The 124,932-nt window shown below is 39.7% G+C and overlaps 8 protein-coding genes and 4 pseudogenes across 11 annotated transcripts; 3 read left to right on the top strand and 9 right to left on the bottom strand.

Moving 5' to 3' along the window:
* Nucleotides 1-22,592: 22,592 nt before the first annotated feature.
* LOC145482848 (uncharacterized) lies at nucleotides 22,593-31,010 on the bottom strand. Its single transcript, XM_081461488.1, has 5 exons — nucleotides 30,741-31,010; nucleotides 27,165-27,421; nucleotides 25,733-25,847; nucleotides 24,767-25,083; nucleotides 22,593-23,669 (listed from the first exon to the last, which is right to left on the bottom strand). The coding sequence occupies exons 1-5, from the start codon at nucleotides 30,823-30,825 to the stop codon at nucleotides 23,493-23,495; spliced, it is 951 nt and encodes a 316-aa protein (XP_081317614.1). The 5' UTR covers nucleotides 30,826-31,010; the 3' UTR covers nucleotides 22,593-23,492.
* Nucleotides 31,011-32,633: 1,623 nt separating this feature from the next.
* LOC145482874 (uncharacterized) lies at nucleotides 32,634-36,203 on the top strand (annotated as a pseudogene).
* Nucleotides 36,204-36,746: 543 nt separating this feature from the next.
* On the bottom strand, nucleotides 36,747-44,434 carry LOC145482445 (uncharacterized; annotated as a pseudogene). Its single transcript, XR_014048774.1, has 5 exons — nucleotides 44,320-44,434; nucleotides 41,995-42,245; nucleotides 41,058-41,172; nucleotides 38,615-38,925; nucleotides 36,747-38,271 (listed from the first exon to the last, which is right to left on the bottom strand). The product of XR_014048774.1 is annotated as an uncharacterized LOC145482445 (transcript).
* A 5,821-nt stretch (nucleotides 44,435-50,255) lies between these two features.
* LOC145481733 (COP9 signalosome complex subunit 7a-like) lies at nucleotides 50,256-59,263 on the bottom strand. Of its 2 annotated transcripts, none has more exons than XM_081460260.1 (11): nucleotides 59,018-59,263; nucleotides 58,650-58,767; nucleotides 58,159-58,356; nucleotides 56,553-56,628; nucleotides 56,159-56,247; nucleotides 55,295-55,354; nucleotides 54,570-54,635; nucleotides 54,357-54,433; nucleotides 54,147-54,252; nucleotides 51,941-52,074; nucleotides 50,256-51,190 (listed from the first exon to the last, which is right to left on the bottom strand). In XM_081460260.1, exons 3-11 carry the CDS (start codon nucleotides 58,327-58,329, stop codon nucleotides 51,145-51,147), a joined length of 825 nt encoding a protein of 274 aa, XP_081316386.1. In that variant the 5' UTR covers nucleotides 58,330-58,356; nucleotides 58,650-58,767; nucleotides 59,018-59,263; the 3' UTR covers nucleotides 50,256-51,144. The 2 variants fall into 2 exon arrangements, with proteins under 2 accessions (XP_081316386.1, XP_081316387.1); XM_081460261.1 differs by having other exon boundaries at nucleotides 59,059-59,263.
* A 5-nt stretch (nucleotides 59,264-59,268) lies between these two features.
* LOC145481734 (ubiquitin-conjugating enzyme E2 J2-like) lies at nucleotides 59,269-68,476 on the top strand. Of its 2 annotated transcripts, XM_081460262.1 has the most exons (8): nucleotides 59,345-59,547; nucleotides 59,680-59,720; nucleotides 63,165-63,267; nucleotides 64,273-64,363; nucleotides 64,912-64,959; nucleotides 65,478-65,558; nucleotides 65,905-66,165; nucleotides 67,090-68,476. In XM_081460262.1, the coding sequence occupies exons 1-7, from the start codon at nucleotides 59,423-59,425 to the stop codon at nucleotides 66,121-66,123; spliced, it is 708 nt and encodes a 235-aa protein (XP_081316388.1). In that variant the 5' UTR covers nucleotides 59,345-59,422; the 3' UTR covers nucleotides 66,124-66,165; nucleotides 67,090-68,476. The 2 variants fall into 2 exon arrangements, with proteins under 2 accessions (XP_081316389.1, XP_081316388.1); XM_081460263.1 differs by having other exon boundaries at nucleotides 59,269-59,547; nucleotides 65,905-68,476.
* Nucleotides 68,477-69,236: 760 nt separating this feature from the next.
* On the top strand, nucleotides 69,237-75,385 carry LOC145481736 (steroid 17-alpha-hydroxylase/17,20 lyase-like). Its single transcript, XM_081460264.1, has 3 exons — nucleotides 69,237-69,486; nucleotides 71,959-72,116; nucleotides 72,786-75,385. The coding sequence occupies exons 1-3, from the start codon at nucleotides 69,278-69,280 to the stop codon at nucleotides 73,955-73,957; spliced, it is 1,539 nt and encodes a 512-aa protein (XP_081316390.1). The 5' UTR covers nucleotides 69,237-69,277; the 3' UTR covers nucleotides 73,958-75,385.
* A 1,093-nt stretch (nucleotides 75,386-76,478) lies between these two features.
* LOC145483136 (steroid 17-alpha-hydroxylase/17,20 lyase-like) lies at nucleotides 76,479-80,693 on the bottom strand. The gene is made up of 3 exons (XM_081461731.1): nucleotides 80,304-80,693; nucleotides 79,258-79,415; nucleotides 76,479-77,654 (listed from the first exon to the last, which is right to left on the bottom strand). Exons 1-3 carry the CDS (start codon nucleotides 80,513-80,515, stop codon nucleotides 76,492-76,494), a joined length of 1,533 nt encoding a protein of 510 aa, XP_081317857.1. The 5' UTR covers nucleotides 80,516-80,693; the 3' UTR covers nucleotides 76,479-76,491.
* Nucleotides 80,694-84,456: 3,763 nt separating this feature from the next.
* Nucleotides 84,457-89,095, bottom strand: LOC145483134 (steroid 17-alpha-hydroxylase/17,20 lyase-like). Its single transcript, XM_081461730.1, has 3 exons — nucleotides 88,657-89,095; nucleotides 87,615-87,776; nucleotides 84,457-86,082 (listed from the first exon to the last, which is right to left on the bottom strand). The coding sequence occupies exons 1-3, from the start codon at nucleotides 88,866-88,868 to the stop codon at nucleotides 84,933-84,935; spliced, it is 1,524 nt and encodes a 507-aa protein (XP_081317856.1). The 5' UTR covers nucleotides 88,869-89,095; the 3' UTR covers nucleotides 84,457-84,932.
* A 4,316-nt stretch (nucleotides 89,096-93,411) lies between these two features.
* Nucleotides 93,412-97,201, bottom strand: LOC145483133 (steroid 17-alpha-hydroxylase/17,20 lyase-like; annotated as a pseudogene).
* A 4,565-nt stretch (nucleotides 97,202-101,766) lies between these two features.
* On the bottom strand, nucleotides 101,767-103,174 carry LOC145481732 (lactadherin-like). The gene is made up of 2 exons (XM_081460259.1): nucleotides 102,255-103,174; nucleotides 101,767-102,064 (listed from the first exon to the last, which is right to left on the bottom strand). The coding sequence occupies exons 1-2, from the start codon at nucleotides 102,630-102,632 to the stop codon at nucleotides 101,918-101,920; spliced, it is 525 nt and encodes a 174-aa protein (XP_081316385.1). The 5' UTR covers nucleotides 102,633-103,174; the 3' UTR covers nucleotides 101,767-101,917.
* Nucleotides 103,175-104,233: 1,059 nt separating this feature from the next.
* Nucleotides 104,234-104,790, bottom strand: LOC145482444 (uncharacterized). The gene is made up of 2 exons (XM_081461062.1): nucleotides 104,628-104,790; nucleotides 104,234-104,523 (listed from the first exon to the last, which is right to left on the bottom strand). Exons 1-2 carry the CDS (start codon nucleotides 104,740-104,742, stop codon nucleotides 104,234-104,236), a joined length of 405 nt encoding a protein of 134 aa, XP_081317188.1. The 5' UTR covers nucleotides 104,743-104,790.
* A 1,112-nt stretch (nucleotides 104,791-105,902) lies between these two features.
* On the bottom strand, nucleotides 105,903-108,768 carry LOC145482443 (peroxidasin homolog; annotated as a pseudogene).
* Nucleotides 108,769-124,932: the final 16,164 nt, after the last annotated feature.

The following is a 124,932-nucleotide window of genomic DNA, read 5'->3' as shown; positions in this document are numbered from 1 at the left end:
TGTGCAATTATTTTTGGTTTACATATAATACAGTGGGATAGCCTCGGGGAAATGGGAGGTGGCCGCTTAATAGGGGTTGGCCGCTTAATAGAGGTTGGTGCACCTTGAACATTTTTTCACTATCGGGTTATAAATTTAGCTAAATTTCTTAGTAAACATGGAGTCAATTCAAGACAATCATGATAGATGTCATTCTCGAAGACCCATGGGCAATTAGTGGGGGTAGGGAAACAGTCTAAACGTGTCTCCGCCCGAACGTTTTTCTCACGCGTTTCACGGTTTCCATCTTGGCTCATTTGTGATTTATATGTACAATGCATGTCTTCAATGCATTGTGATTTTTTTGTCAATAAAGCTCATTGTGCTGTTGGGATTGGACCCTTGCTTCAGAAAATCCTCGGCTATGTCGACCTAATGCCAATTTTCGCTGTATCTCTGTCCTTGCGTTTTCATGATGCCTTTACATATTCTTCACGAAATTTATTTAAGCTTTCGCTGCAAGCAGGCTAATTTGTAACCACAGATTTCCCTTCTTATGCAAAACTCAGGGGTAGTTGGATGGCAACCTTCCTCGTCATTGCTGTCTGAATAAGAACTTAATTCATATGAAAAACCAATATTGAGCTTTACTTCTAATTATGTCCGCCCAGGAAGTGACCCAGTGAAGGTAAAGCCCCGATAAAATACGCGCGCTTACGGTTTAAAACCGTGCTTGTATTAGATTATGAGCTCGAGATTTCTACCGCGGGATAGTTGACGACTGCGCAGTCCGGGTCGACTATCGCGCATAGAAATCGAGAGCGAAAATCTAATTGTTTTAGTATAAATCTACTAGTCGTTCAAACCTTTATCCTAAATCCTTTTCACAGACACTTCGAAAACGTAAAGAAGCGGCCGCCAGTTCGTTAACAAGCGCACACTGCTACGCTACTCATTACGGCTACAACAGAATAGATAGTGAGTAGCGCAGCCAATTAGCGAACGGTATTCGTGATAGAACGCTAGTAGATTTATACTAAAACAGAATAGATAGTGACCAGCGTAGCCAATCGGAGATTTATACTAAAACTCGATAGAAACACGGAACATGTTTTCTATCTCTTAATTATTATAACGCCCGAGTACGGCTAAAATGGAATGTTTTAATTGTGTTCTGATTAGCGTTTTAAAGGCGGGACGCAAAATCTCTTGGAAGGTCAAATTCTAAAAATAAAAAGAGACAGGAAAGGTCCACTCCAAGGGCTAGTATGGGAGTGGAGGATCCAGGTCATGGCCGCCTGGTGCATGGGAACGAAAATTTAAGGTGGCTCTGAGCCCCCTCGACAGAATTGTTTTAAACTTTACAAAAAGTTGCATCTTATCATGCTTATAATGCTATGGAGAGCAATTGTAAATACTAAGTTTCTGGTATATTTTCTAGAATGTTTAATCATGCAATGTTTGTACCAGAACCTTCTACAATCGCGCTACTGGACAGTTTAGAACATTCTACTAAATGTTGTATTTACGATGTAATGCTACATAAATAGTTGTGTTAGAAGCTTCAAGAACGTTCTAGAATATTAATTAATTATATGTAAGGACTCAGTTAGCTAGCGTGGGTTGTTGTTGTCGGGAGACCGACTGGAGAAACTATACCAAGAGAATTGTAGAGAGTTATGTAGTATTAAGGAACTTTATTTAAGTCAAGTGGATCGAGAGAAGACTTTCTTCGGAGGTAGCGACGTTTACAATCACAATAAGATGATTAAAAATGGGGGTTATCGAGCTCGTTTTTGAGTTATAAGAACTAAAAACTAAAATTAAAGGTGTTTCTGACAGGCTGTATTGTTGCCATGGTAACTTGTTATATAAAAAGGCTGACCAGAACTTGTTTGCTTGAGCATTTGTGCGATACCATAGAGCTGGAAACTATTGTCAGCCATCTTAAACCGTATTTTAACCGACTTTTGATTTTTAGTTCACTCCTACTTAAATAATTGCAAGTTCAATCACGGTTGCTATAGAAATGTTACGTCACGTGACCAAAACAAAGGGCAGCAAAATATTCCCTAATAATTTCTTTTAGGACAAGTCACACTGTTTTACGACTAAAGCTTGTGAAATCACCACGGGCATTTGAAACTCCTCCCCTTAAGGCAAAATAGGTTTAGACGTGATACAACAATTTTAAAGATTGTGGGAAATGACATGCAGTCTTCAAGTAAGGCAAGAAAGAAAAACTAAGAGTAACGAAAGGAACAAAACGAATGTGAGCCCAGCTTGTTATCTGCTGCAAGAGGAGACACTAGAGGAGATTTTCCCGGATTCGTAAATGTTTCCGGATTCATTAATTTTAGAGTAGTCGGATTCGTAGGCGTTTACACTGAAAGGATATTCCATTACACCTGACGACAATCCCGGGACATTTATGATGGAATGGTTAATAAGCTGTTTGTTGCCTCGACAACGAGAAACAAAATGCCGCCGAAAAGAAGGGGTTAGGGGTAGGTTAAGACAGTCTGAAGATTTCTTTCCACTCGCTGACCACGCTATTGTTGCCCATCATGTTGTCCCACCAGGCGTTTGCTCTAACCGGTCTCATCCAGAAGTATCGAGGTTTTCGATTGTGCCATTGTCGTCGTCTCCGATAAGGTGTAGATGACGTCAACATTGTTTGCGTCGATAATTGTGATTTCTGAGGAACATGGCATTACCCATTATCAAAGTGATTGCCTGGACATGTGACTGAATGAGGCAGCAAACGACCGCCAGCAATGGCCATCAATGTGAGTATGACTTTGACTACATTACTACGCCGCCATTTTGGTTCTACCACAAACTCAAAAGATCGTAGGCGGAAAAATATCCGGATTTAAGAGAAAATAGTTTACGCGACAAAACTCTTCGGATTCAAGAGCTTTCAGATTCAAACTTCCCACCATAAATTCCGGATTCAAAATCTTTGGAGACATGACCCAACAGGAGAGTTTTTATTTCGGATTCGTCCACTTGTGTGTAAACGGCAAAATCAATCCGGCACTAAAACGTCCCGGATTCGTCACGAATCCGGAACAATTTCCTCTAGTGTAAACCTAGTCTAAATTCCAGATTCAAAATCTCCAGAGACACGACCATCACCGGGGAGTTTTTATTTCCATAAGTCAAAGGAAATTTGTTCGTTTGCTCTTAAATTTGGACAGTAGCTAGTTTGACATGTAAACAGCAAAAAAAGTCGCGAAATGTTTTCGCAACGTTTATTTTTCTACGAGAGCGAATTTTCTACGATCACTCAGTATTTTTTCCTCCGTTTTAGAAAATGTTCTGTAACTTTTCACTGAAGTTGAATATGGGAATTCTCTGTCGCGTTTTTTTAGCAAGTTAGCGAAAAAAAAATTCGCTTTGACTTGTAGCTTTCAAAACGGGATTCGGTCATCACATTAAGAGATCGTGAAAAATTCGACCATTCATTTTGTTTGAAAATTCTTAGTATAGCTTAATAGCCAGCTCTATAAGTAACCACTAACAGCTCAGTTAGTGACAGATGAAGAGCAATTTTTTGTATGGATGCCTTGTTGATAAACCATTATTATTGTTATTATTATTATTATTATAAGCTTCAATTTGTTGTAGAGGTTTACGAATCTACAGTTTAAACCGGACGTGCCACATCGCTTGGACGCAAGACACCTCTAAAGGTATACGGTAAACACTCAAGACACTCAACACACTCAAGCCACTCTCAGAAATATGCAATAATACTACAAACTAAATGTCTAATTAGATGAATATTTTAATACTTTGTGTATTTTTCGTTTGGCTTGGAAGGGAGGCTATCATCTCTGTCAGGTCCGTCAACAAAATTACCCCTGATTAATTTGAAGCCGTGTAAAGTAAAACGATTTTCATCAATTCATGAAATGCTCTAGTACAACCTTGAAACTGAGATTTGCTTCAGTCTTGTGGACATACAATATCGCCTTTGAGGTCATCAAAGTTAATGTGAGCCCACCCTCCAGAACTGTCATCAATGAGCCTGACACAAGCATGTTGCCCAATCAAGTCCTGCACATCCCAGCTCTTACGATACATCGTCTCCTGACAATCACCAACCTCGGTCCTGACAACCTGTAAACAATATAAACTAAGTTGTAATTATTCGTTTTCTTCTGTTTGCTGATTGTCTGTTTGTTTCGACAGACGTACTCTTTGTTTCTTTGTTTGTTTGACGACCTGGATTAAGGGAGTTGCACAGACTCTCATACTAAAGCGAGGAAAGTAATCGTAGTAACCTTTATGAACGAAAAAGCCGTGGTTTGCTCTGTAAGCCAGAAAGGAATATGACAAGAAAACCGGTTAAAGAGAGAGCTGGCAACTCTTAAGGGTTCATGTTGGCTTTGTCTTCAGCTTTGATTCGCGTCTTTAACAAACAGTATTTGACGTGTGAGAGTAATTGCTGATGAGTGATTGTTTTGTCAGTGGTCCGACAAATTTGCCAGCACTTTTTACTTTCATAAACGTCAAAGGCCTGTTAAAGGTTGCGTGTCGTGATAATGCGCGTGTGCGACTTTAATTGACACTGGTAGCTTAAAGCCTATTGAGAAATAACCAGTGTCGTACCATACACCCACTGCCTGGGATCATCTGTAGTTTTTCTCATGGTCCTTCGACACATGGCTTATAACTCCCCTCGAAGACATCTGCGATTTTCGTGGAAAAACAAAATTTGCTGTGATAACCCCCCACAAATGATAAATACCTTGAATTCTGTTGCTATAAGTTATACAGTTAGCACCTGATCAGTAGAAAGTTTCCTCTCTGAAGCCAAAATTGACAATTCAAAACTTCAAAAGTCAAATCGTCGCACAAGCGGAAAAAGAGTGCAACATGCTCTTAAATAGTGACCAAAAATCAAGACAGCTTTGTTACCTTTGAGTAATGCATCAAACACGAAAGACCGAGTTTGACCACTTTTCCAAACACCGAGAAGAGAGGCTAGTTGAAAATACCACGCACAGCGGAGTAGTTTTGACGACCTTCGAGGTGTTTGGAAAGGCGTCAAACTCGGTCTTTCGTGTCTGATATTTCTTCTCAATTGAAACCAAAACTAAGGAGAAAACGAAGAAATAAAAACGCAAAAAACTGTGCTAATTAACATCAGATATTGAAACACCGTCCCGGTCATGAACTCCTTGGTTAAAGTGTAATGAATAATTAATGAGTTTGAGAATACACATTCAAGAGCCATGGACACCTTTAACTTAAGCCAATAGTCTGTGAAATGTAACAAGTAAAATAACAACAAATCAGCCTGGTCAATTAGTTTGTGTCCTGTACCTGATTATTCACAATAAGCTCTGCGCGAACAGAATCCGTATTGCAGCCTCCACCAATGAGAAACGAGATGTTCTTGTCTATTATAGCGAAGCATGGGGATGTAAGGGTTCCCTGGGCAATGTCTCCTTGAACTTGACCTGCCGGGTCATCCGGGGAGGGACGGACCTCGGCACCTCCTATCCACCAGTCCCCCTGTTGTTTGGCGGGCTCTCTGTCACGCGCTGTAGGATTATCACCAAAGGTGGGCTGGCTATTAAAAGCTGTACCAGTTTTTTCCCAGCCCCCGATACCGTCTTCAAAATCAAAGCTGCAGGCTGTGTAAGAAATGAGGGAGGCATTTAATTTAAGATTATTCTCAAATTTCACTAAGGTTGAAATTACCAATAACTGACATACGATCACGACTGTTGTCTCAGCCTTACATGTTTTCAAATTTGTAGATAAAATATAATTGTCTCATTAACGGCTGTAAATCAAGGTTCATGAAATGGGCTTTCTCTCAAGCGATAATTCAAGGACCTTTTCTTTTCTGTTATGTTTTAAGAACTTGTCAAACTGCTTGTTCTTTTTCGCAACCTAGGATGTACGCTGACGATTTCTTCTTAACGTTCGTCAGTATAAGTTTAAACGAATAGAGAAATTGCTAATCCACAATAAGGAATGCACGAAAACTTGGAGCAAAAGGTTCTGGAAGGGGACAGTTCAACCTCCCCCCATAAGCCACCCATCTATCCCGAGGCAGTAATAACCAAAGGAAATACCTATCGTGAGAGCAAAATTGAAGGATAATGATTGGCGGTTTTTATCTGGCACCATACTGCCTGAAGTAGTTATTTAGAGTATGCCTGTGGAGCTCATGCATGTATTCGCCATTAATCACATGACTTTCATGTGACTTTCCTTAATGCAAGAGAGTGGGAAGCTAGGGGAAGGATGCAATAAAGATTAACCCTCTGCTGCTACCATAGGGGGTTCGAGATAGGATCCGCCGATGGCACCCCCACATAGGGGGTACAGGGGCATTCTCCCCCGAAAGATATTTAAAATATAAATCCTCGGGAAAAAACGTTGTGGTTTCATTCCATTAACAAGGATTGAAGGCATTTATTAATATTATTTTTTAACACGTTCTATGTCTTAAGTCGAACCGCCCATCCCCCCTTCGTTCAACCGCCACAGAGGTTGGGGGAATTTACAAACTTCGACCCTTCCATTTTCCAACTTTAGATCTGCTTACATTTACCTTTACTGCAGAGTTCCCCAGTGAATCCTGGGGAACATTTACAACGAAATCCTTTCGCAGTGTATCCTACTTGACAAGTGCCATCGTTAAAACATGGTTTGCTGCTACAGGGATTCTGTTTAAATGAGAATGAAGCAGATATAAAGAGATAAATATGAATAATAAGAAGTTCTAGGACTTAGTTGTGCTGGTGGTACGCAGTGAGGAAGAAAAGGAGGTTTTGGAAGGAATTAACAAGGGAGAGGTGAAGGAGAAGCTTGGGAAAGAGAAGAAGAAGCAGCGGCAAAGGGCGGGAGGAAGAGGGGTAGGAAATGAAGGTCCTGCTGCGAGGGGAGCAAAGGGCAAAGAGGTAGCGGAAGAAGAGGGGTTGGAGAATAAATCTTCGCATCTTTGATGCAAACGCTGTTTGCTAAGGGACGGACCATTAGAAAAGTGATGAGGGCGGGGGGGGGGGGGGTTAACGAAAAAACATTCATGTAAGGGAAAATGCCAAGAAAAAAAATTCGTGCAAAGAAGAAGGTAAAGAAAAAAATTCATGCAGGAGGAAGGTCCAATTGTGACTTTTATTTAATATATAAAATTTGCAAGTGTCTTTAAAAAATAATTCTTATTCAAAATATTCTTGGGGCCTTACCCCAGGCCCTGCTATATTATTACTATTAATAGATAAAGGCGTCTAACAGTGTACTGAAGTGTTTCCTCACACTGCATGAAATGACAAATATAAGGTGAGATAAATTAATTCATACTACAATGGCCAGAAATGTCATTCAGATATCAATCATATTACCAGGCACAATATGAATAAACAAAAATCACTTTCTTCCTATTGAAAGGAGACAATTAGAACCTTGTTTTTGTTTTAAATTGCAGCTAGTGTACGTACAACATACACTGGCATCTTTTTGATAATGTACCTTATGCATATGTCCTTTTTTATTTATCAAAGGCAAACCATTCAATCCTACTGTGCTGGGATGCGCACAAACACCAGAAGGACATTTCAGGGAGGTGTAAAATGTATCCCACTATTCCTTTTAATCACGGTCTGTGGACATCTTCGCCCGTCGGGGCATTTTGACAGAATGCAGCCAGCTACCAGACTATGTCCAATTCTCACACGAAAGGTGAGTCTTTTTTTAGTAAAATTAAGCCTAAGTTCATTTAAGTTATTACAGAGCACCATAAAAATTAAAAAAACTTTTGAAAATTATTTGAATATTTCACTTTTACTAAACAGGTACCCTCTTTTTGGATTGACATTTTGGAGTGGAGGGCACTACAGAGGGGCTGTTTTGGTGAATGGAGTATGGCATCATTATGATGGGCTGTGGGAGAGGAATTCCAGAGGGCAGGGACTGAAAAAATGCACAGGGAAGCCGTCCACTCCAAGTGGCTTCCTCCTCTCTCTTTGTGTATACATTTTCGAAAAGATTTTGCATTGAAAAGTGGCCTGTATCCTTTGATCTGTTGTAAGTGTAGAATAATTTATAAAATTAAGCACAAAATCGTAGATAATGAACCAATATTTCACTGTTCCAAAAAAAGCACTATTTGTCTAAAAAACAAATCGTGCAGGGTTTCATCTGAGGAAAAAAATTCCTGCACAAGCAGCGAGCGAAAAAAAAAAAAATCGTCCAAGCTGAAAATTCCCCCCCCCCCCACCCCATCACTTTTCCAATGGTCCGTCCCTAATATAATCCTAATCCACCCTTCTCTCCTCCAAAAAGGACAAATTAAGGAAACAGTAAAAAACAAAGCAAATGTCTACAGACTTTATAACAATTTAAGACGAAATCCGATAGAAAATCAAGCAATTTCAGTTCTTAGTTGACAAAACTCTGGTACCAGAATAATTTTAAATATTTATAGTCCTTTTTACATTTTCTTAAAGCTAAAGATATAAATAGTTGCCTGAAATAACACCGAAAACAATTTTCCTTGGGAACGAGAGAAAACAAATTTCAAAGTTCAGAGAAATTGCGCAAACACAGATAAAATTTCATCGTCAGTTTCATTTCACCAGTGCTTTCAAGTGTTTCATGCGAAGTTCAACATTTGTTTTCGACGTTTGGTGTTGCTAGAAATAATTTTTTTTGAGAAGATATTTAAAACAGTCGTAGTGAGGTTTGCAATACGATGTAAATAATCTACAAAGGTACAAAGTTTTTGTCCACTTGTTACTCGAACTTCTGGTGAATTCCGTCTTAAGTTTCTTTCTCCTTCCTCATAATTTTATATACCTATATTTTATTTCGCTTAATATAATTGTTACCATTTATATCTTTTTTTTCCTTTTTCACATTTCTTGCTATCAAATTCCCGGGGAGGGAGGGGTGTGTGGAAGGTGTTATTTTCTTATTCACTCCTTAGTGAATAGACGCGAATGGTTATGTAACTCGCTCAAGTTCTTTCTTGTATGTTTTTGTTCTCTTTTTTGGCCTTGACCCTGCACAAAACACAATAGTTGTTTACTCCGTACTGGGGAACTAACCAATAGAAACGTGTTGGTTACTCATGCATAGTGTATGAGCGCAAAACAAAAGATTACGCACGGTCGTGGACCCTCCAACATAAATCTTGGCATCTTTGTTTACTCCTCTGATGTTTGCCGTGCTTCATAATCAGTCCCTCTATGAACTACGTTCACTCTTTTAATCAAACACCTTACCTCAATACCGTAAAAGGTGTAGTCCATCTTGTTCTGTAAGAAAGAGGAAGCTTGATTTTCAGCCGTATCGTTATTCAACTCGCATTTGTGTCTGCCTCCATCCAAAGGTCCAACATTTATGGACACACAGTTAGGCTCATTATAACACTTTACTTGGCAGCTTCCCGGATTGGGAGACTCTACGGTCCTAATCAGGTGGCCGGTAAACGTTTTGTGTTGTATTGGCTCGTTGAACAAGATTTTGCGACATTTATCAGCAACTGTGAGAAGAGATAAAAAATTTTGGATCGTTTCCCCTGTTTAACCCGTGAGGGGGAGTTGGGGGCGGGGGGAACGATATACGTCAAGCTTTCTGACTTGTCCTAAAATTTACCAGGATATTTTATTGCGTTTGGCTACTTGACTTTCCTTTATACGGCAACATTGTTTTCAAAGGGTGTTTCAACGAAATTTAATGTTCTGGCATGCGTGATTCACCGAAGTGAAAAAACAGTTGGCGAAGCTTTACTAGTGAGTGAGTACTTTTGGATATACAGAGTGGGCCACAAAGACATCACCACCTCTCCCTTCTATTTCTGGCTAAATCCTTAAGAAAACCGATAATTACTCACTCATACATGTTGGAAGAACAAAAAGTTGTTAACTTTTGTCCCCCCTTAAGCCTTGAGGCTAATTTCGGTAATGGACGGCGTTTGTGAAGATAAAGCTTTAAGCGTAATTAGCGAAAAGAAAAATACAAACAGCAAAGTATAAGTGAAATACAAGAAAGCAGCCGTAACTAATTAAATACTGACGAAAAACAACCCCTCCACAGTGCTTCAGTTTCTTTTCTTTTCCTTTTCTTTTAATTTTGTTTAGCACCATCTTGTTCGACAAGTTGAAATAAATGGCCCAATACGCCTTCTATTTCTATCTAGCGTACAATTAATTCGGAGCAGTGTGTTTCTGTATAGCTCATATCTGCACACTTTCTCATCGATCTTGGAATAATTAAGCATTTTCAATCCTGCCTGCAGTGTAACTAACGATCCAATGATTTTAGCAGCTTCTGAAAACTCAGCCCGGATAAAGCAATATAGAAAGTTTATTTCAGCACGCGTTGTTCAAACGGATTAGTGATAAAGAAAGTGTTAGAATGAAATACAACTTGACTCTAAAATAGAGAAGCAAAAAATTAATTGACAAAGTCATACTCTTACCACAACACCCGGCCTGACAAAATGGAAGGATGATTCCAAATGAGATAGCGATGACTGGTAAAAAGTTGCGCTTCAAACTATCTGAAGAAGAATCCATCATTCTCGTCAACGAGATAAATTTTGATTCAAAATTGTTTTACGGCCTCTACGATATTATCAATTTTAGTTTCACACGAAACTACATAGCAGGTGTTTGCCAAAACGTCGATGGAATCTTGCATTGTGTTAAATACCTTGTTTCAGTTCATTAATAGAACTCGCTGTTTTCAATTTTCAGTTTTGGTTCACCGTCATTCCATCATGTAACCTAGACATAACTATAACAGCATGTAATAATTATGAATAATGAATAGGTATATCTTACTATGAATTTTTAATACATCCCATGAAAATATCTACAGAGATTTAACAGACCAGTTTTTGACGGTAAAAATAACAATTATGATAAATTTGTGAAAGGGTTTTGTTCCCAGTGCTTGCCAGATCTTAATGACGTGAGATTACGAATCTTTTTAGTCACAAACGTCTAGGCTACAATCAGGTTGTTTTTTAGAGAGTCATTGTTTTAGCTTACCATACGAATAAAAACAAATCCAGAAATTTTGGTTGGAACGTAAGTGCAATGATTAGGTAAGAGTAAAGTCGGATAGAACACAGTTAAATGTTCTAAAATAGCCGAGAAACATCACATAGACAACATATAATGTGAAATACAAACTTCAATGCATATTTATTATCATTTTATTTCAATATCAATTTTCGCTGTAAGGCTTCATGCAAATCTGCTTTTTTTACCGGGTGGTCAAAATTGAGCCTGGGTCCATTCAGTCAACCATAACTGTGGCAACCTAGTTCCCAGGGTCTCTCATCTTCCCGCCCTTCCGGAGTGATGGGGAGGTGGGGGGGGGGGGGGGAGAGATGAGAGAACCTGGGAACGAGGTTACAACTCCGAGATCTGTGCGCAAATGTTGCGTTAATACAAATCACTCGTGATTTGCTTTTAACAGCAAGAAAGATTAATTATGGCAAAAAAAAAGAAAAAAAGAAAAAAAGAAAAAATAGCCCGTCCGAGTAATGCAACAGAACTTTGCATTGGAAACTGATCCCTAACTCTGGTGGACAATTTTGTTTCAATGCTGTTCAAGTAGAAAAGCCTCCCAAGGCTAAATAGATTTAAAAGTGATCAAACAATTACGAAGTTATTGCGTGCAACGACATCTTGTATGCAAATAAGGGAAGAAAGAAAAGGTAAGAAGTCCGAGAAAAAAACTATGGATATAAGGCCAGCTTTTTGTTTGTTATCACATTTATTCCTGCAAGGTATTTAACGCTTAATTATCTTTATTTCGATTGTGATTATTATTATTATTATTATTATTTAATAGAGTAAAGTGGTTTACCTACGTGTTCACTTTGACTGAAATGACTTGAAGCTCGCAAATTAGGACATAATGAGTCAGGAAACAACTCTTATTTCTATCAAATATTCTAAACATTACTTGATTAGTACAATATAACGTTAAATCTTTAATCCTTGCCACAAAAGATATCGCCTTTGAGGTCATCAAAGTTAATGTGACCCCACCCACCAGAGCTGACATCAATGAACCTGACTTGAGCGCGTTTTCCAATCAAGTCCTCCACATCCCAGCTCTTACGATACATTGTCTCCAAGCAGTTACCAATCTTGGTCCTGAAAACCTTAAAAACAAAACAGAAATATTTTGTTAGCTAGAAAGAGGAATCAGTGTTCACAACGAGAATCTCAATTCGATCTTTTCATCAACTGCACTAAACCAGGAGGGTGGAGAGGCAACTGTGGAAATATTTCTTTTTCTAGGTCATTTCGTAAGAGAACGTGAATCTGTTCTACTGACACTGCAATTAATTTGTGTAATGAGTCACTCCCATACTTCCTTGACTTGGTATAGCTTTTCTCACAAATTTTCAGTTTTTAGATAGATATATTTTTTTGAGAAAATTAAACAAACGCACGGTGAATTTACTTCACAATTTTGTTGCCAGCGATAAGGAGTTTTGCTAATATATAGCTAATATCAGTAATTATTATATGGCTGTGTCTCACAACAGGGGCGTAGCCAGGGGAGGGTTCCAGGGGTTCTGGAACCCCCCTTTTGGGTTATGAAAATGAATATTATTTCAAGAGGAAAAAAGTATCAAAACCCCTGTTCGAAATTCCGCGAAACGAGATTTTCGTTTTTGAAGAAGAACAAAAGAAAATCAATTTAAAAAGGCATAACATGCTCCATCGCAGGTTACAATATTATACTGGTGCATAAATTGGCTATCACTTGTCCTACGTTTTGTTGACAGTGATGGATATATTCACGAGGAATTTGTCGGATTCAACAAGTCTGAAGTCTGAAGTCTCAAAGTCTGCAGAGGATAACCGGGGAGGCGAACGCTAACTCGATACTGGATACCCTACCACAGTGGAACTTAGACATAAAAAACTGTCGGGGACAAGGGCACGCTGGAGCGTGTGATATGTCATCCTCTAGGCACGGTACACAGGCACTGATACGGGAAAAAATTCCAAAGGCTGTGTACACACACTGCAGGGCTCACTGTCTAAACCTCACAATCATTCAGTCCTGTGATCAACCCCTTATCAGAAACAGGCTTGGAACGTTCAATGAAGTTTGCAATTTTTTTAGGTATTCACCGAAGCGTAGCAAGTTTTCGCTTGCCGTAATTGAGAAAGAAGCCCTCGAAGCCAGCAAAACAACGTTGCTCAGCTTGTGTCGAACACGGTGGGTTGAAGGGCATGAGACACATGAAGTTTTCTTTGCGTTTTTGCCATCTACACTAAGAGCACTAGAAGTTATGTCAAATAAGCGGCTGTTTACAAATCAATTCGGGGAAACTGCCATCTATGCCACGCGTTGTTGGTCGGCAACAGCACCGAAGCAATGTCGAAGCAGGGACACCGAAGGATTACTACAAAAGAGCGCTCACATTTCCTTTGTTGCATCATCTTATTTCTGAGATAGACACATAATTGACCCCAATAATGTGCTGTGATGTCTTCCCTCCTGTGCCTACTTCCAGCATTGCTAGCTTCTCGAGAAGGAAGCCCTGTACAAGCCGCTTTGCAGTACTATGCAGATGACCTACCATCACCCCAGGTTTTTGATGTGAAACTTTTCCGTTGGCGGCGCAAGTGGCTAAACGTGGATCAAGACCTACCCAGCAGTGCAGTTCAGGCATTAGAAAAATGCAGCCATGAATTCTTTCCAAACGTACATAAGTTGTTTCGCATCTTATGTACGTTGCCAATTACCTCTGCAGAATGTGAGCGATCGTTTAGCACATTGCTCCGACTGAAAACTTACCTGAGGGCGACCATGACCAGTGAGCGAGAGTCTGGCCTTGCGCTACCATCCATTATGGTAGGCAAATTGACATTGGTGCAACAATCGACATTTTTGCACGGAAGCATCCACGGCGCCTCCTTCTTTCTGATATCCTAGCTGAGTGAACGGTAAATCACAAGTCTACAGCATTTGATGAAGTATGTAATATGTTAAACAACTATTTTATTATCCATTTTTAATTCTATAAAAGTCCATCTCTTCACCAAGTGAGATTTGCAATCCTGTCTTAGAAATAATAGCTACGTTTGGCGCTAAAACACCCAAGGGGAGGGACGGACTTCGGCACCTCCTATCCACCAGTCCCTCTATTGCTTGGCAGGTTGTCTTCCACGTGCTGTAGGATTATCACCAAAGGTGGGCTGGTTATCAAAAGCTGTACCAGTCTTTTTCCATCCTCCGATAACGTCTTCGAAATCGAAGCTGCAGGCTGCGTGAAAACAGAGAAACTCTTTGACTCAAAAATGTTACCTCGTTAGCATATGGTAACTTCAAAGAGTTAGCCCATGTTTTAAAGGTTTTATTTGTGTGAAAAGTTTATTTGGGGAAATCTATCTGTTTGGCAAAAAACCTTTTTCAGCAAAACTAAGGCCTATTTAGCGTCATGGCAGCCAAAAACCTAATTTAAGGGTTAAAAACGCTATTTCTTTTGGCGATTATTTGGTCGTGAAAGGGTTAAGCCATGGTTTTGTTCGACGTCTTCTTTTCGTAATCTTCTTTTCGTAATCATATTTTTAGCTGGATGACTATAGTACAGCTCATTTAGGCATGTTTTGTTTTGGCGTCATCCTAACGTTACTTACTGTAAAAATCTACACGTTGCACTTTTTAAGAACTTTTAAGAAGGGTTTTAGTTTCTATTTGAAAGCTTTTAGTACTTTTGAAGTTATAAGCTCAGTAAGCACTACTACGAAATACAAGGGAAACAAAAGCCCAAATCAAGCCCACATTAAAGGCCCAATTCAGTTTGATTCGGGTCCAAAGAATCTTGGTGAAATTTTCCATACGATTTATTCTGGCTGTCTCCAACTCGAAGTATACATATTGCTCTAGCTTTACAAGAAGGATTACTAAATGTTTCCTTTGTTAAGATTTCACTTTTACCTAATTCGCCGAGCTCCCCAGTGAATCCTGGTAAACATTTACAACGGAAGTCTTTTGCTGTATATCCTACTTGACAAGTTCCATTGTTAAAACATGGGCTACGGCTGCAGGGATTCTGGTTAAAAAAAAATGTAGTATAAAAAAAATTAAGAAATCATTAGTCCACTTATGCTCTTTCCGATTTACACTTAACAAACTGACGTCAGCTTTTTATGCGTCTGTCCTGTCACATCGTGAAGTGTTATATCAAACAAGAAAAGACCGTGTTTGACCACATTTCCAAACACCGAGAAGATATATGTAGTTGAAATTACGACACGCAGGAGAGTTTTTTTTGACGAACTTTGAGGTGTTTGGAAGTGTGATCAAACACTGTCTTGAGTGTTTCACCAAACAAAGAATTTTGGTTGGCACACCAAACAAACATAAACGAAAAATTTACTTGCCAGCAAAAGAGCACTGTCAATGTCTCACAAACAGATACAGCTATCAGACAGCTGAACTGAACACTGACTGAAACTCAACGGTCAAACGTTTTACCTCAATATCGAGATAGATGTAATCCATCTTCTTATGCAGCACGGGGTCAGGTTTGCTCTCTTCAGTTGCGTTATTCAACTCACATTTGTCTTTTCCGTTCCGCCAGGGCCGAAAATTTATGGACACGCAGTTGGGCTCAATAAAACAGAACACCCGGCAGCTCCCCTGATTAAGTACCTCTTCCATTTTGATCACGTGGCCCCTCATTTCTCTGTCTGCTATTGGTTCCTTAAATATGATCATGCGACATTCATCATCTGTAGAAAGCAAACATGTAGCTGTCAACTTAGAGACAAGAATTGTAAAAGTCATTTGCATTCATCTTGCCTGTACATGTTTAGACTCCTCTTATTTATACTCTTTTAGTATTCATGATGTCTGAGCATTTGCATGTTTTTGGGTGTTTTCACCTCGAATGAAAATAGAAATTAATTTAGACGTAACAGCCAGCTAAGGAAAAAAAAAATCCCGGAGTAGTTTAGAGAAATTAAAAAATGCTATGGAGCAAGGCGTTCATTGCTCCAAAATGTTAGTTTGTATTGAAGAACATAGTCTTTCAATGAGCGCAGCAGGATCTAATGGATTTATAATTTGAATTTATACAAATATTGATTCTAGAATGATCTACCTAGTTAGAGGCAAGAAATTATGTCAGAGGGCATTGTTATCATTTACGATGTTAGAGTTTATTTGCAAATGCATATGTAGCTGGTATCTTTCTGTTAACTCCAATATTTCGATGGATCGTTTAAGTAAATTCCGTCCAGGTTCTCTTCTTTTCAAGTATCTGGTTTACAAAGCTAGCGAAACTCCCTTTTATGGTTTTAGGCGTTATTCCAAATTTCTAAACAGGAAGAGTTGAAATTCTTAGACCGGGCCGGAAAGCCAAGAAGAACTCAAGTTTGCACAACGAAAGAAAACTCTGTATACGGCCACACAGCGACCGAATAGCAGCTAATTTCGTACTCTTCTGATATTAAAGATCCAGCTAATGAAAAGAACAATAGCCTGCGTAGCAAGCGTTTCCGTGGGGTTTGGAAGCAAAGAAAGACCGAGGGAGGGGATTTTCGGTGTTTTGTCTGCGCGGAAAATGGGGCGAGAGGCCAAAAAAAAAAGAAAAACAAACAAAGAAGGGGGTGGGGAAGGGGAAGGAAGGAAACGCTTGCAGACAAACCCCTGGATTTGAAAACCTCCGTTCGCCAGCGAACGGGGCTCGTGATTGGCTGGGCTAGTCCAATATTATTGACATCTGTCGATCAAAGGTATTTCAATACCGTTGAGTGCCAGACAAAAGGGGAAGACGCGTTCGAAGCTTGTTTACAAAACGCAAAACTTTTCTCGCTGAACGAGGATTTAGTCGTTCGACAGTACGGTAGAAATCCTGTAGTGCAATGGCGATGCTTTGGTTTATTCGAAGCCTGCAGAAGCAAGCGCGACACAATTTTCAGCTGTTCCTTTAATTTTAACATTACTTTCTTGAATGCCACATGCGCCAAGGACAAGATAGTAAACCACGGGACAGAAAATTCGCACAACTGCGTAGGAAAACCTAAAAAAATTTCGTCTGGCTTGTTTCAAAGCAATATGTTGTCGTAGGTACTCTGACATTTCATTAGAAGCATTTTTAATGACAGCATTTAGAACCTCTGGTACGATTCTGAATGATTTGTTATCGTGTTAGCTGCGGCATGCCAGTTTTTGTTACATATTTGCCTTACCAAAAATTTAGTCGTCTCGTCGCGGGGAATTCTTACGAGGACATTTTATAAACAACTTCGACTTGGAGGCCGCCTAGGGGAAGATTATCTTTATTCAGATACTGGTTAAGATTATCGTTATTTTTCCTCTCAGATGTTTGAAGCCTCTCCTGCCCAAATTCCAAAGTTTTCCGAGAAGACGTTCCGTTATTTGTTTTTGCCACAGACGATAACACTCGAACCGATTTGCGGATCTGGCGTTTCCAGCAAATGCTTCTTTACTGGAGTTGCCTTTGTGAGAGTTGACTTACTAATTTTACCTTGTATCGATTCCTGGACGAATGAATACAGTTGGAATGGCCAAAGAACAAGAGTATTTATAATGAATACAGTGATCCAAGATTTCGAATCTTGCGAGCACAAGGAGTATAAACGCGACTTGAATACTTCTCACATTTTAACTTTCTGACAGATTTGTGCTAAAACTTAACCCTTGCAGTCCTTCCTTTTAGACGGATTGAGTAGAAATACAGCTTGATTATAAATTACCAAATTTAATTCATTCCCACCGTGCGCTCGTTGTTTCAGACATATTTTGACAAGTTAAAGTTTATTTTGGTTCAAAGTTCACTTCCGCTACGGAAGGCCGAAGATTTTATTGGTTAATTTATGACAGCCGATGACAGCACGAAATCTCAGTGTGCGCACTCAGGCATGAATGGTCAAGTGGGCGGTTTTCAAAATCCAGGGGTTTGTCTCCAAGCGTTTCCTTCCTTCCTTCCCCTCCCCCTCCCCCCTCTTTTACTCGCTCCATTTTTCGCGCTGTAATTCTTTGCTCCCGCACCCCACAGAAACGCTTGCTACGCAGGCTAAAAGAACAATAAAAAACCTTATACCTTGCTTTCGAAGAGGAAGAAAATCATGATTATTTATAAAGCGGTCCGCGATCAAAGATGCAGGAGGTTTTAATGTTGTAGTAGTAGTGTCAGGTTTTATGAATGTAAAAGAGAAAGCTGATAGAGTTATGAAGAAAAATTGGATCAATATCAGCTTGGGGGCAAATGACCTTATATAAAAATAACTATAAAAAATTATCAAAATCACCTCATGAAACTCATGACTCCAGAATAGCGCTATGTAAGTTTATTCTTAAATTGGGTCGAATAGACATCCCTAATTTAATAACCTTAAATCGGCCGAATTATCGGCCAAAACAAAAAAGCGCAAAACGATAAAACGAAATTAGGAAACAAAACGAAAATGAGGGCATCGTTTCTTACCGGAGCATCCATAACATCGCGAAGAGATGATTCCAAAGAAAGCAGAAAGAATGTAGATAACGGGAGTGCGTGGTCGTTTAAACTTCCTGGATGAGGCCATTCACACTTCGGATAAAATTTATTTACTTATTCTGTATCCTTCAAGAGCCTTCGAGATCAAAACGGGCTTGGAAAACTGAAGCACCGTTTAACTAAACGACGCAATCGAAAGAGGCGTTATTTAAAGAAATGTCTATGAAATTTGATATTGCAAAACGGCTTCCGCTATGAAAGATCTAAGATCTTAATGGCTAACTTAAAATTAAATTTGCTACTGGACTGATGGAAGGGTGATATTTTTTTGTTGTTTGTACCAATGCAGACTGAACGCTGGCAGCTTGTCACGAATTCAGCTCTTTCGAAGAATTGTGAGTTTTTATGGCGCCGGGCTATGTTGTTTTGGCGGATTTCCAACACTAACAGGTCGTAATTAGCATTAAAACACACGTGAAAAACAAAAACGAAGACGGTGCGCGGGAAAAAAAGGCATAATTCTCAGGTAAAAAATACAAGAAACTTTAGGTTTCTTGTATTTTTCGTCTATATGATGAGCACATTTCAATTTCTCGGACTAACTTTCATCTTCTATCCTTTATGTACTAAAATATTTAAGTAGAAAGAAAAAAAAATAATGGCATGCAACGACAATAGCAAGTTTGACAGGGTAAGACAATCGGCTTTGGACCTGCCTTTTGCAACAAATAAGGTTAGAAAATTTCGAAATTATCAGCTCTGTGTCTATTTCAACTTATTATAGGTCAAGTCATGTGGCGCATGCTAAAATAATCCGTCGTCAAATTGAAATTTGACAACGGATGGTCAAATATTTGCATTTTTGACGTACTTTGAAAAGCTCTCGCGTCGCTCACAATCATTTGCCCAAAGAAATTTTTACAGGAATCTGTAGATCAGCCTTCTGCGATTCAACCACCAGAGCTTAATCCATTTGAAGGTTTCGCACATGGTGAAAATCAATTATATTCACGAAGTACTTTTAAGTGAATGAAATACATGTCTTCGAAATTTAATTATTTTGCACCCAAAAAGACAACGCAACATTCCCTAAAACCAACCCAGTACACATTTAAACATTGGAAAAAACTATTTGAGTGTTTTAAAGACGGAAGAATGATGCGGTTTTGCATGCGAGGCTCTCAAACTTGCTTAATAAAATGGTGCGTCAAATGACGATTTTAACGGAAGTTGGTAATTTGCATATTTCTTTGAAATAAACGGATATTTTGCCAAAAAAACTATCCAGTAGTTTTTGTCATGCCCTAGCCTATCTACCACAAGAATATGAGCGAAATCGAATTTTCGACCCTTGCCGCGAAATTAAGAATTTGTCTGATTTTTACAGGCAGGCACTCTTAAGTATCACTGAGTTTCACGCATCGTTTCTGGGGGCCAGAAAAACACGCGCATGCGAACAACTGCAAAAACCACTAGCTAGGAACAACCATCATAGAAAGCTTGAATGCGAATGCTGTTTGCAAACGAGGAATGTCTAAGAGTGAAGTAGTACAAAAGACGTCTGAGAAACTACACGGTGATAAAACGGTGGAAATAGAAGAGATAGAGTGCACATACATGTACTAAAATCTTGAAATATTTAGCGGAGCATCGATGCGAAAATGGCAAGACGGTTCCAAGAATTAAGATGAAAGTCTCAATTCGTCACTTGAATGTGGCTGAAGGAGACATTTTCGCGGGTACTGTATGATAATTTTATTTTAAAAGGAAGATTAAAAAAAAAAACGTAGGTGTTCTGCATATTTATTTGGTCGTCGATAAAACCAGGAACATGGAACATTCCGGAACATCCCGGAGCATCCCGGAACATCCCGGAACATCGAATAATTATAATAATTATGGCAAAAATATATAAAATTGAATTTTCAAAACTAAAATAAACAAAAATAAACTGGTATCGGCTCGAAATATGAAAAGATATTATTGGGGATAGGGGAGTCGGTAGGGAAGGGGTAGGAAGCGTTCGCTTGGGTATTCATTCAACTGACTACAATGAGTGCAGACTCCTCTTCTTTCCCGCCAATTGCGTCACGTGGCTTTATACCACTGGGAATGGGGAATGGGAAAGGAAAATGGAAAGTGGAAAATGAGAATGGGGAACGGTGAACGGGGAATGGGGAATAGAGAATGGGAATGGGGAATGGGGAAAGGGGAATGGGAAATGGGGAATGGGAAATGGGGAATGGGAAATGGGGAATGGGAAATGGAGAATGGGGAATGGGGAATGGGGAATGGGGAATGGGAAATTGAAAATGGGAAATTGAATTTTTTTTTTTACATTAATTTTTTATAAGGTGGAAAAGATTTTTTCAGCGGCTATTATCAATATCCACGTTTTATTTTTTGCAACGTTCTGCGCCAGAATAAAAGGATATGATAATGGGAGAAGTCACCCTGCCTTGTTTATTTATGTCACTACGTGAAGCCATACTTGTTATTGGCCGGCTGAACTAAATGCAACTAACATAAAGTAGTTCGAAATAAATCCGTTCTGTAGACGGCGAGTAAGCCGATTAAATAACAAAGTTGCGTAAACAAACCCACTCTTAAGCCAATTCGCTGCAGGAAGAAAACGCTCAGGGTCGGTCTGTATAGTTAAACACTGTGACCTCAGGCTTGAAAATGCTGCCTGAGGCCGCAGGGCGAGGGCAGTATTTTTAAGACGTCGGTCACAGTTTTTCACTAAACGGACCGACCAGCCGGCTACTAACAAACATAGCTTCAGGTAGCGAAGTAAATAAACAAGGCAAGGTGACTTCTCCCATTATCATATCCTTTTATTCTGGCGCAGAACGTTGCAAAAAATAAAACGTGGATATCCATAATAGCCGCTGAAAAAATGTACTCCACATTACAAAAAGTTAATGTAAAAAAAAATTCAACTATATTTCCCATTTTCAATTTCCCATTCCCCATTCCCCCTTTTAGTAACATCCGTTTTCTTAAGCTTTATAGGTCTTCACTATTCTCATCAGTGTCCGCTCACAGGATCCGAGAGCGCGTGAGTTTTGACATCATCCGCTTTCCAAAGGATCGAAAACTTGTTATCAGTTCTCATGAATTTTTGAGAAGGCAGGAGATTGATGAGAGCGAAATGTCGTTTTTTTCTTCTGGTACCCTCCACAATCGTCTAAAGACCAAGTTTTGACCACGATGCATTGCCCGTTGTGAGCATTGGAAAACAATAGAAACGTCTGACGTAAACCAACACAATAAGAAACGTGCAAAAATCATAATCATTATATCATAATTATAATCATAATATCAACAATCATAATACTTTTTCATCCAATTAGGACTCAAACCAAAACCAATCGCTACTCGCTCGCACACGTTTTCCGTCGCTTCGCGTCAGCTACGTGTATTTAAGGACGGTGGCTACTTTTGTTAGTGCGCACACATTCTCTGCATTACGCAAGGCATGGTTTAAGTGCCACGCGCGCCCTAGGTTGACATTATGACGCCATCAACTACGCTACCAAGTACGCGAGTAAAATAAAAGACAGATCTTCCTGCTATGACCAAATCAAGTTTAATGAGCCTGTACTTAAGCCTACAACACCAGACTAGAAGCATATCGCTAACCACTAACTGCTAGCGTCTTCCAGCTGAAAAACTGGCTGAAATCCAGCTGTAAACCTGAACCTGCAGATGGCGTCGTGCGCGCGCAAAACAAGTGCGTGATACGCAAATGTTTTACTTACTGGGGAGGTGACAGGGAAAAATGTAACGGGAACCTTAAAAAGATTAATAACTTTAAAAAACGCGTGGTTACCCCTGCATTTTATGTTATGAAATGAAAGTGGCAAGCCTATTCAACACGTGATTAGTTTCTGGTTGTGAGCAAAAGATATTTAGACTGTAATTTAGCTGAACCAGAGGAAGGCTGTCAGAGACATTAAAAGCGCGGTTGCAACGATTTTGTTATTAAAAACATACCAAAAATGTTTTTTTGTTACCATTTAGCATGTATTTTTAAGATATTTATAAATGTGTCTGCTTTTTTGTATGAAAAGGCGAATTCTAAGAAAATCTGTGAAGAAATATCATTTCCTTCTTTTTTTCATTTTTGTTGAGATTCAAGGCTAATTATCTCGAAAAAATGCGTGGCTACCCCCATTTTTCCTCGTGGATTCCAATAGCCCTTGCAAAAATCTACTTTTTCCGCGAAGTCCTGACCCGGCGCAAAAACCTTTGTATTTAGTAGGCACCGTCTTTAAGAGTTTTGATTGGTTCATTGGATTGCCTGATGGCGCCCATTGTGGCTGGCCAGAGTAATAACGTTTGCTTCGGACTTACGTCGCTCGATTGAAAACCACGCTGATACTGTTGATGGCAACCATGACAAAGAGCCACCTGGTTCATCATTATACCAAATTGATTGCCTCCCTGTTCAAGAACAAACTGGACATCAGAATCTCGAGCTCTAACCTATCTCAGACCAAAATGGTTCAATTACAAAGTGAAACCATACCTACATGACATATGTAAGGGTGTTTCAGTTTCAGTTTCATTTTTTTTATTATTGGACACTATTTACAGAAAAAAACAACTTAACGTAAAATGGTTTACAATGATGTAGCCCGGGTTATTATAATGCTCTTTAATGTCCTTGAACATAAACTATACTATAAGAAGATTCAAACTACTTATGTTCTTGTAGGGGATACCATGCCCTCGTCCTCATACAGGGAAAAACTCTGAAAAGTTAAGGAGATTCATACCCTGTCCAATTAATATTTAACGATTACAACGTTTCTATCATTTATTCTCATTCTAATAACTTGAGACTGACTTGGAAACTTTCGGGCTTTTCAGTCTCCAGACTCAAATGTACATTACTTTTCTATCCTTCATGTACATATGTATATATATTTGTAAGACCATATGAGTCAATAAAGTTGTTTTTTTGTTGTTGCTGTTCTACGATTGACCTTTAGCTTTGTCAGTTAAAAGGACCTAGTAATGGAGGCTTTTATTCATTCTTTTCACAAATGATGTCGCCCTTAAGGTCATCAAAGTTGATGTGACCCCAGTTGTCAGAGCTGTAATCAATAAGTTTAACGCGAGCGGTTTGGTTAATGAGGTCTTGGACGGCCCAGCTCTTACGATACATCGTCTCGGTGCAGTTACCAGTCTCCTGTCGAACAACCTGAAAACAGAAATTTATGCTTTGGTTAGAAAGGGAGATTGCTGAGCCCTAGTGGAGCCATACAGGAAAATCTTATGTCGATAACCTTCATTCAATGAGTTGAGTGACGAAGCAAAAACACGTAGAAGAACTTTCTACGGTACACAATTGTTCTCTACCCAACGAAATGTCAGCGTGAAGTGTACAAGTCGAACTTTCTCAAGCCGATAACCTGATTTAAAAGAATGTCGGTTATCGTGCCCTGGCTATTACTTTAAGAAAAATACGCTACTGTGTGGCATTAAATTTTCGTGAGATCTAATTTTCAGGAATTTCGCGGATTTTTCATCGATCCGAGAAAATTTAATCCTGTGAAAACAAATTCCCGCCAAAAAACAACTTCCGCGAGAATTTTCTCCTCTTATTTACCTCACTGAAATTCAATGAAATTGGTTACAAACAGTGTCACGAAAACGACCTACCGTATTTTCTTTACAATAATTACAATAATGCAATTAGAGTCTGCTGCCGGGATCTTTACAAATTTGCATTTTAAATCAACTCTGTAAAGATAAGGAGAGCTATCTCCTGAAATCCGTACATGAAATTCGCACAAAATTATTCCCAGGAGCAAAATCTGAAATCAAAATTCGCGAAAATTTGTTCCCGCAAAACTCGAAAAATCTAAAATTTGCGAAATTAAACTCCCGCGAACATTTCATGCCACACGGTATACGAAACGTTTATTTAGGCTAACACACAAAGAAACATTTTTCCCCGGAAAGGCTGAATCATACCTACTTTTCCTGAGGTGCAGTTGTAGGCAAATAAGTATAGGTTTTGCTTCTCACAGTTAAGAAAACACTGTTACATTTGATTCTCTGGTTACCTACATGGTTATACAGTTCAAGACTTTTTATTGACGAACCAGTTTGGAAACGAGATTATTAACCTATTTCGGAAAGGAGATTTGCAAACTAGTTCAAGTTTTGAAACGATATCCCACATTTTTAATTGAGAATCGAGAGTCCCAAACTAATTTGGAGACGAAAATCCCAATCTATAGTAAGAGGTAACGCGATTCTCAAACTTGCTCAGCAGTGAGTTTTAATACTCACCTTGTTATCGACAATTAGCTCTGCGCGAACCACGGTCGCATTGCAGCCTCCACCAATGAGAAACGAGATATCTTGACCTTTGATAAGGAAGGAAGCAGACGTGAGAGTTCCCTGGGGCATATCACCTTGAAGTTTTCCCGCTTCCATGTGTCTGCACGGCCGATCCTCGGCTCCCCCTATCCACCAGTCGCCCTGGTGATTGGAAGGCTCTCCTCTGTCGCGGGCAGATGGGTTGTCACCAAAAGTCGGCTGGTTATCGAACACTGTACCAGTTTTTTCCCAGCCAACAATGCCACTTTCGAAATCAAAATTGCACGCTGTATAGAAAAAAATCCATGGAGTAAGTCATAAATTCTCGAATCTTCCTCAAAACCTCTCCTAGTTTTTTGTTTTTTCTTTGTAAAAGGATAGTCTTTTTTAAGTTCATAATGATTATAAACTGAACAAGTATTTTCTACAATAAACAGGGCCACCGCGCCATTTTAAATTCTTAAAATGCAGTATTAAAGCTTTAATCATGGCCAAACTTTCTTAAATTATAGCAGAAACATTTTGGTGTATTCTTCAACCATTTGATGACATGCTGTAACTTGCGGTTTCTATGATAACCACGCTTTTAAAGGACGATTGACCAAATTTATGTGATTTGCAAGCATAATTTTGTAGGTTAACAAAATTTAGGTTCATGCCAGTGCAAAGCTGTCACAGTCTTTGCGTGCATTTTAGAATTTTTCACATCAATTTCAGATAATTTTTGGCTAGTTCGAAGTGAAATGACGTCATGATTGCCGCTAATATAAGCAGTTGTGTGTTTCATGCACATCATATGTACATTTGATCACTGTAGGAAATATTTATGGGGGAGGACAGCTGTAAGGCTTATGAACGTAATCAAAGCTCAGCCTAAATAGACTTGTCACGGACTGAAAGTTCTGGGTAAGAGAACAAATCATAGTCTCCATGCACCTTCTTCGCAATATTCCCCAATGAATGGTGGAGGACATTTACAACGAAATCCTTTCGCAGTGTATCCCACTTGACAAATGCCATTGTTTAAACATGGGCTGCTGCTGCAGGGATTCTGTTGAAAGAGGGATTAGAATATTGAACCAAAGCGATACCCAGATGTACATTTAATTTCAAAGCTTAAGACATATGCTCTGGAGATCCAGGGATAGAGACTGAATGTGGAGGCTATTATCAATACTGATCGAATGACTAAATGCACCACTGTTTCAAAGAAAGGGCGAGATGCGATTTACAGTTCTTTAGAGCCTGTGTCTCTCATTTCTTGTCATTATCCGCTTGTGAAGGTTAGACCTTTCCGTGCGCTTGAATTGGGGCCATCAAAAATTAACAATCAACAGCAGCAAAAAGTAAAAACGACATGTAGCACTAAGCTTAAAGGAGCTCAGTCACGGTTTGCGCATACTGAAACGTTTAGCCCCAATTTTTCAAATTCGTCGTTTGTAATCCGTGTTAATCTTCTCCATCCTTAGCTATCCTTGTTCCTTTATGGTTTACCATCATCTCTTTGGTGTTTTTCTATCTTATTAAACCGTTATTTTCAGGTTTCCTACCATTTAAAGGTAACTTTGTATGTGGCCAAGATAACTCCAAATACCGTGAGTGAGCTCCTTTAATGCGATTCTGTAGGGTATGCTCTAATTTTCCAACAATAGAGACCTTTAGATCCACGTTTACCGCAAACGTCAAACTGCGGTTTGAGGTTAGACGTTTGCCGTTCGCCATTCGGACATAAACCGATTTAGATTGAAGTCAACTGGAGCAAATAGAAATCATCCTGTCAATACAGTAGAAATTTGTCAAAATAACGTCGAATTTGAAAAAAAAAAATTTTTCTAGCATGTGTAGTTTTCTAAAGAACTACAGCATCATAAAACACACATTCGACTTAAGCCGCCGCCATATTGGATTTCCACTTAGGATAAGTGCCTTTCTACAAATAACAACAGAGGGCTAGGTAATTGCTTATTTGCCTGAAACATTCAACCGATTTGTAGAAAAAGGGTCACTTTATTCGATTTCAGCATTTGTGCGTGGCATAAAATACAATTCAAGGCAATAAAGCTTGTGGTAAATGACTTACGTGAAAACCTACTTCTTGACGTTCAAAACGCGAGTCGAAAACCTCAAACGTGAGGTCTGGCTCGGGTCACGTGATCCCTAGCGGTTAGCCGTTCGCGGGAAACGTGAATTTAAAAGTCTCTAATACTGTGGTCTCACGCATTGCCGAAACTAACGCGCCCTTTTACAATCACACTCTGATATGTGACTTGAAAACATTGACCTGCCTATTAACGAAGAGCGCACATACCCACAAGAGATACAATTCCAAAAGGAATCGCTCTGCAGCTCAAAACGAAAAAAAAATTACCTCAACTGCAAGGTAGATATAATTTTTCTTTTCACGCAATGTAACGGCAACTAGGTTTTCTTCTGTAGCATTATTTAACTCGCATTTGTACACTCCTCCATTCAAAGGTCCAAAATTTAGGGACATGCAGTTGGGTTCCATATAACACATGATTCGGCAGCTCCCTTGATTGGCTACTACTTCCATCCTGAACACATGACCTTTCATGACTTTGTTTGGTATTGGTTCCTTGAATATGATGATGCGGCATTCATCATCTGTGAAAAGGAAAAGGAGGGAGTTGTAATATTCATTCTCTCCTAACTGAGCCCGAGCTTTTTCCGACCCCTTAAGGGGAGATTCTGCGTCTAAAATACATCATTTGACGTTAGCAACATGGGATGGTGACATTCATCACGTGAAAATTGCGTCATGTTATCTTAACAGCTGCCAACTTGGATTCGCCATCTTGGATTCCTTGTTTTCTTTCTTTCTTTTTTTTTTTTTCTTTTTTCACAAAGCACTAGCGTAAGAAAAGCACCAAAAGTTACCGAAATAAATTAACAGTGTTTAAAGTCCTACAATAAATTATAACAACCTCGTGAAAGGTATAATGTTTTAAATGTTAAAACATAAAATGCCGAAATATGAAAGTAGAAACGTGACTGTCAAAATACGGTTAATATGGAAACATCTGGCTCTGAGAGCAATAACGTGTCATACCATGTCATAACGTTTATTGATTTTAAATTGTTATTCAGATCTGTCATAATTTAACATGAAACTATTTACACCTCGCCTGTACATATTTAAACGACACTTGCCGTTATTTTTTATTTCGAACTTCATCATGCGGTCAAGATGACTTCGAAACGTCGTTTTTTACCGATGATATCCATTGTAAAATGCCCGAAAAAATTATTCTGAGGCAAATGTTATATTAAGGCGCCAAGTTTTACTGGCTTTTTTGGTCAATATCGGAAAAGGTTTATGCATTTAAAGTCAGTGGGAACACTTTCCTCCTGTTATCGTATCCTGCGCTTTAATTACAAAATTCTTCTTCTTCTTCTTTTGCCAAATTTGGATACTCGATGAAATACACGGTACTACGTAGAAGATCTCCCTACAATTACACCCAACGCCGACTATATTCCAGAAAGTGTTTAATAAAACGGTTAATCCAGCGAGGGGATTGTGGTTTACGTAACCGTGTTAATTTTATCCGTGCTAGTAGTAGGTTTAAGTCCTCCATCCTGCAACTGGTTGGCTCAGTATTTTTGGATACTCGTGTCATGTCGGTAACTCCATGTAAATATCAAACTGCTTCCTGTTGCCTGACAGTTTTGAGTCTTAATAATGCATTGATACTTGGGTTTACTGATACCCGAAGGCCGTACTTTTCTTATCGTTTCCTTATCGTTATCGTATCGTTCGCGAAAAATTCGCTTGAAATTTAATCCACAGGGAAAAAAAAATAAATAGCGATGAAAATAGTACTGACAGCAGCGAAAACTTGCGTTTTTGTTCTATGCGTGCTGTTGACAATAGAAACTCTTGGTTGTGGACGGGAAATTAAAACGTTTAAATGCAATTTTTTTCTTTTTTTTTTTTTTTTTTTGCATTAGTTCTTGTGTGTTGCTCATTATAGATATAAAAAAAAATAAATAACCCACGACAATTTACTATTTACTCCAATTCTGAGTCCCGCGAAAATAACAAGTATACCATATGCAAAACCATGCCCAAATTAAGCTGTTTAAAGTGCACCTAACCCCAAAATTTTTTTTGCTAAAACGAATCTAGGTTTTATTTGAAGCATTTGGGCGAAGAAATTTTTGAATTTGGTTGAATCCTCGATTTTCTATGCTCGATTTTCTATGCCCAAAGTCGCGCTTGAAGTGTTCCTGATGACGTCTACCCAGGAACCAAACACAATGGCACCTCAGTCAGCTCTCTGTATTTGCTGGAGAAAATGGAAAACAAAACTAATCGTTCCGATGTATTTTGGGTCTAAAACGTCCAAGCTTTGTCTTGGAATCATTTTGTTTCGTCACTGGAGTCAGAGTTAAGTTTCGATTTGGAAGACACCAAAATAAACTTCGATCGAGCACGTTCGACAACTGTGAACTCACTGCTTAGAGCTGTGAGAGCAATTTACAATATTTCAAGCGACGAAGGGGAAGACCTCTTTGCCGACGAGCTGCTTGTATATTAGGAATGGAAAGCTAGATACGAAGTGGAGGAGCAGGCAAACGAAAAGCAGGAAAGAAAACTCAAGGACTGCTTTGTATGGTAATTTCGTCAACTAAACATAAGATTCCCACTCGTGTTTATAGTCCGTTTACATTTGTCCTTAGCGAGAATGTATTTTGTCAAGGTATGATTGTTCTGTTAAATCCAGTTTGTGTTTTACTTTCTGTTGAATGCTTCATGTTTATAAGAGCGACGCACGTGTTGCAGTTTTCGAGACTTGATAACCTCCAAAACATTGGCTTCGATCGATTGAAAATCGTACTGTTCGGACCTGTATTTTTGAAGCTGCGAGAACAAGGTGGAAGGAAACATTTCATACAATTACCGATTTCACATCGTCACACGTTTTAAGTCGTAACTCCAAATAACCAATGTAAATTGTTCTCAAAGTTTGCAGTGAAATTCGTCGGATAAGCGAAAAGGATGTGTTCCCTAAGCGGTCCGCAGATAATGTTCCGCGGTCATATTTTCGACGCTATTGCACAGAATCTCTGTCGCACTGCTGATTTCCAAACCTTCGAAAAACTCTGTGAGTCTAACAATTTTGTTATGATGTAATTCTAAAGGATTAATTTTCTACTTTTATCTAAATCGAAAGAGAAATAAGTGCTGGTTAGCGGCGTACAGTTGCGACCTATTTACATATCAGTTAATACGCTTCTTGATCATGATCGGATCACACAACTTTGCCGGTTATGTTATAAATACTGCGGGATTGTAAGATATAGGTTGTCAGTAGTATTTCTAAAAATTTCTGGTTAGCTTTAAGCAGAAAATTTATGAAAATAGCGTTCGAAAGTCTGCGGAACAAATTCCAGTGAGAATTCTTTAATGGTTCTCACAGATTCAGTTCGCTTGTTTCGGTTCGACAAAATCAACCGTCGTTTACGTCTTTAATGTACCATTAGCCGATCATCGTCAGTAAATTGTACAGTATATCTTTCTTTAAATCTGGAATATTACTGCAACAGCCGATGGCACCTCTGGAAGGCGTTTCTGCGCACTTTTCGAATGTGTATTGCAAAATCCTGAAGGAAATGAGAGGACGTGAGATATCGAACCTTCCTGGGTAGACGTCACAAGAGCCGCTGGACCCATTCTCCTCAAACGGTGTTTTGGAGCTATTTTCGAGATTTCGTCGGGGCACAGAAAATCGAGGATTTCACGGAATCCAAAAATTTTTTCGCAGGACTATTTCAAATAACAAGTACATTCGTTTTAGCGGAAAAAAAAATTTGGGGGTTAGGTACACTTTAAGTTGAACGGTAAGTGTTAGCAAGAAAACTTTTGTCACACAAAAACAAACAGGGAAAGTGTATAAATTAAAGAAGGAAAAATGCTCACCGGGACATTCACAGGATACTAAGATCATAACTCCAAATAAAATACAAAAAGTAAGGAAGCTTGCCATCATTTTGCGTCTAAACATCTCAGCGGAAGCTATGCTTTGAGATTCTCGTCTGTTCGTGCAGTTTTACCGGTCAAAATAGCTGATATCACCTGTTAAAAGATATAAAGTATATATTGACATTAATACCGTCACGTCCTCAAAACACGAAAGCGTATAGGCAGCTGTTTTCCTGGTTTCTTTTGTTTCAAAACCGTAAGCATATGGTTGAATTCCTAGTATTATCAAGTTAAATTATTCAAAGTGTATGTTCTGATAGTGTTCAGCTAAGTTCTTTCAGTAAAATGAACTCTTAGTAAATGCTCTTTTTGAAAAATGAAAAATTTCATATTAACGGTATTGTCTAATAGCCATTTATAGTAAACGACTGTTGTTTGATCCAGTTATAAAATATGCATGTATAACAAGTTAGGCACGTTTGATGTCCAGTTACTCATTAATCAATCGCTCTAAATTAAACTGCTGGAGGTTTGATGGACTTTGTTTTCCCAGTAAGTAATCTGTACCATTGATCCACCAATCTTTATTGAAAATTACCTTGAGTTTTTAAGTAATCAATTCGGATGGATCACAAAACTCGTAAAACCCTAACGGTTCACTGTCAAAACAATTAATTAGTTTCTGAAAACATGGTGACATGAGATAAACAAAAAAGCGTAACTAAGGCCCGGTCCACACGTATCCGGATATTTTTTAATCCGCAACCGGATATTTTTTGCTGCGTGTGGACAGGGAAACTTTTGAATCCGGAAAGAAAAAGTTGCGGATTCAAAATTATCCAGATACGTGTGGACGGGGCCTAAAGGACGACTTTTGCATGATTTTGTACCTTAAGCTTGCATAGCTCTTGTTTTCTAAGGTGGTTTCAATAGCTTCCGTGTTAGATAACCGGTAAGCGAGAGAACCAAAGTGCTTTGTGTAACCGTGTTGATTTTAATCCCTGCTAGTCCTGGGTTTAGGCTCTGCGTTCTACAACTCTTCAACTGCCTTGGTCAGTATTTCTGAAAACCCGTGTCATTTCAGTGACACCATGTAATTATCGAACTTCCTCCTGTTCCTTGAACAATTTCGCTTGAAATTTAATCAACGGGCAACAAAATGAATGGTGATGACAATACTACTGACATCAGAGAAAACGTGCTTTTGTGTTCTTTTGTGTGTAGTTGACAAATGGATACAAACTCTTGGTTGTGGAAGGGAAGATTTTTGAATGCAATTTTGTCTTCCTTAATTCTTGTTTGTAACTGACAATGTATCCAAAAAATTTAATCCACGAAAATTTCTACGAAGTCTTAGCTCCCGTATATGCAAAACCATGCTCAAATAAAGTTGTTTAAGTTAAACGGTAAATGCTTGCAAGAAGACTTTTCACTCCGAAAGACAAACAGGGAAAGGCAATTAAAGAAAGCTGAAAATGCTTACCGGGACATTCACAGCATACCAAGATCATAACTCCAAATAAAATATAAAAAATAAGGAAGCTATCCATCATTTTTCGTCTAAACGTCTTGCTTTGAGATTCTCGTCTGTTCGTGCAATTTTACCAGTCAAAATAGCTGATAACGCATGTTAAAACATGTAAAGTATATGTTGATATTTATACCGTCACTTCCTCAAAACACGACAGCATATAAAGCAGGTGGTTGTTTCTTATCTTTCAAAACCGATTCTGAATCGCATGTAATTGAGTTCCTAGCATTATTAAATTAACCAAAGTGCTTTGATAGTGCTCAGCTAAGTTGTTATAATAAAATGAATTCGCAGCAAGAGCTTTTCTTGAATGTTGGAAAATTATGAATTAACTGTATTGTTTAGTGGCCATTTATAATAAATAGTATTGAAAAAACTGCGTAGCGTCTTTCTAACTACAAGTGAATGTTAAAAATATTGTTAAAAAGACGCTTAATGGCGGTTTAAATCAACTGACGTTTCGGCATTGCTGCCTTCTTCAGGGTGTTTAAGCTGCCACGTAAAATAACGAGATCGTTATTTGCAGTTGTGTGCTGCTTTGGAACTGTTTGCACGTGCGAAAAAATGCGCGCGCGTGTCTCGAGATTTCATATAAATGAGAAATCGCGATTTATCCCCGAGGAGCGAGTGTTTGGAATTTGAAAATTTGTCTCATCTCCTCGCGTTGGCGGACATCCTTCTTTGCTGGCCCACGGCGACACGGACGTCTTCTAGTGAATGGCCTGGGCTATTGAAGTGTTGCGCTACGGGTAAGTCACTTTTCTTGTGTAGAACGTCGTGGCGTTGTTCCCTGAAACGGTCAGCCAATCTGCGTCCTGTCTCCCCGATGTAGACTGTCCTAGGATATTTACGGCAAGAAATACAATAAATGACGTTATCCGAAGTGCACGTGAAATGCGTCAGGTCGCTTTCGGAAAGTGGAAGCGATCGAGACCAGAAAAGAAAAAAAATAAACATGTTACACGAAGGGTTCAAAAAGTGGAATGCCAAAAGGAAACTCCAGTATGATATCATATCCAAGGAAAACGAGCTCCCAGCAAAACGAATGACAAGAGTATTTGAGGTCAGTACATTTTTCTTTTCCCGGGAGTCTTGAATTTTTGGTAAGATTTTCTTGCCCAGCTTGTCCTATTCATCGGCCTACCTGTTCTATTGGGTCCAACCTTGAATACAGCTAAGAGGGAAGCGAACCGGCCACAAGGATCCAGACTGGTGGACACAGAGACCCTTACAGACGGTCTGAAGGAATGCTCGTTTTGTCATCGCGGTAAATACTCGATCACTATTTCTCGCTGCACTATAGCATATTTTGAGGATCTCAAAAATGTTTTTAATTCTGGCGGGTTTGTTTCGTATTGTCATTTTTCTAAATATTGACTTGTTTGCTGCTACAAGTATAATCCTACAATATATTCATCAATGCGTTCAAATGATTTGTTTATTTCCAAAAACGTACAGTAAATGTATCATTTCTTCCACCTTGAAGAGATACCTATCTCAAGAATTTACAGAAAATAACAAATCCTGCACTGGCTTATAATATTGGTTTCTAAAGTTGCAAGCTTTACGGTCAGGACCACTTCATTCACCAGCCTAAAACTTGGTTGTATCGGCCCACTATATCATGAATAATTTTTCGGTTCATGAGAAATTGAAAGTGAGATTATGCTCAATGTCACCTACCATTCATGGTCAGAAGGAAACAATATTCACTCTCTCCTCAAACCAAGGTTACATGAAATTTGAACTGGACTTAGAATAACATGGCCATCCCACCAACAGGCCTTATTCACAATAGCTGCCACATTGGTCCCATATTACAACCAAAATTAGTCATGTGGTCTTCCAGGGAGCAAACAATGCAAATTATTATATTGGGAAATCAGCTTATCCTCATACTCCCGTATTTTTCTCAAAAGTACACTGGAGTGTCAGATAATAGACAACTATAATGGAATTGTTACAAGTTAGGAAAGATTACTCTGTATGCCATTGACGTGTTAGTGGCACAAGAAGTTATCTTTTAAAACAGCTAAACATCTCCTTTTTTTTTTCAAGTGCACCATGTAGTGCAACGGCATAGGCAAAGAGCAAATGTAAAGAAAATTCATCACAATACAAAAAAACCTGGCTAAAATTTCTGGATTTGAAGTTGTTGGCTCCTTCAGAAATCACATGGTCAGTTAATTTTGCGCAAGTCCAAATTTTGGCTTATGCGCATGCCCGGAATTGAAATTTTGCTCAATTTTGCACCTAATCCTCGAAAAATATCCCCTTTTAGTAAAAAAAAAGCTTTCTTAGCAAAACTTAGGCTTATTTAGCGTCATGGCAGCTAAAAAAACCTGACTAGACGGTTAAAGACGGTATTTTTTGGCGAAAGTTTGGTATTCAAAGGGTTAAAACATCAAAAGAGCACAGATCCGGTGCACGTGGTCCATTGGCCTTTCATGTGAACACGAGAGCTGCCCTTACTTGTTTACATACAGATGTGGGCAACACCCATTTAAACAATTTACTTTCAACCTTCAATGTACCCGCAATGAACTCATCAACTTTTAAAAATCGGGAAAGGGAAGCTAGAAAGGCAATAGAACTAGTAACCAAAAATAATTGCCAACAATTTCTAAACCGTGAACGAGAGAAGGCAATCGAAAATGGTAACAAGCTGGAGGAGAACAATTTGGTACTCATTGCCTGTTCTTACGACATGGGGTGGCAGAAACGGGAGCGAGGCTTCAACTCCAATACCGGACATGCAGCAGTCATGGGCCTTTCAACTGGAAAGGTCCTTGACTACACAACGAAAAATAAAATGTGCCGCTCCTGTGATGAAGCTAAAAAGGCTGGAAAACAACCTAAAGACCACGACTGTAGAAAAAATCATTCGCGCTCTTCAAAGTTAATGGAACCTTTAACTGCAGTTGAACTTTTCATTATAAGGTAACTGAATCAAATGTCAAATTTTCAATTTATACTGGGGATGATGATTCAACAACTGAATCTCACCTAAAGCAAAAGGTACCCTACGGTGTGGAAAAATGGAGTGATACAGTTCACATAAAAAGATCCCTTACAACACGCCTATACAACTTGAACCAACGAAGTAAGTTCCCCAACAGTTCGGTGTTGTCATAGAAAGTCATAAATTACCTTTTCAAGTCCTTTACATACTGTATTGCACAAAACAAAGGGGATGCTACAAACATGACATCTGCAGTTCAAAGCATTGTGCCTCATGAATTTGGTGACCATTCTGGTTGTAGAGAAACATAGTGTCGGTACAAGAAAGACCCTTCACATTATTGTCACAGAGATATATCTTCCCTATGGTAAAGACCTCCAAGGAGATAGCCTTTAATCATTCCTGAAGTCTCTCTTTGATGAATATAGCACAGACATTGTTATCAACAAACTTGCATCTGCGGCAAATTCACAGCGTAACGAGTCTCTGAACAGTGTGGTCGGCTCGAAGAACCCCAAAATTCGCTTTTACAGGGGAAGTGAAAGCAATGATTATCGAGTGTCCTGCAGTGTCTCTCAAGTAAATTTAGGTTACAGGTGCATTCCTCAAACTCTAGCAGCACTTAACATAGAGCCAGGTTTTTTCTGTGTAGACCATACTACGAAAATGGACAAGAAAAGTGCGATGGACAAACAAAGGAAATTAACAGTTGCATTCAAGCGAAGTCGATCACAATTAAACAAACACAAGATTTCAGAAACCTCGAAAAAAGAGGCCAAAGAAGGTACCATGTATGGAAGTGGCATTGACCTGAACCTAAACTCTTCTGCGACAGCAATGGACTTGAACAATTCAGAACTTTCAATCACTGAACTTTACGACATATACGCTGCTATCACGAAACAACAACAAGAACAGGGCGAAAATGTAGTTCCGAAATACACTTCGAGACCCACAGTTTAGAAGGAGAAATTTGATGACAGTAAATTTTATCACTTTGTTTTATTTGACATCGAGACAAATTCAACAGGAAAATCAGCAGAAGTATGCCAGCTCGCTGCCGTGGATAGGTCAGACAAACAATTCTCATGCTATATTCTACCAAACAGAGACATAGATTCTCACGCATCAGAGGTCAACAAACTTACAGTTAAAACTGTCAATGGAATCCGTCGACTTCTTAAAGATAATCGACCCGTAGAGGCCTTTGAGTTATCGCAAGTACTTAGGCAGTTCTTAATTTTTTTTGAGGGCCAGCATAAATTCAGCTTCGTCACGGTCCACAAAGCCCGTTTGCACAATCTTGGCTGGACACAACGCCGAGACATTTGAATAGAAACAGGAAATAGTCTTAACTACGAGAACCTTAATTCGGTCTTTTAAGGTCATTCCCCAGTATTGCATTGCGCATCCCTACTGCGTATAATTTAACGCGTGATTAGCGCGCGCGCATTAAAAAATGGCGGCTTTTTCTTTACGGCTGGTCATTTTCTCGCAAACGAGTACGGTGACCTATCATTTTTTTCTGTTTTGAATTGAGTAATAAATTTCTCTGTGTAAAATAAATATGGACCAATTCTCAGTGTAGAACAAAAAACAATCGTCGGAAACGTGAATTTGGCAAGCAATCGTAACTACAATCATGGTGCTATTATAAGGATTAATTGGGTATAAACCAGGTGCTGCTGCTCCTAAACGAACGTGGGGACCCCTCATTTTCATTTCAAAATTTAAGTTCCTATAATATAAACAATCAGTATAAGCAAGGTTTTACAAAAGTCTCACTGTAGACTCTATTTCAGTGGAATGACCTTAATTTCGCTGTTAACTTTAAACTGGGAGGGCATCCTTACCTAAACCCGCAAGGGGGGTAAATAAACGAAACTGGTTTACAGACACGGCAGTGAATTTGTACAATATGAGTCACTTTGTCTTGCCCTGGTAAGTTTTCTGACCAAGGATAAGTGCTTGTTTTTTTTTTTTTTTTCTTTTTCTTTTTCTTTTTTTTTTTTTTTTTTCTTTTTTTGTTTTGTTTTGTTTTGTTTTGTTTTGTTTTGGGTTTTTTTTGAGAAACTTTAACAAACGCACGGCGAATTTACTTCAAAATTTTGTTGTCAGCGACTATTGTTTTGGAAAAAAGACAGCTAATACAATAAAGGAACTGCTCCTTGATGTCGAGGAAAAGGTTGTTGTTATTCATCGTGGTAGATGCAATAATAAAGTGTATTATCGTTTGCCTCACGATGTAGTCACTTGAGATGTAGATCGCGACGTTTCGACTGCTTACTGCCAGTCTTCTTCAGGCGATAAGGTCGACTGATTGCACAGTATCATTCATATCACAAGTCTTATGTGAATAGCTTCCGCCGTTTCTGAACACACCCACGAGACCGGCCACTATCCTATCTGGAATGAGGTCAAGTTTATTGATCGAGATCCTCATTTGTACACACGTAGGGTCAAGGAAGCTATTCACATAAGACTTCACCCTAATAACATCAACAGGGATAGTGGAATTGAAATTCCTGAAGCATGGATGCCCACGATCAAGAAACACAACAACAGGAGAACGGTACAACAGCGGACCACTGAGGGAACAGCTACTCGCCGGAACAATGGAACAATAAGAGGATCGAAATGCACCAATCACAGCCGACCTTTATGATATAAATGATACTGTGCAATCAGTTGACCTTATCGCCTGAAGAAGACTAGCAGTGAGCAGTCGAAACGTCGCGATCTACATCTCAAGTGACTAAACTTTATTATTGCTCCTTGATGTGTGACATTGTGAAACTGATACACACCTTGTCTAAATTAACATAGTTTGTAATAATAGTATTCTAGTTGCTTATGTCTGAGCATATTACACTGTTACTTTTTTTTTGGTTACTTGTACCTTTTTTCCATTGTTTATTCTTGTTTAATTTTGTTGAAAATTATCTCTATTTTCTTTCTTTCTTTCCTTTTTAATACGAATTCTTGTCCCCGCCTCGATTATTTCTGGAACTAGTTACTGGGGCAAGCAACTGTAACTGTATGAAAGAAAACAATAAAATTAATGCTCAAGCTTAGCTAATATAAATAAGTATTAACACAAGCAATTTCTTATAAATATTTCCCCTTTGTTCGCTTGATGATAATTCGCTGCTTTTAGCTTAGGCACTGGCAAGAACACTTTTTGTGACTGAAGGATAAGCCTTCCTCGCAGAACTGCAGATACCCAACAAACCTATCACATTCCCAAACCTCAAATATTGTAGTGTGTGTGTTTGTTTAGTCTATCTCTGGAGGCTCACTCAGAAACAAGAAGAAAGCAAAGTGAACAACTATAAATCCAACAACTAGCCTAGGAACGAAGTTTCATTAAATCTTGACCTGGTTGTTTACAATTAGCTCTGCCCGGACGGAACTCCCTTGGCAGCCTCCGCCCATAAGAAACGAGATGTTCTTGCCCACGATACGGAAGCATGGGAACGTAAGAGTTCCCTGGGCAGGGTCCCCTTGAATTTGGCCTGCCGGGTCATACGGGGAGGGACACTTCGGTACCTCCTATCCACCAGTCCCCCTGTTGTTTGGCGACATCTCTGCCACGCGCTGTTGGATTATCACCAAAAGTAGGCTGGTTATCAACGCTATACCAGTCTTTTTCCATCCTCCGATACCGTCTTCGAAATCGAAGCTGCAGGCTGCGTGAAAAAGAAAAGAACAGTAAGAACCTCTACAACATTAAACGTTCCCCTCTAAATACTATAACAAATCGCCGCGATTTTCCAAGAACTGATGTGAACCTTTTACGAAGCTAATCAGAGAGGGCATCATCAACAGTTAAAGCAGAAAACTCTACCCTCACAGTAAAGCCAATTTGTTGTCACAGAACTAAGTCATTTCAGCTTGCCAGTAATTAAACTAAACCACTGATTCAGATTCCCTATCGCCTGCGGTCTATCTTTTTAGCAACGTTGCAGAACAAGAAGCTTTTCATATCCTAGTATAATTATCGGATAATGTTCGATCAATTCCGGTTATTATCTGACTGGAAGACTCTATGACGTCATGTAACGACAATGACGTCATGACCATCAACAGCCATCTTAGGCCTAGGGCAAACGTCGAATCCAAGTCGCGTCGAATAAATTAAAAATAGGTGCGACAAAGATTCGACTTAATTCCAGCGTGGTAGCAAAAGTCGAACCTGGGTCGATCCTATGTCACAAGTTGCACTTCATTAAAACACGGGAATAAGCGCGTGTCCCCGTGCTATTCACTCGATGCGCGACTAGTTGCTGCCAGGACTTGCTAGCGAAATGCTAATACTCAGACATACTTCAGACAACGGTAGACCTGGCGTGGCTCTCTTTAGGTCCCTGTCACAGGCCTCGCAGTAGGCAACGCTTTTACCGGCTGTCTATCCCTCAACGTCCTCGTTTTCTTCAAACACTGAGCATTTATTGCAAGTAGGCAATTCGCATCTCAAGCATTTATATTCAGTGTTAATGAAACAGGAACAACACATTTCCATCACGCTGTGCGATGTCAGCAATGACTTTCGGCATTCTCTTCCGGCATTCTCGTCATAGAGGCCGCGCTCCTTTTGGTGCTGACCAAAAGGAGCACGGCCTCTGGGGACGAGAATGCATTTCCGGTCGCGAAATTGTCTTTGTACAGCGCATGCTCGTCAGGGGAGGGAGCGGGGGGGGGGGGGGGGGGACAGCGTTTCGCAGATGGAGGAGTATGTATTTTTGTGACGTTTGCCCAGTCCATCGCATTTGAATCAATTATTGTGTAATTTGCATGATTTATGAATTGAGTTCAGCGCGTGTTTAGAGCGGCGTTTGCTGAAACGCCGAACCACTGTCGCATTATCCGACTTGGAAAGTGGAACCTATGCTAGGGTCGAACCGATTAATTTGAGTCGAATTTAATTGCAGCAAACGTCGCACCATTCATGCGCCTATTTCAAAATTAATAGGTTCGACTAAGATTCGACGTTTACCCTAGGCCTTATAGAGCAAACCGACGGATATCTATTCAACTCAAAATAATTCGCAGGGTTCAATCCAGCCTCCCTTATTCTACCACGGAGGAGGTGTGATTTTGGGTATAATTCGGATCTGAGGGTTGAGAAAGGATGATTTTTCTTGGTTATTAAGTCATATGATTCCAATTGACGTCATTAAGTGTACCATCTTGAATCTATCATTTTGGATTTCACCATTTTTTCAAGAAGTCAGAAAACAACTTACATCGATGGAAAATAACTCTAAAATGGAAATTCAAATCTGCAATGTTGCTCAAGAAATATGATTACAACGAGGAATCATGTGAAAAAATGGTTGCTACGTGTAAAAAGCAGTTGACACGTCAAAATTTCTGCGAGGGATGAATGAACAGCTGCTGAAACAGAGCAAATTATAAATCCTCTTATTATATAACTAGCTCCGTGAGCGGGCAAGATGAACAAAATCCTGCGTTGAGACTGGCTACCCGAGTGCAAGAACAAGATGGCGCTATCTTGCCCGCTTGAGATTACCCGCTATGTCTGCAGCCTGTTTATGAGCCTCAACTCCGTCTCGGTCCATAAACATGCGAAAAAAGGACTTGGCCAATATCCAGCCATCTTGATCTCAGGCTTGGTGAATAAACCACTTAATCAGAATTCTGAAAAAAAAAAAACCTTCGAAGAGGAAGAGCATCCTGTCCCCTCCCCCTCCCCCCACCCCCTTTGTACGCCCGAGGATTGCATAACTTTCTTTACTGTTTATTTATTTATTTATTTATTTATTTATTTATTTAATTATTTATTTATTTATTTATTTACCTTTCCTGCAAAAAGGTCCCATGAATCCTAGTGGACATTTACAACGAAATCCTCTCTCGATGTATCCCAGTTGACAAATGCCATTGTTGAAACATGGGTTGCTGATGCAAGGATTCTGGACAAAAATAAAATGATAAACATGACCCGTAAACTAGCGTTACTCTCTGCCTTTAGGTATTTAGGGCGCTGTCCAATCGAGTCGACTACTAGCATCGATTGAATTTTTCATGTACCGTCTGCGGCAGTCTTTAGGTTGGCATTTATAGGATACTTAGCCCTGGAATGCAGCCCCCGCCCTTCGCCAAACCGGACGGAAGGGACGAGAGGGCTCACATACAGGCAAGACCAAGATGCCAGTAAATAATTGCACAACACAACAAGATATAAGGAATTAAAGGCAACCTAGCCCAAACGAGACGCTCGCCTTTCTTTGATTGCACGCACTTGAAACCAATCAGTCGATTGTCTAGAAAGCCTCAGTGTCGGGCAAAGACAAAGTTTGTGTTTGGTTGAAAGTCGAATAGTTCCTTATGCTTCTGTGATCGTCATGTTTTGTTGAGATCAGAATGACATCTTATCGTTTCTCCAACTGCCTCATAAGAGTAGCTTTAAATCAAGCTTTAGCATTCTTAAATTCCACCAGAATATCGACTGAGTCTTGGAGTAGTGCATAGGCACATTGCTTATACAGTTCAATCCCTATTAAACAGCCACCCTTGGGGAAATGGCTAGTGGCCACTTAAAGGAGTTGGCCGCTTGATAGAGGTAAAAACAATAGAAAAGCGCTTATCGAGACTTTGATTACTGGCCGCCTGATGGGGGTCGCCGTTTAATAAGTGGCCGCTTAATAGGGGTTCGACTGTATACTTGTAATTAGGTAAAACAGCCTCCAGAGGGTACTGCACCCTCTGGAACTCTACAAAGACCCCGCATTTACCTCAATGCCAAGGTATAGGTAATTTTTCTTGTAGTGGAGAGCCGTAGTTTCCACCGTAGCATCATTTAACTCGCATACGTGATTCCCTCCCTCGCCGAGTCCAATATTGATGGACACACAGTCAGGCTCCGTATAGCACAACACTCGACAGCTCCCTTCAGTGGGTACCACCTCCCGCCTAATCAGGTGGCCCTTCATTGCTTTGTCTGATATCGGCTCCTTCAAAATAATCATGCGGTATTCATCGTCATCTGCAAAGGACAAAATAAATTTTTAATCTTGGCCTTAGTGACTATCAAACTTCATTACATCAGTACTTTCTCTGACTTGTCTATGCAGCGAAGAATTATCCCTTATATGGCACCGCTTTTAATGCGAAGTCCCTTGGACGGAGGACTATAGGGGTTAGAATATCGAGAAAGGTATCCAAGTAAGCGAAATACTAGTTCCTGGTCGAAAACGTGGCCTTCAAATGGACCGAAACAGCAGGATGAAACCGACCGTCCATCATCTAGAGTAGTGTACAGAATCAAATGCAGTAAGTGCGATTTTGTATACTATGGCCAGACCGAAAGATCACTGAAGACGCGGGTTTCCGAGCACAAAAGGCTGTCTTGATGTTCGATCGTAACTCCAAACTTGCGTGCCATGTTCACGAATGTCATCATCACATGGATTTTGAAAACGTTGAAGTCGTCGGACAAGAGGCACATTACCATCAGCGGCTTCTCTAGGAGCTTGGATGTCTGTAAAAGACCCGAACGCTGGGAATGATCACATGGTCATCCCAGAAGTCTACAAGTTCTTAGCACGCACTTAAAATTCTCTAGAGTCACGCGCATACAGCACGCGCAACTTTTCAATTTTAAACAAAGTTTTTAAATCGCCCGTGACATCAAGCGGTTTTTCAACTGATGAAGGCTTAAGAGTTAGCCGAAACGTCGTGCTAAAATATACAAGTCAGTGACAAATAACGGCACTTTTATCGACTACGCATTTGGATAGCACAAATATACTTTTGAAGAAAGCTTATATCTAGGTCACTAGTTTTCATGAACACGATCTTTACGGCGTTTACCTGTTTAAAATTAAGTGAAACTTGCTGACTTCGCACTTTCCGTTCGGAACTGCTCGTTAAATATTGTTTCGTCCTGCATTTCAGTTTGCGAGGTGGGAAATATGAAATTTGCGATTAGTTATCGTACCTGTGTCTCTAGTGCCAGTCCCAAACCACGCAGAACAACGTAACGAGTTTGAATAAAATATTTATACTGAAAACTCGAGAAAAAGATGATTTTCAAGGTGATTCTAGAAAACACGTTAATCTCGTATATTTTCAGTCCTAAATGCACAGCAATTGAAGAAAGCGCGTCAAAAGCTCGCTTTTAGTCTTAAGTTTTACTTGTCGTACTCGTTTGGACGTTGCTGATTTTATTGCAGTAGAATTTAGCTGGTTTGAGTTTCGGGGTCTTTCCGTTGACGAAAATCACGTTGTGAAAATACTGTGGAATCTCGATTCAACGAACCTCTATTTAACGAAGTCCTCGGTATAACGAACGATATATCTTGCGCCAGCAATAGTAAAATATATGGAAAAGAACCTCGATACAACGAAACCTCGTTATAACGAACATATTTTACCAGTTCCTTGGCACTTCGTTCGATCGAGGCTCCACTGTAGTTTTTGATGAAGCAAAAATGTCCAAACAGTTTACCATTGAAATTCGAGAACTTTAAATTTGATGGATCGAAGGTCTCCATCGCAACGATTTAAACTCCATGGCAATGAGGTTCACTTTCATAAGCGTCGCATAAAAGTAAACATATATATATATATAACGGTACAAGAAAACGATTCTTAACCAGGCTTTTTCTTGTTTTAAATCATAAATGAAAAGTGAAATCACAGTCGTTTTTGCTGCCGAAAGAAAAACAAACCACATGCTAAAATCTCTAAAGTTGACCGAAATGAATACACCCTTTAATTTTCAAAAACTTGCTAGGTGAGTGTGCACATTTAATTTTACTTAAAACTAAACTTTTTATCGATGTGTCTCTTGCCCAATTACATGGAATGTATGTTCGCAATCGAATAAACAGGTATTCCTGGGTGTTCAGACGTGAACATAATCAATAAAATCCAGAAAATCCCAGAATCTAAACAAAAGCCAGGAATAGTCAAAGTAGAATTTGCTTTAGCAAGAGTGGCTTAAGTTTAAATCGGCTTCGAGCAAAGGATAATTCGATAGAGTTCTCAAGGAGGCTTCCTAAGCCGCGAGGGAATAAATAACGAGTAACAGAATAAAAGGAATTAAACATGCTTACCAGATCTGGAACATCCAAGGCATAATGGTAACGTGATTCCAAAGGAAAAAAAAGTAAAACCTTGAGTGTATGTGTGACTTCTCTCCAGTAAGTCACCGCAGAAGTCATTGTTTATATCGGATCAGTTCAAATCGTGTTTGAAAACCTCGAAAGTGTTGATATTAAAATGATTAATTTTGACGGACAAGCCCACTTATGGAAAATTAAACATGAGCACATTGCTAGCTGGGACAGGTGCAACTGAAATAAAATTGCTTTGTAAACTGTTCGGGGAATCTTAATTCGGATCCCTTGTGTTCGTTTGCGTTAACATAACGAAAATGCATGTTAACATTAACTGAGCTGATTGCTTCCAGCCAGTCTTTTCAAAACATTAAATATTTTTCTTGCTAAGGTCTACAAATTATGAACTAGCATTATTAATTGGCAACTGTTTACAGCAGGTAGATATTGTGCAAGATCCAATGACGAAACACGGTATGTCGTTTAGGCAATGCACTTGTATTTTTAATTATTATATTTTTAGTCCAGTGCCCCTCTGGATATCAGCCTCGTCGCTGAATGGGCCACCCTGGCTAAATAAAGTTTACCTTTACCTCACTTAGAGCCTCTGCTCTGAATAAAACTTCAATCTTAGCTGAAAGCCTAGAAGAAGTCTTTGCTCAACTTACAGAATAGACCCAAGCGTTCAGTCTCAGTTCAAAATCACTTTTTTTTTTTTGTCTTGTTGACTGTTTTAAACGAAATTACATAGCCACTGTTTTGCTAATTGCTCAATGTATATTGGTTCCCGAAGCGAAATTCTGGCATGATGACAGAGGACTTATCATATTTGAAAGACACAATAACAGAAAAAGATAAATATATAGAGGCGTCATAATTTTATTATTGCTTGACATGGTTTATTGTATTCTTGAAACATGTTTCTTTTTAAGCCGATTTTCCACGAAAATTTATTCATATAGCCAAGAGCTTGTTTGTTTATCGATTTTAGTTAATCGTTTGCCAGTATGTGTGTGCCACGTTTCCAGTATTTCTGGGTTGAAACTGAATTATTGAATACTCTGTTACTTTTTGAAACCAGTTGTGAATATTCCGACCCTAGGCAGTATTCCATATTTACTATTCTGCTTCAATCCAACCATCCCTTCCCCTCTCCCCCGATATTTCTCTCCTCCCTCCCCCGTATAGTAGCATATTATGTATCGAACTTTTTTGCCCGTTACCTGAGAACATATATAATATGACACGTTCTTCGCTACAGTCTCAAAACTATTCTATATCCTTTATAGAAGAGGAATTGTGAGAACTAGAAAGCTTATCATTAATTTTCGCCTGTCACAAGAATTAAAGAAAAAAAATAAATAAAAACTCAGCCTTAGTAAACTGCGCTAAGGATAAAATTTAAAAACGCAGGCGAAAAGAAAATATTCAGATAGCAGATGCTGGAAGAGTAAAATTAGCAAGCAGAGGTAATAAAATAAAAAGCGGGAACCTAGTTAACCATTTGTAGTAAACATTGTGAAAGAACAAGTGTAAGTTTAATATGCCCACGATTTTGCCCTAATTAAGACTGACTGCGAAAATTTGACGAAGATGAAGCGTAGAAAAGACATGGGAATGTCATGAGTGTGCGAATTCATACGTCGATGACATGCTCGCCATATATACTGTCACAAAAAAAAATTGTCGGACGGCGAGGTTAAGCCAAATATTATGATTTTCAGGGACGATCAGATCAACTTTTGGCCGAGGTAAATGATCTATAGACGAGACAGTGATAAATCACGATATTTTATGATGACTGAGTACAACTGTTAAATACATGGAGTTGATCGGACACGACAGACTGCAGGGTACGTATCTGAGACGTGTCAGTATTTTTAAGGTAAAGATTCAACGCATTCTGAGCTCTGGGTCCGTAATATATTGTTCGTAAGGAGAATTAGTCTTTTGGTTCAATTACTTTATTGTTCGATCGCTGAGTTTGTATTTCGTCCTGAGAGGAATAAAATTTCTCAAATTCCAAGTCGCTCTCCAACAATGCCCTTAAAAAAAAAAAAAAAAAAATGTCATTTGTTTCGGCAGTTATGGGTCTCGGTTACTTCGCTTGAGGTATTCAGAGTATAGAATATTTCAGTACAATCCAATTTATTTGCAGAAATTTTAGTTAAATAAAATTCATTTAATTAGCAAAAATACAAAATCAGAAAAAAAAAAAAAAAACCATTAAATGAGAGAAAAGTGGCTAAAAGAGCAAAGGAGCAAAACCTTTGGAGTTGTGCCACTACCAAAGTAAAATTATTGAGGATCAGACAGTAGAATATATAACTTAGAAAGCGTATAAATATAGTGCAATATTCTTCAGAGGGAGCTTTGCTCTATTTCGAATCAAATGCCGATTTTACGAAAATGATCGATATGTGTTTTTGTTGTTGTTCAGACTGCTGTCGTTACCAATTTATAGACACGATCGCAGCTTTGGCGTATGCGACAAGCTTACGACAAGTGTATGACACGAATTGCCTTCTACTGTAGGAAACCTACCTTAGAACTTCTCAAGCTCATAAAACAGTCTTAACCTTACAGTAAACTAAGCATAATGCAAGGCCTGGTAATTGACTGTATCAACTGAACTCAGTAAAAAGAAACCGAAATTGGCAAACTTTTCATAAAACATAGTCCTACACCAAGGGCGATGACATCTCAAACAGTTACAGAAAATTGGCATCGACGAATGACTTCAACCAAATTTTATATCACGAACGCTTTCATAGAAGGCAGCGCTGAAGACTTGGTGTTGCGAACAAGAGTCATTTTGACACTTTAAAAGTTGGCGAAAATAGATTATATGTAAAAAAACAAAACAAAAAAAAAAACACGCCTTTATCAAAAAAAAATGCACTGGTCTCTTGGGTTACGGCTCTCTTTGGTGGCAGTCTCGCCAAGATTTACAATTGTAAAAGTCGCACAATATACTAAACTAAGCATTTTAATTCGGGTAAATTATTGCGAAATGGACCGTTGTGTGGCAAATGCGAGCTAGCAAGCCGTTTTCATACCAGCTAGGATTTCTAACCCCAATGATTACCTAGGCTAACTTGAGAGCGCCCCAGAGCGCTATTCAATCTAACAGGACGTCTCCTTGCATGTGGGCGATTCGTAACCCAGTCATACCAGCCTGAAATCCCTACTCTGATAAAAATGTAACCACACGCTATCTAAGCTTAGGCTAATCAGAGAGCTAAGGGCTATCTAATTAGGACGTTCGCGCTTATTGTTTCGGCGCATCCTTACTGCGCACGAAATTCACACGCCACGTCATGCATCGAGCGCGCGCTCTAAGTAGTAAAGTGAACAATACAAGGACAAATGGCCACTGCTACAACGTTGCGTGGATTTAACGATCTAGGACGTTCGGTGACCCCTATGTTTCTTTTGATGGGCTATTTTCTCTACCGATTTTCTACGTTTTGCGAAAAAATGAAGAAAATCTATTGAGTAGAAGTTTGAATTTTTTGCAAAACGCAGCATCGAATTCCGTTCGTTTGACCTCTTCGTTTAGCTGTGCGTCAGTTTCAAATGCCTCTTGAAGGGTTAAGGTTTGTGAAAATGATGGCAATATTTGGAATTATTAACGCCACAGATTCACTTATACAAAGTATTATCAGGATAGTTTGCTTCTGTTGACTTATCTTTCATATTTTAACCTAAAAACCCTGGAGACCATGCTGAATTACGCGCACTAATTTATCAAACGCGGCTTTATCTCTGAAACGAAGTCGGTGAACCCCAATTCTTATTTCATTTCTGAAACAAGTATATCATCGGTCTGTTCGCAGTAGAAGTTTAAAACAAATCTACCGAGGGGAAAATTTTCGCGTTGTTTTAATAGGCTAAACAGTTGGCTCGCCGGCTCGCACGCTGCACAAAATCATTCATATTTGGTCTTCCTATTGCTTCACTAAGAAGCCTCTGAGCTGGCCAACAGACCGTCCTTTGTCCGATAGAATTGATAATTCTCTACCCTGTATAATCCATTTAATTAATTGCTTTGTTCTAGCTAGTCACAATTGCTCGGCTTCTTAGCGAACTTCCAAGGCAATTTGAAGTTCATTATCGTGAATAAGTAATGTTCGCATAGAATCAAATGGATATTTTTCACTGCCAGTGTATAAATAGCATAAACCTTTAGGGATTATTCAAGATCAAGTAACTGAATCGTAATTGACAAAGAATCCTGCTGTTAGCGTTACCCATTGAAATTCGTACAAAAGTTGACGTAAACCTCCTTTGTATACAACTGCGTTGGTTTGAATAGCTTGACGTGATCGTCACTTCGATTGACACAGCACCCCTAATTACAACGGGGTTTCATGTTAATGAACCGCTGTTGTTAATCATTGTGTTCAATTGCACCGAGCAACTGATGTGAGCAACATATCGTTTGGTATTTCGGCAGCCATATGTGTTGCTCTATGAACGTGGAAGAGTAAAATGTGCGCTTGAAACGGAGCGATACCATCAAAACAACTGACAAGGTGAAAAAACTATAAATTTTGCCGCGTTATCTTTATTTGCTGAAGCTCATAAAACGTACATATTGCAATCAATAACAATGATTCACAATCAAGATTCTTTCCACGACTTGGAAGAAATATTGCGGAGTTTGCAGGAATATTCAGGGGACAAAGTTACACCCTCCGACGATAGCACTAAAGGATTAGAAAAACACTTCATGGGCACGAATTCACAGGAAGTTTCTACAGCGAAGGGAAGCGATCGGCCAAACGTCGTGGACATATTGATGGAAATATTACTGCAACAAAAACTGCACACTTCTAAAGAATATACACTGGATGGTCTGAGATTTAAAGTGTATGTGCTAGATGATACAGAACTCTGAGTATTACGGTGTTAAAACTCGACGAAATTAAAAACCAAAACAACAACTTTAGAACTAGGACGTGCAGTTTTACATGTAAGATTGCTGAAACCAAGCCCAATTCATTATGTCTCCTTGGATGCTTTAAGTCTAAGAAGAAAAACGCAATCGAAATATGTAATGCCATTATTATTCGTCTTCTGGCTCATACTCTGAGATTTCCCGTTATGTTGCCTGACATCTGAATTCCCATACAAACTCGCATGTGATTCACTATTCGCAATATACGAGTGTAGGTGGCCTGTGGCGTTTTAGATGAAGTCCATATTAAAACAGTACCTCAGTGAATATTGCAGAGTTCTTTTTAGAAGAGGAGATCTTTAACCTGCGGACAGTAAGCGAGAGTATCTGCAAGTGTAATGCATAGTTTTCGCTATCTTACTGTCATATCGAGTTTCGTATCGAGGGATAATTTTCATTGAAGTCCTCGAAAAGCAATGAAACATTCTGGCCAGAAATTTTGCTTCCGCGTGTTATCCTCTTCAAATGAGTTGTTTAGGATAGCACTACAGTGCATTAAAGCCAATGCCAGTATAAAGTGTGAATTTAAGGTCATTCCACTGAAATAGAACCTGCACTGAGATTTTTGTGAAACTTTGCCTATGGATTGTTTATATTATAGGAACTTAAATTCTGAAATAAAAATGAGGGGTCCCCATGTTCGTTTAGGAGCAACAGCACCTTGTTTATACCCATATAAATCCTTATAATAGCACCATGATTGTAGTCACGATTGCTTGCTAAATTCACGTTTCCGACGATTGCTTTTTGCTCTACACTGAGAATTGGTCCATATTTATTTTCCACGGAGAAATTTATTACTCAATTCAAAACAACAGAAAAAAATGATAGGTCACCGTACTCGTTTGCGAGAAAATGACGATTTACCTCTATGGCGAGGTCCAGCTGTAAACAAAAAGCCGCCATTTTTTAATGCACGCGCGCTAATCACGCGTGAAATTATACGCAGTAAGGATGCGCAATGCGATACTGGGGAATGACCTTAACTTTTATTTACAAGACCTCAAACAGCTATCTGAACATGTGCTTGCCTATTCTTAGAGAAAACTTGGTTTATTCCTTTCCGTTATTTTAATAAACTGTAGGCAAGCAAAAGAACGTTTGCCAGCAGTTCCTCAAATCATTTCTAGCCCTGAAACAAAATACCGCTACTGAAAATGTGTACAGTTTCCTAAAATGAAAGGATGGCGTAGCCTTCTACGTCAGACGCTGTCATGATTCGTCACGCAATCTTTCCTCGGCAACGAGAGTCCGTTAAGCAGGAAAGATTGCGTGACGGAGATGGCATGACGACCCAAAGAGAGAAGCAGATTCCCTTACAGACAAACTGACCTCAAAAGAAAATTGATCATTAGAATGAAGTTTACAATAACATGTTAAAGTTTACAATTTATAAATTTACGTAAACAATGGGCGGGCTTTTCCAAAAATAAAATCAGCGAGCCCATTAAATTAAAGAGACGAGAAACATGCTCCATATACTAGACCTCCATGTCATGGCAGAAACTCATTTGTTTTTCTTCTAGTTGATTCCATACCGAGGGAAAAGCTTCAACCTTTTGCTGTTTTATTTTAAAGACCTCACAAAACTAATCGGATGAACGAGCGAAATGCGTAAATTGTATAACAGCCCCAATTTACGAACTAACTAGCGCCATCGCCAGTCTTTGTTCGGAAACCTTCGGTGAGCTTCGTAATTGTTCGGCTATGCACGGTTTCAATTCCTTTTTTGATCGAGGCAAAACTGTCAATATTCTAGACGGCCCATTACAGGCCAATTGATCATGCAGACGACTTATGAGCAAATACAAAAATGTGAACAAGTCTATCTATCGCTGTTTAGTCTCAATTTCTTTCAGTCATCTTCGAACTTGTGTACCAAACACTTTTCCGCTTCCCCGCAAACTGCAAAGGAAAAGAAGGCCAGGGTCAACATTACTTTTGTAGTCCCGAGATCGAATTTTAAATTCTCTCAATTGATAGCCAAGCATCTCCTTTAAGTCAGCTGTGAGAATTTGGTTCCTCCATAAGCACCTCCTCCTTCTCCTACCCTCCCTTCTCCCTCCCCCCCGCCCCGACAAAAAAAAAAAAAAAAAAAAAAAAAGATAACTTATTACGAAGAAACTCTCCTTCCACAAAACAAAAGAAAAAACAACAACAAAGAAAGAGAATCATTAAATCCATTTTTCAAGTGCAATAAGGAAGCTTTGCTGTGGTTTCACGCAAAAAGTAAAGTTAAATAAAACGAAAGCTGTTTTAATCTTAGAAGCTGACAAAAGAACATGCGAAATTAATAATGTCTTGGGCGCTTACTCAAGGAAATACGATGACCTCTGATGAGTGTTTTTTCTCTTATCTGTCAACTTGAAAAGGCACCTGATATTGCAAGGAGAAATTAGAGGCTGAACTGTAACGGACATTATTTAAAGAAGAAACACACGCAAGCAGGTCGTTAGAATCAAGGACTTGACAGTGCACAGTCTGGACGTTTCATCAACTCCAAATTCTCCCAGCAGACACATGTGCTATCATAGTGAAGTTCTGGCTTACTCTCAGAAACAGAGCTCGAACTGGACTGACAATATTATTAATATATGGAGACCAAAAAAGAACATTTCGTATGTTGTGATGTGAAAGAGCTGTAAGTGAACTGACCCTTTAGTTTTGGAGGTAGCAGGTGCTTTCTGTTGATACTGTTGGCTGTGGTAAGCTGCTGATATTCCTGACACGACAGCATTGTCTAGGTCTGACTGCGATGATGCCTTGATGGCCTTTTTCAGGTTTTCGACCTTAAAAAGAAAAGCACAGAATTCTGTGTAGTATTGCCATGATGCGCTTTACATCTCGGAATTAAATAGTACTGATGAATAGTGAATAAATAATGGTAATTGAACTGAGTGGAGTGCAATTTGGTCTGAAATCACAGGCGTGATTTCAAAATCGAACGAGCGCGCAGCGCGAGTTCGATTTGAAATCACAAGTATGATTTCAGACCAAAATTGCACGACCCGAAGTTCAATTGCCACTTTATTAAATCCATTTTGAAATCGCACAATTTTATCGCCTTAAATTTAGATTTTTGGTGTTTTGTTCCAGTAGCCGGTTTGTTAAAAAAAAAAAAAAGCGGAACCGGAAACGCCTTTACGTCTCATTTGGTATGCAAAACGATGTCATGTGACGAAAACTCATTCGAGCATGACAAAGAAACAAGCAGTTCGAAGTCAGAACGAAAATAGTGTACTTCAGGGATAAAGTTCAATTCTCGTCGCCTGAATCAATTATGGAAGGCCTTCCTTTCTTCTGTGGTTGAGGCTGAGACTTTTCATTGTCTTTGGAGAAGGAATTTAAAGGTGCATATCCTGTGTAATTCTGCGATCGATTTCTTTTGGGTTGTGAAAGTCGCGCGAGTGCACGATGCCCAGTGGATAGTACGTTTTTTTTCCCTTTTAAATACCGTTCAATGGCATGATTTTAAGTGAGTCCAGCTCGTTATCATCTCCGTTTCTTTTTGTGACCTCGGCGTAGGACTCAATACTCAGGACCTTGTCAAGTTCTTGCGGCGCCATTTGTTTCGAGATATTTACAAGATGGCAGGACTGGCACGGGCTTCGTAAGACGTTCGTTCATTCACTATTTTGTGCAGTGTGATGTATTTTGACTATGTTTATTCACAGCGACAGAGTTGAGCTCTTTTGTTGCTTCGTTTGAAACTACCGGAAACCTGGAAACATCTACCTTCTTGAGATGGCTCTGAATTTGTTGTTGTGTGGTTGTCGTTTGTTTATGTTTTACTGGACTCGGTATCATACGGATCTTGAGCAGATGTTGAAGAAAAATCGCCAAAATATTCGTCAAAATAGGCACTGAAAGTTGGAAACTTCCATTAAAGTAGGTCTTCATCCTGAAGGAGCTCATAATCGTCATTTAGAAACTGTAATTAATTAAATTCGTTAATTTTTTTGGAAAAAAAACTACAATAACAACAAAGTTTTGGCAATAGACTAGTAGTTGCTAAATTCTCCACACAATGGCCTTTTGTCTTTCATTTTCCTGAAATTTTATTGATTACTTTAAATTAATCTTGAAATCTGATTGGTTGTTTTGTTTTACTGTCCCATTCTCATTGGCTGAGAAAAAGATGTGATTTAGAGCAAAAAATAGTGCAATTCGTGAATAAATCGCACCACTGAGAGCCAATCAGATTGCAAGGATAACCAGTGATTTCAAAATGGATTCAATAAATGAATTTACATACAATGGTAACCTTTTCTGATAGAATCTTTCCCATACACTTTGATCTAAAAAAGTTTGTGTGTTTGTATGCATTGTTGCTGCACATGCAATTAACACGCCTCGTCGTGGAACGAGGGTTACAAAATAATAAAAAAAAGAAACTTATGAAAACGATGGTAACATTTGGAATTAGTAATGTAACAGACCCACTGATCCAAAATGTGACAAGATAGGTTACCTCCGTTCACTGACTCGTCTCCAATAAAAACCCAGGAGACAATGTGGGGTTTCCTGCACCAATTTTTCCAAATTATCCGACCACAGTACAGGTAAAAAACAAAACAAAAAAAACTACATGCAATCAACAGAACGAGAAAGTTTCTCCAGAGTGGCCGGAGATATTAAAGAACTTCAACTAAAAAGAACATGAATTTAAATGCAAACCTGAAAACTGAAAATTAGAGTTTTAGAACAGATAGATCTACACGTATTACTTGAGATAAATCTAGGAGTTAGTATATTAACGGACTAAATACATGCACGTGTACTTAACGTTCAAATGGTAATTACTAGCTCAGTAATTCCTTGTAATTAAATTGTAAATCCCACTTTGTGTTAAGTCATTTACCTCAGCTTCCACTTGAATTTTCTGTTTTTGCTTCTTTTCTTTGTGCGAATTTGCTCGTTGTATTTGTTTCTCTATGCTCCGAAGAACTGATTCACAACCATCACACCTGCAGTAAAGAAATCAAACAAATTCAACTTGCAGATATGCATCCTGTTCTGTTTGTAAATAAACAATTATACTCTATGAGAAGTAATGAGTACATGTACTTACCAATCTTGTAACACTTCTGTGACTCTGGTTACTGTCTCTGGAGTGATGTCTCTACCAATAGCAAAATCTACCTCTAGCTGTCAATTGAATTGCAATTGAAGAAGACATCAACATCAAAATCTGGTTAAATTATAATGGTTTTAAGACACTCAATTGAAAACAGCTAACTTATGGCTATTACAAAAACACAAATCACTGAGTTTAAAGGCACACCTGTTTGTTTTTCTGATCTAACTTGCCATGAATAATATCAGCATAAATAGCATCAATGATTAAATCCTGAAAGTAATTACACATTTTATAATTAATTATCATAACTAATTATCATTATAATTAATAATGAGTTATAATGAATTATAACTAAAGTTGATTATAATTATAATCAATTATAATTATATACAAATCATCAGGCAAGGACCCTGCACTAGTTTCTACCCTGAGTGACTTGCCATGGATAATATCAGCATAAATAACATCAATGATTAAAATTAATCCTGAAATTACACATTCTATAATGAATTATGATTATAATTATATAATTAATTATATAATTATAATTGATTACAATTATAATCAATTATAATTACATACAAATTATCAGGCAAGGACTGTGCACTAATTTCTGCCCTCCACTCAGTAACTTACTAAATGGATTTAATGTCAGTTTTTGTACACTGCAAGGCAAAGTTATTCTCACTATGGATCTAATGCACTAATACCACAAAACCTTTGGTCAAGATTGTATCAGTAAAGAGTGGTATGTGAGCCCTGGAAAATCAACCTTGCTAGATTTCAAATCCTATTAAGTTTCACTGGCATGGCTGTTTGTTTCTCCTTGTAAGGTATCTAGAGATAGAGCGTTGATCAGATTCTACTGCCCATACGACATCTGACTGTTAGATATACACATGTATTAGTCGTGGTATGTGAACATTTACCTCTAGTTCCCTGAGATTCTTGATGTCCAGTTCTTGTAATAACAGGCTGTATGGTATGAACTGTCCCAATAAACACAGAATGGTGCAATCAGTTATCACACTAATCATGGGCATCAACAAGACCTGTTCTCCGGTGGAAGTCATAAGGGGCATCCACCCAATGTAACCTAACCCTTTAACCCCTCCCCTCCAAAAAACAAACAAACAAACAAACAAACAAACAAACAAACAAACAAAACAAAGCAAAAAGGTCTCTGCAAGGATTACCTGCTGACTTAGTAAAATGTGGTGGATTATTGTGCCTGTCAAGAACTATGGATACATGTTCTTTCCCCCTCCCACAGCACTGAAAGTGTGGCTACATCTGTCTACCCCAGTTGGTGGCTGAACTTTGTCATAAATTTGGGTGACATATTATTTTCTGATAGGGAGATTTTTTCAGGGACCTTGCCAGGAACAGGAGCTGAAGTTGTGATATAAACTTGTCAGTGACTAGAACATTGAACAAGTTAGAAATGCTGACTTATTGGTTACAGTAGTGGACATCACGGTTTCTAATGAGTTCTAACAAACTTGTTTATTGTGAGTCCCCTGACTACTGGAGAATGTAAAAAGCCTGCCTATGGTTAGCCTAAATACACTCCCCCCCCCCCCCCCCCCACAGGACCTACAGTACAACCTGTACTAGGGTTTGACTTGACATAGGTGGCTGAACATGGTTTTAACCCTAAGCCTTCATCCTTTCCATGCATCAACCTTTCAACAATGCCTGCATGTTGACACTACTGACAGTATTTTTATGATAGACTAAAAGAGAACAGTTTAATTCTGTGAGCTGTTTAGACATGAGGAGTTGTTAGTTACCTTTGATTTAGCTGCTAAGGACACTATTGTTAGATGTCGTAATTTCTTTAGTTGTGCTGGAGTAAGAGCTGGTAAGGAGTTGGCATTGGCTGAAAAAAACAAAAAAAATATAAACAATTTTAAAGTACGAAGTCAATGATGTCACTGATTAACATGTGATTGACTATGACTCCACCGGTAGAGTCAGTCAAAGATCTAGGAACTTCCATTGACAAACAATTCACAGGTGTAAAATATAATTCATTATTTTGTAAAGGTAGTAATTTTTTTAGCAGGAAGGTTGTGAAAGAAGCCATTGGTGCGTTTGACTCTTACACGTAGTCTTTGACTGTTGTATAAGGGAGTTGTTATGTTTTCTGCTTTTTTTTTTTATCCTACAATGAATCAATCTTACCTTTATAGTCACTATATGTTCCAAATGCAAAAATGTTCAGAAGCTTCCAGTGTGATTCATTTTCTGTTTTTTCTAACTGCAAATAAAATACAGTTCTTAAATCAAACCTGGAAAATAAAGATATTGTGAAAATAATAGCAGGACCGCAAGGGAAACATTAACTTAACAATAGCCCAGGAAATTTATGACTTTTAAAATGGGTTAAGGAATGCTACCTGTTTTGTACCATTCAAGTTCGCAACCCTGAACTCATTTAAACTTTCTATTTCAAGTTTACCTCCTTCTTTTTTTGGAGTTAGCTCTGAGGTCAATGGATTAAAGAACAAGAATTAAACATGTTTTGTGTGGTTTTGTTTCATTATGTCCACTTACATGTATATGGGGTGAACTTGATAGCTAGTCGAGTCGATATGACTATGAACTTGTTTGGTGTGAACTCACTTGAATGCGAAACCTCCGGCAACCGGGTTAAGGATTGGGTTGTAATGGCTGTTCAGTATATGCAGTGACTCTGGGTCAAATGTTTTGGGTTCAAGCCCTGGCTGGGATCTTTGCATTACATGTAAGTTGGGGCAAGACACTGTGGAACACTGGAATCCCGTCCAGTGGGAACAGAAATACTCCTAGTTACTAGAAACTGTAGATACGGGTGTCTGGAAAACCCAAATAGCAAATAGCGAATAGTCGCGAATAGTTCCGAATAGTGCAAATAGTCTCGAATAGTGCGAATAGTGTCGAATAGTTGCAGAAAGTGGCGAATAGTGACGAATAATCATCAGTAGTCACCGCTTTAGATCTAATATCCTGCGTTACTTAATTATCCAAATAAGCAACAGAATTTCAGTGAATTTATTACCTTTTCTTCTCCAGACTCAGGCTAGAGCTGTCCATCACTGACATTAAGAAAACAGAAAACACAAGGATAACCTAATAAAGACGTATTTACGCTTTTGCAGTGGTTAAAACAGAAGAAATTACGTTTAGAAACACCTTTTGTCCTGATAAGCGTCTCTGCTTCTTAGCGGGAAAATCCCATCCTGCCGGTTGCTGAGAGGTTGACTACGAGATACTGGGTACCCATTCGAGACTGTTCGCCACTATTCGCACTATTCGTACTATTCGCTATTCGCTATTCAAGACTATTCGCTGTTCGCTATTCGCGACTATTCGCTATTCGCTATTCAGGTTTTCCAGACACCCCTGTAGATACTGCAATACTGGTAATTCGACTTTCAAAAATCAAAGCAAAAGACATCAAGTGAACATAGAATAGACTGCCAGAATAGAGACTGATTAGACAAATGAATTATTAAGTCTGCTTTCTCTTCTGAGCGTAATATTGACAATTACTACTATCAGAGCCCCTCCTATTATAGTTCATGATTGGGAGTATCAGGGTTCATACCCTTTTTTTATTGCATTGTAGGGGAATGTGATATTTTCAAACAAGTCACAAAGGAATGAACTAGAGGTTAGAAATGAAAGAAAGTAGAGCAGAGACATCCCGAAAGTGAAAGACATCTCTGTGAACTACAAATGTAAATAACTAACTTCTGTGACAATTTCATGCAAGTTCTTAACACACTGCAAACATGCAGATACATACCGCCTTCACAGATGGCATCTCTATAAGTTCTCCAAAAACGTACACTCCCGGTGCCTCTAATGTCTGGTTTATGAGGGCCACTAACCCAGCTCCCCTTGCAGACTTGGCCAACAAAACATATTGTTCTAGGTTATGACTGTAACTGGAAGTCTTCACTTCTTTTTCTGCCATGATACCTTTGGACAGTTGCTGATGCTTCTGTGGGCACATTATAAATAAAAATGTTTGTCAAGGATTATTAAAATAAGGGAATTTTTTTTCTAATGGTAGTGTGGCAAGGTTCAGCTCTTCAGAAAAGACATGAAGATTATCACTTAATAATTATTACAGAGGAAGGTTGTTAATAACTGATTTAAACTAATGGTGTTGTGGCCGACAAATATAATTTATTAAATTCTAATTAAGCTTGATCAAAGCCTGGTACAATACAAGGTATAAGTTTATAGCAATATATTTAAACCTCGGTTTTTGGCTCAGAAGAAGATGCTTACCTTTTTACGAGACAGACACAGATATCTCGAAATGCAAGACCGGGGAGTTGAAAATTTCCGGCTATAAGCTAAAGGTTAACAGCACACGTTGTCAGTCAAACTCGGTTATCTTCTAGTTCTAAGACAAAATAAAATGAAAAACGATTAAATTTCAACGCTATACTGTTCATTTCACCTTATCAAAAACAGTTTCCTAAAACAAATTTAGCTAGATGATTTTCAATTTCTGATGATCACTTGCAGATCATTCTTCTAGATTCTCAGAACAAATGAAACACGATTTGTGCTACAATCGAAAACATGACAGCATGTTGCCCTTATGTCTTGAAGAAAGAGCAATATAATTCTTAAGTCAACCTATACGCTACCTTGATATGTTCATCAAAGTAAATTTGAAGTAAAATTACACCTTCACGTAATCCAACATGGCTGACTTCTTCTCGGCACCAGATTCCTCGCTGACTTTTTATGACTGCGCATAAATCTTTACTTCCTCTTTACGAATACCTTGAGGAAGCATTCTTTTTTCACGCTATTTGGCTATTTAATAAATTTAACTGACCCCAGTCAAGAAGCGTAAATTCATCTCGATCAAAAAATACCCAAAAACGCATAAATCGTTTAAAACTTATCAAAATATCGCCTTTTTGTTTCCTTGGTCAGCTGTAATCTCACATCAGCGCAGGAGCGCAGGAACTCACCCAGAACGGCCAACAAGAGCGTTTCTCGCGTACGTATTTTGTCGCTTCTGTTTGGCGTTTCATCGCGTTTGTATGGCATCCCATAAGCGCGTACATACAACAGCAGCTTCGAGATTGCGACAAGATTATTTACGAATCGTAAAAGATCCTGTTCCGTATATAACAGCGCTTCCATTACCGTCGAATATACTAGAATGGTTTGTACGATTTGTTTTCCAACCTTGGGCTATTTTCGTTATCAGTCAATTTTTGTTATCAAGCAACTCATTCACAATGTTATTTTTTGCTGTTTCCTAATCGTCTGCTGTTTTATTGCTGTCCTTTTGCAGGCATTATCTCGTTCGAGGTCCAGAAAATACACCTTACGCAGGTACAAACACTCCAAATGAAAAATGTTTTCAACAATTGATTTAAATGTCATAAGACTAGTAAAAATAGATCGTGTAATCTTCACTGTGGGAATATGGAACTTTTCCGGAATATTCAGTTCTCAAGTCCTTTGGTTTTTAATAACAAATTGATTGTGCATGTACTGTAATGAAGACATCTGCTTGTCTTCTGTGTTCCATGTTGATATGCTTAAAGCCGGCTGTCGGCTTTTTAACACTGACCGACTCCTGAGATAAACAGTTTATTTTGTTTCCTGAAAATTGAGAACATTTGGATTTGAGGGAATCAAAATGAACTAGTTTCCTGAGGGAACAGTCAGTAAGTGGTTTGTCATATACATGTAGCACAACATAGAAATTGCATGTAAAAGAATTCATGTACATTGGTGGTTGGCAGTCAACATTATTTTGCGAGTAACAGGGCACAGTTACCCTCTGACAACACAGATTTGCAATCTTGCCTTCTCAAAGACTTTTGGTAGAAAACAGTTTTAATAAATTTATTGTTAGATGTGACGTTAAAGTAGCTAATGAGAACATGCTCAGTTGGGGAAAAAAATCCAGCTATATTATACAGGGGTTTCATTAAGGTCCATGCACTGGGCAAAATTAATTGTCCGGCTGCAAGAACAATTGTACCTGCCTGGTTTGACCATCTAGCAGAACATTTTTTGGGTAAAGAAGTTTAGTTCAAATGGTTTTGCAGGGCATTTTTGACCAGAAGGAAAATGATCCATAACAAAATCAGAAACTTTTCCTTTCATATGCAAAACAGATGGGGAAAGAAAAGTAAAGAAAGGGTACATGTACATTGTACAGTGTAGCTCAGATATATCCAAACCAAAATATACACGTAATTCATGTCAGCCCAATACGCGTATACGCGTATGGATATACGCACATACACGTATACAGTATATACGCGTATGCCTGATTAGTATATATGAGCTAACCTATTGTTTTTTCTTTTCTTAACAAGTCATTGTTGTTTTCAATGGCTTGACTGCTTACCACAGAGCGAGAAAGAGTTTTCTTTATTTTGAATACGCGTATACTGTATACGCGCGTATGCCTTCAGACTAGAGTTATTAGCAAAATATTGGCTGAAACTAACACTTTTTTTGACAGAAAATTAACTGACTGAATATAATTAAAAGAGAGAGTATTTTGCCGTTAAATTAAAAATTTGCCCCTTTTTTGTCAAACAGAACCTAAACGCTTCAACAATCCCATCTTCATGGAGCAAACACATCCGAATGAACTTTTTCTCGACACAAAGTAAACACGGTCCAAGCAAGCGCGCGACTTGGAGACGTGTGCCGAAACAGAACTTTTCCTTGAAGAAAATTAAAAATAACAAAATGTGAGCGGCACACCATAGAAACTTCAGTAAACAATTCTTTCGTCATGGAAAGAGTATTTTACCATTTGCAACGGTTTGTGTCAGATATAACCGGAGATATTCTTTTCTCGACAAGGTCTTCAGAACGCTTCAAACAATAAACATTCTTGCAAGCGACTTGCCGAAACACAGAACTTTTCCTCGAAGAAAAAATAACTAAACGTGAGCGACGCGCCAGTGAAACTTTGATAAACAATTATTTGGCTGAAGAAAGAGCATTTTACCGTTTGAATGAACGATTTGTGTCAAATATAACCGGAGATATAATCTTTTCGGCAAGGTCTTCGGAACGCTTCAAACCATAACCATCTCGCAAGCGACTTGCCGACACATGCTTAAACACGGAACTTTTCCTTGAAGAAAAAAATTACTACAAGTGGGCAGCACGCCATAGAAACTTTGATAAACTAATATTTAGCTAAAGAAAGAGCATTTTACCGTTTGAATGAACGATTTGTGTCAAATAAAACCGGAGATGTCATTTTTTCAACGAAGATCTTCAGAACGGTTCAGACAATAAACACTTTCCAAACGACTTGCTGACGCATGCCGAAACACAGAACTTTTCCTTGAAGAAAAAATAACTAAATGTGAGCGGCGTACCATAGAAACTTTAATAAACAATTTTTTCGTCAAGGAAAGATTATTTTACCATTTGAATGAATAATCTGTGTCAAATATAACTGGAGATATCATTTTTGCGACGAGGATCTTCAGAACGCTTAATAGGCCCTTTGCAGCTGGAGTCATGTGACCAAATTTTTCCTAAAAAATTTTTGTATTATGGGCTATAACTAAAAGAATGCCAGAAATGGAAAGAGTGCATTGAAAATACCAAAATGGCCAAGTTTGAGGCCCCAGGAAAAAACGAGTAAGTTTATACCATAGTTTGAATTTTCGGAAAATTTAGAGGATTTGTATGGAAAATGTTTATGGAGAGTGAGGTCTTGCTCTCCAGCAACATTTTCCCATACAAATCTTCTTATTCTTTCAAAAATTCAGACCATCATAAAATCTCATTCTCTGATGATGGGGGCCTCAAACTTGGCCATTTTGATATTTTCGACATGCTTTTTCCATTTCTGGCATTCGTTAGGTTATAGCCCATAATTTTATGAAAAATAGGTCACGTGATGGCTTAGCTGCAAAGGGCCTATTCAGACAAACATTTCGCAAACGACATGCAGACACGTGCCGAAACACAGATCTTATCTTGTAAAAACATTAAGTTCACGTGTTAAAATAGGAAGTTCAAGCAACGGTTTCAATTTTCTTCCCATTTTTGGTAGCGTAAGATCAATCAAGTGATAATAAATGGTAGTTTGTCGGTGAATTTGCGAAGTGAATCGAAAACTCGAAATTTGATAGCTTTCATTGATCGGCAGGACGTTTTAACAACATGCAAATTTCGCTTTGAAACCTTTTTCATTCCCAGAAATGTAATGTCCTTTGTTTAACAAACACTGCTTCACATAAAGAAACTTGTGGGAATGCATAACAAAGAGACATATACGTGCGTATATACTCGCACATGTGCGCGTATATACGCATATATGTGCGCGTATATACGCATATATGTGCGCGTATTAACATACACGTATACACAAAATACGCTCGTATAATACGCGTATGCGTAGTTCGCATATATCTGAGCTGCACTGTAACTGTTAACTGCATGAAGGAAGTAGGAAGTGAAATGAGGTTGGCCAGCAAGTAAAGGTGCTTGAAAACATGGCAGGTTTACCAGGTCTTCTGTTGACCATTCTGGTTCTCTCTTGAACTAAAATCCACAACTCTTTTTACCGCACTGAGCAGAGAACTTTTTAGAAAAGGATAACATACAACCTGTACTTGTAACATATTTGGCGACATCTACATGTACATGTACGTGGCCTTTTTCTTACATGGTCTCCTCATCACGTGAGTGCGCCTTGAGAAACATGTTACTGCCATGTACATGTGTAACCAGGCTCTGCAGTCAAGTAATTATGAAGCATCTGCTTTGTTTGAATTATTCCTGTAGGAGGATATTATCATGGCAAGCTAGTTTTTCCCAAGGATTTTCCTTTTAAACCACCAAGAATATTTATGATCACACCTAATGGACGGTTTAAAGTCAACACTAGGTAAGTAGGACTGCATTATTATTATTATTATTATTATTTTTTTTTTTGTTGTTGTTGTTGTTGTTGTTGTTGTTGTTGTTGTTGTTATATTTGAATGCACTTAATTGAGTGGTCTGACACTCAACCATGTTTCTATACATGTACATGATGGAACTTAAAATGAGTTTCATTGTTACTTTTTCTGGATGGATTTCTTGTTGTTTCCAGATACACATGTAACCCCCAGTGCTTTCGACTTTCTCTGGACTATCATGCCAATCAGACATGATGTTCTTTGCTGGGCAGGATTCCACCAGAACTCGTTCACAGTGGAATTCCATTACTCCACCACCTTTGGGCTATTACAAAATTGTGGTCACATTAAGTGGTGTTCATATTAAAGGGATTCTTAAAATGCAATGGAAGAACAAGACTGACTAAGCATTTCCTTTGGGCCATTCAAGAGTGCCTGTAAATAATACATGTAACTACAGTGTAAAGGTGGCTGTATCAGTGGGGTAGTTGTTTGATGAAGAGTAGTCATTAAGTTTGAATGTAGACTTTCATTTAAGTGTTGCAGTGTAGTGAGGCCTTCTGTTATTACTCGATGGTGTGATTTTGCACAATTGACTTCAAATGCATTCCATTGCACAATTCATGGAAAATCGCATAATTCATGAAAAATCACACAATTTGAACAAAACGATTCATCTGGAAAAATGCCGCATCTACTGGTCATTTCAAGATGATTTGCAATCTTTTCAATTTGTCTTAGGAGTGGCCCAAAAGTGTTTTTTTTTTTTTTCCTAATGAAACCTTGTGAAATACCAGTATGCAATAGCTCAGGAAAAACTGGCTTAATTTGCATAATAGTCCACTTTTATCGCATAATCTGCCTTGAAAACCTTGCATAATTTCTGGTGTTTTTAATGGCACCCTACACGTGTATCAGAAGGCCTGTGTAGTTACATGTACTTTTGTCTTTTTGATGTAAGTGGCCTAATTTGTACCTTCATTGGTTTGTAGGTTGTGTTTGTCAATAAGTGACTTTCATCCTGACACCTGGAATCCAGCATGGTCAGTCTCGACTATTCTTACAGGCCTATTGAGTTTCATGGTATGTTGATCATTAATCCTATTTTGCAGTTATTGGAAGTTGCATTCGCTAGGGTGATGTAACAAATACTGACCGTGGCTTTTTTGGAGCTTTGTGTAACAAAGAATGTCTGTGTCTGTCTGTCTGTTTATCTGTTTGTCTGTGTACAGTTGTCTGCCTGCTTGTGCATGTACATGTATCTGTGTCCTGTCCGTCTGTCCGTCTGTCTGTCTGTCTGTCTGTCTACAGCTTTTGTACAACTGTGTTTGTCTCCCTTTGTCTCCCTTTGCTGTATCTGTCTGCCCATTCATCTCTGTTTATCTGTTTGTCTGTCTGTCTGTCTGTCTGTCTGTCTGTCTGTCTCTGTCCATCTGTTTCTCTGTCTGCCTCTCTATCTGTCTGCAGTTTTGTGTCTGTTTACCTGTCTGTACATGTACATGTCTGTCTGTTTGTTTACCTGCCTGTCTGTCTGCCTGTCTGTCTTGCCACTGCTGAAGCATTTGACTTGTGACATCACTGTTTCATGTCATTAACTCTTAAATATTGTGTATATAATTTCACTTTGTCAGGTGGAAACATCTCCAACCCTTGGCAGCATAGACACTTCAGAATTTCAGGTAATGTGACTGTCCACTGATTATTGTTAATGTTGTTGTCAAGTCCTCTGTTCACAATGTACCTTTGTTTGGTTTGACTTGGATGAAAGTGGTTTGTATACCCAAAAGAGAACCTACAGCATTCATTTAAATTACACTGTACAAAGTCATGTACCTCAGTGAGAGGTTTTGTACTGGTTTTTTGTCTCCTTGCTCATTTCACTACCAAATGTGAAATTTTCAGTCAATACAGAGATGCCAGTTACTACACGTATGTACAACATGTGTATACATGTATCTGAACATGTAGTGTTGGTCTGTAGTCTCATACTGTGTGGTTATATTCCTACATCAATTTATATAGTTTTGCATTTGCATCATGTCAACTCAGTCCGGTAAAAAGCTCTCTTTGGAGTGCATTGCAGGATACTCAATGTAAACAATACACAAATAAATGTAAACAAGCAAGCAAGCAGACCTCAACATGATATTGTTTTGTTTTGTTGTTGTTTTTTTTACATGTACCAATTACACTCCAGAAACGACAGCTGGCACTAAGAAGTGGACCATTCAACTTAAAAGATAAGATTTTCTGTGAGCTTTTCCCCGATATTGTAGAGGTGAGTTCAACCATTGAAGGACCCTAGTCTGCCATTTTTGCCTCTGCCATTTTTGATGCCATCAAACTTATTGAATTGCATGGTGAAGCGAAATCTTATTGCTTTACAGTAAGTTGTGTTCCTGAAAGTATGTTTAATATTCTTTAGTGATTTCTTTCGTTTTCACATGCTCTGAATAAAATATAATATTATTAGCCAAACTCTCACATGTAAACAAAAACAACGGTGTGGCTGAGTAGGGCCCTTTAAGTTTTCCAACTCTCTTGCCGTAAATTGTGGTTTTGGTTTATTTTTTTGTTGCTGTTGTTGTCTATTCTGTCTGACATGTGTTTGTGCAACTTGGCAGGAAATCCATGAGAAAATGAGAGAAAGAGGAGAGATCAGGGAAGGCGAAGGAACCACAACACAAAACAACATCAACAGTCAGGGTGGGGTGGCTGGTGCAACAAGAGATGGAAACAATGGCCTTATCAGTAGTACCCTGGTGAACATTTGTGTTATCATTGGCTTTGCTGCCTTTGCATACACAGTCAAGTGTGTATTAAAAGCCGTCGACAATAGCTAAGACATTAAAAATCGTGGGCTGAATGAAAGATTCATTCATAGGGTAAGAATGACAAATCCAAGCCTTGGGGCAAGTCATTTGCAAGGAAACTTATTATTTTCTGAAGGGAAAAAAAAAACTATGCTAACTGCCAAAGCAAGTGCTTGTTATATACATGTTCTAGCTAGAAAAATGTGTAAACCGAAACTAATGTTTTTGTTGTTGTTGTTAATTTTAAAGGTGCGTTGTTTGTGTGTACACGTGTTTATAACTGCTAAAAATTGTATGTGTGATTGCAGGCCTGGAGTAGTTTTGTCAATCAATTTACTGAACAAACAGAAATCTTTGTGAACTAAAAATTCTATCTTCCTCACAAAATATTTAAGCCATCTATTGCAAACTTGGAAATGCAAGATTTCCACAGCTAATTCTTTGTCACCATTTTGTTACTTTCTAATGGCTCCCGTCATACAGGTACATAAATATGTCATGCACTTATCTACACAGTTGAACCATTTTTGTTAGGTTTCCATTGATCTGGGAGGCGCGGTGGCCTCATGGTTAGTGCGCTCGTTCCCGGAGCGAGCGGTCCGGGTTCGAGCCCTGGCCGGAGATACTGTGTTGTGTTCTTGGGCAAGATATTAACTCTCACAGTGCCTCTCTCCACCCAGGAGTATAAATGGGTACCGGCAAATTGTTGGGGAAACCTAACAAATTGCGGGGGAGTGACCTGTGATGGACTAGCATCCCGTCCAGGGGGAGTAGAAATACTTCTAGCCGCTTCATGCTACAGAAACCGGGATAAGCTCTGGTAGCTATGAGCCATTCGGCTCCAAGGCTTCACTTACCTTCTTACATTGATCTAGCTGCATTTACAGGAGGGATTTCAATAACGGGTTCAGCAGGTGGACTACTAGTTTTTACACAGGCGGGCAAAGCTTTTTGAAACGAACTTCTTTATAAGAAAAACTTTCTCCTACCCTGTAGATGGTCAAACCAGGCAGGCAAAATCATCCTCTTAGCTGGTCAATTTTCGTGGTGCTTGGCCCTTGATGAAACTCCTGACTTACATGTATAGAAATCCTTGGCTATGTTTTTTTAAAAGCTCAGTTGAATTCTCTAATGTTGGTTAAACAGTAAGACTGCATAGTAGTCTAGTTTTTAATTCAGACAGCTTTGTTTTCAGGGGATAAAGTTAATTTTTACACAGGTTAATGTTAAGTGAGCTCACTTACCTGCACTCATGTTATGCTGTAACATTTTTTGAAGTGTGTTGTTTATGTTCTCTCACCACTATTGTTTGACTTTAAAAAACAAAAGTTTACCTAGAAATATAAGATCAGGCAACTTAGATATTGCCAACATTTAATAAACCCTGCACCTTTTTCAAAAAGGCAGTGGGGCAATTAGAAATACAATGAAGATGAAGGGCTTCAATTTGGAGTACAGATTTCGAAAACAGACCAATTATTATTAAAGTTAAAATTCCTTGTACAGTATAGTTGTTTACAAATTAATGACATTTGCATTGATCAGGGACGGACCATTATTTTTTTCAGGGAGTGGGGGTTGGCCACTTTTCTGGGGCATGAAATTTTTTGTTACCTTCAGATTGTGTGCAATAGCTTTTGCAAGATTTGTTTGTGTTTGTTTGTTTGTTTGTTTGTTTGTGTGTTTAATTCAAAGACTGGAGGTGGATAGTAGAAAGCCCTTGCTCAATTCCTTTTTTCCCATTGCCCCCCTTGTGCGATATTTTTTAGCAGTTTTTGCTGTGCAGGATTGTTGTTGTTATTATTCTTTTTTAGGTGAAATTGCTCTGCCATCCCCCCTCCCACCTCCCCGCGCCTCCCAACCTAGCAAAAAAATAAGGGTCCGGTCCTTTAGTTGATAGCCTTGTTGAGTGAAATGTCACGCAACACCTCTGGGCAAGAAGTGGGTAAAGCGATTGTGTGACATTGTGCGCAACGGTTTTGGTCGGGTTTGGGGGAGTTTAGTTAAAGGAGTTTACCCTAACAGGATGCGCAAAACTCATTACGTTGAAGCGCACTTAAGCGTTTCCACAATAGTAACGTTTGTCGCAACTTTCGGCTGGTTTTCCAAACCTTTCAGCCAATCAATTAGCCAAAAGCTGCACGTGCACATGCACGTGGTCCGCACGTGCACGTGGTCGGCACGTGGCTTCTCTGATTTCTACATCTCATCTCTTTGATTAGCCAAGCATAGAGTGGAAGCAATCTAAATACGTGACAAATATGCGGTACTAGTGTTTTTCAACGCAATGCTCTGAAAGATTTATCTAACTTAATATGAAGTAGTGTGTATATACTGTATTGTCGATCTGAATAAAATTGAATCACAGGAAGACATTTGATATGTATACAGTAGTGCTAATTGCTAGCGAAAGACAAATCAAAAAACATTGTATCTTATATGATGGGACTTTGGATGTCTGATGTTTGATGGATTGGTTTCTGTTTGTATTTTATCTTCCACCGCTCGACTCGGATGCGAGTGCTTTAACCGTGAGACCACCGCACCTCCACAAACTTCGGAGGACAACCGATGAAAACAATTCAAATTTGTTCAAACGAGATTCCTAGTTGGCCGAGAGATGGTTTAAATATCGTTCGCGGTTTTTCATTGCCAGTCGAGAATTTTTATCGGCCGAGAATGCATTGATGCTATAAAATGAAACTTAACTATTTTATCTTCCTTATCATTGAAAATGTTTTGTCTGTGCTCTTAGGTTTCTCGCTTGATTTTTGATTGGTCAGGAGATGACCTCGAGAAACTCCTGCTCTGTCCACTTATGTTGGGCTCGAAACTGCACGAAAAATTTGTCACATGGAAAGCGAAACGATGGCAAAAATAATAACTGTCAGTTAAATACCTTTCACCCGTCCCATAAATCCAAATGTGAAGTTAAAAGTCACGATCACGGAGCAACAGAAAATTCCGGTTGTTCCCAAAGAGCAGTGTCCTCCGGATCCGCAGCCGTTTCTCGGGATGTCACACAATGTACCCCTCATAGCGGTTCCTGACGCACTCGTCACGCTACGGAGATTGCGTGACAGACTGAATCTCGAGCAAGACTGGCGGGCTCTTATACTGGACCGTCACACTTTAGTGAATCACCTTGGCAACTCCGTTATTAACTGCCGGCGACCAACTCAACATGCCGCCGGTTTTTGCCACGATTTATAATTTTCTTAGCATGGGAAATGTTCTTCTTCTATTGCTTTTGTTGCTGATGTTACATTACTTGATGGTGATGTACGAGTTCAGGAACATGCCGCCTGGTCCACGTTTAACCACTCTCCCCGTTTTAGGGAATGTGTTTTCCCTCGACGCCAAGGCGGAGAAACTCACAGACGCTTTTCAAAGGTAAGTACAGTGCGGAGCGCAATTTGAATTGAATGTTGCCGATCATTGAATCAATCTTCGTTATATCGGGAGGAATTCTTTGAAGGCAACAATATACTTTCTATTTTAAAATATAAAAACAAATAAATACATAAATACATAAATACCATAAATATCTGTCCTGTACCGCTTATTATGAGAGCATTATGTAATCAGAATCAGTCAGCCGAATCTAACATAGATGGATTGCGCACTTCACTTGTAGAACTTGTATAACCGGTGATATTTGTTGTTAGGTAGTTAATGATACTGCCATTAGAGGTAAATCACCTGTATTGGTCATTTAGCCTCGCGATCAGAGTTAAAGGAACAGCTTATTAAGGTGATAGTGTAAGGAAGAGACACATGTTTAGCGGCAGGTGGTTGAGTTGCCTTTACTCTGGGGAGTAACAACTCAAACAACGGCTAGAAATTTTATAGAGTTATGGGAGAAAGCGACAAACATTTTGGGTGAGCTTTGCAGACCAAAGACCGACAATAAGAAATGCCTTTTGGGTGTTTCTACCGTTGGTGTGATTCAAAGGTTGACGCGAAGCGACTTCCACTCGGTCGAGTTCTGGAGACTGATTAAACTGAAGAACACTGTGCAATAGAAAAGCAAATTGAGTGCCGTCAAAAAAAAAGAAAAACAAGAAAAACAAGATCGTATTTTTTCTTTGCCTATTTTTTAGCTTAGGTTTAAATATGGCTACATCTGAATGTACAGTTGTGCTCGCTTCGGAAATAACTCAATTTCACAGCGAGATATTCGGAGCATTTTTGTTATTTCTGTGGTTTTGCGAGTGCCGATTAATTTGTGTTAATTCGGTGCCGGCATTTGAATTGATGTTGTATAATCTGAATTGAGATCTAATTAGTTTATATTTAGATTAGATGTCTTTTTCTGATAGAAATCAAATGGCTGTTTAACCTGAAGATCGGGTTTGTGTCAGTTGAGCTGGAACCAGCCTAACTGTGTGCTGGCAAATATGGACGGAAATACATTTTATTTTGGTATATGGAATCCTGGAAGCATAACCACTAAAAAGTTAGGGATTACATTAATTTGTTAACCCATTGTGAACATTAACCTTGTTGCCAAAACAGTCGCTTATTAAGGACAATGCTCTTAGTCTCTGAATAGCTCGCACAGGAAGCATTGGCGTCTTTTTATCGACAATCGCAAAATATGGCATTGACAATCCCGGCTTTATAACAATTCCCGGAAAGGGATTAAATATACTCCGCTCTGGGTTCACAAACTAAGCTGTGAAATCCCGTCAATTTCTTCTCCCACGCAGAATCTATAAACTGCAAACTTTGTTCCGTCTATTTTTATCATTCATAAATATAAAGTCTGACTTTGCATTTTTAAGAGCGTTCTGATTGGCTGTTGTCCCAACCTTTGTTCTCTTTTTCTGTGGTGCGCAACGCATGACCGACACCGGAAACCGCGCAAGAAAAACCTCTGGTACCCAGGGTAGTTGACTGTAAGCGCTCACGCTCAAATTCCCGGACAGCGTCCTCACAGTACGCCGGAGAAGTTTGAAAACGCAGCTTTAGTTCTACGGTTAGGCCTTCCGTCCACACTAATCCGTCACCGTCCGTCCGTCGAAAACGCTCTTCAAACCGAAGCGAGGATTTGACAACACCGGCTTTTTGTTTTCGTGTGGACGGAAAACAATTTGAAAACGGAGCTTTTCGAAAACAATGGCGCCACAATAATCATGTGATTTCCCTGATCGAGTTTTCCTCAAAAACAAATCTAAAATGATCGGTGATTGTTGCGTTTTTAAATTCCTCCAGCGTAGTTTGGACGGAAAACATTTGATGCGTTTTCAGAGTAAAAACGCCGTTTTCAAACTCCTTCGGCGTAGTGTGGACAGGGCCTAGACACCAGGCAGCCTAGGCTGAGTGAGGCTCATGAGCCACACTTAATTATACATTAAAGATAAGAAACAAGTTCAGTGCTTATAATCAAGTAATTCTTATTTAGATGAGTGTGTGGAGAAGTTTTCGGCTTCAACGTCTCCGTCGTGGTTTTTCCAATAGCTCCGTAAAGTACAGTAATACATGAATTGCCCCATCAGTTTACTACCCGGGGCACTCGAAGGATATGTTCCTTTGAAAATTTCATCATGATACCGCCCCAGCGTAAGTGGTGCGGATGGGAAACCCAGGGGCACCCATCCGAAATAAAAAGATACAAAAAGATTCAAATAGAAATTTGCCAGCGGCTAAAAATTGCTTGAAAATGTTTGTTTGTTATTGACAAAACTTCGTGGCCATTTGGGTCCCTAAGAATCTGCAGAATCCCAGGAGAACCGACGGTGACAAATTAAACGAAGAGATAAACAGGTTACAAATGTGTGAATAACAAGGCGATCCCCTAACACTGTTAATAAAAGACGGCCATGTTCTAGGGTTGAATGGATGCTTGTTTTAACTTTGCAGTCTTAGCGCAACCTACGGCCGTGTTTTCTCACTGAAACTTGGAAGTTACAAGTTCGTAATGGCGTCAACTCCCGAGGCTGTGAAGGAAATGCTGGTACAGAAATCTGTCGAGTACGCTGGAAGACCGCAGACTTACTCTGTTAAGAGACGTACCCTAGGTATGCTATTGGCGTATTTTAACATCTTTAGAACTGAAAGACGTTGCTACTTGTGTAGTAAGTGAGTAGTTAGTATTTAGAATTTTGATTTTTAGTACGTAGGCTTTTTAATAAAGTAAAGTCCAAACAGCCCATGCGCCACAGCCTGAACAAGTCTTTACAGATTGGCCGATCACTTTTCTTTTGCCTGGCCCCTGGAGCTTTAAAGCATTAGAGTAGTGAACTCCACATTTCATGGCTTTTCCTAAAATTAATCTGAAAACAATATTTGGTTTTCGGGTATGCCATTGGTCAAGAATGTTGATGTTCCCATGTAAACCGCATTTTGACCGGCATGTTTTTAAAAATTAATTTTTGAATTTCTTGCCGCGTGGAACTTTCTCTCTCTCTAAGATACAGTTTTAGCTTCATTATCAGCTTTAACTATTTCAAATCTCCCCTGGTCTCAGAAGGTCAAATCGAAACCCGGTCTGAAGAGGGTTGAAATAGTTGCAACGAGGTTTCAAAAAGGGTCCTTCCTTTGTACTTTTGGGAGAAAATCTTGGCCATTATAGCGTTCGAATACTACGACGAAAATAAACATCGATCACTTTTTTTAGCCAATAGGGTGTAAGATAAACGCTTCGTTTACTCAGCCTTGGTTTCTGACAGAGTTATGTTTGATTTTAGGAGGTAAAGATATTGCGTTCGGTAACTATGGGCCCGCCTGGAAGTTTCATCGCAAACTCTTCACTACAGCCTTGCGTCAGTACCTCTCGAATATTCCTCTGATTGAAAGCCGAGTTTCAGCCCAGGCAGAGAAAATGGTCCAGTTCATGGAAGAACAAGGTGAAAAACCTTTTGATCCCGCAGATTGCTTGATGCGTGGTGTTGCTGATGTTATTTGCGGAATCACCTTTGGGGAAGGCTATGACACCACTCACCCAGATTTGACCAAACTTTTGAAACTTTGCGCTCATGTTGTGGAGAATGACGATGTAGCCCGTTTAGTTACCATGTTGGATTTCTTTCCCTTTACACAGTACCTTCCAATCAAGGCTTATGATCGATTTATCCAGCCTTTCTTTAGCATGTTCGACATAATTGGTAAATTCTTGAAAGATCGAGAAGACAACTTTGACCCAACACAACCCGCTCAAGATTTCATTTCGAGCCTTCTTTGTGCCAGGAATGAAGCCCGGTTCAATAGTGACGAAGAAAGATGCGCTTTTCTGTCTAATGACTACTTTCTTAACGACATCGAAGTCATGTTTGCTGCCGGTTACGAAACCACAAGCACCACATTGAAATGGGTCATCGCCTACCTTGTTAACTATCCAAAGTACCAAGAGGACATTCAACGACAGTTAGATGAAGTAGTTGGCAACCGAAGCCCTTCCTTAGACGATCGCCCTCATCTTCCTCTTATCCAGGCAACGATAATAGAAACACTGCGGGTCGGAAACGTGGGACCCCTTTTATTGCCTCATGTCACGATCACTGACACCACGCTCTGCGGATACCGTATCCCCAAAGATACCATTGTCTTTGCTAACACGGAAGCGGTACATCTAAATCCCAAATGCTGGGAAAATCCTAGGGAGTTCAACCCATACCGTCATATTGACCCTGAAGGCAAGGTGGTCACCAACCAAGGAAACTTCTATCCTTTTGGAGCAGGACGACGAGTCTGTGCTGGCGAAGCCTTGGCCAAAGTTAAGCTGTTCTTGTTTGTATCATCGTTGTTTCACAAGTTTACGTTTGTCCCTGCAGAAGACGGTTGTCCTCCTAGTTTGAAAGGAGTTTTCAGTATCACTCAGTTTCCTGCTCCTTACAAGATACGCGCGATCAAACGAAAATGAAATAACATTGGCAATCGGTAATATTATCCACTTTTAAAATATTTGACTACCGCGTAGGTTATCAGATTGCCTAAGTCAGTGTGGTAAATCAGAGAGCCCGCACATGGAAACCGGGTTAGTGGTATTGCAAAGAAAAAATCAGGGAATTGATGATGACGATGACGACGTCGACGACGGTCATATCTAACGCGCGCTCGTGAAGTAATTTTTAATTCTATAATAAGTCAAATTGTTCGCGCACTTTGATTGGTTCTTTCTTATGATCTATTGGAGGTCAAACGAAGAGATGACGTCATTAACATTCTTTTTTGTTTCTTTACTATATAAAGCAAGTAGATTCCATGTTTCCGTGCGTCTGTGGAGTAATAGATCACAGAAGACCTCAGAATGGGGGTAAGGACATCAGGGACACTCGCTTTCGGCTCGAGTGGCACGTTTTTGTTCTTGTCCCATTTTGACATCGTCTGTGATCTATTACTGAACAGACGCGCGGTAACAAGGAAATTATTTGTTAAACTGAATTGACATAACGCACTCTGCATGCTGCTTTTAATGAAAAAAGTCGCCACGTCCTGTATTATTGACTATAGATGTACTAAACATTTCGAAGAGGGGTTTGTAGTCGTTGAAATCTTCTCCAGATGTAAGAATAAGCTGCACCGCTACAAGTATTTTTATCTCAAGAGCAAAAGCGGGGGACTGGGTCGGAAATTTCCAGGCATCCTCCTCCTCATTATAATCAACTACACACAGACTTTCATTAAGAAGACTCAAAAAATGTCTGTCGTTGAAAACTCAATAAATAACTCAAACAGGAATCCACCTCTTTTTTTAACAGGGTACGGCATTCACCACTTGCAAATCGGTTTTAGGTTTATTTGCTCACGAGGAACTAAATTGTGAAATTTAGTTCTTCCAGCGTATTCTTCCTCAAGAACAAACACCCCAAAATAGAAGCAAAGGTCGCGCTTGCCCATTTGTCACTGATAAAATCGTCACAATAGTACAACGTAATCCTCGTTTTGCTTTACAAGATATTAACATTTTCTCTTTGTCCTGTGGTGTCACATGCCGATGACGTCATGAAATCCGCCTTTCTTGGATCTGCTGTCTTGGATTTGACTATTTTTCCAAGAACCTTACAAACGGGGGGCGCTTTTGAAATCTCAATCGACTAATCAGCATTTAGCAAGCGGGAAAATCTATGCAGTCCTGGCGGCATATCTATGTTCACATGCAAGTTTTGAGGTCTGGTCAATTTACTCCCTGGAGACCACATCGAAAATTCCCAATAAGGGATTTCAAATGCCGAAAACCCTACCAGATGGTAAAGGCAAATGGAAAATTTGGAGCATTTGTGACTGTAAGATTTAAATGAAGGGCCAAAACTGTATTGATTTTTCCTTTTCATACTACTCTCTTGCCAGATGTCGTCAGGTAGGATTATAGTTTTGTAATTCCTAACAAACCATATTGTTTTTCATAAAAGTAAACCCAGAACTTGCCGGTGATAGAAGTGACCACAACAACTGTAGAATGGTACTGTGTGCGCAGCCACCGTATGCAAGGACAGTCAGCAAATAAGATGAAATGATAGAATATTAGCTAATATTAATCCAAATGGAATGTTTAAAAGCACTTAATTTAGCCTCGCAGGGAGGGTTGTCATGGCAATGCTAAATAACGCCGCAGAGAAACAGTTGATACGTCTAAGACATCTAAATTTCGGCTGAGCAGGAGTCTGACAATAAATGAACAGCTACTGAGGGGCAGTATCACAGAATAATTATAAATCCTCTTCTAAAATTCTGAAAATACCCTTTGCACGCTGCAGACTTAGCTAGTTTCTATTGACAAACAAATTAAACGCACAAGGAAGATCGTGTTATTTCTTTGTTATTGTTTCTGAATTTATTGAACAGCAACCAAATTAAAACCCGCGGAGCTTCTGGAGCCCCAGGAAAGTGGTATGACTAGTCAGAGCTTACATTTGTTTATTCTGATGCCAGAATATGACAGAGCTATAGGTGGGTCTAGATGACGGCTTCACTCCTGGGCGAAAAATTTTGTGTTTTTCCAGTTCGAATTCAATGGGTACAGTGTCGCTATTAAAATTCTGAGTTTCTCTAGTTAAAATGTAAGTTTGTCCTGGATTCCGCTGTAATGAGCCTGAATATGCAGCCATCTGCCATTAGCAACCGGCATTACACGAGTGTTGGTGTCGAGGGACGGAGATGATACTTCATAGATGTTCATATTTTATTTGCTTTTCATCCTGACTTAATAATAATACGATTCGAATTCGAATAATTCGAATTCGTTTCATTCCACTTTCTCAGTGCATGCGTTAGCTATATAAATCGTGTTCCAAGCAAAGGTTACAATGCAAGGCCAAGAATCGAGTCCAAATATTACTATGTGGACTCAAATCATACATCAGTTCTAACTACAACATACATCAATCCTAAAGAACATATATGAATTCTAAATACACATGTATAGTCATCTAGAAAACGCCAGGTTCGCACTGAACTTCATTGTCGCTTGATAGCACGTATCTTGTAAGAAGAAGGAAACTGGACGAAGGCGCCCTTTGCTTTAGGTGGGACTCCATCGTCACCAACAAAAGTAAACCTTTGAAGCATCCACGAGATAAACAAGAAGAGCTCAACTTTAGCCAGGGCTTCACCAGCGCAAACCCGACGCCCAGCTCCGAAAGGGTAGAAGTTGCCTTGGTTGGTGAGCAACTTGCCGTCTGCACCAATATGACGGTACGGGTTAAAAAGTGTCGGGTTTTCCCAGCACTGGGGATCTAGATGAATTGATTCCGTGTCAGCAAAGACGAACGTATTTTTTGGCACCCGGTATCCACACAGCGTGGTGTCTGTCAAAGTGACATGAGGCACTGCAAAGGGCAACACGTTTCCAACCCGTAGCGTTTCTATGATCGCTGCTTGGATGAGTGGCACATTTGGGCGATCGTTCAGAGATGGGTTCCGTCCACCAGTTACTTCATCTAACTGGCGCTGAATGTCCTCTTGGTACTTTGGATTGCCAATCAAGAAGGGGATGACCCATTTCAGCGTGGTGCTTGTGGTTTCGTAACCGGCCAGAAACATGTCTTCGATGGTGATGACAAAACAGTCTTCGGAGAGGAGGACGACCTTTTCCCTATCGCTTTCGCTTTCGGCTTCTTGCTTGGCCTGAAGGAGACCTGAAATAAAATCTTTTATGGGTTTTGCTGGATCAAAACTGTTTTCTCGCTCTTTAAAGACTTTGCGTAAGATATCGTGTATCTCAAACATCGGTTTCATACCGCGATCATAAGCCTTAATCGGCAGGTAATGTGCCCACGGGAAGAAATCTAAGATGGCTAACAATTGGAGATCATCAGCGTTTGATATGAACTCCACGTTGAGTTTCAAAAGCCTGTCCAAATCTGGATTCGTCGTATCTTCACCTTCACCAAAGGTAATCCCACAAATAACATTAGCAACAGCACGCATCAAACTATCTGCAGGATCGAAAGGTTTTCCATCTTGGTCTTCCATGAACTGCACCAGCTTTTCAGCTTGGACTGAAACCCGGCGTTCGATCAGAGGGATGTCAGAGAGGTACTGGCGCAAGGCTGCAGTGAAGAGTTTGCGCTGTAACTTCCATTCGGGACCATAGTTTCCTAAGATGATATCCTTACCCCCTGTTATTTAAAGAAAACGACATCTGTGAGTAACTGAGTCGTAACAGATATCATACGCTGTAGTTATTAGTTGCTGACATCTACCAGATGTCGACATCTACCAGATGTCAACAACTACCGGCGCCTTACAAGCGACTTATCCACGACGGAAACGAAACCGACAAACGGACTACCAACAGACCGACTTAATTTGACTAACAATAGACGGACCAAAAACTGATCGACCAATTTGACAATAGACGCATCGAAACCGACCAATGACTCATGACAAACTTTACACGAGTCTTTCAGCCAATACCATCATGGCTAGACTGACCAATCGTTTTGAACGGACCAAACTTGTAACATCATCGACTGACAAACACTATTCACTATTCAGTTGACCTCCGCTCTGGCCGTCGAAACGTCAGTCACTAACAAGAGTTCTTTTCAGAACTACCCTCACCCGGACGATCATACTATACGAACTATATAATTATTAACGACTAATTGCGTGTGTCAGTAGGGAACTTAAGGAAACCACGACGACGACGGCAACGTGAAAGTCACAAAACAAAAGGTTTAATGAGCAGAACAATAGCTGTGCACGTGCGTTATAACTCGTTGTACATTTCTTTGCCGTCCTTTGCAAAACAACAACGTGACATGACCAAGTTCTGAGTCGTCTACGAAACGTGGACGACGAAGGCTAATTTTTCGTATTTCCAGTTGGAATTGAACGCCGTCGTTGTATATTTAGCTTAAACACGTTTTTTGAGTCATTGGCGTACCCAACAGATCTAGACAATCGCGAATTTCGTTTGTAAAACATAAATTCATTTTTTTACTACTCGTCGTCCTCGGCGTCGTCGTCGTCGTTGCTTAAAGCTCCCTAGTGAAAAATAGTCGTCGTCTGCCACACTTCGTAAACATAGATAAGTGCAGCCAAAAGTAAAATGTCAGTGATTATTCTTGTGACTAAGTGTACGCCTATGCTTAGGTATGGGCCTTCAATGACTGATGCTTGTGATTATGGTGTTGGCGGTGCCTTTGTCGTCTGAGCTAGGTGCTCTGAAAGGAAACCTGATTATGATTGCATGAAGTTCTCCTCGCCTTGTGCTCAGGCCTATCCTTATAAAGACGTATGTGTTACTCCTTTCCATTTAGCTCTGACCAAAGGCTGATGTTCGAAAAGTCATCTTCGCAAACTCACTACGGAGGTTATTTTAACATTACTGTAAAAATGTTACTCCTTCTTCTTTCTTTGTTCATGCGTAAGTGTGTTTTTGTTTTGTTTGTTTTGTTTGTTTTGTTTTCAGTTCGTACTCATTTTTATGCCAATCCTCTTATTCACGCTTCTATGTTTACTTGCATCATGCTGCCGTCTGTGCCTATGCCTCATCCCGATCCTATGTTCCATTTTCTTTGGTAATACCTATGCCTATTCGTTTGTCTTTGCATCTACCTCTAGGTTAACGCCGATGTCTGTGTCTAGCTATGTCATGTTATATATTCATCTGATGTTGAGTCATACGTTGAAGTTATGTGCTACTGAGAAAAACGTGAAGTTAAGGCAAACTCTGTTCTCGGCTCAATTTATTAAAATACACCAGCCTTAACCCACCTAAGCTTTCGGTATAAAAAGCATACGTCTGTGGTCTCCCCGCGTAATCAGCAGATTTCTTTACTAACATCTCATTAACAGCCGCAGGAGTTGACGCCAGGACGAACTTGTAACTTCCAATTTTCATGGCGAAAACACGGCCGTAACTTTTCTTAAGACTGCAAATATACGGGAAAGAAACCACGCAATCAACAAGAAGGTATGAGATAGTGCGTTACTATTAAACTTAGAGTTTATAAATATACCAAATGGGTCACTGCTAAAACCCTTTCTCTAACCGAGGAATCCTGAGTATCTACCAATTCAAATAATTAAGAAAAAAGAAGGCCAAAGCTTCGTCCCATGAAGATTCTGAGTATTTCGTTGGGAATTTCATTTCCAAACGTGACATATAACAGTTCAACTATTCGATATGCCCGAGCACTTCTATTGACTTTCACTTTGTGACATTGCACTGAAGCCTGTTTCCCGAATAAATTATGCCCGCGCTAATTATTAAAACAACAGTGCCCTAAAAAATTTGCATCGAATAAACACAGGCAATGCCCTTCTCCCTTCCAGTCACTTGAACTGACATTTATTTACAACTAATCGATTTCATGGTAGTTAGTAGAACCAGCTGCAGGTTGCTTTTCATGAAAATCACTAATGATATAGGCTGAAATCTTCTAAATTAAGAAAGATTTGATCTCGACCACATTGAATACAACTCATCGAGCTGTGGCAATGCTCGAGAGCAGTTATCTTGCTGAAGCCGCTCTTCGGGTGTCTTCTTGTTTCTTCAGTACCTTTTTCGTTGTAGTTTTGGTGTAAGGGATTTTGTATTAACTGTTAAAGCACCCTCATTAATTAAGTACAAAGCCGGTACAAACAGCAATATGAGTGTATTCCAAATATCGGATAATGAATGATTGCCTTTCATCGCGTCAGTTTCACCAGACCGAATATGCCTTGTTTACTCCAATAATTAGCCCCGCACACGTGGAATTAAATGCTTCCGTGATCGAGTTAACCTAACCTAAACTTTTCTAGAGAGCTTTACTGACCTCCGGAAAGCGTCGCCGAGTTTCTCTACCTTGGAGTCGAGGGAAAACACATTCCCTAAAACGGGGAGAGTGGTTAAACGCGGACCAGGCGGCATGTTCCTGAACTCGTACATCACCATCAGGTAATGTAACATCAGTAACATAAGCAATAGGAGAAGAACATTTCCAACGGTTAGAGAAGCGAAAATCGTGTCAAACAACAACGGCGCCATGTTCAGAGAAGATCGAAACAAATATCATATCCAATCATGTATAAACGTTACTAAGCCCATTGTCACGACATTAAACCACTAATGTCATAAGGTGAGGGTCCCCAGTAGGGTTCTCAAATCCCGCTTTCCCACCCATTTTTCCCTGTTAACCCCGCCATCCCGCCCTTTCTTACTTGGGAATCCCGATCCCGCCCACTTTTCAATAACGTTTTTCCGTTAATTATTAATTTGTTAAATAATAATTAACGCAGAAACTTTACAAAAGTAAACATTACAGAAAAGATCATGAAAGGCCTATCTGTATGCAATGGGTAGCAGATAAGTAACCAGAAATGATTGTATTTTGTTCTTTTTCGACGTATTAGTGAAAGAGAGAAATTGTTCACTCCCATATATCTAGTCCTGGATTTTTGGAAGACAATCAGCTGAGTATTTGAAGATGTGTGTTAGTTCGTGCGTCTGACATTCGATCGGGTGCTAGCTCAATGGGTTCTGATCCTTTTCTTATGTATCGTGTTTTTTATTTAGACAGGAAGATTTTGGTCCGTATTATCTCCATCCATCGAGTTGTATAAACATGCACCGTCAAATTGTCGGAAAAGAAAAGGAAAAATGTTAATTGGGTATTTTAGCAGAACATTGGCCTGCTATTGAACCGAACAGCACGGCCCAATGTAGACACTCTCCCTAGCAGGAAGCTCGTTTCCCTGTCATATTCCGAAAAGAAATCGTGCAGAGAAATTCATCTTGTAAAATAAATTATTGCGTAAACAGTCGCCACAAAAAAACTCCCACTCCCGCCTGATGGTCTGTCCCTAAGCCCTTGTCGGGAGGAAGAGAGACCCTGGGAATGAGGCTGGTTTTGACATAGCAAGGCTCACGTGCCGTCCACGTGCGAAGAATTTGAAACCGGAAATACAAATAATATTTTGATTTTAATTCCTCTTTTCGCTCTTTGAGGAAAGCATACCCGTTGACACTAACTTTACGTACGATTCAAACAAAAGGTATTTTAAATAATATGCATCTATTTACACATAAACGTTTATTATTAACCTCTTCTGTTAACGAGACTAATTCGGAACGATCATAACAGTTACAGCATAAAGCAGAGGGCATGAAGGTCATGCCTGATCAGACCAGACACACCGGGAATACATCACAATAAAAGGGCCTACAAGATATAAAAAGTCAAATGCAGCCAAGGTTCAAAAAATAAACACACCTGACAGTTTCTTTTAAAGCTTTGAGCGTCCTAACTTTCCTTGAAACGTGTGCTCAGAACGTTTCTTTCCCAAGGAAGGCATTCCCGCTTGCACCCTTTCCATAATAAATGGCGACGCAATTTATAATGTCGCATACTTCATTTCCTGGTTCGTTCGGTAAATTACTGTCACCGTTATCCGGCGTGGCCATACTGCCCACAACAAACCACTTAGCGCTCGTAAAAAGGTCGAAAGACGTCAAAGACTAGAAAAACTAGAAAAGATCAGGACTGAGAACACTGAGGTCAAGAATACAGACGCAAATGTCGATCGGAAATGGACAAATGTCATTTATGTCAGAGGCCAACACGAAAGATCGCAATAGGACTCAAAGACCTCATACGGTCTGATACTAACGTAGGGTAAGCGATAATGGATACGTTTGACGGGACCTGACTGGGTACAGAGCCGTTGCTATTCATTACTTGAAACCTGACGCAGCTATATACGCACAAAAGGTTTATTTCCGCCAGCTTGCGGTTTTTGGGCTGGTCAATTTATGATGAAGTCACGTTGGAATTGAAATCCCATATCCCGCTCTGTTTCCCTTGACAATCTCGCATCCCAACCCTGTAAAAACACGAAATCCCGCTCCCACACGCAACTGAAATTCCCGCTTCCCGCCCCTGTTTTTGGCTTAAATTCCGAATATCACCGTGAAAAAAAGCCAAATCCCGCATCCCGCCAAACCTATTGGGAACCCTCATAAGGTCAATATTAAGGGACAGACCATGAGAAAAGTGATGGGGTGGGGAAAGAGACTTTTTCAGCTTGCAGGAAGGGTGTTATTTTTCTTTTACGTCCACCGCCTGTCCAGGATTTTTTTTCGGGGTCAAGTCCCCTGCACGGATTTTTTTTGTTTGTTTTTTTTTTTGGGTGGGGGGGGGGGGGGGGCGGATATTCTACTGTCGCAATCTTAGTCTTGAGACTCGCCACAATCTGATTGCCTGGAACAGACTTCAAACAAATATTTTTTAATCGTTCACACAGTCGTTTTACTTTACTGTCAAAATTATACTCCGGAGGAAGCATTGCCAAGTATCAGACACGCTATTGGCTATTGCCTGACTGATCCGGCTGCGTTTCATTTTTTGTTTGATGTGAAGGAAAATATCAATTTTATTTATTCATTCCCCTTGTAATAACATTCATTCTCTGCATGCGGCGAATCAGGATTTAAGCTAGGAATCTCTGAGTGGCAGTCCAGTAATAAATGTGGAGGCTAAGGGGCTATTCCGCTAGGGGGATCTGGGGGCATGCCCCCCCCCCCCCGAAAAATTTGCAATTTCAGGGAGTTTTGGCTTCATTGTTTTCCAGAGGTTTTGACTCGGGTTTTTGACAGGCCGCGATGAAAAATATTCGTTTGGCAGCTTTCAAACAAACTATATATATTGGTGAAACCTGGAGGCGATGGGAGCTTTTGAAGCAGATTTATGGCTATTTTACGCCTTCGGTAAATTCGTCGGGTTTTGCGATGGGTCGCGATGAAAAATATTTGCGAGATTTGCGAGCTTAAATTCCCACTTAGCGGACATTTGCTGGCGATTAAGAAAAGCAATCCTGGGTTTCGCCTTTGCGGTGGGTCGCGCTATGAAAAATATCAGCGAGAGTTTAAATTCCCACTCGGTCGGCGATGTAGGAAAGCGATGGTTAGCGCAACTACCGATCATGCTATTGGTGAAATATCCAAGCGATGGGAGCTTTTGACACGAATTTATGGTTAAAATAATATGTTCCTTCGGCCTGATATGATTTCAACTTCGCATACTTCCACACCAAACAAACACGAAGATCGCATGGTCCCGCGGGATACGGATTAATTTGCATATGTGACAACGAAGAAGAAGAAGAAGAAGAAGAAGAAGAAGAAGAAGAAGAAGAAGAAGAAGAAAGAAGAAGAAGCCAGCTCCACCGAAACTTTGACGCGGCCTGCCTCAGGCATACCTCGTAAATACATGGCTATGTCTCCGGTGAACCTACCCTTTCGCAAAAAAAACCAACAACAACCAGAAGCTGGCTATCCACTTCAAAGAGTCAAATTACTCGGAACTGTTGAGCTTAAAATTATTTAACTTTTACCTTCTGCGACCAGAGTTGGGTTGAATCCTGGGTATATAAGCATGTAGGGGGAAACGTTTATGTTTTTACTACGAGATACAGACGTCACTGCTTTTGTTGTGTAAATCAAGTTGTTTTAATGCTAACTAGAAGCACTCACATCCTCCTAATTAGCATTATAACAACTTGATTTACAAAATAAAAGCAGTGAGCCCAGTAGCAAAGCAAGGTCACCTCCACCCTCGCTTCCATTCAAAGGCCAGGTCACCGAACAGAAAACTGTAAACTGGCCTATTGTGAAAAGAAAAAAGAAAACACTTTGTACGCTGCAGAGTTAGGTTCTATCGAAAAACAAATTAAACGCAAAAGGAAGATTATGTTTTTTCTTTGTTATTGTTTGTGAATTTATTGAACAAAAACCAAATTAAAACCCGCGGAGACCCCAGGAAAGTCGTATGGCTTATTCTTTATCCCGGATGTCAGAATTCTAGCTAGATATACATCCTATGACAGCTATAGGTGTCTAGATAACGGCCTGACTCGTGAGCCAAAAACTTTGTGTTTCTGTTGTTCGAATTCAGTGGGTGCAGTTTCGCTATTTAAATTCTCAGCTTCTCTTGTTAAGATGTAGTTTTGTCCTGGATTCCTCTGTGATGAACCTGAGTATGCAGCCATCTGCGCGGATGAGGTTGAATTAGATTTTCATAGATGTTCATATTTCATTTGCTTTTCAACCTGACTTAATAATAATACGAAATGTGATATCTAAAATGCCGTTAGGAAGGGACTAAAATAAAATTCAAATTCGTTTCATTTCACTTTCTCAATGCCTGCTTTGGCTATATAAATCGTGTCCCAAGCAAAGGTTACATTGCAAGGCGAAGTATACCAATTTTATTTATTGGTCGTAAACTCTAACAAAAATCCACTGTCGGTGGTGCAAAGTAGCCTATAGTACGCAATATCGACAATATTACTATGTGGACTCAAATAATAGATGTTCTAACCACAACATACATGAATCCTAAAGAACATACATGAATCCTAAATACACATGTATAGTCATCTAGAAAACGCCAGGTTCGCACTGAACTTCATTGTCGCTTGATAGCACGTATCTTGTAAGAAGAAGGAAACTGGACGAAGGCGCCCTTTGCTTTAGGTGGGACTCCATCGTCACCGGCAAAAGTAAACCTTTGAAGCATCCACGAGATAAACAGGAAGAGCTCAACTTTAGCCAGGGCTTCACCAGCGCAAACCCGACGCCCAGCTCCGAAAGGGTAGAAGTTGCCTTGGTTGGTGAGCAACTTGCCGTCTGCACCAATATGACGGTACGGGTTAAAAACTGTCGGATTTTCCCAGCACCGAGGATCTAGATGAATTGATTCCGTGTCAGCAAAGACGAACGTATTTTTTGGCACCCGGTATCCACACAGGGCGGTGTCTGTCAAAGCGACATGAGGCACTACAAGGGGCACCACGTTTCCAACCCGTAGCGTTTCTATGATCGCTGTTTGGATGAGTGGCACATTGGGGCGATCGTTCCGTCCACCAGTTACTTCATTTAACTGGCGCTGAATGTCCTCTTGGTACTTTGGATTGCCAATTAAGAAGGGGATGACCCATTTCAGCGTGGTGCTTGTGGTTTCGTAACCGGCCAGAAACATGTCTTCGATGGTGATGACAAAACAGTCTTCGGAGAGGAGGACGACCTTTTCCCCATCGCTTTCGCTTTCGGCTTCTTGCTTGGCCTGAAGGAGACCTGAAATAAAATCTTTTATGGGTTTTGCTGGATCAAAACTGTTTTCTCGCTCTTTAAAGACTTTGCGTAAGATATCGTGTATCTCAAACATTGGTTTCATACCGCGATCATAAGCCTTAATCGGCAGGTAATGTGCCCACGGGAAGAAATCTAAGATGGCTAACAATTGGAGATCATCAGCGTTTGATATGAACTCCACGTTCAGTTTTAAAAGCCTGTCCAAATCTGGATTGGTTGTATCTTCACCTTCACCAAAGGTAATCCCACAAATAACATTAGCAACAGCACGCATCAAACTATCTGCAGGATCGAAATGTTTTTCATCTTGGTCTTCCATGAACTGCACCAGCTTTTCGGCTTGGACTGAAACCCGGCGTTCGATCAGAGGGATGTCAGAGAGGTACTGGCGCAAGGCTGCAGTGAAGAGTTTACGCTGTAACTTCCATTCGGGGCTATAGTTTCCTAAGATGATATCCTTACCCCTTGTTATTTAAAGAAAACGACTTCTGTGAGTAACTGAGTCGTAACAGATATCATAAGTTGTAGTTATTAGTTGCTGACATCTACCACATGTCAACAACTACCGGCGCCTTACAAACGACTTATCCACGACGGAAACGAAACCAACAAATGGACTACCAACAGACCGACTTAATTTGACTAACAATAGACGGACCAAAAACTGATCGACCAATTTGACAATAGACGCATCGAAACCGACCAATGACTCATGACAAACTTTACACGAGTCTTTCAGCCAATACCATCATGGCTAGACTGACCAATCACTTTGAACGGACCAAACTTGTAACATCATCGACTGACAAACACTATTCACTATTCAGTTGACTTCCGCTCTGGCCGTCCAAATGTCAGTCACTAACAAGAGTTCTTTTCAGAACTACCCTCACTTAAGGAAGGAACTTAAGGAAACCACGACGACGACGGCAACGTGAAAGTCACAAAACAAAAGGTTTAATGAGCAGAACAATAGCTGTGCACGTGCGTTATAACTCGTTGTACATTTCTTTGCCGTCCTTTGCAAAACAACAACGTGACATGACCAAGTTCTGAGTCGTCTACGAAACGTGGACGACGAAGGCTAATTTTTCGTATTTCCAGTTGGAATTGAACGCCGTCGTTGTATATTTAGCTTAAACACGTTTTTTGAGTCATTGGCGTACCCAACAGATCTAGACAATCGCGAATTTCGTTTGTAAAACATAAATTCATTTTTTTACTACTCGTCGTCCTCGGCGTCGTCGTCGTCGTTGCTTAAAGCTCCCTAGTGAAAAATAGTCGTCGTCTGCCACACTTCGTAAACATAGATAAGTGCAGCCAAAAGTAAAATGTCAGTGATTATTCTTGTGACTAAGTGTACGCCTATGCTTAGGTATGGGCCTTCAATGACTGATGCTTGTGATTATGGTGTTGGCGGTGCCTTTGTCGCTGAGCTAGGTGCTCTGAAAGGAAACGCCTGATTATGATTGCATGAAGTTCTCCTCGCCTTGTGCTCAGGCCTATTCTTATAAAGACGTATGTGTTACTCCTTTCCATTTTGCTCTGACCAAAGGCTGATGCTCGAAAAGTCATCTTCGCAAACTCACTACGGAGGTTATTTTAACATTACTGTAAAAATGTTACTCCTTCTTCTTTCTTTGTTCATGCGTAAGTGTGTTTTTGTTTTGTTTGTTTTGTTTGTTTTGTTTTCAGTTCGTACTCATTTTTATGCCAATCCTCTTATTCACGCTTCTATGCTTACTTGCATCATGCTGCCGTCTGTGCCTATGCCTCATCCCGATCCTATGTTCCATTTTCTTTGGTAATACCTATGCCTATTCGTTTGTCTTTGCATCTACCTCTAGGTTAACGCCGATGTCTGTGTCTAGCTATGTCATGTTATATATTCATCTGATGTTGAGTCATACGTTGAAGTTATGTGCTACTGAGAAAAGCGTGAAGTTAAGGCAAACTCTGTTCTCAGCTCAATTTATTAAAATACACCAGCCTTAACCCACCTAAGCTTCCGGTATAAAAAGCATACGTCTGTGGTCTCCCCGCGTAATCAGCAGATTTCTTTACTAACATCTCATTAACAGCCGCAGGAGTTGACGCCAGGACGAACTTGTAACTTCCAATTTTCATGGCGAAAACACGGCCGTAACTTTTCTTAAGACTGCAAATATACGGGAAAGAGACCACGCAATCAACAAGAAGGTATGAGATAGTGCGTTACTATTAAACTTAGAGTTTATAAATATACCAAATGGGTCACTGCTCAAACCCTTTCTGATCTCTAACCGAGGAATCCTGAGTATCTACCAATTCAAATAATTAAGAAAAAAGAAGGCCAAAGCTTCGTCCCATGAGGATTCTGAGTATTTCGTTGGGAATTTCATTTCCAAACGTGACATATAACAGTTCAACTATTCGATATGCCCGAGCACTTCTATTGACTTTCACTTTGTGACATTGCACTGAAGCCTGTTCCCGAATAAATTATGCCCGCGCTAATTATTAAAACAACAGTGCCCTAAAAAATTTGCATCGAATAAACACAGGCAATGCCCTTCTCCCTTCCAGTCACTTGAACTGACATTTATTTACAACTAATCGATTTCATGGTAGTTAGTAGAACCAGCTGCAGGTTGCTTTTCATGAAAATCACTAATGATATAGGCTGAAATCTTCTAAATTAAGAAAGATTTGATCTCGACCACATTGAATACAACTCATCGAGCTGTGGCAATGCTTGAGAGCGGTTATCTTGCTGAAGCCGCTCTGCGGGTGTCTTCTTGTTTCTTCAGTACCTTTTTCGTTGTAGTTTTGGTGTAAGGGATTTTGTATTAACTGTTAAAGCACCCTCATTAATTAAGTACAAAGCCGGTACAAACAGCAATATGAGTGTATTCCAAATATCGGATAATGAATGATTGCCTTTCATCGCGTCAGTTTCACCAGACCGAATATGCCTTGTTTACTCCAATAATTAGCCCCGCACACGTGGAATTAAATGCTTCCGTGATCGAGTTAACCTAACCTTTAGCTTTACTGACCTCCGGAAAGCGTCGCCGAGTTTCTCTACCTTGGAGTCGAGGGAAAACACATTCCCTAAAACGGGGAGAGTGGTTAAACGCGGACCAGGCGGCATGCCCCTGAACTCGTACAACACCATCAGGTAATGTAACATCAGTAACATAAGCAAGAGAAGAAGAACATTTCCAACGGTTAGGGAAGTGAAAATCGTGTCAAACAACAACGGCGCCATGTTCAGAGAAGATCGAAACAAATATCATATCCAATCATGTATAAACGTTACTAAGCCCATTGTCACGACATTAAACCACTAATGTCATAAGGTGAGGGTCCCTAATAGGGTTCTCAGATCCCGCTTTCCCACCCATTTTTCCCTGTTAACCCCGCCATCCCGCCCTTTCTTACTTGGGAATCCCGATCCCGCCCACTTTTCAATAACGTTTTTCCGTTAATTATTAATTTGTTAAATAATAATTAACGCAGAAACTTTACAAAAGTAAACATTACAGAAAAGATCATGAAAGGCCTATCTGTATGCAATGGGTAGCAGATAAGTAACCAGACGTATCAGTGAAAGAGAGAGATTGTTCACTCCCATATTCCTAGTCCTGGTTTTTTGGAAGACAATCAGCTGAGTATTTGAAGATGTGTGTTAGTTCGTGCGTCTGACATTCGATCGGGTGCTAGCTCAATGGGCCCTAATCCTTTTCTTGTGTATCGTGTTTTTTATTTAGACAGGAAGATTTGGTCCGTATTATCTCCATCCATCGAGTTGTATAAACATGCACCGTCAAATTGTCGGAAAAGAAAAGGAAAAATGTTAATTGGGTATTTTAGCAGAACATTGGCCTGTTATTGAACGGAACAGCACAGCCGAATGTAGACACTCTCCCTAGCAGGAAGCTCGTTTCCCTGTCATATTCCGAAAAGAAGTCGTGCAGAGAAATTCATCTTGTAAAATAAATTATTGCGTAAACAGTCGCCACAAAAAAACTCCCACTCCCGCCTGATGGTCTGTCCCTAAGCCCTTGTCGGGAGGAAGAGAGACCCTGGGAATGAGGCTGGTTTTGGTATAGCAAGGGCCACGTGCCGTCCACGTGCGAAGAATTTGAAACCGGAAATACAAATAATATTTTCATATTAATTCCTCTTTTCGCTCTTTAAGGAAAGCATACCCGTTGACACTAACTTTACGTACAATTCAAACAAAAGGTATTTTAAATAATATGCATCTATTTACACATAAACGTTTATTATTAACCTCTTCTGTTAACGAGACTAATTCGGAACGATCATAACAGTTACAGCATAAAGCAGAGGGCATGAAGGTCATGCCTGATCAGACCAGACACACCGGGAATACATCACAATAAAAGGGCCTACAAGATATAAAAAGTCAAATGCAGCCAAGGTTCAAAAAATAAACACACCTGACAGTTTCTTTTAAAGCTTTGAGCGTCCTAACTTTCCTTGAAACGTGTGCTCAGAACGTTTCTTTCCCAAGGAAGGCATTCCCGCTTGCACCCTTTCCATAATAAATGGCGACGCAATTTATAATGTCGCATACTTCATTTCCTGGTTCGTTCGGTAAATTACTGTCACCGTTATCCGGCGTGGCCATACTGCCCACAACAAACCACTTAGCGCTCGTAAAAAGGTCGAAAGACGTCAAAGACTAGAAAAACTAGAAAAGATCAGGACTGAGAACACTGAGGTCAAGAATACAGACGCAAATGTCGATCGGAAATGGACAAATGTCATTTATGTCAGAGGCCAACACGAAAGATCGCAATAGGACTCAAAGACCTCATACGGTCTGATACTAACGTAGGGTAAGCGATAATGGATACGTTTGACGGGACCTGACTGGGTACAGAGCCGTTGCTATTCATTACTTGAAACCTGACACAGCTATACGCACAAAAGGTTTATTTCCGCCAGCTTGCGGTTTTTGCGCTAGTCAACTTATGATGAAGTCACGTTGGAATTGAAATCCCATATCCTGCTCTGTTTCCCGTGACAATCTCGCATCCCAACCCTGTAAAAACACGAAATCCCGCTCCCACACGCAACTGAAATTCCCGCTTCCCGCCTCTGTTTTCGGCTTAAATTCCGAATATCACCGTGAAAAAAAAGCCAAATCCCGCATCCCGCCAAACCTATTGGGAACCCTCATAAAGTCAATATTCTACTGTCGCAATCTTAATCTTGACACTCGCCACAATCTGATTGCCTGGAACAGACTTCGAACAAATATTTTTTAATCTTTCACACAGTCGTTTTACTTTACTGTCAAAATTATACTCCGGAGGAAGCATTGCCAAGTATCAGACACGCTATTGGCTATTGCCTGGCTGATCCGGCTGCATTTCATTTTTCGTTTGATGTGAAGGAAAATGTCAATTTTATTTATTCATTCCCCTTGTAATACAATTCATTCTTGGCATGCGGTGAATCAGGTTTTTAGCTAGGAATCTCTGAGTGGCAGTCCAGTAATAAATGTGGAGGCTAAGGGGCTATTCCGCTAGGGGGATCTGGGGGCATGCCCCCCCCCCCCCCCCCACGAGAAATTTGCAATTTCAGGGAGTTTTGGCTTCATTGTTTTCCAGAGTTTTTGACTCGGGTTTTTGACAGGCCGCGATGAAAAATATTCGTTTGGCAGCTTTCAAACAAACTATATATTTTGGTGGAACCTGGAGGCGATGGGAGCTTTTGAAGCAGATTTATTGCTACAGTTTACGCCTTCGGTAAATTCGTTGGGTTTTGCAATGGGTCGCGATGAAAAATATTTGCGAGATTTGCGAGCTTAAATTCCCACTTAGCGGACATTTGCTGGCGATTAAGGAAAACAATCCTGGGTTTCGCCTTTGCGGTGGGTCGCGCTATGAAAAATATCAGCGAGAGTTTAAATTCCCATTCGGTCGGCGATGTAGGAAAGCGATGGTTAGGGCAACTATCGATCATGCTCTTGGTAAAATATCCAAGCGATAGGAGCTTTTGACACGAATTTATGGTTAAAATAATATGTTCCTTCGGCCTGACATGATTTCAACTTCGCATACTTCCACACCAAACAAACACAAAGATCGCATGGTCCCGCGGGATACGGATTAATTTGCATATGTGACAACGAAAAAGAAGAAGAAGAAGAAGAAGAAGAAGAAGAAGAAGAAGAAGAAGAAGATGATGATGATGATGAAAAGAAGAAGAACAAGAACAAGAACAAGAACAAGAACAAGAACAAGAACAAGAACAAGAACAAGAACAAGAACAAGAACAAGAACAAGAACAAGAACAAGAACAAGAACAAGAACAAGAACAAGAACAAGAACAAGAACAAGAACAAGAACAAGAACAAGAACAAGAACAAGAACAAGAACAAGAACAAGAACAAGAACAAGAACAAGAACAAGAACAAGAACAAGAACAAGAACAAGAACAAGAACAAGAACAAGAACAAGAACAAGAACAAGAACAAGAACAAGAACAAGAACAAGAACAAGAACAAGAACAAGAACAAGAACAAGAACAAGAACAAGAACAAGAACAAGAACAAGAACAAGAACAAGAACAAGAACAAGAACAAGAACAAGAACAAGAACAAGAACAAGAACAAGAACAAGAACAAGAACAAGAACAAGAACAAGAACAAGAACAAGAACAAGAACAAGAAGAAAAAGAAGAACAAGAAGAAGAAGACGAAACTTTGACGCGGCCTGCCTCAGGCATCCCTCGTAAATACATGGCTATGTCTTCGGTGAACCTACCCTTTCGCAAAAAACAACAACAGCCACAAGCTGGCTATCCATCTCAAAGAGTCAAATCACTCGGAACTGTTGAGCTTAAAATTATTTAACCTTTACCTTCTGCGACCAGAGTTGGGTTGAATCCTGGGTATATAAGCATGTAGGGGGAAACGTTTATGTTTTTACTACGAGATACAGACGTCACTGCTTTTGTTGTGTAAATCAAGTTGTTTTAATGCTAACTAGAAGCATTGACATGCTCCTAATTAGCATTATAACAACTTGATTTACACAACAAAAGCAGTGAGCCCAGTAGCAAAGCAAGGTCACCTCCACCCTCGCTTCCATTCAAAGGCCAGGTCACCGAACAGAAAACTGTAAACTGGCTTATTGTGAAAAGAAAAAAGAAAACACTTTGTACGCTGCAGAGTTAGGTTCTATCGAAAAACAAATTAAACGCAAAAGGAAGATTGTGTTTTTTCTTTGTTATTGTTTGTGAATTTATTGAACAAAAACCAAATTAAAACCCGCGGAGACCCCAGGAAAGTCGTATGACTTGTTAGAGCTTATTCTTTATCCCGGATGTCAGAATTCTAGCTAGATATACATCCTATGACAGCTATAGGTGTCTAGATAACGGCCTGACTCGTGAGCCAAAAACTTTGTGTTTCTGTTGTTCGAATTCAGTGGGTGCAGTTTCGCTATTTAAATTCTGAATTTCTCTTGTTAAGATGTAGTTTTGTCCTGGATTCCTCTGTGATGAACATGAGTATGCAGCCATCTGCGGGGAAGAGGTTGAATCAGATTTTCATAGATGTTCATATTTCATTTGCTTTTCAACCTGACTTAATAATAATACGAAATGTGATATCTAAAATGCCGTTAGGAAGGGACTAAAATAAAATTCAAATTCGTTTCATTTCACTTTCTCAATGCCTGCGTTGGCTATATAAATCGTGTCCCAAGCAAAGGTTAATTGCAAGGCCAGGTACAGCAATTTTATTTATTGGTCGTAAACTCTAACAAAAATCCACTGTCGATGGTGCAAAGTAGCCTATAGTACGCAGCATCGACAATATTACTATGTGGACTCAAATAATAGATGTTCTAACCACAACATACATCAATCCTAAAGAACATACATGAATCCTAAATACACATGTATAGTCATCTAGAAAACGCCAGGTTTGCACTGAACTTCATTGTCGCTTGATAGCACGTATCTTGTAAGAAGAAGGAAACTGGACGAAGGCGCCCTTTGCTTTAGGTGGGACTCCATCGTCACCGACGAAAGTAAACCTTTGAAGCATCCACGAGATAAACAAGAAGAGCTCAACTTTAGCCAGGGCTTCACCAGCGCAAACCCGACGCCCAGCTCCGAAAGGGTAGAAGTTGCCTTGGTTGGTGAGCAACTTGCCGTCTGCACCAATATGACGGTACGGGTTGAAAACTGTCGGGTTTTCCCAGCACTGGGGATCTAGATGAATTGATTCCGTGTCAGCAAAGACGAACGTATTTTTTGGCACCCGGTATCCACACAGCGTGGTGTCTGTCAAAACGACATGAGGCACTGCAAGGGGCACCCCGTTTCCAACCGTAGCGTTTCTATGATCGCTGCTTGGATGAGTGGCACATTGGGGCGATCGTTCAGAGATGGGTTCCGTCCACCAGTTACCTCATCTAACTGGCGCTGAATGTCCTCTTGGTACTTTGGATTGCCAATTAAGAAGGGGATGACCCATTTCAGCGTGGTGCTTGTGGTTTCGTAACCGGCCAGAAACATGTCTTCGATGGTGATGACAAAACAGTCTTCGGAGAGGAGGACGACCTTTTCCCCATCGCTTTCGCTTTCGGCTTCTTGCTTGGCCTGAAGGAGACCTGAAATAAAATCTTTTATGGGTTTTGCTGGATCAAAACTGTTTTCTCGCTCTTTAAAGACTTTGCGTAAGATATCGTGTATCTCAAACATCGGTTTCATACCGCGATCATAAGCCTTAATTGGCAGGTAATGTGCCCACGGGAAGAAATCTAAGATGGCTAACAATTGAATATCGTCGGAGTTTGATATGAACTCCACGTTGAGTTTCAAAAGCCTGTCCAAATCTGTATTCGTCGTATCTTCACCTTCACCAAAGGTAATCCCACAAATAACATTAGCAACAGCACGCATCAAGCTATCTGCAGGATTGAAAGGTTTTCCACCTTGGTCTTCCATGAACTGCACCAACTTTTGGGCTTGGACTGAAACCCGGCGTTCGATCAGAGGGATGTCAGAGAGGTACTGGCGCAAGGCTGTAGTGAAGAGTTTACGCTGTAACTTTCATTCGGGACCATAGTTTCCTAAGATGATATCCTTACCCCCTGTTATTTAAAGAAAACGACATCTGTGAGTAACTGAGTCATAACACATATAATGAGTTGAGGTTTATAGTAGAGGAAAGTGGCCCCTTGGCAAAGTAAACCATTCAATATTTAACATCGTGCAAGGCATGCCAATCAACAACAACATACATACCTTGAAGTCCATTTTGCTTAATTGTCTATTAATAGAATCATTAACGTCTCATTGCGTCTGTCAGTGAAAAATAGTCGTAGTCTGCTACACTTCATAAACATAGATTGGCGCACCCAAAAGGAATATGTCAGTGGTTACCCTTCTGACTAAGTTTACGCCTATGCTTAGGTATGGGCCTTCAATGACTGATGCTTGTGATTATGGTCTAGGCTGCGCCTTTGTTACCTAGGCTAATTGCTCTGAAAGGGAACGCCCGACTGCATGGTTAGGACAGCAGTAGGCTTATGCATACTATGCAGAACCTCTCCACGCCTTGTGCTCAGACCCATTCTTTTAAAGACGCATGTGTTACTCCTTTCCATTTTGCCCTGACGAAAGGCTGAAGCTCGAAAAGTCATCTTCGCAAACTCGCCAGTTAATTTAACTTTACCAACAGGGGTTGATTACCACCAAAATGTTACTTCTTCTGCTTTCTTTGTTCATGCGTAAGTGTGTGTGTTTTTTTTTGTTTTCAGTTCGTGCCCATTTTTATACTAATGCCTTATTATTGCTACTATGTTTACGCACATCACGCCACCGTCTGTGCCTATGCCTCTTGCTATGTTCCATTTTCTTTGCTAATGCCTATGTTAATTCGGTTTTCTTTGCATCTACCTCTAGGTTAATGGCGATATCTGAGTCTGTTATATTCATCTGATGTCGAGTCATACGTCAAGTAGTGCTTATGAGCTAGTGAGAAAAACCTGAAGTTGAGGCAAACTCTGTCCTCAATTTATTGCAATACACCAACGTGCAATATGAACCCACCTAAGCTTTCGGTGTAAAAAACATACGTCTGTGGTCTCCCCGCGTAATCAGCAGATTTCTTTACTAACATCTCATTAACAGCCGCAGGAGTTGACGCCAGGACGAACTTGTAACTTCCAATTTTCATGGCAAAAACACGGCCGTAACTTTTCTTAAGACTGCAAATGACCAAGAAACAGACCACGCAATCAAGAAGAAGGTATGAGATAGTGCGTTACTATTAAACTTGCAGTTTATAAATATACCAAGTGGGTCATTGAGGTCAAACCTTCTCTGTATAACCTAGGAATCACGAGTATCTACCAGTTCAAATAAACATATACTCGGAACGATAAAAAAAAAAAAAAAAAAAAAAAAGAAAAAACCAAAACATGAAGGCCCAAACTTCGTCCCACGAGGACTCTGAGTGTTTCGTTGGCGATTTCATTTCCAAACGTGACATATAATAGTTCAACTAAGTATTCGATATGCCCGAGCACTTCTATTGATTTTTGCTTTGTGACATTGTACTGAAGCCTGCTTTCCCGAATAAATTATGCTCCCGCTAATTGTTTATAACATATCAGTGCACTAAAAATTGACATGGAATAAACACAGGCAATGCTCTCCCCGCTTCCAGTCACTTGAACTGACATTTATTTTACAGCTCATCGATTTCATGGTAGTTAGTAAAAATAGGTTGCTTTTCATGAAAATCACTAATAATATGGGTTAAATCCTTCTAAATGAAGAAAGATTTGATCTCGACTACATTAAATACTTAATTACAACCCATCGAGCGTTATCAATGCTTGAAAGCAGTTAGCTGCCTGAAGCTACTCTTCGGGTGATTTATTGTTTCTGCAATACCTTCTTTGTTGTAGTTTTAGTATGAGCGATTTTGTTTTAACTGTTAAAGCAGCTTCATTGAGTACAAATTAAGCCGGTACAAACAGCAATATCTGTTGTACTTTAAATATCGGACTATGAATATGTTCTCGACCTCAGGTTTGCACCATGTCAGTTTCCCCAGACCGAATATGCCTTGTTTACTCCAATAGTTAACCCCAGACAGGTGGAATTGTGGCTTCCGTGATCGAATTAACGTGACCTTAACCATTCTAGATAGCTTTACTGGCCTCTGGAAAGTGTCGCCCAGTTTCTGTACCTTGAAGTCGAGGGAAAACACATTCCCTAAAACGGGGAGAGTGGTTAAACGCGGACCAGGCGGCATGTTCCTGAACTCGTACAACACCATCAGGTAATGTAACATCAGTAACATAAGCAATAGGAGAAGAACATTTCCAACGGTTAGAGAAGCGAAAATCGTGTCAAACAACGACGGCGCCATGTTCAGAGAAGATCGAAATGCACATTACATGCAATCATGTATAAACGTTACTAAGCCTATTGTTACATCATCTCAAACACGATTTGTCACGAAATCAAATCACTAGTGTCGTAAGATCAATATTGACCGTCTCAGCATTCACAAATACATTGCCATGTCTCCTGCGAACCTGCTGTTTCGAAAAAAAGACAACAACAACAACAACAACAACAACAACAACAACAACAACAACAACAAAAACACAGATGTTGGCTATCCACTTAAAAGAGTGAAAGTGTCAAGCACAGTGTGGTCCTTGCTTCCATGTACAAATCATTTGAACTGTTGAGGTAAAAATCATTCAACTCGCTTGCTTTACCCTCTGTGACCGGAGATGGGTGGAATCCTGAATATAAAAGCATGTACGGGGAATATAGTCTGTCCACAAACGTTTATGTTTTTGCTACAGGATATTTTCATTCGAGAGCGCAAGAGTGAGCGCAGAGCGCGAGAAAAGCCACGAAGAGGGCGGAAAAAAATTCCCTAAGCCACCCTTGATCTTTTTCGAGGAAAAGGAATTGTAAATTTCTGTAGTTATTTTACATGTAACCTGGCTTCATGTGTTTCTTATATACACTCTGATCATTCATAACCAAAACACAATTAAACACTCCAGCTCGTTTAGAAACGGTAATGGCCAAGAAACTACGGTTCCACCCTACTGCTAAGCGGCCACCTTCGGGGAATTGGGAGGTGGTCGCTTAACGGGGGCTGCCTGCTTTATAACAGTTCGTGTACTTTGAATACTTTTTTTAGATTGGGTTAATTGCAAGGTGAACATAGAACTACGTCAAGACAATCATGATACACATAACGTGTGTTTGAATGCATGCTTTTATCAGTCATCAAATGCTGTTTCGGACTCCTATCTGCCGTCGATCGTCTTTTCCAAAAGAAAGCCAGCCTACGTGTATTAAATTTTGGGTGGCCGCTAAAAAGGGGAAAGGACAACACATAGAACACTCTCTCATCAAGACGACCAAAAGGTGGCCGCGGCCACTTAATAGAGCGAGGTGGCTAGATAATACCGGTTCTATATACAGTATTTTCAGTCTGACAGCAACCTCGGAAATTTGATAACTGAGCGCTTGATAAGTGGTGGCAGACGGCTGCTTATTAGTGGTTCGACTGTATCCATTATAAGACCTTGCTTCCTCAAATAACCTTGTTCCACAGTAAATTCATAATTGGGGATTTAGAAATGAAGACAAGGACGCTGAGGATGACGCCGATTGCAATAAAACCTTAGATACGAATCTAGTTATACCCTGAAGTCATTTTGTTCGTTTCTTTCCTTTTTTTTTAAGCATCTCGAAAACCAATATGGAACACAGCCTCAAATTCGAAATATAAATCTCGTGATTCGTGTTCTCCAGACAACACAGAGCATGGCCATTTCACATTGTTGTCTTGCAAACATGGATGGTAAAGAAATGTGCCAAAAAATACAACGCGCGTGCACAGCCATTTTAGTGCTCAGCAGTTAAAACTTGTTTAGCGACGTAGCCTATGCGTTTTTCTTTAACTCTCTAATTATGCAAATCAGGTACTACCCTACTGATGCTGTAAAAGCGGTTTTATAGGTCCAGGGCCACACCAGCCTTATACAGTTCGTAATTTAACATCCCCTCGATGTAAACCGTTCTTCGGTTTGACTTGAATCTAAAACAATATCGAAATGACTAATTGGAAAAAGTAACTCTGCCGTTGTTTGATAGTACGTATCTTGTACGCAGAAGGGAACTGTATGAAGGCTCCATTCACGTGTGGTGTATGGCCAGACCTGCAATTTACAGCCCTAAGCAAGACGATGAACATCCCCGCCCATTTCACAAGGGAGTTTCCCTACTCCCTCCCTCTCCCTCCCAAGATACGAGATAAATCGGAGGCTAACTGGAAACGAACTCACTATCTCCGACCAATTTTCCGCAATATCTACCTTCACAGACAACAATACACAAGCCAATTGTGAGAATTATCATGTTCCAACAAATAACGCTATATAAGGATACCGCAGCTATGGTGTCAATGGGCACGGTGAAATTTGTACGCTGCAAGTAAATACAAAGCCAGATCATTTTATTCTATCGCAGTTTGGCTTCCTTCCTGAATCAAACGCTTACTGAGTATGTGCCGTTTCCCTGAAGGCATCAAGCATTCCAGGCGCGTTAAACGGAAAATCAAAGTCATAACTTCGGGATCAATATGAGTACAGAGTAGATATTGCAGTCTTGGGAGCGGAGCTCTTCTGAAGTTTGGTTGTGAAGTTATTATAGATGACAGGAACTTGTCCGTGAATAGCACAAATTCTATTTGAAATCTATGTAGTGTGTTAGGATCCAAATCCCCTCATTCAGTGCGAGTAACGCCTGACCATTGTAGCCAGAAAGCACTATTTATGATTGCAGAATAACAGTCAATCGTTTGGTTTAATCCGGTTCAATTAGTCTGCATTACCGACTAGTTCGGCACACAACAATCTGTCATTACACAAAACCGACAAGTCTCTAGTTATCTATTTATTTTCTATTATTTCTTTTAACATACCGCAAAAGAAAGTTGATTAATGGTACGACGAGCACCCTCTTCCTTTTTATATGGAAGTTCCTTTCTCCCCTGCTATGCAGCTCACCGAGTTGGCCTCTAAAAAACTAAGACTACAATGCTCCCTAACAATAGGATATTAATAGTATGAATATACTAGTACTGCAACCTGGTTTGCACACAAATCGCACTAGTTAGCAATTTCAACAGACAGGTATGAGGTTTCTTTTGGGTTAGATGTGGCCCATCACCCAGTAGACTTAGAGCAGGCTCCGTTCTGCTCGAAAATCCGGAGGGAATTCGAAGAGCCCAAAAAAGGCGAGGGAACGCACAAAAAAGGTGAGCGAACGAGCGGTTTCCCCGCTCCCTCCTGCTTGTTCGCCAGATCAGTTTTTTTTTCTTTTTCAGTTCTCACTCGGGGATTTTCGAACAAAAGAGAGTCTGTTTGTAGTCTCAGTGATCACTCGGAACCTCCATCTTCCAGTAATAACTCGGCCTATGAGTCAACCCTTTCCTGTATCTTTTTATTTTTAGAAATAGTTCTCGGGAGAGTGTTCACACGAGTTCTTTTTAATGGGCAATCCTTTATTCCACCGCCCTCCCGCCCCTCCCCCCCCCCCTGAAAATAATCCCATAAGCGTCCCACTCGGCCAATCCATCATTTTTCTCGGAGAAGGCTCTTCTACATGAAACGTACCTGAGAGAAAATAGTTAAACTATAAACGAGCAACTCATCCCCAAGAGTCGAAGTAGACATCTTTCCAGATTCTTGTGGTAAATATAACTACCCTATCGCAGCCACTATTCACCGCGCTAACTTTTTGTTCACTCTTATCCTCAATGCAATGGCCTTTACGCCATCCTCAGCTCTATCTGCTCTGACATCATCCTCCCACTGTAGTCCAAGATTGCACGCTAATAAGGAGAATGGTCTTTATAATAAGATGCATGCTCTTTCTCGTTTTCATATAACAGTACCTCATATTTGACAATGCTTTGGTAACTTTTTACAATTTGAAAACTTTGTGATGCTTAGCATAAAGAATATAAGTCTCTGCCGTATCGACCTCAAAAGTGAAAATGCCGGACCCCAAACGAATCGACTTAGCACCAGCCAGTCGCACAAGTTTTTCTAGGAATAAGGATGATCAATAAAAGATACGATCGAAAATCAATCAATGATCAAGCAGCTTGTACATCACTGATGATAGGATTAAGCCTTATAAAAGAAATCCTAATTTGCAATATTCTCCTAGATTATTTGCATAAAATATCACTTACGAATATTGAAAAGACGGGGTACGTGGTAACCCTGAGTCCGATGTATTCATTACTTTTATTGTTGTGACCCACACTGTTTATAACACAGTTACTTATACGGCTATTCACGCTGCCTACGTACAATATTAATACAGTTACTTGCACTAATTACAATAGTAATACAGTAACTTAAACTACCTACAATACTTGTCATGCAATACGATTATTTACACCTCTTACAATATTGATGCTTACACTACTTACTTGTATTCAATGGTTGTTGTGTAACGCCCGTTTAAAAATTCAAACTTTACCGAGAATGTTTAGTCATGAGTACTTTTGCCACCTATATAAGTCTTGCAGTTCTTGATAACCAATATCTTAATGTATATTACGCAAAAAATGTCCTAATTGCTAACTTTTGAGTTCTTTAAATGTTTGGAGTCAATTCATGTCAAGCATAATGCCCTCTGTACACTAAAGGAAAACTGCAAACAATAACTTCAGCGACGATATAGCTTTAATATTCTTCCTGCAATTACGGCCTAATTTTCATCGCAGCGAATTTACGCTGGTGCAAGATTCTCTTTGAAGTGATACCATCTGACACCCCGATAATATATTAACTTTCTCTCGGCTCCCAAGTATTGTTCATCAGATTACGATCAGTGCCCTAGCGCCAGTAATTGCAATTGCGCAGTTACGAGAGCTATTTCTGTCATTATCTCCGTCTTCTAATGTTATGCTATTATGATATTTTGTTTCATTAATTTACAAAACAGATAGAATCCATGTCACGTCGCTGTGCGTCTGTTTAGTAATAGGTCACAGATTACGTCAATTTGTGGTAAATATAGTGACACACTCGCTTAATGGCTCAGGTGCCACTTTGTTTTGTTCTTACCACATTTTCACGTCATCTGAGATCTATTGAAGGGGCAAACAGTAACATAGAATCTATTTGTTAAATTTTACTCGCTCGCTGGGTTCTGTGAAGTAAAATTCATAATGTTGGGTTGCCATGTCATTATATTATATTATCATTTTAGCACAAGCATTTCAATTCTCAAACAAGGCCATGTTTCATGCGTTACGGGATAAAATCTAACGAATCTTGCTTTGACGTTAGGACTGAGTGAATGCTTCACAATACTATTTCGATCTGCGTTTCCCGGGAACACGTGCACCTGCGAATGAGAAAAATACATAACAGATTACATCATGTCATGAGGAATAAATTGTCCACAGAATATGTTTCCGAAATCTCCGAAGAAATGACGGTAATATTAATTGCCACGCCCATTTTATTATACAACGCGCTGAATGAAACATACAGGTCACTTAACTTAGGCTGTCGACTGATTTCTAGTAGAATACCTTTTCTTCATTGTTTTCCTTGTAGGCATTCCAAATGACTCCATCTATAGAGAGACGCACTTTGTAGCTGGTGGTCCAGACAGAGTCTGACCTAAGTCCCTGTGTTGCTACTGCACAAATATAGTGTACTGCACCCATATCAACTTGAAGATAGTCTGTTCTGTCTGTTTTTGTCTTTGGACACCACGCTCCACCTCTCCTGTTCTCATTCAGCCGGCCATAGTATGGGTAATACCTACTGCTGTAAAATGTGCTTGCCGTCATCCTGGCATCTGGTACTGTGTTCCTGTCCTCTACACTGAGAGGTCCACATACTGAAAGACAAACCAAGAAATACATGTTTACATGTTTAAATGCATTCTGATCACTTCGAGTCATTATTTGTGTCTTTATGACATAAAGCAATCACCATGGCAATAAATCTAATCAAGCTATGTTGCTTATATACAATAGAAAGATGGATGTATAGAATAGATATATAATTTTACTCAAACACGGTAAAATCCCTTTAGCCTATCAATACTCACCACATGATTGCGATTGACAGTGTTTTCCATGGTACCCTGGGTAACGAGATACATCAATGCAGGAGACCTGGTTAGATCGAGACAATTAATAAAACAGTTACCTAGCTGCTGTATCAGCTACCTAACCGCAACAGTCAAGACAATATCGTCTATCTCCAGAGGCAGGATTTCAAATTTTTGAAAATTTAAGGTGGCCCTACCCTGCAAGACAAGGATCTTCTCTTTCTTCTCGGTGAGAGACGAGAGAGAACGTCTGCTCGCAACTGATTGACCTTTTGACCAGCTGCTGTCCACAACCAGAAACCGACACATTAAAAGTCCTGGTTTTTGGCAACTTAGAGTTTAACTGGTTTATAACTTACGCATGACAGATAAGATTCAAAACGCTTTCTGTTTTCGAGAACTGCAGAAAATATTTGCTTCCCTGCACTGACATGGGTTCTTCACGTACGCATGCGCGTATCAAATTGTAAACTTTTGTCTGATGGAAAACAGGCAACCTTTGTTTGCACAGTTCAAGAAACTATTGCTGTACATTAATTCACCATATCAAGCTATTTGCTGTTAAAGGAGCATGATGTTAGGGCTCAGGGCATCAAGGTTAAGTTTCTTTTAAAAAATCATTTCAAAATAGTTTCTTTATTTCCAGATGAGCTTGCAAATTGCGAAACATACACGAGACAACGTGGTTTTGAACGAGCTAATTTTGGCTTGATTCGTCTGTTTCTTGGATGCTCAGTACTTCGTAGAACTTATCGAAATTTTTGTAATTTCACTAACAAATAAATAGTCAATAAGTCGAAATTTGCCACGATTGAACCGAAAATAACGAAAAATTTGATGGTATGTAGACGTTTCGTGTCACGAAGCACGTCTCATGAAACAACCTGATCTATTTCGCGCATGCGCGATTGAAAATCGAGTGGTTGAGAGCAAGAGTCTTTTTTACGATAACTGCAGAAATTCTCGTGCGCACATTGGCTAATTTTTATCCTCAATAAGCGGACAGACGCATGCATTTATAATTTATGCAATGCGTCAGCGAGCGAGGGCGAACAATTTGACGATTTGTTTGTAGTCTGCGGATCCGCTTGGCTATCGCCTCGTGGATCCTCAGCTTCTTTGACAATGTTATGACGAAATTCGTGACCAATAACAGGACAGACGCATGAAAAACTGACGTCAATTTGTCAAATCTATCAGATAGAGAAGATAAATCTCTCACTCGCAGGGTAAGATGACTCTTAACCCGCTCCACGGAATTGCTTCAAAATCTAGCATAAAGCTGTATCTTGGATTGAGTTAAAAGAACTCAAAACTAAAATTCAAGGCGTTGTTACTTGGTTTGACTATTTCTATAACACAACCTTGCCAGATAAGCACGGCTTGTTTGCCAATGATTGGGTATTTGTGTCATGCCAATATAACAACATCACTTGATAAAGATATCCGTCAAAGTGTAATTGATGGAAAATGTTGTAAAGTGTCGTCAACCATCTTAAGCGGAAGGCAAACACTAACCTGTACAGAGCCATAGTAAGTAGATCCTTTCCTCCATTGAAAATCTCCTGGCTTCACTTGTCGTGTTTTGCTATTGAGCTCGCATTTAAGTCGTTTGGCACTGTTGTCATGGGGATGAACGTTAAAAGACTTGCAACCGTTATTCCCAATGCATTTCAACTGACATTCAAACTCGTCCACAACTACAGCCGTCCTCATGACGTGACCAACTAAAGCGTGGTCTGAAAACAACAGAAAAATGAAAGTTTCATTGATGTAAAATATCCTGCGAAGAGATCTGAACAAAACTTCCAATGTCCACTCTAGTTGCTATGAGTTTACTTACCGAGTTGAGTTTCAAAAACACTACCACAGAAGTCCTTGTTAGCCACAACAAATATCACAACGAGGAAAATGTTGAGAGCAACAATCACCAACTGTGTTGGGCAGAAAGTGGCCATTATTGCAGGTCTGTTGTATCTTCTTGGTTTAAGGAGTGATGCTTTTCTCCCGCGCTTCTTTGCCTCTGGATACGTGACTATGGAGCTCTGCCAATCTTATAGCTAACAGGCTGTCAGTAATTCTTCACAGTGACTGACGTAAGGTTCTATTTACCATGTAATATTACATACGCAATTAGACAGATCTGGCCGGGTATAAGGTGACGGATATTTCTTATAAGAAGCTATACAATTTTCAGAGGAAATATTGAAAAGAAAAACAAAACAAAGCAAAACAAAACAAAATAGCAAAGCCAGCACAACATAGAATTTAGCTCAGGCCTAGTTCAGACGCCGAACTTTTCATGAGCCGAACTTAATTCGAATTTGGACCGACCCAAATTATCAAAAGCACGCCTGTTGATTCAGACGTCGAACTTAATTCACCGAACTTAATTTAGTTTGAACCATAACACATCGAAACATCAGCGGTTTTCAGGCAAGGTGTATGCAATACGTTCGGCACATGAAAAGTTCGACGTCTGAATCAAAGCCGTTCCAAAGCCGAAATTCCCGGCTGAGCCGTTCCAAATTCAAATAGCCGTTCTCGACTGATTCAGACGCCGAACTTTTCATGTACTTAATTCAACGCATTAGGTTCGGCTCATGAAAAGTTCGGCGTCTGAACTGGACCTCAGTTGCTTTAATACAATATTTCGGCTGGCCACTGCTAGACTCCTGTCATATAGGAAAATAACACAATGTGTCATATACGCACTTGTTTTTTTAAGGGCAGCGATTGCGAAATACAGTGTAACATATGCGTAGGATGAGTTGACAGGCCATTAGGGACACTCAAGGCAAAAGGCTCAATTATTTTAGCTTGGTTAATTTGAGTGGTTTTCCTGGTTTAACGATGGAGTCGCTAAAGAAAACTATATTTTTCCAGTAGGAATGAGATGCATGTTCCTGACTATTTTTTCTTATAAAACAAAAAGACATGAATACTTTGGGAGAATATACATTTCAGAGTTACTGAGCAAAGCGAAAAGACAAACATTATCTATTATTAAATCACTCATAGCTCACGTCCGTTTTGACATTCTGTAATAGCTTGATATATCATTCGAATTTATTTCTTGCTATTATAAAATTAACGTTAAATGAACCACAATCGAGCGTATCAGCCAATCAGAACGCGTGCTTCGCTAAGGCTAGGTTATAAGCAGATATATAGAGAACAGCCCTTTCTGAATGAACGGCCGCAGGGGCAAATACAGTTTGCAACAGTGGGCCCATCAACAGGACTATTTTTACTGTAAAAGTTTGATTTTGTCTGACAAGAGTACTGGGTCAGAATTGAAGTGCCTCTAGTCTTTACTTACCTTTACCGATCACCTTGATGCTGGTAGCAGTTTCGACATCAGATACTCCTGCACTTGTGGCGACACAAATGTTATTCCCTGTATCGTTCATTTCTGTGTCTCTGATGACCAACACACCATTGATCTGCTGGGTCCGCCCAGTGGGTAATTGAGCTCCTACCCTTTTCCATCTGATGACTGGTTCTGGATCACCAGTAGCGCTGCAGTTTAATGTCAAAGTGTCGCCACTACTTACAAAAACCTTCAAAGGTGGCTTAACACTGAGTCGCGGTAGGGGTACCACAACTAGAAGAGTTTTCTTGACAACACTGCCTAAAGTGTTTCTCGCTGTGCAGAGATAGCTGTCAGAATCAACTTTACGGGCGTCAAGAAGTTTCACGACACTGTTTCTAAACTGCAGCCTTTTTTGGGGTAACTGACCAAATGACTTACTCCACGTGACGACAGGCTGTGGATGGCCAGTCACGTGACAAGCTGGGAAAACAGCATCACTTCCTTCAGCAACATACACAGGTCCCGGCTGAAGGTATACACGAAGAAGAACTGAAATAAAGGAAATATATGCTAAAGCTAATAGTATCCTGTTATTTTTACATGTCAAGCGTGGATCTCAGTGTGACAAAGCCATGAGCCATAAGTAAATTCCACATAGTTACGGAAGTGATACGATATAGACCTCGTGGATTGTATTTTCGAATGAAATATCCCTTTATAAGATACTTACAACATAAGGAATTTTATTTTAGCTGACTTTAACGTCAACAGTCGCTTTTCAGTTTTCTGAATCGACTAGCAGCTTCGTGGACAGTTTTTCCAGTTTCTGACCATGACTTTGCCCGTTTTCTTGAAAACAAAAATATCGCGCGGAATCGGCGCCACAAGAACAGAGTTTACGTTTAAAAACGTTTATCCTTTCACAACCCTAAGCCATAAAGTAGAGAATTATATATCAACCATTACTTGACTGAAATACCACTTAAGTCTGATTTGCACGTACAAGCTTATCAACGGTCTTAAGGTCCTGCCTATACGACTAGGTATGCGTTTTCAATAATGGAAAAGTTGAAAGTTCTAAGCTAAGAGTGACAGGTACTAGAGTTAAGTCTTATTAAGGGATAAAAAGATATCGTACCGTTGACTAATAACTGAGCTACAGACTGAGCCTTTCCCAGGATGTTTGCGGCAGAACACTGGTACACTCAAGAGTCATTTCCGGTCACGTTTCTTAACTGCAGCTTTCCTTTGAAAACCGCCGCTCCGACGACTTCTGACTGATTGTTCAGTTTTCTCCACTCCACTGCAGGCTCAGGATTACCGCTGACTGAACACTGAAACGAGGCTGAACCACCCTCATTCACTGTCAGAGTCACAGGAGAAACAACAACAGCAGGAGATGATATCGATTCACCGGGTTCACCTTTCGTTCCCGGCATGCCTGAGTGTCCCACATCTCCTTTCTCGCCTTTGCTTCCAGCATTTCCCTTTAATCCCGCAGGTCCCACAATGCCTTGCTTGCCGCTCTTTCCTGGCGATCCCATAATGCCCTTATCTCCCTTGCTTCAAGTTGTTCCTCTTCGTCCCCGGTCTCCTTTTCTTCCTCTCGGTCCGGGTGGACCAGGAGGGCCTAGAGAGCATGTGACACCTTTTGATTGACAGAGATGAGATCTCCACTCTGATAGAAGTTTATTGAATTCGTGCATCGTGTCCGCTTTGCTTTCGGGTTCCGTCGCGTTCCTAGATGAGTCAGCTCGACGGCGGTTCCTTTGGAGCTTATAGGACTGAATTTCTACAAATGAGACGTAAAAAAAGTTGTAAGAATATACTACTACTTCAACAGAAATGTACGCGTGTCTATAGAAAAAGGCTTTATACTTGTTTCAAAATAATGTAATAGTTTAGTCCGCTTTTGAACATACCTACAGCAAAACAGCGCATGTTTCTCAATTCTGAAAGGCTCTAGCATGCACTTTTCTTCTTTGTTTTAACCCTTGAGACGAATGGGACAGAAATTGACATTATGTTACAAGCAAACACGCCAATTACGAGAAGAAACTGATAGGGATGTTAACATCGGCGGATGTACAGTTCAACATATCCAAGAATCCAAACTCATGTAATAAGATGTGACAACGAATCAATTGTGAGCTTTGTCGAGACGATTCCTATTCTTTATTTTGAGTCAGTCTTTGTTGAGGGAAACTCGCTCGAAGCACGATTTTTCCTCTGAAGTTGTCAGTATTTTTTTTGTTGTTGTTTTTCAGGAAAACCTTGACCTGCTAACCTCGAGTTTGTTTGTCAAAGAAAACAGGATGGAGGGAACCATGCAACATTTTAGTCTAGCTATGATTCATTTGTTATATGATGAGCGTTTGCTTAAATATACTCTCATAAGATATTATAAAGCTGTTACCTAGAAATACCTATTATATCAAACTTGGATATTCCAAATGGCCGGCTTACCGGCAGTATCCTTGATGAACTTTCTGTTTTGGTCGTTTGGTGGTGGTTTACTTGACGCGGCAACGCTCTCTAGAGAGCTAATCCGCCTGTTCTGGTCATTCAACTCCAATTGAACTTGAAAGAACCCAGTGCAATAAAACACAATAGACAACACAGAAATCACAGAAGCAAAGGAAGGCGCACTTTGCATTTGAACAGTCATTTTGGGCGTTTTGGTGATCTTGGCAATCGATCCTTACGAATAAATCGAGTCAACAGATCACGATTGTGGGGCAATTTGCCAAAGCATCTGGAGCTATTTATGTACCATAAGCTCAAGTTATGCATGTACTTGTTGAAAGACAGGGAATTTTGTAGAAAATTGCCGACATTTTGGAATCAACAGAATATGGACAGTAAATGATATAATAATAAACAGCAGTCTGTAAGGTACAGGGCACGCATTCCATCTCTAATAAGGATCAAAGCAGAAATATTTTTCGCTGCCACCTGTAGCCTTCATGAAATCAATAATAATAATAATAATAAAAAAACACTGTTTGATTGAAAAGCTCAGGCCCCAGGAAACACACCACTCTTTAGCTTCGCTTTTCAGTTCCGCCCTTGACACTGAAAACCACAGGCTAGCTTTTCTTAGAAAACCTAAAGGAAAAAGATTTCTTCCTAGTATTGGCTTTCAGCGCGTGACGCGTGACACGTGAGGTATACATTGAGCCCATGATGTGGGCTTCTTACACTTAAGAGCAGCTTCGCCTAAATATCAACTAGACTTGGAAATAGCGAAAAAATCGAATTTCTTCAAACTCGCCCAGAATGAAGCCCTACGGGCACTAGTTACAAAAATATCGTTTTAAGTTCGATAAATCAAAAATTATTTTTTCCGCAATTTTTTCGTTTCGATGCCCCAAATCGGCCAAAATCCATCGAAAATGAGCGGCATATTCAGAGGCTCGTAAACTCAAAAGTAAAAATCTTCATTACAAACTGATTGCACCGTCGTATTTGTACTTCCTTTCTTGTCTATTTAGAGCTAAATAGATCGTGATTTGATGCGAACTTAAATATTTGACGAATTTTCTAAATTAACGACCCAAGACAGCTTTACAAGAGGTCTACATTTAGCCTATTTTCAAATGCTAAAAAGGCGTTCTGGTACACGGCTTTTCCCAAAACGACTAGTTTGGCGTGAAAGAGCATTCTTTCTTCTTCAAATTAGTGAAATAAAATTTTTGGGTAAATAAAATCGCGAGCGCTGAGATAGCGAACTAAATGCAGCACTTCTTCCTGAAAACGTGACCTTTGACCCGAGCGTAACGAAACCGATTACTGCAAGAAAACCCGCAAGAAAAGCAAATGCTTCGTTATTTTGAAACAATTTCTAGTGATATCTCTCCGAAACCATGATTGCAAGAAACTATTTCCAGATATGAAATCTTACAGGGTCAAAAAAGGAGCTAAAGGGCGCATTTTGACACAATAACTTTGTTTGCTGAGAATTGAAGTCAATGACCGTTAACGAATTCCAGTGAAATTTGCAAACTTGAAGTATGTTAGCCGATACTTACCTGAATATTTATATTGATAGAAGAGTCGTCTTCTTGGATTAACCTTCAAAAGAAGCAGGATCCAGATTTGAAAACCTCTAAAAGAAGAAATGTTTAATGTTCCGTGACCTGCCCGCTGCTATAAATTAGCTTAAATTCCATGCACATGCCGACCGCATGTTTGTCGTAAAACCAACTGAACTCCACTGACAGTTTCCATGGGCAACCCCAAAATAAACAATCCCCAAAAATGTAAAGTGAAATTGGCTGTCTTCATGAACAGTTAGAAGCTAGAGTCAAGTTCCATTACCTTAAAAGTGCTTGAATTTATTTGTTTGCGTCGACTTTGTCCACTACTCTCACGTTCGAATGCCGCGAATCGGTCACGCCAAAACACTGCAGACCGTGCAGACTGCAGACAACACCGCGGTCAAACGTCGGCATGTGCAAATTGGTACATTTTTTTGGCAGCCGCGCGCCAATTTCCCGCGCAAAAATTTAAAGGAAAACATGGGAAACAACCGGTGTCACGCAAAATTTACGAAAAAAAATTGAAAAGTTCATAGAAATCTGTAAAAGGAAAAGAAAGCAGGTAAAAGGAAAACTTAAGACTTTTCAGACACAAAGTTTATTAAGTTACCGGTATTCTGTTGATTTACCATTTTGTTTTGAGCTTTACCAAAAAAGTTTGTAAGTCTTAAAACCCGTGTCATGCTACGAGCCGACGGCGTAGTATATTTTTATTTGTTTTTATTAATCACACGATGCGTGACGCCGGAAACGGACGACAAACGATGTGTAAAAGAAGGAAAAATGGGAGAAGAAAAAGACAATTGCAGTGATTCAGCTTCGCTCAGACGAGCTGGAAAAATTTTGGCAAGGACTGAGGGATTCCATCCGGATCCTTGATTTGTCTGAAGCACAGGAACGAGATGAATCGAAACGACAAACGAAGTTCATGTCCATCGTCATGGGGGCATAGCTGGCCAAAATAGCGATCCCAAACCGACTGTACCTGGTCTTTGACCAGGTGGGAAAATCTTTTCTAAACTACAAACCTGGAAAAAACTGGTGCACTAAGTGCAAAGTCGAGGCGGACAAAAAATTCAAGGAACACGGAAAATACATACCACGGAAAAGAAAGACCTGCAACAAGCAGAAGGTAGAACAATTTTTAACTCTCAATTCATTTCTGTTAGCTCTCGTTGTACCGGCTAAAACATAAACAAATATATAAATAACGAGGAAAATGTCATTTATAGGATACCGATGACCCACGAAAAGAACAGTGTCATGAAAATATTTTGGCCGCCTTTTAGTTGCTCCACTGCTCGCACATGCGCAGACGTTTGACCGCTGTGTTACTACAGACACTTGTTTGGGCTTTTCATTGTGACTCTTTTTTTTGGGTCTAGTTACAAAATAGTGTTAAATATATCTGAAAGTCTGTCATTTATCCACAGGCTGCACAAGCGCAGAATTGACTTTTGATTCAATAGACAAACGCGTACAAGACTTTGTATGGGAACTTACTCAGTCTGCACGGTCTGCAGTGTTTTGGCGTGACCGATACTACGCAGTATTCGAACGTGACAGTAACTACTGAGTGAACAAAGTAGAATCAAGCACCTTTAAAAGGTAATGGAACTTGACTCTAGCTTCTAACTGTTCATGAAGACAGCCAATTTCACTTTACATTTTTGGGGATTGTTTATTTTGGGGTTGCCCATGGAAACTGTCAGTGGAGTTCAGTTGGTTTTACGACAAACATGCGGTCGGCATGTGCATGGAATTTAAGCTAATTTATAGCAGCGGGCAGGTCACGGAACATTAAACATTTCTTCTTTTAGAGGTTTTCAAATCTGGATCCTGCATCTTTTGAAGGTTAATCCAAGAAGACGACTCTTCTATCAATATAAATATTCAGGTAAGTATCGGCTAACATACTTCAAGTTTGCAAATTTCACTGGAATTCGTTAACGGTCATTGACTTCAATTCTCAGCAAACAAAGTTATTGTGTCAAAATGCGCCCTTTAGCTCCTTTTTTGACCCTGTAAGATTTCATATCTGGAAATAGTTTCTTGCAATCATGGTTTCGGAGAGATATCACTAGAAATTGTTTCAAAATAACGAAGCATTTGCTTTTCTTGCGGGTTTTCTTGCAGTAATCGGTTTCGTTACGCTCGGGTCAAAGGTCACGTTTTCAGGAAGAAGTGCTGCATTTAGTTCGCTATCTCAGCGCTCGCGATTTTATTTACCCAAAAATTTTATTTCACTAATTTGAAGAAGAAAGAATGCTCTTTCACGCCAAACTAGTCGTTTTGGGAAAAGCCGTGTACCAGAACGCCTTTTTAGCATTTGAAAATAGGCTAAATGTAGACCTCTTGTAAAGCTGTCTTGGGTCGTTAATTTAGAAAATTCGTCAAATATTTAAGTTCTCATCAAATCACGATCTATTTAGCTCTAAATAGACAAGAAAGGAAGTACAAATACGACGGTGCAATCAGTTTGTAATGAAGATTTTTACTTTTGAGTTTACGAGCCTCTGAATATGCCGCTCATTTTCGATGGATTTTGGCCGATTTGGGGCATCGAAACGAAAAAATTGCGGAAAAAAATAATTTTTGATTTATCGAACTTAAAACGATATTTTTGTAACTAGTGCCTGTAGGGCTTCATTCTGGGCGAGTTTGAAGAAATTCGATTTTTTCGCTATTTCCAAGTCTAGTTGATATTTAGGCGAAGCTGCTCTTAAGTATCCCAAATTAACAAGGTCGCTACAAAATAGATTGATTTCTTCCTAGTATTGGCTTTTAGCGCGTGACGCGTGACACGTGAGGTATACGTTGAACCCATGATGTGGCCTTCTTACACTAGTATCCCAAATACACGGTCGCTACAAAATAGATTGATTTCTTTGATATGACATGCATGATCATGAGTCTTGAGCAGTTCATGAAAATGCAACAGGATCGATATGTCGTGGTAAAATGTGTTTTGCACTTCGTTGAGAGTTTTGTTTATTTTTAGACATTATGTTTGTTTTCTTAGTGATAAAACCGAACACGCGAGATTCCCGCCATTTTTGCTTTAGTAGCCAATCGGATTATGGCTCTCGTTCGTGGATTGGTACGAGTAGGATATCAAGAGATCAGTAGAAAGCAATCCTTTTATCGAAAAGAGTGTGTTTGTGCTCTTTGTACAAAAGTTGGAAAATAGCGCGTCTTAAACGGGATTACGCCTTACAGAATTGTGAGTATATCGACAATATGGTGGAGAATGTTTTTTGCTGTTTCGTTTTTTAGGTTAGATCACAGGCGGCCCAGACGTTGTATACGATTAATACGTGACATTATGCTGTTGGCGATTACGTTACAATTTTAGCCGTTTATAAGACAATGTATGAGAATACTTCGAAAATTACTCTAAATGCTACGTGTAGAAAATAATTTGAATAAAATGGCTTATGTTTGCGTTGCGTTGTTTTAGTGTCTCTGGGTTCCTGGAGGTGGTTTAGAGCCATTTAGGCGAGTTTTACTTTCTGGCGGTTTGCCTTCCCCTAAAGAGAAACGAAAGGCGGGCGACCCACTGGCCCGACGGCCCGCACTCAAAGCTCTGTAAATTCCACAAAAATGGTCTAATCTCGTCAGAATTGTCTCATGGTAGCCGTCGATAACTCTTCTTCCCATTCGGTTTCTCCCAAGGTTTCAAAGTTTATCTTAACCGCCCGAGAATCGCTGGTTTTTCAGCTCTTGCTTTCCATTTCGGCTCCATTTCGATCCGTAACCGATTATCTTGGGCACAGGATTTGAATTTCTAGCTTAGCGACCTCGCCATCGTGACAAAGTCGCCTCCAACCGTCGAGAGGCACGGGGCATTTTTTGATTATGCAAACTGCACCGTGCCGCGGTGTATAACTGAAATTAGCGCCTAAAAGCACTGTTAACTGCAAAAATACAAGGAGCAAACAATGTTCAGCTGAATTTAGCGCCTAAAAGCACTGTCAACTGCAACGAGAGATGGCAACGAGTAACTGACCAATGCCCCGTGCCTCTCGATGGTTGGAATGTTAGCTGCAGCGTTTGCGTTTAAGGCGCATTTTTGCTCTTGCAAATATGGTTCTGACTATAAAATTGTGAATCTGCGATACAGCAAACATGGCTAAATGGCTGATAATAATTAGACGTCAGGAAAGGCAAAAATTTATTTTGGTACCACACAGGAATTTTTCTTTATTGTGTGTTTCACAGCCAAACAGAATAACAACGGGAAATATTTTGCTTCCTCCCACTACTCCTGTGTCCTCACACTCAAATCTTTTCTCCATCTCACTCCTGCTAATTTTTTTCTGACCCCACGCACACTTTTTTTTTTTTTTTTATCAATGTTAGTCTTTTTTCAGCTACTTTATTTTGTAATGTCCATGCAGGATAGCCAAGACATTAATATTGGTTATCTCGTCTGCATGCCTTAGGTGCTGTTTATTCACTTGTTTCACGCTTTTGTTATTTCTATGAGATTAAGTATAAATTGATCACAGTTGTTTGTAAAAAAAAAAAAATGTTTTTTATTGCTCTACATAATAGCCTTACTAAAAAGTTTTAATAAATTTATTTGTAGATCGTTTAATTTTCAACTGACGATGATCAAGGATCGATCGCAACATGCTTTAAAATGTAAATTGATGTTTTTGAGTATTCTTTCCAGTCTGCGTCTATCCATACCTTTTACATTGATTATTCTGCACACATGAAAAATACGACTGCATTTCTTAATTTACTTGAAGGAAAACAAGTGCTCATAGCGGCACTTGTGATTTAAGTAGCCTACCAAGGACTAAGACATTAACAAACTTAAAACCGTTTTGACTCGTTCTTTTAAGCCTCGCTGTCTCATGTATGCATTGTTCATGTCTTAGATAAGATGACGAAGGTTCATTAAAAAACGTCTCATTCTTGATAGGCCAATAAGCATGATTGTATGCCCAGCTGTTTGCGTACGCACTGCGTACCTATCTTTTTTTCCTCGCGCGTCAAAATAGGGAGAGGACGAGTTTCTTATTGGTTATCAAGGACAATAATTGACCGGGTTTTTTTTTTTTTTTTTTTTTGACGTCCTTTATTTCCCTGGACCTATTACCATACGTTCTAGACAGTTCTTGTGTTGATTCGTTAGCAAGAGTGGTACTGCCTCGTTGAAGTTGTTGCGCCGTAGTATGGCCATTGATTCGATTGCGCGCGGAGCAATTGTTTTCAGTTTAACACCCATGTCTGTCTCGCCGCCGACAGCTTTTTTTTTTTGCTTGATAAAAAGTGGAAAGCATGTAGCAAACCTCCAACTCTAGGTATTACGGCCATTGTTATTGTTTTGTTCTTCCAGTCAACAAGTCTAGCTAATTATTTGTCTTCGTAGATTATTACAACCTTTGTTCAGTTAGTTATTTTTTTTTTCCCCAGGGAGAGCTTTACTGAATTTCAAATCAACATACCAGGCTAATTACATAGCAAGAGTTCACTCTCATTTTCACGCCAGTAAGTTGCAACGATCATTTTGCTTCAGCTTGTACAGTATCACTGATTTTCTCAGCTGTTTCAGGTAGGTTAATACTTTTTAGCTAACTTAAAGCAGGCTAAGTAACGAACCCATGTCAGTTTCTTAGAAATCACGTCACCGACCGGAGCCAATGTAACTACTGCAAACACAGGCAGATAAGCCGCACTCGCAGATAAGCCGCACCCCGAGTTTGGCAACTCAAATTTTGCAAAAACGGCTTTTAAACAAGAATTGCCAATTTTCTTTCATTTACCTGGACGTATTCTCATAAGTACTATGTTGTTGCACTGCAGTAAAGTCATTTATTCGACCTCGGAGCGTTTTCCTAGTTCGTAATTTTTCCCGAATACACACCCATGTCTGTCTCGCCGCCGGCAGCTGTTTTTTTCTTGATAAGAAGTGGAAAGAAGAAATGGAAAGCTCTAATACAAGGTTAATACGGCCATTTTTGTTTTCTTCTAATCAGGCCATCTACGCTTGCGAGATTAATACGTCTCCTTCCAGAAAAGAGCTTAATTCATTTCATGTTATTAGCATACCTAGATATAAGTGGTCATACCTATTTACAAGCCAGCGCGTTAATCATTATACTTCACCTCGTAATTCAGCGAGGAGTGGCTGTTTAAAAAAGATTCGCTTGCAAAGACAAAATTCAAATGTAACTACAACTAAGTGTGACTACCGTAAACACCGGATGTAAGACATATCAGAGAAAAGGTTTTTTTTTTTTTTTACTCAACTGTGAAAATCAAAGACAATGATTATTTATTTTGTGTGTCTTTTATTTATCTGGACGTATTTCCATGACCTGTAGACACATAATCTAGCTAATTATTTGTCTTAGGAGACTACTACAGCAACTGTTCAGTTATTTTTCCCCAGGGAGCTGAGAGCTTTACTGAACCAACAAACAACAAAACGACAAAAACAAGCAAACAAACAAACAAAATTGTTGCCAAACGATAAAAGCTAGGTGCAGGGAGAAAAGGGGCTTATGGCAAAATTGTACCTCTAGAAAAGCGGGCTTAATAGAGATATTATTATATGGCTAACTCCGTGAGCGAGCAAGACGAACCAAATCCTGCGCTGTGATTGGCTACCCGAGCGGGCAAGATGGAGCTATGTTATCCGCTTGGGATTACGCGCTGTGTCCCGCAAGAAAGATTTCTCAGAAGTAGTGGCCGGTTAACCGAAATTTTCTTTCGTAATTTGCGCCGTGAAAAATATTTTCCCTGACGATTTCTGTATCAATGGAATTGGAAAACGAGAAGACTGAAAGCCCCAACGAGAATGAAAACAGAAAACAAAAATGTTGACGAGTTTCATGAAATTATTTTGCAACAAGCTTAAGTATAAACACAAAATGACATGAAGGCATTGAAGCGGTATTATTTCCAAGAAAACGAGAATATAGGGAACTATGTGACATACTCGAGGGAGAAATGAATTTGCTGTTGTGCAAATGTTTACAAAATCGTGAAGAAACTAGACGGCATAGTACAAGCCTGTCAGTTTGACGTCTTTTCGACGAAATCTTCATCGCTCCTTGAACAAAAGAGGCTCAAACGCGAATATTATTGGAGAAGTTTTGAGTGCCAAACGCTGAAAACTTGTTGAAAAACATGGCCGAGGAAGACAAGCTTTTCGAGTGTGATGAATCCGACAGCTTTGTAGCGCCACAGAGCCCAGCAATTATTCTTTCAAGCAAGGATCGGCGAAAGAGAAGGGCAGATGAAATGAACAAGTCTTGCTCTAATGGTTAAATCTTCTTTAGAACTTAATTGCTGAAAATTGAAGCCATTTTGAGACATTTTTGAGGTTTAAAAACTGCTTCGATCGAGGAGTTCGAGCGGTTTCGTCCATTTGTTTAGGTGATCCCCTAGTAAACCGCTATAGATTTCAAATGAAACTTGGTATGCTGACAGGACAAGGAGATATTAAAAACGTAATAAAAAGAGGGGGTCACCGTATTTGTTTTCACGCCACAATTCTGACAAATACTGTTATCTAGGTGACTTATGGTAATCTCCGTGCGCAACAAATAAGCTCGATTATTTTTAAATGTAGCGTGTTATATGACACAGAGTTTGACTTTCTTTGTTTGTTTATTTGTCTACGTCCCAGAGAAAATGTCTTCAAATACCCTGCATTATTTTATCCTTTAAAGGATACACAATTTGGACATGTGCTGTTGGGGCCGTTATGTCTCCCTCTGCAGTATGTATTTCATTTGCCAAAAAAGTAGCCATAGATTTTTGCTAATTTTTTTCTCAGTTATTGAAATTATGAAATAAAAAGTGGAGGTCACCGTGCTCGTTTAAGAGTAAAGGAGCATTTATTTCGCTATCGAGCTTAGTTTGAGGGAAATCTCTTACGTTTCGTACGCGCACGCACTCATGTGCGCGCGCTAATCACGCGAAAATCACAGTAGTGATACGCAATGCAATACTAAGGAATCACCTTAATTCCATTCAGAGGTTAGACATTTACTCGTCAAAAATGTAAACCAATCAAATTATTGTATTCAATCAGGATAAAAAGGTACGCGCCATTGATTTTTGCATGCAACTGGCTTCCTTGCAGTCCTTGAAGATAAAAAAGTACAGATATATATATATATATATATATATATATATGTCTGGATTTATGAAAACGGTGTTAAAGACTGAATCAAGTGTTTTTTGATTTATTTGTTGTTTTCATTTTTTTTTCTTTTCTGCTTTCGCTATGACAGCAACTTGTAAATCTTACCTAGCATGAAATGTAGAAACTCCCTGCCGCATGTTTCATTTATTTAGGTTTTTTTTTTTTTTTCATCATTTATCGACTATCCCCTCCCCCCACCCCCTTTTCAATTTGCGTGAATTTTAGCCCAGGCTACACTCGTCTGAATTCAGTCCGCGCGGTGACTCTGACAACGAGCGACCGATTAGCGTTCTGTATTTGCTGTCTAAAGGAAGTCTGCCCGAGGACATCATTAAGTCCAATGAAAGCCCAAGTCTAACGATTTGCTAGTAAGCGTCGTCCATTATCGTACGTGAGGCGGGCCTGAGGAGATGTGTAAACTGTACGGGTCACATTTAGTCCCGTAACAGAAGGCCGTTTGCCCTGTGGCGATAATGTTGTGCTTGCTTTAGACAGCAAAACTCTTTAGCTACATCAATGTAGGGCTTAGACGTGCAATGGACTAGACATTTCTAGCTGCTGTTGGCGTCATTTGCTTTGAACTTTGAAAAAAAAAATCTGTTGAAATCTGGATGTGCCATTCCGCGCTCGACAAAATTGAAGTACATCCGGGACATGGCTATTTGCCAGCAAAACATGGCCACGAGGAGAGAGAAGAACATGAGTTCAAGCGCTGATCATGAGTAGAATTTCCTTGTTTTATCAATTTTAGGCGTTCTCGGCTTAGCTAAGTATCAGAACTGTCTGTGATTCGCTAGCGCGGAAGAAATTTATTTGCGTGGCTTCCGGGCGACAATTGACGTAACGACAACATGTTGAGTGTTCGCTTACTGCTAACTATGGCCTAGTTTGTCTGAATTTCAATCGATTCTCGATGTAGGAAGCTCTTGTTCAGTCCATTTAGGACGATGCAGGCCTTTAGAAAGCAATAGATTGGCTCTCCGCCGCGGTTTTGATATCTGTACGTTCGTGTTGATTTAGACTCCAATTTCATGTTAAAAGCACTCTTAATTAAATTGTACAATTGTGATAACAATGGGTTGACAGGCCTACACAACTCCTATCCATGTCATAGCCGCTTTGAGAGTTTTGCTCGAACTAGTATATCTTTGAGGATCTGCCCCTTTTGTATTGTGCGATTGGGGGATCTTTGAATATTTCGCTAAGCAATAATCCTGTTTTTAGGAGGACATTTCACCAGAGTAGAGCCGTTAGAGGTCATAGGTCTGCGTGGTTTCCGCTGTCATCCGCGTGTAATTTGTTGAGTTTGACACCTTTGTTTTTGGCCACGTGCTACTTTTTTTGGCTCATTTGATTGCAAGATATGTTTTAAGCTCTCTAAATATTAGCTCTGGAGGGACAAAGTTTGAAATAGTCCGTGAGCATGTTGGTTACTTGCATTTTGTATTATTACGCCGGGCCCGGCTGTTTGATTTACTGTTGCAAGTTATGCTGCTTGTTATCACGGGTGTCATATTTATCTTTGTCCGGCTTCGCCAGAGATAGCTGTAGCTTTCCTTGTTGAAAGCTATGAGTCTGTCTTATAGAGACGTTCTTCTGCTTCTTGGATCAATTTCATCGAGCTTTTTGTCCTTCCAGTTTGTTCGTTCTGGAACTGCAAATGTAGGTGTTCACGCGCAAGTCTGTGAACTTTTTTGCGTGTTGTTTATGATATTGTGTGGTTTTGTTCAGGCAAAAGCTCTGAATTTAGGAGTTCTTCCTATGATTGTTCATCCAGCTCCACGTTGTGGTTGTCATTGCTTTTATTTGCGATGCTGTCAGGTTTTCTTGAGACTGTTAATAGTCTCTATTTTGTTAGGAGGCTCGTAGCCTTGTGGATCAGACAAGACCGCGGGTTCGAATCTTACTATAAAGGAGAATCCCCCATCCCAACACAACATCTTAAAAGAGCGCTTGAACTTATACTTCAAGAAAACTCATTCCAGTTTACTGGAAAAAACTACCTCCAAACACATGGAACAGCCATGGGTACAAAAATGGCAGTCGCTTTTGCCAACATCTTTATGGGAAAGGTAGAATCACAAATCTAAATCAAAGCGCTCAAAAACCACTCGCCTGGAAAAGGTATATTGACGATATATTCTCTATCTGGAATATAAACAAAGACGAAGTCACGCAGTTCATTGAACTAGCAAATAGCCACCATCCCACTATCAAGTTCACGGCTGAAGTTTCCGACACGGAAACAACGTTCCTCGACACAAAAGTTTACAAAGGCGAAAGATTTGCACAAAAGTCTAGACTAGACATTAAAACTCATTTCAAAGCTACTGAAACATTTCAGTACACGCATTTCTCGAGTTGCCACCCACCAGGGGTCAAAAAGGGTTTCATCAAGGGCGAAGCATTCAGACTTCTCCGAACCAACTCCTCTGAAACAGCATTCAAAACTGCTATTTCACAATTTAAAACAAATCTCATCGAAAGAGGGTATCCTGAAATTCTTGTTTCAACAACTCTCGCAGAAATTACATTTGAGGAGAGAAAAGCTGCCCTACAACAGAAACGTAAACAAGACAGGCGAATCTTGCCTTTTGTCACACAATATCGCCCTTCAGTGCCTAACTTAAAGCAAATACTTATGCAGAAATGGCATTTAATTCAACAACAACCATTGCTTAGAAGAATATTCAAAGATCCCCCTATTGTCTTGTACAAAAGGGGCAGATCCCTAAAGGATATACTCGTTAGAGCAAAGCTTTAACCGGCTATTACACGTGGATGGGAGTTGTGCAGGCCTGTCACCCCATTGTTATCACCATATATATATATATATATATATATATATATATATATATATATATATATATATATATATATATATATAATAAACAATGGTAGCAAGACTTCAATTCATCGTTTTATTGCGACAACGCTGCTCCTGTCTGAGTCGAGCGCTCTATAAATTTATTCTGTTCAAGTTCAAGAAGTTTCTACTGCTCCTTTCACCAAGTTGAGCGCTGTCAAGAATGAATTACCAGGTTAAAGATTTCAGTTATTCGACCAAGAACATCCCGCTGGCAAGTAAAAGCAAGTATCTACAAATCCTGATAGAGTAAACAGAATCCTTAATACACCAAATGCGTTGGAAAGCCTTCTTCTTTTTGCAAAACCACGACACCGATAGCAAAGATAAAGAAACCTACGGATTCAAATCAAAACGCCCACCACCGCACGTTAGCGCCCTCGATGAATTTGAAGACAACATGCTTAATATGATCCAACGAGTGGAGTTTAAAACCAACTGCACTGCAACAAATAGCCTCCAAGCAAAACTTGACAAAGACGTACAAGAAATCCGACAAGATAAGAACATCTATGTAAAGCCGACAAAACTACCAACCACTACAAGGCTGAACCTCAAGACTATTTAAACCTCCTACAGAAAAACGTCACTAAGGCTTACAAGAAAACTAACAAAAACATCCCAGATTCAATTACCTCCGTCGACAAAAAGATCGCCCAAGACCTTAAACTTGATGACCGCATTGAAGTTTCCGCGAGCAGAGACGCATTCATAACATTAAAAGACCACAAGCATGATTTCACAAACAACCCAACATGCAGACTCATAAATCCCACAAAATCAGAGATCGGCATAATCAGCAAGCACATTTTAGACAACATAAACAAAGAAATAATCGAAGTAACAAAAGCGAATCTATGGAGAAGTACCTCAAATGTCATCGAATGGTTTCAAGCAATCCCAAACAAATCCCAACACGCGTTCATAACTTTCGATGTATGTGACTTCTACCCATCCATTTCCGAGCAGCTTCTGAAAAAGGCACTTGACTATGCATCCCAATTCACGCACATCACTCCGCAAGACCGCCACATCATCACACACGCGAAAAAATCACTGTTGTATCACCAGAACACGGCATGGGAAAAGAAAAACACCAGCAACTTATTTGACGTGACGATGGGCTCATATGATGGAGCCGAGACATGCGAACTCGTCGGCACCTACATGTTGTCCCTCATCACACCGAAACTTAAAGGCCAAGTTGGTCTCTACCGTGACGATGGTCTGGCAGTGTGCAAAGCAACACCTAAACAAATCGAGAAAACGAAACAAGAAGTCAGTGAAATTTTCAAGTCAAATGGCCTCAAAATCACCATCGAAGCAAACAAAAAAACCATAAACTTCCTAGACGTAACCCTAGACCTTACAAGTGGATCTTACAAACCCTTCATGAAACCCAACAACAAAATCCTCTACGTTCACCGACAAAGTAATCACCCACCCGCACTACTGAAGAACATTCCAGAAAACATCAACAAACGACTGACCAGCATCTCATCTAGCCAGAAAGTTTTCGACGAAGCGATTCCGCCGTACCAGAAAGCGCTTGACGAGAGCGGCTACAATCACAAGCTCACGTATAAACCACAGCCAAAGCGCAACAGAAATCGCCAAAGAAAAATCGTATGGTACAACTCCCCATGGAATGCTAACGTGAAAACTAACCTGGGAAGGAAGTTCCTAAACATCATTGACAGATGCTTCCCTAACGGACACCCCCTACACAAGATCTTCAACAAGCACACACTGAAGCTCAGCTACTCCTGCATGCCTAACATGAAGAGTATCATCTCGTCACACAACAAAGCACTACTATCAGATTACTACCAGTCGCAAACACAAACAAACGCCAAAGAATGCAACTGCAGAAAAAAGGATCAATGCCCGCTGGACGGAAAATGCCTCACACAAAATGTAGTTTACCAAGCCACAATCACAACACAAACGTCATCAGAATCATACGTGGGCCTCGCCACAAATTTTAAAGAGCGCTACAGGAATCACACAGCATCCTTTCGACACCAAAACAAGAGAAACGAAACTGAGCTATCTAAACATATTTGGACACTCAAAGACAACAACAAACCTTTTACCATCAAGTGGAGAATCATTAAGCAGTGCAGACCTTATAGCAACATTACTAACAAATGTAATTTATGTCTTTTTGAAAAGTTCGTGATCATCTGTAAGAAGAGTTTGTGTACTTTGAACAAGCGAAACGAACTAGCAAGTGCGTGCCCCCACAGAAACAAATACCTACTCAAGAACTTTGTGAGCAAGTAACGCAATCTTTTAGCAACACGAGATTTCAGATTTTACATCCCATAGCAACTGCTTCATTTTTTTTATTCTTATTTTACTTTTTATTATTATTCTTATTTTATTTTTTTTTATTTTTTTTTATTTATTTATTTATTTTTTTATTGCCAGTTTTTCAATGTTATATAGCATCTGTTTTTCCATATCATAGCAACTGTTTTTATATCTCATAGCAACCTAAAGTTAGCTTTTAATTGCCAGTTTGTGAAATTTAACGGTCATTCGTTGATATTGCCTGATGAGTGTGGTCACCCTTTGACCATACGAAACAGCGTTGTCGCAATAAAACGATGAATTGAAGTCTTGCTACCATTGTTTATTATCTACACTGCTCCTCTCAGAGTCGAGCGCTCTATAAATTTATTCTGTTCAAGTTCAAGAAGTATATATATATATATATATATATATATATATATATATATATATATATATATATATATATAATAAACTAGATACAACATTAGAGCAAAAGTACGTGGATTTGTTATAAAGGAAATAAAGAAATATCCTTGCTTTCTATTAAAACTGCAGTTGAAAATGAAAATAGCTGCTTTTAAACTCACGTGATAAAATCCAAAGCGCTTCCAAAATCAATTTATCATTTAAAAAGCATTAATTTTTGTGATTGGCAAATTATTTGGGGTATTTCCGTCTCAAGACTTGAAAAGTGAGGACTCGTTTATCATAAGGAAATTTGGTGGAGAGATCGAAGATTTGTCACGATTTTTATGTGGTTGAGCAGATCAAGAAAGTATAAGCAGTTTAAAGGAAGAGTCATTAGGGAGATTAAGCAAGAATGACGACGACGGCTACGACAACGACATCCGAAAACATAAATTCGCGTTATTGTCATCACTTCGCACTTATTCCAACTCGTTCCACGTGTAAAACAATTACTAACTGTCCAGAAACAGAATTGGTATGAAAGCCGTTAAAGTTAAGACAAAGAATTTCAAATTTGGTCATTTCACGTCGTTGTTAAGCCGAGAACGGCAAAAAAACTTACCAAAATGCAAACCGCACCTGCAGAGCGTGCAGAGCCATTGTTTTTACTCATTAGGCCTATTGTTTTGTGGCGTTCTCGTTGTCGTCGACGTCGTCGTTGCTTAAGCTCCCTATTAATTCGATAGAACGTCATTACGAGGAAATGGATTCGACCACGAATGCTGAACGCATCGAAACGATAGTCCCACTGCTAATAATTGGCCAAATGTTGTAGCTTTATTCCCATAATCGAAATCAACTTACTCGAAGAACATGATTGCAGCGAAAAGCAATTAGATGGACCGCCGAATCAGAACATGGCTTTCGGCGTCCTGGCTAACTTGCATTGACCAATTATACTAGGTACATAGCCCAAACTTCCTTAATTTGTAATATGTCTTAATACTTAAGAAAGATCACTCCGACCGAATGCCGTACTTACCGGGGTGG

The sequence above is a fragment of the Orbicella franksi genome, chromosome 3 (assembly GCF_964199315.1).
Source record: "Orbicella franksi chromosome 3, jaOrbFran1.1, whole genome shotgun sequence".
Classification (NCBI taxonomy): Eukaryota; Metazoa; Cnidaria; class Anthozoa; order Scleractinia; family Merulinidae; genus Orbicella; species Orbicella franksi.
This window is presented reverse-complemented; position numbering and strand designations above follow the sequence as displayed.

Excerpts from the sequence above, each read along its gene's own strand:
- LOC145481733 (XM_081460260.1), bottom strand. The coding sequence starts at position 58,329 with ATGGCAGAAAAAGAAGTGAAGACTTCCAGTTACAGTCATAACCTAGAA. Across the intron at positions 56,248-56,552 it reads AACATATAGTGACTATAAAG|CCAATGCCAACTCCTTACCA; the intron begins GTAAGATTGATT and ends TGTTTTTTTCAG. Across the intron at positions 51,191-51,940 it reads GCTACCTCCAAAACTAAAGG|TTTGCGGGGAAGCGGAAAAG; the intron begins GTCAGTTCACTT and ends TTTCCTTTGCAG.
- LOC145481732 (XM_081460259.1), bottom strand. The coding sequence starts at position 102,632 with ATGACTCGAAGTGATCAGAATGCATTTAAACATGTAAACATGTATTTC. Across the intron at positions 102,065-102,254 it reads AGGAAAACAATGAAGAAAAG|GTGCACGTGTTCCCGGGAAA; the intron begins GTATTCTACTAG and ends TCTCATTCGCAG.
- LOC145483136 (XM_081461731.1), bottom strand. The coding sequence starts at position 80,515 with ATGGCGCCGTTGTTGTTTGACACGATTTTCGCTTCTCTAACCGTTGGA. Across the intron at positions 79,416-80,303 it reads CTCGGCGACGCTTTCCGGAG|TCTTAAGAAAAGTTACGGCC; the intron begins GTCAGTAAAGCT and ends GTATATTTGCAG. Across the intron at positions 77,655-79,257 it reads TTTTTATACCGAAAGCTTAG|GGGGTAAGGATATCATCTTA; the intron begins GTGGGTTAAGGC and ends TTTAAATAACAG.
- LOC145482848 (XM_081461488.1), bottom strand. The coding sequence starts at position 30,825 with ATGTTTAGACGCAAAATGATGGCAAGCTTCCTTACTTTTTGTATTTTA. Across the intron at positions 25,848-27,164 it reads ATATCTACCTTGCAGTTGAG|AATCCCTGCAGCAGCAGCCC; the intron begins GTAATTTTTTTT and ends CTCTTTCAACAG. Across the intron at positions 23,670-24,766 it reads AGCTAATTGTCGATAACAAG|GTTGTTCGACAGGAGACTGG; the intron begins GTGAGTATTAAA and ends TTCTGTTTTCAG.
- LOC145481734 (XM_081460263.1), top strand. The coding sequence starts at position 59,423 with ATGGCATCCCATAAGCGCGTACATACAACAGCAGCTTCGAGATTGCGA. Across the intron at positions 59,721-63,164 it reads AGAAAATACACCTTACGCAG|GAGGATATTATCATGGCAAG; the intron begins GTACAAACACTC and ends TTATTCCTGTAG. Across the intron at positions 63,268-64,272 it reads CGGTTTAAAGTCAACACTAG|GTTGTGTTTGTCAATAAGTG; the intron begins GTAAGTAGGACT and ends ATTGGTTTGTAG.
- LOC145482444 (XM_081461062.1), bottom strand. The coding sequence starts at position 104,742 with ATGGCCACTTTCTGCCCAACACAGTTGGTGATTGTTGCTCTCAACATT. Across the intron at positions 104,524-104,627 it reads TGTTTTTGAAACTCAACTCG|ACCACGCTTTAGTTGGTCAC; the intron begins GTAAGTAAACTC and ends TGTTGTTTTCAG.
- LOC145481736 (XM_081460264.1), top strand. The coding sequence starts at position 69,278 with ATGCCGCCGGTTTTTGCCACGATTTATAATTTTCTTAGCATGGGAAAT. Across the intron at positions 69,487-71,958 it reads CTCACAGACGCTTTTCAAAG|TCTTAGCGCAACCTACGGCC; the intron begins GTAAGTACAGTG and ends TTAACTTTGCAG. Across the intron at positions 72,117-72,785 it reads TGTTAAGAGACGTACCCTAG|GAGGTAAAGATATTGCGTTC; the intron begins GTATGCTATTGG and ends GTTTGATTTTAG.
- LOC145483134 (XM_081461730.1), bottom strand. The coding sequence starts at position 88,868 with ATGGCGCCGTTGTTGTTTGACACGATTTTCACTTCCCTAACCGTTGGA. Across the intron at positions 87,777-88,656 it reads CTCGGCGACGCTTTCCGGAG|TCTTAAGAAAAGTTACGGCC; the intron begins GTCAGTAAAGCT and ends GTATATTTGCAG. Across the intron at positions 86,083-87,614 it reads TATACCGGAAGCTTAGGTGG|GGGTAAGGATATCATCTTAG; the intron begins GTTAAGGCTGGT and ends TTAAATAACAAG.